This window comes from Muscardinus avellanarius (genome assembly GCF_963383645.1).
Source record: "Muscardinus avellanarius genome assembly, chromosome: 12".
In the NCBI taxonomy this organism is placed as follows: Eukaryota; Metazoa; Chordata; class Mammalia; order Rodentia; family Gliridae; genus Muscardinus; species Muscardinus avellanarius.
The window spans coordinates 7090780-7234958 of record NC_137798.1 but is presented as its reverse complement, the minus strand read 5'-3'; the positions used below and the strand labels follow the sequence as shown (position 1 = coordinate 7234958).

The 144179-nt window shown below is 42.2% G+C and overlaps 1 protein-coding gene across 1 annotated transcript; it reads left to right on the top strand.

The window, feature by feature from the left end:
- Positions 1–53738: 53738 nt before the first annotated feature.
- On the top strand, positions 53739–108096 carry AP4E1 (adaptor related protein complex 4 subunit epsilon 1; the record flags this gene model as incomplete). The annotated part of the gene is made up of 21 exons (XM_080706940.1): positions 53739–53888; positions 56535–56606; positions 61271–61394; positions 62226–62299; positions 64025–64146; positions 66616–66775; positions 68493–68659; positions 73049–73122; positions 77044–77166; positions 77266–77375; positions 78303–78442; positions 81099–81211; positions 81301–81419; positions 85223–85525; positions 87557–87671; positions 94850–94973; positions 99047–99305; positions 102038–102592; positions 104884–105074; positions 106288–106449; positions 107940–108096. The coding sequence occupies 21 exons, from the start codon at positions 53739–53741 to the stop codon at positions 108094–108096; spliced, it is 3414 nt and encodes a 1137-aa protein (XP_080563066.1).
- Positions 108097–144179: the final 36083 nt, after the last annotated feature.

Below are 144179 nucleotides of genomic sequence, written 5' to 3'. Positions count from 1 at the left end.
CATGGGAAAGTATGAAACGTTCCTCTCCTCAGTAGTGCCTATTGATTAAAAAACAATGATTCATATCAATCAGAGAGTATAATGCTTAACATAAGATGTTATTTTGATATTATATTAGTAGTTAATAATAAACTTCTGATCTTTTCCATGGTTGCTTTTAAGAGGAAATGTTCCCTTAAAAAAGAAACTGGCTGTCTGTCACCTTGCCTTGATGTATTATTTCTTTGTATATTTACTGATGGATTAATTCTAGAAAAAATGTAAGAGTAGAATGTAGCAGAAAAAAAGTATAAAATGTTTGCCGAAACCGAAAGTAGGGAGAGCAAAAATAAAAAATAAAGAGAGCAGCTTCACCCTCCAATGTGTCTGTGTGCTGTTTCTCCGCCATACTTCACCAACTCCTCACTCCACCACTCGCGGAGCCCCGACTCTCGCTAGGGCTGGACCCCGGCAAGCCTTTACTTTTTTTTTTTTTGTACCATGGATTGAACCCAGTGTGTTCTATCTTTGAACTCTCCCTACCCCTCCCCTTTTTTTTTTGTGGTCCTAGGGATTAATTGAACCCAGGGATATTCTACCTCCAAGCTAAACCCCTAGTCCTATTTTTTTTTTTTTTTGAGGGTCTAGGGATAGAATCCAGGGGCATTCAACCTCTGAGCTACACGCCCTGTCCTATTTTTTATTCTTTATTTTGAAACAGGGTCTCACTAAATTGCAGAGGGCCTCATTAAGTAACAGGCTGTCCACAAATCGTGATCCTCTGGTCTCAGCCTCCTGAGTGCTGGGATTACAAGCATGTGCCATCACGCCCGGTTCCCTAGTTCTACTTTTTTATTTTTTATTTTGAAACAGGGTTTTACTAAATTGCGGAGGGCCTCACTAAGTAGCTGAGGCTGGCCACAAACCTGTGTTCCTCCTGTCTCAGCCTCCCAAGGGCTGGGATTACAAATTTGCTTCACCACTCCCGGCTCCTCTAACCAGTTTTATGTTGAAACAGTCTTGCTAAGTTGTTCCTGCTGGCCTTCAACCTGCAAGCCCCCTACTCAGCCTCCCAAGAACTGGGATTATAAATGGTGATGCCTGGCCAGCCATCATTCAATTATTTCTTACTCCATTGCGTAAGGGTGTGTTGTTGTTGTTGTTGTTGTTTGTTTGTTTTGCAGCACTGGAGATTGAAGCAGGACTCACACCTGCTAGGTGCGTGTCCTACCCTCTCTATTGAGCTCTACTCCCAGTCCAGGCAAAGTCTAAGCAGCCCCCGGCGCTCACAACGTTGTTCAGTCTCTGAGCCGAGATTGGAACGCAGGTGCGTCTCTCTCCCAAGTTTATGTTTTAAGTCGCTGTGCCAGTAAGTGATTTTTGATAAGTCCCGATTTCCTGTAAAGCTTACAAAATAAGATATCTCAGTCAGCATTTACGACTAACATTTCTTTGGGGGCTTTTAGAAAGCAAAACACCGTTTTACAGACTGCAGCGAAGACTGAGTGACCTATCTTAAACTATGACTAGATTCCTGATATTACTATTACATAACTAGTCTTTATACAGTCTTTGAGAATTATACTGCTGGATAATGGATTTTAAATTGCATGTTTAAGTAGACTAAGAACTCTGTAGTTAGTGGGTTATATTTTAGAAACCACAGAATAGATAAGGTGCACAGTTAAAGGGTATGTTTGCTCCAAACCCCTAATTTGTGTTAGGGTATTCAGTTACCATCCTGTATGTGCTTGCATGAATTTTGATCCAGTAGAAATGAAGTCTGGCCCAGAAGTTTGCAGACTCTGAATTATTTATCAGAAGGTATTACTTAACTCACGTTGGACACAACTGTTTATGTTCACAGACAATTTGGGGTTATCTGAATTTAGACGAGGTTGGCTAATCCTTGATTAACCTGAAGTAATGGGTAGAATTCTAAAATAGAAATGTCAGTTTGCTAACGTCTTAGACTAATCACCTTATGAACTGGACCGTCAACTCCCAAGTTTTGGTCTCAGGACCCCTTTACACTCTTGAAAAAATTTGAAAATAGCTCATGGTGGAGTGCCTGCTTAGCACAAAGGAGGCTCCAGTTACAACCTGCAGCAAAGAAAAAGATAAAAGAAGAAAGGAAGGAAGGAAGGAAGGAGAAAGAAAGAAAGAACAAAAGAAAGAAAAGAGAGGAAGGGAGAGAAAGAATCCCAAAAAACTTTTGGTCACGCACATTGTAACTATTTACATTTTTTTTTTTCAGTACCGGGAATTAGATCCAGGGCATTCTACCTCTGAGCTACACCCAGCCCTATTTTTTATTCTTTATTTTGAAACGGGGTCTAAGTTGTGGAGGGCCTCACTAAGTAGCTGAGGGTGGCCACGAACCTGTGATTCTCCTGTCTCGCCTCTCAAGTACTGAGGTTATAAGCGTGCGCCACCATGCCCGGGTCACGATTTACATTTTAGAAATTAAAATGGAGAAAAAATTTTTGACAGTGCTGAGGATTGAACCCAGGGCCTCACATATGCTGGGCAGGTGCTTTGCCACTGAAATATATCCCCATACCCCTAAAATGAAGAAATTTATTTATTTATTTATTTATTTATTTATTTATTTATTTTTGGTGGTACTGGGGGTGGAACCCAGAGGCTTTCTACCTCTGGGCTATACTCCCAGACCCATTTAATATTTTATTTGGAAACAGGGTCTCACTAAGTTGCTGAGAGCCTCACTAAGTGGCTGAGGCTGGCTTCGAACCTGTGCGATCCTCCTGTCTCAGCCTCCCAAGCGCGGGGATTACAAGTGTGCGCCACCACGCTCGGCTCTAAAATGAAGAAATTTAAAAGTATTCATTAATTAAAACATAACCTCATTGCATGTTAAGTAACACACAACACATTTTATTCGCTATATTTTCCCAAACCAAAAATATTTTTTTCAGGAGAAGAATGACATTGCTTTCTTTTTTTTTTTTTTTGGACTGGAGATGGAACCCAGGGGCATTCTACCTTTGAGCTACACCCCCAGCCCTATTTTTTATTCTTTATCTTGAAACAGGGTCTCATTGAGTCGCAGAGGGCCTCACTAAGTAGCTGAGGCTGGCCTTGAACCGTGATTCTCCTGTCTCAGCTTCCCAAATGCTGGGATGGCAAGCGTGTGCCACCAGGCCCGGCTAACCATTTTTATTTTTTTTAATTTTTTTTATTTTTTTTGGTGGTACTGGGGTTCCTGGAAGCCCTTCTACCTCCGGGTTACACTCTCAGACCTATTTTATATTTTTGAAACAGGGTCTCTTACGCCAGCGTGGCTGGCTTCGAACCTGCGCGATCCTCCTGTCTCCGCCTCCCAAGCGCGGGGATTACAAGCGTGCGCCACCACGCCCGGCTAACCATTTTTAATTGTACATTTTTAATTGTACATTTTGATGGCACTAAGTACATTCAAACTGTTGTGCAACCCCTACAATAATCTATCTCTCCAGAAAATTTTCATCTTCTCATACTGAAACTTACTCATTAAGTAATATTATCCATTAAATGATGACTCCCTATTCCCGCCTCCCCCACCCCCTGGCGAACACCCCTGCACTCTCCGTGAGAGTGACTACTCTGCGTCCCTCCTATGAGCACAGCCATCTAATATTAGTCTTTCTTTTTGCCCGATTTATTCCACTTAGCATCTGTCCTCAAAGTTCACCTGCATTGTTGAATGTGTCAGACTTTCATTCTCTTTAAAGCTCAATAATGGCCTACTGTATGCTGTGTCCGGTGTATTTACCCACTCATCTGTTGATGGACACAGATCACGCCCACCGTCTGGCTCTTGTGAATAACACTCCTATGTACACTGATGTGCAAATATCTGTTGTGAGCATGCTTTCATTTCTTTTGGGCAAATATCCAGAATTGGAATTACTAGGTTATATGATAGTTATATGTTTAATTTTCTTATTTTTTATTTTGTAATTTTAAAAATTTAAATTAAAAAAAAATTTTTTTTTGCAGTACTGGGGGTAGAACCCAGGGACATTCTAACCTCTGAGCTACACCCCCAGCCCCATTTTTTATTCTTTATTTTGAAACAGGGTCTCACTGAGTTGCAAAGGGCCTCACTAAATAGCTGAGGCTGTCCGTGAACCACGATCCTCCTGTCTCAGCCTCCCGAATGCTGGGACTACAAGCGTGCGCCACCACACCTGGCTATATGTTTAATTTTTTGGAGGAACTGACATACAGTTTTCCTGGGCCCACTTTTTTTTGATGGTACTGGAGATTGAACCCAGGGGCATTCTACCTCTGTGATACACTCCCAGCTCTCTTTTTTTATTTTTGTTTTGAAACAGGGTCTCACTAGGTTGATGAGAGTCTCACTACTTGCTGAGGTTGTCCTTGAACCTGTGCTCCTCCTGTCTTGGTCTCCCAAGTACTGAGATTACAACTGTGTGCCACCATGCTGGGCTTGGGCCTCCATTTTTAATACTCCTTATTTCTGGCTAATGCTTTAAAAATACATTATTCAATGTGGAAATATTTTTGTATTTCCCTTGGATTTTGTCCAACAACTAACAAATATTCAACGGGTATCTCATGAGTTTACCCCTCAGGGAGCTCACCACTAAATTATAACATGCAGGCTAAATTCCATGAGTAAAAAAATAAAGATGGGAGAAAGAAAAGTTTATTGAGCCCTGAGTGTACAGCACGCAGTTCTCTAGATACTGGAGATAGACCCGTGTGCACAGTGGAGTCCTGCCCTCCAGGGGGAACTTTAGCCTACCACATGCCAGTGTTTGCCCTTCATCAATGGGCAGCATCGGACGGCTTTGGGAGACGGACCCAGTGGCATGAATTCCTGACAACCCATTTAGGGAGAGGTACACATAAAATGTTGGATACCGATGCTTGCCAAAACCCAGAACATCGAAGGCCGGAGAAGTTTCTAGAAGTTTTTTTCCCCTCAACTAAATAGAGGATAGGAAAGGACAAGAAAAACTTCCCAGAGAGGAGTAAGCGGCAGTTCTGGGTCCGTCTGCCCTCGGGCAAACCTGGGTGCGACTCTATCTCCCGAGCTCGAGGTCGAAAGACCGTCTGCCTGTCTGTCCACAGCAGCTCCAGAGCCAAGGAGCTCTCTCCACGGCGAAAGGCTTGCCTTTTGTTGATCTTTAGTGTCAAAAGTTTCTATGGATTTCTTCCTCCCCTCCCTCAGAATTTTCCTCTCCTACTGTCTTTCTTTCAAAATTTCACTCACTAGCATATAAAACTAGGGTAACTTTTTGCAACCGTTCTTCTGTTAAGTAAACCTGTTGAAAATCGTTCTTCCAGGGGTGGGTGATGGAGCTCAGTGGTCGAGGACTTGCCTCGCGTGTGTGAGGCCCTGAGTTTGATCTCTAGCATGCGCACACACGCACACACACACACGCATGCACACGCACGCACGCGCGCGCACACACACACAAACACACACACACACACACACACACACACACTAGCTTTGCCACAGAAGAACTCTAAAGTAAAAGAATTAGTAAGATTTTCTACATTTGTTTCTTTCGCATGCAATGTCTACAAAATCTGTATGAGTTGCAGAGAATTATTCCAATTTTCTTGGTAACAAAAAAGTGACTAAATATGAAAATTATGATTTCAGTTTTGGTATTTTGGGACGGGTAAGGAAGCAGGTACCAACATCCAATAGATTTTTATTGTGAAGGTTTTCAGTACAAAGAACGTAGTATTATCCTGTCATGAAGTTCAGGTGCTTAAAAAATACACAGGATGCAATAATCCCTGGAAGATATACTTAATTACTTAGTATTTCTTCTGAAGAGAAAGAAAATGTCACACCCAATAAGAAGGCGATGCCATTTATATAGTACTAAATGGTATGAGTCACAGTGCAGGAGAGAAGAGTCACCACCGAAGGACACCACCGAAAAATCGCGGTGAGACATTCCATGATATCAAGGTGATCCAGGACCACCCATGTACAGCGTGCTTTCTGAGAGCACCACTCAGGTTATTGTGGGTGTACTTTGGTCGACATTGGTACAGAAGCTGGGCGTAAGATACTGAGAGGGTTTATTTTGGCTATTCAGTGCCAGCCAGGTTACACTGGCTGGTGACTGTTCTACTAGCGAATATGGGCACCAGTGGAACAGGAGATGCCAAAGAAAACAGCAGAAAAGGAAGCTCAAACAACGGCATGTCAGATTCAATTGTGCCTTAACAAAGACTAGGAGAGTGGGGCCTTGGGTGGCGGAGAGAATCCTTCCTTCTTCCCTCTCTGGCATCTTTCGGCATTTATTGGGGCCAAGCGTGGTGACAAACACTTGTAATCCCAGTACTTGGGAGGCTGAGACAGGAGGATCATGGTTTGCGGCCAACCTCAGCTACTTAGTAAAGCCCTCCACAACTCAAAATAAAGAATTAAAAAAAAAAATTGGGCCGGGCGTGGGGGTGCACGCTTGTAATCACCGCGCTTGGGAGGCAGAGACAGGAGGATCGCGCAGGTTTGAAGCCAGCCGCGCGCTGGCTTAGGAGACCCTGTTTCCAAATTAAAAAAAAAAAAAAAGTAAAAATAGGTCTGGGAGTGTAGCCCAGAGGTAGAAGGGCTTCCAGGAACCCCAGTACCACCAAAAAAAAAAAAAAAAAAAAATTGGGCTGGGGTATAGCTCAGAGGTAATATGCCGCTGGGCTCAGTCTTCAGCCACACACACAAAAATATTTATTGGGTGCCTTCTACGTGCCAGGTAATGTGGTGTGCACTGTGAATACAGTCCTAAGCAAGATGAACCTTGACCCTGTTCTAAGATCTGTTTCTTATTGTTTCAGAGTTATTTATGAATTTTATAATGATATTGCTTTGCCCCTTAGTGCCTTCTATTACATGTCATCTCTCAGCTCCATGCCCACCCTTCCCTGTTTTTTTGTTTTTTTTTTTTTTTCGTACTGGGGATGGAACCCAGGGGCATTCTACCTCCGAGCTCCACCCCCAGCTCCATTTTTTATTCTTTATTTTGAAACAGGGTCTCACTGAGTTGCAGAGGCCTCACTAAGTAGTAGCTGAGGCTGGCTGCGAACCGTGATCCTCCTGTCTCAGCCTCCCGGATGTGGGATTACAAGCGTGCGCCACCACGCCCGGCTTGCTTTCTTTATCTTGTTTATGCTTATAATTTTTCATAAATTTTCCTCTCATCTTGCGCACGAATAACATGACAATGCTTTTCTGGACTTTCTCTGATCAGTGATAAATCTCTCTTGGTCTATTTGGCAAAGGTTCATCTTGTTCTGTAGGTTCAGCTTGAGGATTCATAACAAAAGCTGATTTATTAAGGTCCATAAAATGAGAAATGAATGAATAATTGTTACCTAATAAGGTATCTCTTTGTTGGACTATGACCTTTCCTCATTTTAGAAGTCTGTCTGCTCATATGAATCATGACGAACGGAGTATGGTCATGTCTTTATAAAAAAATTGACATTATAGGGAAACTTGCATTATGTATACAAATACATAGCATCCACAAAACCCTTTTTCTTTTATCTTTTAAGTTGAAAAACATCACGTAACTTCAAGATTAAAGGGAAAATAAATTTACCACACGACCATGTTGGCCTCTTTACAGCTAATTAGACCAGGGCTACAGACAAGGAACCCTGGGCACAGATCCAGGATGTGCTGGGGGTGTGGATCAGTGGTAGAACACTTGTCTAGTATGAGTCCCTGGGTTTGATCCCTAGCACTGCCCCCAAACCCACAAACAAACAAACAAACAAATAAACAAACAAAATAATCTCCCCAAATGACATAGTCTTATATGAAAGCTCTGTCCAACAAAGACCCCACTATTGCATAGCAGATATCCAAAGCAATCAGATACTCTTTTGAGAGCATTTGAACTTGAGATATTAGGGAAATAGTTTGATAGTAGCAGGGGTAGTAGAAGCAGAGTTGAATACTGGGTCTTCTTGAAAGCCTGGCCAGCTCTGATCATTTCTTCTTCTTCTTCTTTTTTTTTTTTTGGTAGTACTGGGGTTCCTGGGAGCCCTTCTCCCTTTGGGCTACACTCCCAGACCTTATTTTATATTTTTATTTATTTGGAAACAGGGTCTCAATAGCCAGCGAGGCTGACTATGAACCTGCGCGATCCTCCTGTCTCCGCCTTCCAAGTGCGGGGATTACAAGCGTGCACCACCACGCCCGGCGATGATGATGACCATATACTTTAAGAATTTCTGTTTCTGGGACTACGTGGCATCGTCTATAAGCCGTGTTATTGTGTCTATCTCAATAAACCACCATTATTTAAGGTTGCTTGAGACATGAGGGTAGTTTACAAAGGCATCTACGTTGTTTCTGGTTTCTCATTTTTAAAAAATGGTACTGGGAATTGAATCCAGGGGCACTCTGCCACTGAGCCATATACTCATAATTTTTTATTTTGAAACAAAGCTTTGCTAAATTGGTCAGGCTGGGCTTGAACTAGTGATCCTCCTGTCTTAGGCTCCAGAGAAGTGGGGATCACAGGCACCTGCCACTTGCCCAGCTGGCCTTTCTTTATTACATATATATAAATAAACTCATACACATAGCTTTAATCTTCTGTTTTTTTTTTCAATAGCACAAATTTCCATAAGTGGTCATAATGGTTTCAAGAAATAAACATCGTGGGTTTTTTTGTATATGTTGATTTATTCTTTTCTTTCTTTCTTTTTTCTTTTTTCAGTACTAGGGATTGAATCTAGGGGTGATCTAACTTCAACCTGTACCCCGAGCCCTATTTTTTTATTCTTTATTTTGAAACAGGGTTTTACTAAGTTGCGAAGAGCCTCACTAAGTAGCTGAGGCTGACCACAAATCACGATCCTCCTGTCTCAGCCTCCCAAGTACTGGGATTACAAGCATGTGCCACAATGCCTGGCTAAGACCTTGTTTCATAATAAAAAGAATAAAATAGGGCTGGGGGTGTAGCTCGGAGGTAGAATGTCCCTGGGTTCCATCCTTGGTACCACAATTAAAAAAATTAAAAGTCTTCATTCACTATGGAGCAGCTGACACAACTTCAAAGACATAAATTGAGGATGTTAGTGTCAGCAATGTGTGACTCTTAGACTGCGTTTCTAGTATTAGTGTGTTTGAAAACACAGACCTGATTATATGTAGACCATAATATGAGACCGACAGGCTTCTGCTTGGAATCGATGTGACTTCATTAGTGCTTCCATAAAAGACTTTGATGCATTGCCATGACTTTGATGCGAGGGTTGGTTTTTATTTTCCTTTTTTATCATAATTACCAGGAGTAATTGGGATGACATGATCTCAGAAAGCTTTTGGTCCCCAGAACAGTTTTCCACTTGAGCTATCTATCACCTAAGTTTTCATGTACTTCTACAATGACAGCTCTTAATTTAGTAGAATGCCTTCATATTTTATCGTGGTCCTAAAGTTACTTGCTCTGACTGAAGGAAACTCTTGGTGCTAATGGCTAAGAATTTCTAGGGAAAAAAAAAAAAAAAAGGCAAAGCTAGGCGTGGTGGCGCACGCTTGTAATCCCAGCCTTTGGGAGGCTGAGACAGGAGGATCGCAGTTCGAAGACAACCTCAGCTACTTAGGCCCTTTGCAACTCAGTGAGACCCTGTTTCAAAATAAAGAATAAAAAATAGGGCTAGGGTGTAGCTCGGAGGTAGAATGTCCCTGGGTTCGATCCCCAGTACCGCAAAATAAATAAATAAATAAATAAATAAATAAATAAATAAATAAATAAATAAGCAGGCCAGGCGTGGTGGCGCACGCTTGTAATCCCAGCATTCGGGAGGATGAGACAGGAGGACTGTGGTTCGCAGACAGCCTCAGCTACTTAGTGAGGCCCTTTGCAACTCAGTGAGACCCTGTTTCAAAGTAAAGAATAAAAAATAGACCTGGGGGTGTAGCTCAAATGTAGAATGCCCCTGGGTTCCATCCCCAGTAACACACACACACACACACACACACACACACACACACACACACACACACGGCAAATGGATAGTAAACCACAGTTAAAAGATTTTTCTTGGATCTATTCTTTGGTTTCTTAAAATCACCTGTATCAAAGCAAAAGAATGGAAGAAACCAGTCAAGGTGATGAACTGAGTTGACTCCTTCTGCTCCACTCCGCACTCAGAAATCCTGGACAGAAAAAAATAATTATTTAAGAAATATATATTCAAACTCAAAAGCAAGAAAAAAAAAAACCCTAAAAAAAACTTATAGTCACACCTAGGAAGAGCTGCAGCTCTGCAGCTCATAGAAGGAACTAAATTGTCTTTGCCTTTGGAGTTGGGAAAATCTAGGGCTGGGAGTTGGGCGGCTGCCCTGTGCCTTAGCCTTCGGGGAGCTGTGAAGTGACCCCACTGAACAAGAACGGGAAGCAGGAGAGGCCGAGACCAGAGCTGTTGGAAATGGCAGCGCCGCGTGGAGCACAGTGGGTGATCTGGCCGGGTGTGGTGGCTCACCTCTGCAATTGGAGCACGTGGGAGGCTGAAACGGGAGGATCACAGGTTTGAGGACAGCCTCAGAAATTCAACAAGGCCCTCCACAACTCAGTGAGACCCTGTTTCAAAATAAAGAATACAAAAATAGGGCTGGGGGTATAGCTTGGAGGCAGAATGCCCCTGGGTTCAATCCCTAGCACCACACACACACACAAAAAAAAAAAAAAAAAAAAGGAAAGAAAGAAAGAGAATGAAAGAAAGACCAAAGAATATAATTCAACAAGAAGAAAAATGAATCTTAAAAGAGTAACTGACACAGAGAAGTACTGAACTTGGGGGAAAATCATATGTAATTTTTTAAAATTTTGCTTTGAGAAATAAATTGCTATTTGATGTCAAATACTGAGAGAAAAACACTTGCTTCTGCAATTTTTTTTCCCAGTAGACACTGATATAACTGTCATAAGATATATAAAAACCATTTGGCTTTCTAGCTGTAATGCCTGGACTTGTACCACAAGTATCACAAACTCTTCAAAATGAAAATTACACATTCACACAGTCATAATTAAGCTTAGCCTTAGGGCGGAGTAAAAAGAGGGTCAGCTTTTAATTTATAATTAGCCATTTTAAGTTCCAGTAAATGTTAATGCTTAAAGCGAGACGGAATTCCCAGAATTAATTCAGAATAAGTGACTTCAATCTCCAAACGTCCTCAATTTAGTCTAAGGTGAGTTGGCCTCATTACCTCTGACTCTGTAACCTTTCAGCTTCTTCCCTGAATTAGAGGGTTTGGAGAAGATCACAATACTTACTGTTGCCAACCTGTATTCCTGTGGTCGTAACGGGCATATTAACAGGTCTGAGGTTGACCTCAGCTTTTAAACACCTTATCATTTGATATCTCATCTTGAACATGTTATTTTCTCTTGCTTCTGCCATTAGCACTTTTCTCTGGATGAAGTCAGGTGAGTTACTCCCAAGGTGAAATCAGTTGCTTAAACAAATTTTAGCCATTCATGGTAAATACAGAACATTTCTTCACATGCCTTAGGAAATTTTAGTTGGCTTAAGGATCTTCCCGTCCTGTTTGCCCGATGCTGCTTTTAAACCCTGAAATCTGAGGTGTGAGCAGAAGGTGTGAATGTAGACTTGGTACCCATCGATTTGGAATAGACAACGTGTTGGGATCATGAGACAGGAGCAGCCAGATGGGGCCAGTCCGTCTCTGGACGACTCTGCTGACAGCTTTGAGCAGTCTGGATTTGGGCTGATTTGGAATGAAGACCTGTTGGCTTTAGACAGTGAGCCGGGGATCTACGAACAATTAAGTTTCACAATTATATAGGTATCAACATAAACACCACTTTTTAATTTTTGCAGTTATTTTCAGCTCTTCATTATCCACGTCAAGGCTGTTTGCCTCTTGTAAGCATTGACTTCAGCAGACTTTTAGGCTAAAAAATTCGGGCCGCCCTGTCCCTCAGCGTGCCTTTCCCTGCCTTCCCCGCCATCTGTGCATGTGTTCCTTGGAATGCAAATTTTAACATTTGCTTATCCAAAATATAATTAGAAAGATAGCATTGCTGTCAAAAATCATAAAGTCTGGGATAAATGATTTTCCCTTTCGTCATTCTTTTTGGCTAAAATCTGCATTTTTGACATTATAAGCCACTCTTTTTCATGGCTTCTATGATACAATCTCATCCTGCTCTCTTTCTCTTTTTTTGGTGCTACTGGGGGTGGAACCCAGAGGCTTTCTACCTCTGGGATATACTCCCAGACCTTTTTTTTTAAATTTGGAAACAGGGTCTCACTAAATTGCTGAAAGCCTCACTAAGTAGCTGAGGCTGGCTTTGAACCTGTGCGATCCTCCTGTCTCAGCCTCCCAAGCGTGGGGATTACAAGTGTGGGCCACCACATCCGGCTATCATGTCCTCTCTCTCTCTCTCTCTCTCTCTCTCTCTCTCTCTCTCTCTCTCTCTCTCTCTGCAGATGGAACCCAGGGAGCTACACCTCCAGCCCTATTTCAGCCCTATTTTTTATTTTGAAACAGGTTCTCACTGAGTTGCAGAGAGCCTCACTAAGTAGCTGAGGCTGGCTGCGAACCTGCGATTTTCCTGTCTCTGCCTCCCGAATGCTGAGTGACAAGCATGCGCCACTACGCCTGGCTTGCCTCCATATTTCTATTACTTTATAAAAATATGAAGGGGGAGGGCCAAAGGCAAGTACTCTATTAGTATGTAATCCTCATATACTTATGAGCTGGGAGTGCCTGCGATGTCTACAAGGCTAGGAGGCTAAGCAGGAAGAAGCTGGGCTAGATAGTGAGACCCTATCACAAAACAAAGCACCCCAAAACCAATAAAACAAGCATAGATGTAGTCATCAACTCTGATTTTATAAACTGCTATAGAGTACTTAATAATCTGTGTTTGACACATTTTTCCAAAATTATGTTGTGGAAGACTTTGTGAAAAGTTTTTACTGAATTAAGATTTACTGAATCTGTGATATCCCTTGAGTTATAGCCCCAAAGAAAATTGGTTATAATTGCTGTGGTTTTTTGGGAGTGAATCCATCTCAGCTGCTGCTGATCAGTGTATTGTGTGTGTGTGTGTGTGTGTGTGTGTGTGTGTGTGTGTGTCTGGTGATTGAACTGAGAGCATTCTTCCTCTGAGCTATACCCCAGGCCTCTTTTATTTACTTTTAATTTTGAAACAAGGCCTTACTAAGTTGCTGAAGCTGGCTGTGAACCTGTGATCCTCCTGTCTCAGCCTCCCAAGTGCTGGGATTGCAAGTGTGGACCACCATGCTCGGCTGCCGTATCACCTTTTTTTTTTTTTTTTCTTTCTTTTTTTTTAATTTTTATTTTATTGGTGCACTGTATTCATACATCATAGTGGGATACAAACTTTTGTAGTCATACATGCACACATCGCCCAGTCAGCCCCCACCCGATCCCCACCCCATTCTCTCCCCATCCCTCCCTCCCATGCTTGGCTTAGTGGTTGACATCTAGTATTATAGCAATTTATCCAAAATTAAAAATGATAATCTCACATAACAGTTTCATTTGTCTGATACCAAGCTTTTGATGACTTAAAGATAACATTTCAATATTTCTTTTTGCTTTCTTTCTTACCAGAGAATATTTTTTTCTTTTTTTTAGGTGAAACCATCATATATTTATTTTTCAGAAAAAAATATATCCTGATATAGAATATGGACTCTAGATACCCAAAACAATCTCGAAGCAAAAACAAAGCTAGAAGATGTATATTTTCTGATTTCAAACCATATAAAGCTACAATAATTGAAACAGTGTAGTACTGTTCTAAAGGCAGATATATAGACCATTGGAGTTAAATACAAGCCTAGAGCTAACTTCTTCCCTATATTGTCAAGTTATTTTTGACAAGGTTTCCACGAACATTTGGTGGTGGAAATAATAATCTTTTAACTAAATATTGTTGAAAAATAATAATTACATGGAAAAGAATAAAATTGGACCCTTACCTAATCCCACATACAAGTATTAACTCAAACTACATAAAAGACCTAAATATAAATCTTAAGACTATAAACTTTTAGGAGAAAATCTGGGTCATAAAACCTCACAACATTGAAATTGGCAATGATTTCTTGGATATGATTTCAATGGCACAGGCAACAGAAGAATATACAAACTCCCTAAAAAATAAAAGAAAATATTGTATATCCAAAGACAATGTAAACAGAGTTAAAAGTTACTAATAGAATTGGATAAAATATTTCCAAATGCTATATCTGAAGGTATATTAGTATTCCAACTAGAAATCCTAAAAATTAACAACAATAAAAGCAAACAATACAATTTAGAGATAGGTAAAAGACTAACATAAATAATGAATCTCCACAGATAACCAATCTTAGTTGTCTGTTGGATGGAAACTCTTGTTTCTCTGGTTCTGGTGAGTGTTACCTATTTCTTCTTTGTAGTTAATCTCTTTGAGTATTTTCTCTAGCGCTGGTTTTGAAGACATAAATTCCTTCAGTTTCTGTTTGTCATGGAAGCTTCTTATTTCTCCATCTAATTTGATAGAAAGTTTTGCTGGATAGGAAATTTTTGGCTGGAAGTTGTTTTCTTTCAGAGTTTGGAATATGTTACTCCAAGCCCTTCTGGCTCTCATGACTTGGTTTGGGAAGTCTGGAGTGATTCTAATTGGTTTGCCTCTGAATGTCACTTGGCCCTTTGTTTTTGTTGCCTTTAAGATTCTCTGCTTGGCTTCCACATTGGTCATTTTGACAATTATATGGCGTGGGGATCCTCTTCTCGGATCCTGTCTAAAGGGAGTTCTATAAGTTTCCTGGATCTGTGTATCAACCTCTTGCTCTATATTTGGAAAATTTTCTGCTATTACTTCCTTGAAGAGATTGTTGATCCCTTTGGTATCACTTTCTTTTCCCTCCTCTATTCCAATTATTCTTAGGTTAGCTCTCTTAAAATGGGCCCATATTTCTTCAATGTCAGATTCCTGCTGTTGGATATCTTTTTCTAGATTAGAAACTATGCGTTCATTTTTGGATTGCTCATCTTCTAAGAGCGAGATTCTGTTCTCCATGTGGTCTAATCGGTTGTTTGTGCTTTGAATTGAGGCCTTTACTTCATTAATTGCATCCTTTATCTCTTTTTGGCTCTCTCTGAGTTCTTTTCGAAGCACCTCTATTATTTCTACAGTTATTTTCCTGATTTGATCTTCTAGAAATCTCTGATTTTCTGTTTTATCAGGTTCTGATGCTGTGGGGTTGTGCACATTCATTACTTCAGTGTTATTCCTCTTTCCCATGATTTCGGAGGTTTGTGCCTTCTCTGGGTTCTTCCCTTGGGTCACTATGGCTTCACTTAAGGTGCTCTGGATCTCGAGTCTGTATTATCTCAGACCCTACTACTCCTTTACTGGGTTGTATCACAGAGTCTCCGACCCAGGGAGTCGATAGAGGCTGCTTTAAACTATGGGGGGGTGCCAGGTTGCACGCTCTCCTATGGTGTGATATCTCTGCCACCACCACTCCCTCACTGGGTCAAGTCCCAGGAGGCACAATACTGGGATTTCTCCTCTGTGGCCCGCAATTTGACTCACTGTTCTTGAGTACGTAGATGTAGCTGTACTGGACTCGGTGAATTTACTGCGGCTGCCGCCGCCGGTGGCAATATGGCGCCTCTGCCACGCCCTCGGCCATGAGGCTGGCGTATTTTTTCTTCTCTGGTTTTGATTTCCACTCTGAGTCCCTGCAGCGTGTGCTGAGCTCAGCCACTGGGAGCTTTAAATGCTGTCTGCGCCGAAAGATCCCGCCTGGCTGTTCCGCATCGGCTCACCTCGGCTTGCTGTAGCCGTCCGCTGAGTTCGCCGCTGCTGCCGGCAGTATGGCGCTGCTGCCGCGTCCTCGGGCGCGTGTGTCTCCTCTGTGGCCCTGAGCTCTGTTCTCAGTCCGCTTTCTCTCTGGAGCCTGGTGGTTTTTTTGTTTTTCTGGTGATGGTGTTTTCTGGCTATGAAAGGCGCTCTTTTTGTGGTAATGGAGATTGGTTGTTAGCGGGACTCTTAAGCCCCGCTTTTCTCGGTCGCCATCTTCCCGGAAGTCCCGTATCACCTTTTGAGTGTTTACCCCACGACTGTTTAATACTCTATTCTAGACTTTTCCTGGTGATAACTCTTAAGCTTTATAAATTGCAACTTCCAGAAACTATACTCTTCTTCCTTTTGAAAATCAGAGCCAGCCAGGCATGGCAGTGCATACTTATATTCCCAGTACCTGGTAGACTGAGACAGGAAGATGCCAGGTTTGAGTGTAGCCTCAGCAACTTAGTGAGACCCTATTAAAAAGAGAGAGAGAGCCCGGCGTGGTGGTGCACACTTGTAATCCCAGCATATGGGAGGCTGAAACAGGAGGATTGTGGTTTGTAGACAGCTTTAGCTACTTAGTGAGGCCCTTTGCAACTCAATGAGACCCTGTTTCCAAATAAAGAATAAAAAATAGGGCTGGGGGTATAGCTCAGAGGTAGAATGCCTCTAGATTCCATCCCAAGTACCACAAAAGAAAAAAAAATGAGAGAGAGAAGAAAGTTAAAACCTTGATCATTATTCATTTCCAGCCTTATACTATCTCTTATTTCTCTGCAAATTCTCAAAAGTTGCTGGTAATAGATTGTGAGAATTGCATGCTTTTTATGGAGCAGGCTTTGGGCCCAGACACTGAAACAACTTTAAGGTAATTATACCCTCACTGACCCTTTACTAACTTTAGGCTGTAAGACTATCATCTCCTTCAATTTGCACTTTAATATACACTTAAAATTATAAAAATGATACATGGTCATTATAAAGTGATTCAAATATTAAATAAAAACTTCCACTAAATAAAAACTTCTCTCTATCAATCCTAATACCCAGTCTGAACAGATTGGAATATGTCCTCTTACGTAATTTTTAAGTAAGATCATAGCTTACACACAGCGCTGCACCTTAGGGATGTTTTACCTAACAATATATTATGAACATTATTCTGCGTGAGTTACATATGGCACAGTCTCAGTTTTTCAATGAGTACGTGGTATTTCTTTGCCAACACTGCAAACAATGGTCACTGTACACGTACCTTTCCTCCGTCACCTCTCTTTCTACGAGGGCACATGCCTCCCTTGAGACGTGACTAGGGGACTATCTTGGAAAAATAAAGAGAGGAAGGGCTTTGGTCTATTTCTGAGGCTCTGAAGTACACAGTTACCCTGACATGGTAATTGTGGGTGTGTGGGGTACTGGGGATTGAACTCAGAGGCATTCTATCTCTGAGCTACACCTCCAGCTCTGTTTTTATAATTTTGAAACAAGATCTCACCAAGTTGCTGAGGCTAACCTCTGCTCTGTGATCCTCATGTCTCCCGAGTACCGGGATTACAGGTGTGCGCCACCACGCCGGCTGTGACGTGGCAGTTTATGGTTTATGATGACTTTCACATTTCATTTGATCTTCACATGAACCTATGATGTAGACAGGCCAGATATTACAATAATTGCCGTTTTATAAAGCCAGAGACATTAAACGACTTGCCTCACGCATCACATCTAGTTAGAAGTAAACCTGGTCTCTGCCAGCTGTATCATAGACAGCTGCTCCCCAGAGGACTCACATGTGGGAAGAAGGTGGGGCCAACCGAAAATACTGTAACGATTCACAGGGAATTTGGGATAATGGTCATCAGGAATGTGTTGCGTCAGCCAGTTGGCGTCATGCCGAGCAGCGTTGGCTTGGGTAGCTTTTTTATACGGTGAGAAACAAAAAGAAAGTTCTCTCCCTGTGTGCCTAGGTGCATCAGTGATTTCTGCTGACACAGTGGAGACTGTCATAATACACATTTTTTTTTTTTTTGCAGTTCCAGGGATAGAACTTGGGGACATTCTACCTCTGAGCCATACCCCCCAGCCCTATTTTTTAGTCTTCGTTTTTGAAAAGGGTCTCACTGAGTTGCGAAGGGCCACGATAAGTAAGTAGCTGAGACTGGCCTTGAACCTGGATCCTCCGGTATCAGCCTCACCAAATGCTGGGATTACAAGCATGTACCACCACGCTTGGCTATATAATATGCTTATGTTTTTATATCCTTAAGTATAGGGCGTGGGAGTGCTCAACCTTATCGGCACATTAGAATCACTTGGATAGCTTTAAAGAATAAACCACCTTGGGGGCCTCAAATCCTGGGATGTCTGACTCAGTTGCCTGAGAGTGGGAAGTATCTCAGCTGATTCCAATAAGCAGCCAGGATTAACGACTACGGAAAAAAATCCGAAATGTGGGTGAAATCAAGCTTTAGGAGACCTCCTCCTCTCCCCAGCCTGCAAATTTGGCCCATTGGAATGGTTTCTAATTCTTTTTTTTTCTTGAGTACCTTCAAGCTACACCCCCAGCCCTATTTTTATTCTTTATTTTGAAACAGGGTGTCACTAAGTTGCAGAGGGCCTTACTAAGTAGCTTAGGCTGGCTGTGAACCCAGATCCTCCTGTCTCAGCCTCCCAAGTACTGGGATTAAAAGTGTGTGCCACCACGCCTGGCTTTATTTTTTATTTTGAAACAGGGTCTCACTGAGTTGCAAAGAGCCTCATTAAGTAGCTGAGGCTGTTCTTGAACCATGATCCTCCTGTCTCAGCCTCCCAAATGCTGGGATAATAAGCATGCACCACCAAGCCTGGCTGTAGCTTTTAAATAAATATTATATACTTAAGGATACATATTTAAGTGGTATACACAGTTTATATCTTCAGATAGGTGCTGTATGTTACTTCTTCCCACCCTGGAAGAGGAAACCACTAAGAAATGAAGGCATAAAATATTGAGGTACCATAATTTTGTTCTCCTTTATGGCTGGGTAAAAGTCCATTGTGTATATACCCCATAGTTTTGTAATCCACTCAACTGTTGATGGACATTTTGGCTGGTTCCATAGTTTGGGAATGATGAATTGCACATCTATGGACCTAGATACTTGTGCATTGGTTTGGTAGTTTGGTTTTTATTTTATTTTTGGTAGATACCCATAGGTGGTATTGCGGGGTTATATGGTAAGTTCATTATCATTCTTCTGAAGGTCTTACATGCTGTTTTTCAAAGTGGTTGCATTAATTTGCAATCCCACCAATAATGTTTTAGAGTTTCTACTTCTCCACACCTGATCAGTTACAGTTTATCTCTTCCTTGGAAGTCCTGCTTTTATTTTCCACACTATTTCCCATTTGCTGAAATCATGACAGCCAGAAGGTGAGTGACTTTGACGAGATGACCCACTCACCCAATTTTTTAATAGAGGTCACTTGGATCTGGAGATCTGCTGAGAGATGGGGTGAGGCGGCGACAGCTTCAAGTGCTTCCTGACTGCACGATTGCAGGGACCCACTGGCCCTTTGCTGTGCAGCAGGCCCTGGTCCTGCCTCGCTGCTCTGCAGTCTCTGATCCCAGCCTCACTGGCCCTGGCACCGGCCTCACTGCTCAGCAGGCTCCGATCCCGGCCTCATTGGCCCCGGCAATTATGGCCTTTACAGGGGAATATCACAAAAAATAAGAAATCAGATGCTTTTCCTAATATGTGAAAACTAGGAAGAAATGGGTAATAGGAGGAACTCTAGTTGAAGAAGGGGCCCTATAGAGGAGCAATTAAGGTGACCTATCTGAGGTGATGGGAGGGGAAGAGGGAAACTCTTTAAAGCACATGTTGTACTTAAGCATCAAATTCAATCACTCAATCAAGCATTGGAAGGAGGGAGGGGAAGGGGAAAGGGGTGGGATGGGGAATGGATAAAGGGTAATTGGGTGATGTGTGCATGTATATCTCCACAAGTTTTTTATTCCATTAAGATGTTTGACTACAATGCACCAATAAAAATATATTAAAAATACTGAGGTACAAGGGCACTAATATAAATAGAAAATATCTGATAGAAAACAATAGCTCCCCAGATAAAATCAAGATTGGCAGAGAAGAGCAAAAATTAAATAGGTAGTTTCATGAAGGAGAGATAATTATCTGTACTCAGGAATTTTTAATGACTGCCATGTGAGTAATTATCATATTAAAAAACACTTACAGGTAGGATAACCACAGTCTAGGTTTTCTTGAGACTACCCTAATCTTAGCACTGACTACCTCTTGTCTTGGGAAAGATACCCAATCATGTGCAAACCAGGATGGTTGGGCACCTTACTGATAGAGCTATCTTTTTGGAGAAGTGGTGAATGTACCAAAGTCTATTATTATTATTGTTAATTTTTTGGGGGTACTGGGGATGAAACCCAGGGGCATTCTACCTCTGAGCTACACCCCAACCCTATTTTTTATTCTTTATTTTGAAACAGGGTCTCACTGAGTTGCAGAGGGCCTCACTAAGTAGCTGAGGCTGTCTGCGAACTATGATCCTCCTGTCTCGGCCTCCCAAGTACTGAGATTACAAGCGTGAGCCACCATGCCTGGCTTTATTCCTTCTCTTTTAAACTGTTTCTTGTGTTTGGCTTTTGTGACATCATACTCTTCTGTTTTCTTCTCTACTTTACTATCCATTCCTCCTCTTTCTTTTTACGGGCTAGTCTTCTTTACCTGCTTCTTAAATATTATTAGTATATGAGGATGCTTTGGGCTTCAAGGAATAGAAAACTCACCTCAAAGAGATTTTAAAAAATATAATTTATCTGATGTTATAAGAAATCTAGGTGACTCAGACGCTGCCTGATTCTGCTGCTCTGCTAGGGTATCAAGGCACCAGATTCTTCCTCATATTCCTTTCTGCCGCTGTTAATGTCAGCTTTGTCCTCAGACTAAATCTTTTCATGGTTCCAAGACACCTGCTGCAATTCCAGACATAGCTTCATGCATAATGTCAGAAGAGGAGGCTTTCTCTTCCCTAATTCTCTTGGAAAGTTTCCCAGAAACCCCTATGGAAAACATCTTATATTTCATTAGCCAGAGTTGCACACATGCTAATGCCAGTCACAGGCAAGCTAGCCATGATGAGCTCAGATCAGTGGTTCTCAAACTTTACTGCCCTTTTTAGTCACTGGGAGGATTAAAAAAAAAAAAAGTCTTGATGTCTTAGCTGGGTGTGGTGGCACACGCTTATAATCCCGGTACTTGGGAGGCTGAGACAGGAGGATCCAGGTTCAAGGCCAGCCTCAGCTACTTGGTGAGGCCCTCCACAACTTAGCGAGACTCTTTTTTAAAAAAATTAAAAAATTGGAGGCCAGGCATGGTGGCGCATGCTTGTAATCCCAGCATTCAGGAAGCAGAGACAGGAAGATCGTGGTTTGCGGACAGCCTCAGCTACTTACAAAACCCTTTGTAACTCAGTGAGACCCTGTTTCAAAAAGTAAAAAGATTTGAAAAATCAGGCTGGGGGTGTAGCTTGGAGGTACAATGTCCCTGGGTTCAATCCACAGCACCACAAAATCAAAGCACAAAAAACTTGATGTCTTGATCCAATTCTTTTGCAATCCCAGACGCAGTAATTATGTCCATGTATACATACACATATATAGGTATATGTATCATCTTTATGGAGATATAATTTACATGCCATTCACTCACTCAAAGTGTACAGTTCAGCAGTTTTTAATATATGTACACAGAGTTTTTAAACAACCATCATGATGGTTTTAAAGCATTTTCTTCACCATCTGAAAACCCTGTACTTATTGTCATGCCCCCATTTTTCCCAACATCCGTAGTCCTAGGTAACTAGCAAGCTACATTCTCTCTTTATAACATTTTTGTTTTGTCGGTACTGGGCATGGAAGCCAGGGACATTCTACCTCCGAGCTACACTCCTAGCCCTATTATTTTATTCTTTATTTTGAAACAGGGTCTCACTGAGACCTCATAAGTAGTAGCTGAGGCTGTCCATGAACCACGATCCTCCTGTCTCAGCCTCCCGAATGCTGGGATTACAAGCGTGCGCCACCACGCCCGGATTTATAGTCTCTTTATAAATTCGTCTCTTTTGGACACAATATAAATGGAATCATACAATAATTGGACGCTGTGGTTGCCTTTCTTCACCTGGAGTAATGTCTTCAAGGCTCAGCCCTGTTGTACCATCTATCAGCCCCTTGTTCCTTTTTATGTATAAATAATACCCCGTTGTATAGATATACCATATTTTATTTATTCATCTATCAGTTAATGGGCATTTGGATTGTCTACTTTAGACTATTATGTATAATCTGCTATAAACATTTGTGGGCACGTTTTCATGTGAACATACGTTTTTATTTCTCTTGGGTACATAGCTAGGGGTGGAGTTGCTGGATCATGCAATAGCTCTATGCTTAACTTTTCTTGTGGGAGGAGGATACTGGGGATCCTGAAACAATCTTGCTAGGTCTCACGATGTTGCTGAGGCTGTCCTGGAACCTGTTATCCATCTGTCTCAACCTCCCAACTACAGATATTATAGGTGTGCGCCACTAGCCCAGCTTATACTTAACATTTTGAGGAACTACCGGACTGATTTTCAAAGTGTCTGTGGCATTTTATATTCCTAAGAGCAAGTACAAAGATTCTATTTCATCGATACTCATGTGTTGGGCTTGGGGGTGCAGCTCAGTAGTAGAGTGCTTCAGGAGCATGCTTGGTGGTAGAGTGCTTCAGGAGCGTGCTTGGTGGTAGAGTGCTTCAGGAGCGTGCTTGGTGGTAGAGTGCTTCAGGAGCGTGCTTGGTGGTAGAGTGCTTCAGGAGCGTGCTTGGTGGTAGAGTGCTTCAGGAGCGTGCTTGGTGGTAGAGTGCTTCAGGAGTGTGCTTGGTGGTAGAGTGCTTCAGGAGCGTGCTTGGTTGTAGAGTGCTTCAGTGCTTTCCTAGCATGCCGGAGGCCCTGTGTTTGATCTCCAACACCACCAAACGAAAACAAACAAAACTTAATATGTGTATTTTTAATTCTTTCTTTCACATATCTTTTCTTTTTTTTGTGGTGTGGGGATTGAATCCAGGGACGTTCTACCTTTGAGCTATACCCCCAGCCCTATTTTATTTTTTGAAACAGGGCCTTACTAAACTGCTGAGGCTACTGTGAACCTGAGATTCTCATGGTCCAGCCTCCCAAGTACTGGAATTACAAGCATGTGCCACCACCCTTGTCATGTGTCTTTTTTTTTTTTTAAACGATCTTCATCCTAGGAGGTGTGAAGTGGTATTTCACTGTGGGTTGATTTGCATCTCCCCAATGGCTATTGATGTTTAGCATACTTTTAGATGCTTATTGGCTAATTGTATGTGAGCTTTGAAGGGATGTCTATTCAGACAGACCTTTTGTCCATTTAAAATTTGAGTCATAGCCCGGCGTGGTGGCACGCGCTTGGGAGGCGGAGACAGGAGGATCGCGGAGCCAGTCTCCCTGGCTTAAGAGACCCTGTTAAAAAAAAAAAAAAAAAAAAAATATATATATATATATATATATATATATATATATATATATATATTAGGGTCTGGGAGTGTAGCCCGGAGGTAGAAGGGTTTCCAGGAACCCCAGTATCACCAAAAAAAAAAAAAAAAAAAAAAGAGTATTTTGGTAATTCTGAGTCCTTTACATTTCCATGTAAATTTTTAGAATCAGTTTATCAGTCCCTGCAAACAAAACAGAACAGAACAAAACAAAACAGATCAGCCTGGATTTTGACAGAGCTTGTGTAGGGTCTATACATCAGTGTGAGGAGTATTGCTTATTCTTAACAATATTGTCTCCTGATTCATGAACATGGGATGTCTTTCCATTGATTTAGCTCTTTAAGATTTTCTTTTAACAGTATTTTATAGTTTTCAGTGTTGGGATGGTGAAGAGTAGGCTGCTGTGGATATGCGATTATTTAAATAGAAGTCCAAGTTCTCATCAGACAGAATGAAGGTTGAAAAGTACTTCCCCAGGCTTGAGTGGTGGCTTGGGAATCTTCTCTGAGAAAAGGAAGATAAGACATGGTTTGTTTATATATTTTTCTTACTTCTTTTGGTCTTTTGTGGATTCTGTGTCCTCTAGGGTCAGGAAGGGCAAATGGATGACAAGTAAATGGGCAAAGAATAGTAGTACTGTTTATAGTTTTCTCTTGGCTGTGGAATGTCCTCTGTAATGGCAGATACTCAAATTCCCTCCCCCCATCTCTCTCTTGCTTTTGCGGTACTGTGGACGGAACCCAGGGGCAGTCTACGTCCAACCTACACCCTCCGGCCTATTTTTAATTCTTCATTTTGAAACAGGGTCTCACTGAGTGGCAGAGGGCCTCACTGAGTAGCTGAGGCTGACTGCAAATCTTCAGTCCTCCTGTCTCAGCCTCCCAAGTACCGGGATTACAGCCTGTGCCACCACGCCCGGCCAAACGCTCTCCCTTTTATTCATCACTTTTATAGGTCTTTGGCAATCGTTTGTGCCAAAATTAATTCCTTCTTCCAGGGACCTTTGGTGCTCGCCTTTTACCTTCTATCTTCAAGTTGTATATTCCTCTTTTTTGGGGGGGGGGAGATTTCACTCAGTGATGAGTTCCCCCAGACAAGTTTCTTTCAGATAGCTCCCACCTACCTACCTGGACCCAAGGTGTCCATTTGGCCCAGAGAACTCATGCAAACTTTTCTGGCTGAGCAACGCAAGGGCAGCATGTCCAGCTCTGATTCCTTTCTCCTGCTCTCATGGTAGCTCTAGGAAAAGTGTCCTGCATCCAGACTTGTCCAGTTAAGGAGCAAGCAGCCGACCTGAGATTCCTGGGCTTCACAGGTTCTCCCAGGACTCCTGGGCTCCACTGTGATATCAAGTAGTCTGAGGCAGGCCTAGGAGTTTGTGTAGCTTGGCACTCCTTCCGGAAGTGGGGTGCTGGTCTCTCCTGTCTCAGGCAATACCAAAATCTATCCAAGTCCTTTGGAGTTTTGTACACTTTGGCCTAGAAAATAGTATGGGGGAGAAGAGAGGAAAGAGGCAGAGCTTCTGCTAGCCTATATATGTGATCTTGTATGAAGAAAAAAAGACTTCAGCCTTCGAGATACTTTACTGCCATCTGCTGGAATATTTTCACGATACTATATAAACCTCTCAGAACTGTGTGGCAAATGGTGCCCCCTGGAGTTGTGCCAGGTACATCTAACCCAGCTATAAGGAGTGTCCTCAAAAAAAAAAAAAAAAGTCAATACCCTCTGTTTCTGTGAATTCTCCTTAATAACTTTTTTCTAGTGATTTTTAAAATATAGAATGTGTGTAGATATGGGTTTTATTTTTTGGTAAATTTTTTTGTGTGTGGTACTGGGGTTTCTGGAAACACTTCTACCTCCAGGCTACACTCCCAGACCTATTTTTATATTTTTATTTGGAAACAGGGTCTCTTAAGCCTGCGTGATCCTCCTGTCTCTGCCTCCTAAGCGCGGGGATTACAAGCCTTTGCCACCACGCCTGGATTTTTGGTAAATTTTAAAGAATATACCTAGCACCTCTCCTATCAACAGGGAGGAGTTTATGTCTGCTATTTCCCACTTTGTTGTTTCAGATGAAATTCCAAGAAAAATTCCATTTTACTTGTCATCATTTGCCATTGGTCTGCCGACTTAGCAGAATGCAAAAGATATCTAATGCAGAAACCAGAAAATAACAGCTCTTGTGGAGAGAAAGCACAGAATCCCAACAGTAAACTTTCTCGCAGAGTTGGTAATAACTAAATTTATCCCCAATAAGAATGTGTCAGAGACCCTGAGCAGCTTCCAGCTGGTTCCATCCCCAGTACTGCAAAAGAAATTAATTAATTAATTAAATAAAAAAAGAAATGAACAATCAAGTACTAAGGAAACGAAAAAAAAAAAATAGGGCCGGAGGTGTATACAAGAATGAGGTTAGAAAATTCTTTAGCCTAGAGGGAACATGAGACATGGGACTCTAGTAGTTCTATAGATCATTCTGACCTGGCATAGCAGGTTTCTGAAGACCCCTTGACACCATAAAGACAATAACGCCAGTGGAGACTTTTGCTCCTTACGACAATCTTACCTGGAATGTACAACGTAAGTTAATGGCTGATAAGATACCAACGTCCTGTGCTACTGTTTTTGGCCAAGAAATCGTTAACAAAGCAGTTTGCTACAACTTCCTGCCCCTTTTTTTTCTTTTGACAAAGGAGTCAAAAACATATACCAAAAAGACAGCATTTTCCACAAATGATGTTGGCAAAACTGCTTATTCATATCTCAACTCAAGATGAATCAAAGACCTGAAAATTAGGCCAGAGACTTTGCAATGACTAGACGAGGGCATAGGACCAATTCTCCAACATACAGGCACTGGTAGAAACTTCTTAAATAAGGCCCCAAAGGCACAATAAATTGAGAATTAATGAGAATTAATAGGTGGGTTTGCATTAAATTGAGAAGCTTCTGTGTAGTGAAGGAAATTATCGAGAACCTTAATAGAGAGCCAATAGAATGGGAGAAGATCTTTGCCGGCTGCTCTTCTAATAGAGGTCCAATATCTAGAATCTACAAAAAACTCAAAAAGCTTCCCACCAAAAAACAAAACCAAACAACCCAATAAAAAATGGACCAGTGGAGCCGGGCGTGGTGGCGCACGCTTGTAATCCCCGCGCTTGGGAGGCGGAGACAGGAGGATCGCGCAGGTTCGAAGCCAGCCACGCTGGCGTAAGAGACCCTGTTTCAAAAATATAAAATAGGTCTGGGAGTGTAGCCCGGAGGAAGAAGGGCTTCCAGGAACCCCAGTACCACCAAAAAAAAAAAAAAAAAAAAAAAAGGACCAGTGAACTAAATAGACATTTCTCAAAAGGAGAGCTACAAACAGCCAATAAATACATGAATAAATGTTCAACATTATTAGCAATCAGAGAGATGCTAATCAAAACTACACTGAGATTCCACCTAATCCCAATTAGGATGGCAATCATGAAAACCACAAATAATAATAAATGCTGGCGCATGTGTGTGCGCGTGCGCGTGCGTGCGTGCGTGCGTGTGTGTGTGTGTTACTGGGAATTGAACTTAGGTGCATTCTACCTCCAAGCTACATCTCCAGCCTGATTTTATTTCTTATTTGGAAACAGGGTCTCACTAGGTTGCCAAGAGCCTCACTGGCTGTCCTTGAATCTGTGATCCTCCAGTCTCAAGCCTCCCAAGTACGAGAATTACAAGTGTGTGCCACCATGCCCAGTTTATGCAATTTAATTGTAACAATGGATGACACTTGGCTTGTAGGTTTTCTAAAAATTTTATCATCTGCTATTATGAGTTGGTCTTATATATGAAGATACACCTCTCTTAAATTCCAGAAACCGCTTGGCCATTTTCTTTTCAAATACTGTTTCCCTAACCCAGTCTTTCTGCTTTCTCCTGGACCTCCCATTAAATACATGATGATTCTGCTCATTCTTACTTTTTCCTTAATATTTTTCTATCTCTCTGCAATGTGTTCTGTACCCCACATGTATCTTCCAATGTGCTAGTTCTTTCTTTGACAATGATGAGTTTACCTTTTACCCTATCTATTTGGATTCCTTTTAAAAATTTCACCTAACATTTATGTGTGTGTGTGTGTGTGTGTGTGTGTGTGTGTGTATGTGTGTGGTACTGGAGATGGAACTCAGGGGCATTCTACCTCCAAGCTACACCCTCAGCCCTATTCTTTATTTTGAAACTGGGTCTCACTGAGTTGCAAACGGCCTCACTAAGTAGCTGAGGCTGGCCGTGAACCGCGATCCTCCTGTCTCAGCCTCTCAAACACTGGGATTACAAGCGTGTGCCATCATGCCTGGCCTAACAAGTATTTTTATTTCTAGAAATTTTATTTGGCCGGGTGTGGTGGCACACGCTTGTAATCCCCGCGCTTGGGAGACAGAGACAGGAGGATCGCCCAGGTTCGAAGCCAGCCATGCTGGCTTAAGAGACCCTGTTTCCAAATAAAAAAGTATAAAAATAGGTCTGGGAGTGTAGCCTCGGAAGTAGAAGGGCTTCCAGGAACCCCAGTACCACCAAAAAAAAAAAAAAATTGTTATTTGGTTCTTTGAAATATCTATTTGTTCTTTTTTGTATGATTCTGTTCTGTTTCTTGATGTCTATTACTTTATCTCTTTGAACATTTTATTTTTTTAATAATTTTTTATTGGTGCACTGCAGTCATACATCTTAGTGGGGTACAAGATGGTAATCACGCAATAAGCCCTTCCCAATTCCCTCCTCCTCCCTCCTTCTCATGTTTGTCTTAGTGATTGACTTGGATATGTTTATGAATGTATATCATGTACATTAGGGAATGTCTCTCTTCCTTTATTCGATCTCTACTATTTGAACTTTTCTTTTCTTTCCTTTTTTTTTTTTTTTTTTTAGGTACTGGGGATGGAACCCAGGGGCATTCTAGCTCTGAGTGACGCCTCCAGGCCTAATATTTTATTCTTTATTTTTGAAACAGGGTCTCATTGAGTTGCAAGGGGCCTCGGTAAGTAGCCGGGGCTGACCGCAAATGGTGATCCTTCCATCTCGCCTCCTGAATGCTGGGATTACAAGCGTGCCACGCCTGGCCTCTCTTTGAAAATTTTAACTTACTTATTTGAAACTTTTTCTGCCTATTGAAAAAAGTTCTAGTTCTTACATTTCAAATTATTCCATTTTCTCTGTTTACAATTATTTCAATTGGGCCTGCAACAGGAAATAGATTATATAATCAAATTAGGATAATTCCAGGGAGACTTATTTACTTTAGTAAATAAGTCTCGGCAATTTGCTGAGGTGGGGGCAGGGTACAGGGAAACCACAGGATGGTGCAATAACCTGTGTATAGCAGCAGTGGAGTCATGACCACTCCTCCACCTGAAGACATAAGACTAGGAAGAGGTTTACGGGCCTTGGCAGGAGCTCGTGAAAAAATCGCCTTAGGAGATGCAATGACCGGCATGAAGGGACATCACAACCAATAGCTAAGAGAGAGACAAGTGGGAAGTAAAAGCTCAGATTCCATTCTCCAGTAATCTGTTAGGGCTTCTCATTGGCTGACTCCCACAAGAAACCAGAGCACATGAGAACCCACTATTGTACTCAACCTAACAAGAACGACTTAAGGAGTAAAGATTTATTTGGCTCACAGTTTCAAAGGTTCAGTCCATGGTTGGTTGGTTCCAAGGCAAAAACATGATAGCAGAGGAAAGCTGCTCAGCTCATGGCAGTTGGAAAGTAAATAGAAAGAGAGAGGAGGGGAGCCAGAGACAGATACAGTCCCCAAGGCCACGCCCCAGTGCCCCACCTCTTCCTGCTTCTGAACTTTGCTGCAGTGGGGATATGTTTTCACTGCATCAGCCTTTTTAGTTATTCCAGATGCCACCCATAACAATCTGCCCTGGGCTTCCCAAAAGCTCATGCCAACCTCACAATGCATTGAGTCCATCTTCATAGGTCTTTATAAACTGAACACTTTCTGTATTCCTCAAAAGTTGGAAGTCTCTGATAATCTAGGCAAACTTTTGGCTGTGAATCCCTATAATTCTACATGTCATGACTTCTACATGTCAGAAAGCAGAGAGAGAGAGAGAGAGAGAGAGAGAGAGAGAGAGAGAAGAGAGGTCTACAGAGTTTTTTTTCTTTTTTCTTTTTAGTGTTTGGGATGAAACCCAGGGGCATTCTACCTCCAAGCTACACCCCAGCCCTATTTTTTTATTCTTTATTTTGAAACAGGGTCTCACTGAGTTGCAAAGGGCTTCCCTAAGTACCTGAGGCTGGCCTCGAACCAAGATCCTCCTATCTCAACCTCCCAAAGGCTGGAATTACAAGCGTGTGCCACCACACCAGGCTTACAGACTCTCTTTTAATTGAGGCATTAATCCTATCCGTGATGACTCCACTCTACAGCCTAATCACCTAATTACCTAAAGGCCCCACTCCCAAATACTATCACACTAGAGATTTGGCTTAACTACATGAGTCTGGGAGGAGGAGGACACACAAAGCATTTAGTTTATAACAAGAAGCAAAGGTCTTTTCACTAGCTGGAAGTCATTCATCATTGACCTTGTCATTGTAAAATGATTTTTTTCAGTATATACTTTATTCTTCCAAATTAGATAGAAGTGGATACTTATAATAAAAATAGTATATAGAGTAATTGTAATAAAAGGGGTGTTAAATTATAAACCTATTAAATCAAAGCCAAACAGGTAAAAGTTAAGTAATAGAGTATGCATGTAATGCTAGGAGCGTATTTATGCTACGGGGGACTACTGAAAAGAGAAAACTTATATGCTTATTTTGAAAATAAAGATAAAATGGGAAATGAGATGGGTTGTATTTAGTGTGTATTTGGTAATTAATATATAAATAAAATCCATCTGGCATTCTGGAATTTTCCCATACAAACCAAGGATAAAGCTCTATTTGCCTCATAGCATAACATAGATGGGCCCGTGTATCAGTTACTCTGAAGTTGAGTGTTTATACGTGCGGGATTGGCTCTCCGATGTTTGCTTTACCATCTCAAGAAACAGGATTCATGATTTAATTCAAGGATCCATATCTGGTTTTCCCTGTCAAAACCATTGGCAGGCAGGTAGCTATAGACGATGTTTTTTTGTTCGGTCTCATTGGTTTTGCTGGAAGTGGAAGGACTTTTGTCCTCAAGACAAAGTTTTAATTATCCCCAGTGCTTTCTCTTAGACATGACGTGGGAAAATGGTGGCATCACTGTTGCTTGACTTGCTTGGATAATGTGAGGGTAGATGGCATAGCCTTAGGATTCTGAACCTCAAAGTGAGGCCAGACCTCAGGAATCATAAAGTCTACCTCTCTATTTTTCCCCCTGGAGGGTTCAAAGATTCAGAATATTAACTTTCCCAACTTTATCTCACTGTTTAGGCTGCTATTCCTAACGGTACGTCCTGAAACCGTTCAGGACATCATATGGTCTGCTTCTGCTTTTATCCAGGCTCAGAGAAAGAGGTCTTCTGTATGTGTCAAAAGGTTGAGGACTGGTTGGTAACATTCCACAGGAATGTAGGTCTAAAAATGGGCGCATGTAGCTTCCCTTTTATGACAAATTAGATTAGGTGCCAACAATTACCCTGCCCAAAAAATTCCACTAGACAGGGACTGGTGTCTAGTGGGCTTGCTGTTCCAGGTAGCTCATCCTGCTCCCTCTGTGAATCCCAGTAGAAGCCTAAATGGTGGTTCTTCCTCCAACTCCTTCAGTTTTCCAATTTCCACACCTGGTACTTATTAAAAAAAAAAAAACAACTATTTATAGCTGGGCGTGGTGGCGCACACTTGTAATCCCAGCATTCTGGAGGCTGAGGCAGGAGGATCAGGGTTTGCAGCCAGCCTCAGCTACTTAGTGAGGCCTTTTGCAACTCAGTGAGACCCTGTTACAAAATAAAGAATAAAAAATAGAGCTGGGGATGTAGCTCAGATGTAGAATGCCCCTGGGTTCCATCCCCAGACTGCAAAAACATAAAAAGCTACTTCTGAGCTTCTGTAGAGTGCCCCTTGATTCCTTTGGGGTGGGAAAAATGCAGATGCAAATGTGTACTGCTCCAAGTTAATCTCCCATAGACCTTCTCACATGCAGAGAACACTGACATTTTAAATCAATATCATCTCCGTATTTTATCGGCCATAGTATGATCTTACTTGCAAGACAACAGTATTTTTCTTTCAAATAACTGGCAGAGGAATCACATACTCTGATTAAATCCTTCCAGCGGTTTTCCCTGCGTCCTAACGCCAGTGCTCACAGGGCCTGCCTGCAGCGTCACCTGATATCCTGCTCCCTGGAAAGACCTCTCCTCTTTCTTTCCCTCTTCTGCTTTCTTGTCATCGGCTTCTCCAATCTACCTTTCCCTTTGCTCCTCTTCACCCAGTCTTATAGAATCCTCTAAGAAATGAGTTTAGCAAGGAGGTCTCCGCACACTTCTTCTTTGGCTGTATTTTTAGTTTTTGTGTCGTTTCTGAGAATTCTGCAACAGGGACATTTCATGAAAGAAAGCTGGATACTAGGGGAAGGAGAGAGGAAACTGGGAAATAATTTCTTAGAAAGGAGGGAGAAGAAAGCCCAGGGAGGACCCAAAACAGGCAAACAGGGCATTCGGAGTCAACTCCAAAAATAAGCATGCTCTTACAAATCATCAGGACAAATATTCTGAGCGAGGAACTTATTGAATTTAAGCCTTCTAAAAAACAGACTAGCCAGGCGTGGTGGCTCACGCTTGTAATCCCAGTACTTGGGGGGCTGGGGCAGGAGGATTATAGGTTTGAGGACGGCTTCAGCAAGTAACGAGGCTCTCATTAACCTAGTGAGACATGTTTCAAAATAAAAACAAAATAGCCTGGAGGAGGGGTGTGTGTGGCTCAGAGGTAGAATGCCCCTGAGTTCAATCTCTAGTACTACAAAAATAAAATACAAAATAAAAGACTGCTGTGCCACTGCATTTGGAAAGGAATCATTTTAAGCTAGTCTTCAGGTGGGTGAAAGAAATATCAGCACAACTGATAAAAACAGAGTCTGTCACTTGACCTGCTGCAGCCATTCCAAGGAGGGAAGGGATCCTGTTAAGATCCTGAGCAAGAGCTCTGGTGGAGAGGGCCTCTATTTTGCTAGAATCCTGCCCCGATTTAGGAGTCTGGTTGCAGCTTCCTTCACTCGCCTAAACTGTCCCGCAATAGGCTGCATTACAGAGAAAAGTCCAACAAAACACCGGAATGTCTAAGGTAAGAGAGCTCTTTGTAAATTAAGGAGCAAAATAAAGTCCAGCAGCATAACCCTATCTCCAAGCCAACTCGGGGTCATGTTAAAGGAACTGCTAAATAATACCGCTTAACTCCTTCTTTACCAAAAGTGTAAGTCATCACTGGGAGAGGTCTCCCTGCTGCCCCTCCCAGAGCAGCCCTGCAGATAGCAGCATCCCTCCATGATCTTACTTTGGAAAGACGAAGAAAAAAATAGAGGAAGGGATTAAACAACGTGAAGTGGGAAGCAGGTGAGGAAATGTCCCACCTTACCTTTTAAAAAAAGGAGAAAGAACTGTAATGTCAAGATTTGCTCAGAAAGCGGGTTGTGGTGGCTCACGCTTGTAATCCCAGCATTTGGGAGGCTGAGACGGGAGGATTGCAGTTGGAGGACAACCTCAGATACTTAATGAAGCCCCCTGCAACGCAGTGAGACCCTGTTTCAAAGTAAAGAATACAAAATAGGGCTGGGGGTGTAGCTCAGAGGTAGAATGATCCTGGGTTCCATCCCCAGTACTGGAAAAAAAAAAAGTGAATGCAAACCTGTCTACACAAGGGACCTGTCCCTTGTGCACATGATGAGTTCACATATCTCGCTAGGAGGATGAGAGTATGCTAGAAGGATGCTAGGTTTTCACTGCCGTTAACCCTGTCCAGCCACCACCCAGCGCCAAGGTGTGCAGGTGCACATAGGGTGGGACAACAGAAGCCAGCACCTGCGTAGTGCTGTCAACTGAGTACTTCTCTGCTTTCTACAACCTCCTCTGATGTTTGCTGGAGGAAGAGCCACGGTAAGCAGGTGTTACAAAATAACCCTGGGCATATGAGTCGTGGCTGTCATTTATTGAGACTCCGTCATGAGCTAGATGTCTCACAGGAATTAGCTCCCTTGATTCCCACAGCTATATTCCAAGGTGAGTTTTGTTATCCTTACTTTATAGATGGGAAGAGGAAAGCTCAGATTATGTGATGTGCTGAAACGTCACTGCTAATAAAGGGTGCGCCCTGCCTTCAGACCCAGGTGTGCCCGAGTTCAAGGCCTTTTCCTAACACGACCGCTTATTCATTTATGTTCAGATGAGAACTTGGGGTTCACTGGGGACCCAAAGCATCAGTCTCCAGCTTTCCCAGAATGCTGCGAGCTCCTGCATCTTATATTTCTTCTTTCAAGCGTCACAATATTTATTAATATATACAATTATATAAAATGAGGGCATGAACATGATCTGATAAACTAAACTTTATGTCGACTTTCATTTCTACTTGGATCGTTAATAGGTATCTCAAAACTGACATACACCAATCCAAATTCCTTTTATATTCCAAAAATAGCTTATGTCGTATTCCTCATGCCAATGAATGACACCTCCATCCTAAATGCTCCAGCAATAATTAGGGCCATTTTTAATTCTCTTTCTGTCATAGAACACCAGGAAATCTTGAAGACTCTGCCTTTGAAGTATATTAGGACCTATTTCTTATTGCTGCTGCTACCTTGATCCAAGTTGCATATTCTTTTAACCTGGATGATTGAAAAAACTTGTTTCCTGTTTTGTCTATGCCCCCGTATAGCCCTTACTCAATATTATAATCCATAGTGAGCCTTTAGGACGAAGGGCGGGTCATATCATTCTTCTGTGCAGTATCACTGATCGTCTTCTTGTACTACTCAAAATAAAATCCAAAGTTCTTATAATGGCTTTTTAAGGCCATATATGTTGCTGAGTCTCTGGCTATCTGAATTATTTCCTGTTTCTCTCCACTAATCTCACTTACTTGAGTCATATTAGTCTCCTATTTTTTTCTCAAATATATGATGACCACTTCTGCCTCAGGACTTACTACTATTCACGCTGTCAGGAGATCTACCTCGTTATTTTAATTTATTATTTACCTTTGCAGTTCCGGGGATTAAATCCAGGGCCTATAAACTAGGCAAGTGCTCTCCCACTGAGCTCCATCCCTGCCCCCAGGAGATCTGTTTTAGATAACTGCATGGCTCGCTACCTCACTTCCCTTGGCTCTCTGCTCAAATGTCATCTTATCAGTGAGGCAATCCCTTTAATAACTATGGTAGCTAGTGTCTAAAAATGGCCCCATACCGAGCCTTGCCTTCCAGCAGTCACAGCCTTGTCTAGTCCCCTCCCCTGTGATCTAGCGGGCCTTGTGACCTGTTCAGACCAATACAATGTGGCAGAGGTAGCACTGCATAACTCCCAAGGTCAGGTGGTGAGGAACCTTGTAGTTTTGGCCTGGGTTTCTTATACTATGGATTATAATGGGTTTCATTTCAGGGAAAGCCACTAGCATATAAGCCTGACTGCTCAATCCTGGGAGAAACCCAGGATAACCATATGGAGAGGTCACTGTAGGGAGTGAGGCCTGGCCAGACCCAAGCAGTCCCAGCCTTCCAAGCTGAGGAGCCAGCCATGTGAACCAAGATGTTTTGAGCCAGGTGTGGTGGCACAGGCTTGTGATCTCAGTACTTGGGAGGCTGAGACAGGAGGACTGCAGGTTTGCAGCCAGCCTCAGCAACTTGTGAGGCCCTGTGCAATTTAGTGAGACCCTATTTCAAAATAAAGAATAAAAAAATTCAGCTGGAGGTGGAGCTCATGAGTAGAATAATCTTGGTTTCAATCCCTAGTAACACACACACACACACACACACACACACACACACACACACACACACTGTTTTGAGCCAGGTGTGGTGGTACATTGCCTGTAATTCCAGTACTTTGAAGACTAAGACAGGAGGATCACAGCTTCAAAGCCAGCATTAGCAACTTAGTGAGGCCCTGTTTCAAAATAAAAAATAAAATAGAGCTGGGTGTATAGCTTGAAGATAGAGTTATCTCTGGGTTCAACCTCTATTAAAAAAAAACCCCACCCCCAAACAAAAAAACAAACAGAAAAAAGAAAACATTTCCTTTCAGCCTATTCAATTCTTTAGATAGCTCCAGCCTCAGTTACCATATGGCTGCAGCTGTGTAAAGACCCCCAAGTGGGAACCACCCAGTCAACCTATGAAATCATAATACATTTTGGTTTTATTTATTTTTATTTTTGTTTTTGTAGTATTGGGGATGGAATCCAGGGGCATTCTACCTCTGAGCTACACCCCCAGCCCTATTTTTTATTCTTTATTTTGAAACTGGGTCTTACTGAGTTGCAAGGGGCCTAAGTAGCTGAGGCTGGTCGTGTACCGCGATCCTCCCATCTCAGCCTCCCAGGTGCTGGGATTATAAGCGCATGCCACGACACCCGGCCTTACATTTTGTTTTTAAACCAAAAGGACTTAGGGCATTTTGTTGTGCAGCAATGAACATGTGAAACTGAAGTCAATATAAGTTCCACCCTTCCCCCACCCACGATGACTCTCTCTCGCCTTCTTACCTTGCTTTATTTTTCTCCATTGCTTATGTCCCCACCTCAATTACTGTGTATTTAGCTATTCATTGTTATCTTTCTGTCCTCACTGGAATGTAAACTCTGGGAAGGCAAAGTCTTCATCTTACATTACTGTTTCTAGTGACTAAAATAGTACAAAGTTTAAGATAGGCCCTCAGTAAATATTTGTTAATGAATGTACATGTTTAACTTATTTTGCTAAATTTGCTTTTTCTAAGCATAACATGCCCATAAAAAGAAATTACTGAATTATTTTAAACAGAGAAGCCTCTAGACTTCGCTCATATGGACTGGAACAGTCTAAAATCTTTGTCTTTCAGTGAAAGCAAACTTCCCAATGGAGAAGGAAGAAGGGTCTATTCTTTTAATATGTATCAGCTCCTGGAGAAAGGGGCTAGAAGCATTGTGGACTGAATGTACATCCTACCACACTCCTCACAAATTCATATTTTGTATTTTATTTGGAAACAGGGTCTCACTAAGTTTCTGAGAGCCTCACTAAGTAGCTGAGGCTGGCTTCGAACCTGTACGATCCTCCTGTCTCAGCCTCCCAAGCACGGGGATTACACACATGTGCCACCACACCCGGCTTCACAAATTCATATTTTGGAATTCTAGTGTCCCAGTGTGATGATATAAGGGGGAGGGGATTGGAGGTAATTAGATCATGAGTGTGGGACCTTCCTGAATGGGATTAATGCCCTTATAAAAGAGACTCCAGAGAGTTCTCCAGCCCTCTTCTGCCATGTGAAGGTGGCTGCCTATGAATCAGGAAGCAGTTTCTCACCAGATGTAGAATCTTCTATATCTTTTTTTTTCTTAATTACAGAACATTTTCCAAGTATCAATTTTATAAATACAAAACAAATTCATGGACTTCTGGGAAGATGGCGACTAAGGGAAGCAGCACATCCCAGTCCTGCTGACACTCCATCTCCACTGCCTTAAAAACAGTGTTCTAACAAAAGACAGAAAACCACAACTTTAAAGGGAACAAAGGTGGCAGAAAAAAAAAAGGCTAAAAGACCGATGAGACAGCAGAGAAGAAACCTGCCTACCTCGTGGTCACAGACGTCACAGGAATGCCATCTTGCCTCACTGCACCTGACTCCAGAGATGAACGGGAAAACAGCCACATAAATGGCCTCAAGTCCCCAATAAAAAGATAAGGTGATAAAATGGATTAAAAATCAGAATCCATCTATCTGCTGCCTGCAAGAAACACACCTTACAAGTAAAGATAGTCACAAGCTAAAGGTAAAGGGCTGGAGCAAGGTAATCCATGCCAACAGAACTCGAAGGCAAGCAGGAGCAGCAACTATGATATCAGACAAGTAGACTTCAAACCCAAGCTTATTAGAAGAGCAAAGCAGGTCATTTTTTACTGGTAAAAGGAACAATCCAGCAAGAGGAAATAAAGATAGTCAACATTTATGCCCCAAACACAGGTGCAGCTACTTTCATAACACAAACTCTTTGTGACATTAAGTCACACACAGAATTAGATTCATGACTTTTTGGCAGCTGGTGTTATGCTGACTTGGTCCACATTACTGGTTGTAACATGAAGTCCAAGCTTTTGAGCCTGAATAGGAAAGAATTCCTGAAGCCTAATTCCAGCTTTGGTTCACTTGTGTTACGGAGATCGTATTCACAGAAGTTCAAGAACATTAAGTCAGTATCATCAATAATCTCAGATGTTAATTTATATTCACATTTATTCACTTTTTCATGAATCTCATGTCAGGTGATGGGCCTATTAATGATGTCATAGTAGTCTGGAATCTGAATTTTACAAACAAGTTTTAAAAAGCCAGCTATCATCTCGCCGTGCCAATTCCACAACAAATTGTTCAAAAGTAGACAGTTCATGAATTCCACAACAAATTGTTCAAAAGTAGACAGTTCATGAACTCTTCCTCATTGGCCAGAACTTCTTCAATTCAGTGGCAAAGGTGATGACACCTTTTCTTCTAGAACTTCTGGTAGAAACCTAACAAAGATAAAATATGCTACCCCTGCAAAAATTAGATTTTTTTTGTGGTACTAGGGATGGAACCCAGGGGCATTCTACCCCCAGGCTACACCCCCCAGCCCTATTTTTTATTCTTTATTTTGAAACAGGATCTCTCTGAGTTGCAAAAGGCCTCACTAAGTAGCTGAGGCTGGCCACGAACCGCGATGCTCCTGTCTCAGCCTCCCAAATGCTGAGATTATAAGCATGCACCACCACACGCCACTTCAGAAACTAAATCTTTAAGAATTGCCAATTGTGTTCTACCTGCCATAGTCACGGCACACTGCAAGCCGATGTTATTTGTGTAACATCTTAGACCCTGTAGAAAATATCAGCAGAAGTGCTGATAATACACCGGAAAACAGTCTCCATCCCCCTAACTTCAGAGTTATCACCACAAAGTCAAGTGAACAGTCAACATCTTTAAATGTTGCTTTAAAACTTGCTCTCCATCAGGCGTGGTGGCACACAGCATTTGGGAGGCTGAGACCGGAGGATTGCAGCTCACAACCAGCCTCAGCTACTTAGTGAGGCCCTCCACAATGTAGTGAGACCGACCCTGTTTCAAAATAAAGAATAAAAAAATAGGGCTGGGGTATAGCTCAGAGGTAGAATGCCCCTGGGTTCCATCCCCAATACTGAAAGAAAAAAAAATTGTTCTCCAAGATAGTGAACCCAAGAGAAGTAGCAGGAAAAGACAATTTACAGAGTCCTTGCCTTCTACATCTTCATTTTGTATTTCCAGCCTCTAGAACTACTAGAAATAAATATCTGTTATTTATTCTACCCAGTCTATGGTATTCTGTTATGGTGGCTTAAACTAAGACAAGAAGGAAACAGGAGTCAGGCCGAGCGCATGAGAACTTCCTCTAAACACAACCCAAGTGATGATGGCTATCAGAATACCCGTCCAGTGCCAACAAAGAGCTCTCGTCTGTCAACCTGCACTGCACAACATTACCTCTCCGCTTATTTCTGGAAGGATTTGATAATTCCTTCTCATTCCACAAATATTTGTTGAATGCCTGCTCACTCACATACACTAAAATCCACTTTCACAGAGTCAGCTTGAAAGCAGTCAGTTTGAAAAACATTAAAACAGAATGTTTAAAGGGCTTTCAAAGCTTAGAAAAGGAAGGTTTTTGTTGGCTTTGAAATACAGTTTAAGATCTCATCTGAAACCACTTTTTGGAAAACTTGCTGACATCAAGATGTTCCAGCTTTTAGCTTTGTTTACCTTTTTTCGTGTTGGTGCATCTGGAGAAAGGAGGAAGACACGGAGACTCATATATTGTTGAAGAAATACGTGTGAGTGAGCTGGGTGTGGTGGCGCACGCTTGTAATCCCAGTACTTGGGAAATGGAGACAGGAGGACCTCAGGTTCTTGGCCAGTTCCAGCTACTTAATGAGGTTCTCTGCAACTTAGTGCGACCCTGTTTCAAAATAAAGAATAAAAATTAGGCCTGGGGGTGTAGCTTGGAGATAGAATGCCTCTGGGTTCCATCCCCAGTGCCACAAAAAAAAAAAAGAAAAAGAAAAAGAAAAAAAAGACAAGAAAGAAAGAAAGAAAGAAAGAAAGGAAGGAAGAAAGAAAAAAGATAAAAGCAATTTTAGGAAGACTATAAAAATACAGGGAAAGTTTTGGCTTTCATGCAAGGGTTGAATTTGCTTTGTAGATCTTCCCAGTAATTAGATTTAGGGTTTAGATTATCTCATGTGACTCTCTAATAAAAACAGAAGTTTTAGCCAAGCACTGACATGCAAAATAAAAACAAAAAACTTTTTCCTACAGGAACGAGCTGAGCTCTGGTTAGAAGTTCAGTAATGCATGTACACATAGATGGTAATTAATTCTAGCTTCTAACAAACTTAAAGTTAAATTTTAATGACTTTTAATGGCTGGGTAATAACTTGCATGTAAATGAGTCATGGTTGGAGACCTTAGTTTATATAAAATGTCAAAAACCAGTACCGACTGATAAATTGAAAAGAAAAGAGACCTTGGAGATCTGTGTTCTATATCTAACTCTACCACAGTAGGTCCTTAGTCAAAGCTTCTCTGGGCCTTATTTTTCTCATCTGTAAAATGGGACGGTATATTTAGTAACTGGAACTAATGTTTGTGTATAGCTTATGTCTCCAACGCTCTTTGCTGTATATAATCTTAGTTCTTAAATTCCGTGAAGTAAGCAGGTCAGATACTATTACCTTCATTACATATAGATGGAGAAATTGAGGTTCACAAAGGCTAAAGCATATGGTCAAACTCAAGCAGACTGGTAGAGCCAGGATCCAGGCTCAGCTGCTCAGAAATAATTCTGTATAAGTAGGCACCATGCAAATCACTTCTGAAAGTGTTTAGTCAGGTTGGTTTCGTTGTTACTCAATTATAACCAGACTTTCAAAGTACCTCCAACACTATTTACCAGGCACGACGTGTTCTCTCGCCTGCAAGACTGAAGGTCTTATGGTTCTATTGCAGGAGGGTCCAATTAAGGACGAGGTTAATAGCCAACTTTATAGCCGGGCAAATAGAACAGCCACACGGGACCAGCTCCATCTTGTCAAACCAGCCACTTTCAAGGCCTCGTGTTGATTTATGTCCTTGCTGGTCCCTGGAATCTTCGAGTTACTGTAAAATGCCTTCTCCTGCTGCTCGATACTAATGTGTATTGAGTCACCGTCGTGGCCAGAACACTTCTAAGTAAACAAAGGAAAGGGCATTTAAGAAATGATGCTATTTATGGATATTTACACTCTTGCCTTAGAGACTTAACTCCAGACATTGGTAATTATCAACACATTATTTCAGGAGTTCTTGACTTCTATTTTAAGTCAAGCCAAATATTACATTCATTGCCATGGAATATTGTGTTTTTGTCAAAGCACTTTTACGTGTATTATTTCATCTGTATGTAATGCTAATGTATGGTTGAAAGTGGTCTCCGAAGAGTCATTTATTTATTTATTCTCTGCTTTTCTGTTTTTAGACCATCAAGGCACAGCAAAGGCTGAAGGATAACTATGTCAGAGCAGCACAGAACTTTTATGAAGCTGATGGAAGGAACGGTGAAGGGTGCCAATCCTCCGAAACTTAATATCCTTAAAACCAAGAAGTGCAATGACAATAAAATAAATGTTTCAAAAGTGATAAGTCAACCTAAGAAAAAGCTAACTGGGCGTAGTGGCTTATACCTATAATCCCCAAACTTGGGAGGCTGAGGCAGGAGGATCACAGGTTCAAGGACAGTCTCAGCAAGAAGTAAGGCTCTTCTCGACCAAGCAAAATAAAAATAAAGTAGGGCTGGGAGGTAGAATGCCCATGGGTTCAATCCCAGTGCCGCCCCTTCCCCCCACACCACACACACACTCACAAAACTGAGCCATCAAATTCCAAAGGAAGAGAGAAGGTCGTTAGAAATTGGCGAGAATATCTTTGTAGCAGGAATGCCAGTAACATTTAAGAGTTCAGAAGGAGGCATAAGCTGGGGGTGGGGGTGGTACACCCTTGTAATCTCAGTACTTGAGAGGCTGAGAAAGGAGGATTGCTGGTTCACGCCAGACTCAGCAACCGAGCAAGGCCCTTAGGAACTTAGTGAGATGCTGTTTCAAAATACAAACTAAAATAAGGCTGGGCATGTAGCTCAGAGATAGAATGCCCTGCGTTTTATTTATTTATTTATTTTGCAGTACTGGGGATGGAACCCAGGGGCATTCTACCTCTGAGCTACACCCCCAGCCCTATTTTTTATTTTGAAACAGGGTCTCACTGAGTTGCAAACGGCCTCACTAAGTAGCTGAGGCTGTCCTTAAACCGCGATCCTCCTGTCTCAGCCTCCCGAATGCTGGGATTACAATCATGTGCCACCATGCCTGGTTCATGTCCTTGGGTTTAATCCTGAGTACCACAAAATAAATAAATAAAATATGAATTAAAAATGGAGGTCTAAATAAACGTTACCAAAACCTATGAATAGTCAATGTAAAAGAAAAGATGCAGAGTGAGGGTAATATTGATATATCTCGTGTGCGTGTGTGTGTGTGTGTATGTGCGTTGCTAGGGATTGAACCCAGGGCCATTCTACGTCTGAATTATGCCCCAGACCTTCTTATTTTTTATTTCAAAACAGGGTCTTACCAAGTTACTGTGTGCTGGTCTCGAACCTGTGATTCTCCTGTCTCAGCTTCTCAAAAACTGGCTAATCACTATCTTAGCAGCTATCAAGAAGAAAAATCCATATGTATATGGATTTTATATAATATATAAATATATATATAATATATATTATATATAATGTAGATAATATATATAATATATATATTTTTTGCAATACTGTGGATGGAACCCAGGGGAATTCTACCCCCAAGCTGCACCTACAGCCCTAATTTTAATTCTTTATTTTGAAACAGGGTCTCACTGTTTTGCAAAGACCTCACTATGCAGTTGAGGCTGTCCATGGACTGTGATCCTCCCGAATGCTGGGATTATATGTGAGCGTCACCACACCCGGAAAAAAGTCCATATTTGTATGACTCTTGATCTTATCTAATCCAGAAGTTTACAAATGTTCATGAAATATGTGTGAGAGTGTTCTCTTCCACAAAACAGTAAGCTCATTCTTCTGTAGAAATTCCAACTAGAGAGCTTCTGATCCCGCCTGTATACTTACTAGCCCTTCTTGCATTCTAAGTGCTCCAATCACAGTCCCCTAAAAAAGCTGGTTTGTGCCTCTCCCATGAATCCTGATGGATGATGAAGAGAAGAGAAAATAAGAAAAAAAAGCCGAGCTGGGTGTGGTGTTCCAGGAGAGAGCAGCCTCAGCAACTTAGTGAGAGCGTGTCTCAAAATTTTAAAAAATGAAAATAAAAAGGCTGGGGATCTAGTCAGTGGGAGAGTGCCTCTGGGTTCAATCCCTCAAACCAAAATTGAATAAATAAATACATGATTAAAAAATCGCATGATGAGCCAGGCATGGTGGTGCACACTTGTAATCCCAGCATTTTGAAGGCTGAGACAGGAGGATCGCGGTTCGCCGACAGCCTTAGCTACTTAGTGAGGCCCTCTGCAACTCTGAGACCCTATTTCCAAATAAAGAATAAAAAATCGGGCTCAGGACGTAGCTTGGAGGTAGAATGCCCCTGGGTCCCATCCCCAGTATTGCAAAAAGGAAAAAAAGAAAAAAAAAGTTGCATGATGGAGAATAAAATAATTCATTATTTCAATTTATCCATAGCGAGTAACATTTTAAGTCGAATGCTGGCCGGGAATTCCAGTGACTCCTCACCTTTTGATATTGGTGCCTAGATAAGCCCAAGTTGGTTTACTGCCACCTACTGACGGGGCTGGGAATTGCAGCTCCCCTCCCGTTCCTGGGGAATCCTGTCAATTCAGATCTGAAATGAGAGAAATTAGGTTGGCAAACCTCCCTTAGCAGAGACCACCTTAAGACCCACGGCGAAGTCTGTCTCTTGTCTCCGCGTGCAGCCACTTCTCACGCAGAGACTTCATTTTCCACATTACCTTACGGGGTTACCCAGGAGCTAAGATGAAATTACATAAGCTGGAACGCATCCGTGTATTCTTAAAAAAAATCCTGTTGTTTTTGTTAGTCAAACCCTTGGAATACGTCACTGAAGAGGCTTGTCAAATGAAATCCAGTTTTATAAAATCAGAGATGTTGAGGTAGACAAGACTTAAGAAACCAGTCGTCCAAACCCTTTATTTCAAGGCAGGAGGATAGCATTCAAGGCCAGGCTGGGAAGCTTAGTCTCAAAATAAAAAAATTAAAACAGCTAGGGATGTAGCTTCGTGGTAAAGTGCCCCAAGGTTCAATCCCCAGCAGCAGCAACAGCAGCAGCAGCAACCACAACGCAGAAACCGGCTAAGAGAGAGTAATGGAGGGGAGTTCATGACACTTTCGTTCACTTATTTATGAACAAATAATTGTTTTAGCTAGTGTTGAGAAAGCAAAGACAGCACCCAGGGTCACTCTGTATAGATGGAGCCAGGCTCAGAAGCAACTTAATTAATTATTTAATTGTGTGTGTGTGTGTGTGTGTGTGTGTGTGTGTGTGTGTGTGTGTGGTACTGGGGAGCCCAGGGGCCTTCTACCCCCAAGCTACACCTTATTTTATTCTACTTATGTTTCTTCTACTCCAGACAGGGTCTCATGAAGTAGCTGAGATCTGCAATCCTCCTGTCTCAGCCTCTCAAGTACTGGGATTACAAGTATATGCCACCATGTTCGGCTAGGAGCGGCTTAAACAGAGGTATGAGTGCAGTTGTGGACTCTGCAAAGGGTCAGACATGGAGATGCTGAATCCTCTTTTTATTTTTTATTTGAAACAGGGTCTTGCTGAGGTGCTGAGTGTCTCTTTAAGTTGCTGAGACTGGTCTGGAGCCTGCGATCTTCCTACCTCAGCCTCCCAGGTAATGGGATTACAGCCACGTGCCGCCACGCCTGGCTCAGTTTTCCATATGTGTTAACTTTCAGTTAATTTTATTTTATGGGACACAGACAAACTGAGGGCGAATCCCCATAATAGTTACGGGCTTTCAAATCTTCACAGGTGGAAGGGTTGAAAATTTTCAGGATAGTCAAAGTGGTTTGTGGTCTTCAGATATCCAAAGGCATGAAAGAAGTGACCTTTGGTTGCTACGCCTAGAGGGGAAACATGTGATGGTGGCTGGGACTCGGAAGACAGGGGTTTATTATAAAAGGTGTTTCAAGCCAGGTGTGGTGGCACACGCTTGTAATTCCAGCATTTGGGAGGCTGAGACAGGAGGATCACAGGTTCAAGGCCAGCCTCAGGTACTTAGTGAGGCCCACTGCAACTCAGTGAGGCCCTGTTTCAAAATAAAGAATAAAAAGAAAAAAATAGGCCTGGGGTATAGCTCAGAGGTAGAATGCCCCTGGGTTCCATCCCCAGTACCACAAAACAAAAACAAAAAAGGGGTGTTTCGATTATAGAGTGAGAATAGGGGTCGAGGAAATCACACAGCAACATAGAATGAGCACTGATTTCAGAGCCCAGTGTAATTGGTTATGAACCCTGGCTCCGCCCTTCCCCGGGGTGAATGACGTCTTTCCATTGAGTCTTACTTTCTACCCTTGCAAAACTAGGGCTGGTACTAACTCCCTTCCCTAGATTCCTTTCAGGATGTGTGATAATGTATTCAATCTGTTTAACCCCTAGGAGCTATTTAGTAAGTGGTAGAAAATATTTTTCGTAGGAAATGAAATGCTATGAAAGACATCACACCTCAGTCAGGAGGTAAAATAGATATTCTCAACCCCCCACCCCCAGGTCTATGATTATTTGTATATTTTTTTGGAAAATCTTCCAAAGTCACACAACTACAGAGCGGCCAGGCCTGCTGTTTTGAAATGACGTAGGGTGAGAGGGTTACAAGCACGAAGCCATAGCCCATCAGGGCCGGGGAGATCATTCCATCAGCCCAATGATTCCAGGATCATTCCATCAGCCCAATGATTCCAGGATCATTCCATCAGCCCAATGATTCCAGGATCATTCCATCAGCCCAATGATTCCAGGATCATTCCATCCTGGGGGACAGGACCCTGTCCCTTTAAATCTCAAGTAGGTTCTGAAAACCTTGGAAGAAGGAAAACCGGAGAAGGGAGAAGGGCGTTCCAGTGAAAGGTCACAGCTTGAGGGTATCATGTTTCTGAAGCTGGAGTGGAGGGAATTGTTTTTCAAAAGGCGATGAAGGGAAAAATTTGAAGACAAGCTTAGCCTGTCTCACCATTTTTTAAGGTCCAGACTTTACTGGTTAAATTAATAAATCATTAGGGAAAAAGAGAGAGAGAGAGAGAGAGAGAGAGAGAGAGAGAGAGAGAGAGAGAGATGTGACTTTGGAGACCTGACTTGGCATTTTGGCCTAAGTTTCCCCAACCCCTTTTTCTTATCCTGCCTCCAGGACTTCCCTTAATCCTTACATTTCCCAAGAAAATCACATGCTGGAGCAGGGCTTTCCAAGGTGTACTCCAGGCTCCCTTGCCAACCTCTGGTGAATATTTCTGCCTTAGATTTATGCCCTAAAAGCAAGGACAGTTCCTATGACAAGAGTCCAAGGAAACAAAGACCAGAAACAGTCTTTGTCTTGGGCGTTACACACTCAGGTCAGACTGACTCCGCTTCTCCAGCGTTACGGCGTGGCTCTTACAAGCAGTAGGATTTACCTCACCGTAGGTTTGGCCTAATCAGAGCAGAAAACCACCAGCTGCTTCCTTTTGTAAGCAGGGACTTATTCTTAGTGGCCTCCCTGTTCAGACTAAAGCCTCGGTGGAAACCAACACGACAGCCCAGGCCCACACAAAAACCACGGGTTTTCGTCATATGTCTGTCTCATAAGGATGTAGCTTTTTTTTTTTTTTTTTTAGTTTACTGAACAGAGACGTTTTCTGAAACACAGAAACTGCGAGTTTCAGCCTAAACGACGCGGGGAGTTTCCAGCCCATGATGATATCTAGCTATGTCGTCTTACTTGGATTCCCACTGACAGAATTGTTTTTCTTTCACCTTGATCAGGTGAAATGCAAATACGATTCTTTCACAGCTGGGATAGGAAGCACTTCCTTGTCTAATTTTAGAGATCCCGTGAAGCCCCTCGGCGTATACAACATCAGAATCGTGCAGGCAGATCATGGCGCTTTCCAAATGGGTAATACAGGGAAATTATAATAAAAGACTGCTTACAAAGGGGAACAGAGTGTGCGGAAGAGCAAGGATCTGGAAATGTCCCAGCTTAGTTACTGAGAGCAAAGGAAAGAAAGTATTTCCTTGTGGCAGCAGTTCTCAAGCTGTGGTGGGCATCAGAATCATGCCTTCCTCAGACACAGATTTCCCCCTGCCCGTAAGTCCCTGCTTCAGTCGGTTCATAACCAGTTACACTGGGCTCCGAAATAAGTGCTCATTCTATGTTGCTGTGTGATTTCCTGGGCCCCTATTCTCACTCTATAATTGAAACACCCCTTTTTTTGTTTTTGTTTTGTGATACTGGGATGGAACCCCGGAGCATTCTACCTCTGAGCTACACCCCCTGCCCTATTTTTTATTCTTTATTTTGAAACAGGGTCTCACTGAGTTGCAGAAGGCCTCACTAAGTAGCTGAGGCTGGCCTTGAACCTGTGATCTTCCTTTTTCTTATCCTGACTCCAGGACTTCCCTTAATCCTTACATTTCCCAAGAAAATCACATGCTGGAGCAGGGCTTTCCAAGGAGGATCACACAGGTTCGAAGCCAGCCTCGCTGGCTTAAGAGACCCTGTTTCCAAATAAAGATATAAAAAACACAGCCAGGCGTGGTGGTGCATGCTTGGTGGTGCATGCTTGGTGGCGCACGCTTGTAATTCCCGCACTTGGGAGGCGGAGACAGGAGGATCGCGCAGGTTCGAAGCCAGCCGCGCTGGCTAAAGAGACCCTGTTTCCAAATAAAAAATATAAAATAGGTCTGGGAGTTTAGCCCGGAGGTAGAAGGGCTTCCAGGAACCCCAGTACCACCAATGAATGAATGAATGAATGAATGAATGAATGAATAAATAAGGAAACCAAGGCTCAAAATGGTTAAACTTGAACATTTTATAATAGCTGGGGTTTCGGCACCCGTTTTCTGAACCCCTGTCTCGGGGACTCTGGGCCTTACTTCACGCTTCAGCCCTGATGGAGTCAGGAAGTGATGCTGGCCCCTCTCTCCAGGCTTGGAGAAGCTGTTTCTGTGGGTAAATAAATGTTGGTTAATGTTGGAACCAGGAGCGCACAGCTTGACACAGGAACAGATTTATTTGGGGATAAATCTGAGAGGAGGTACCTGACCGGGAGAGAGGGTCCACGAGAGTCAGGGGCCCTTGTCTTACTGACTAGGGGCTTCTTATGGGGCATTAGGAGGGAGGAATAAATACACAGTCGTGGCTTTTTCTCATTGGTGGTCTTGACAGGGGGCCGGACAGGTAGGTCTGTGGGCTGGGGGCAAGGAGTTGGTTAGGGTAGGGTCATTTTTTTCCCAGCTTGCTAGAGTTCTTTGTTCTCCACTTCCTCTGACCAAGTCTCACAGCCAGACCCCCCAGTGCCCACATCCCAGAGGTTTTATAATATTTAAATTGAGAAATGAGCAGCTACATTTTCTCTGGCTACTTCCTGCAGGAAGTGGGCCGAAGGTAGACCGAGGGCTAGGAGCTGTGTTGCGGGCACCGTGAGGGTCTTCAGGGGTCCTGTGCATTTGGGAGGAGGATGTATCGGCCTTTGGTCTGCAGAAGAGCCTTGTTTACAGAGCTCACGGTTTCCTCCTCCGTCCCTGCCGTGTGCGTTCCCCAGGTTGCATTGACTTCTGAAGAGGTGGCTCCTCTCCTTGACCGAGGAACTCCAGCTGTGCTCAGGCATACAACGAGTCTAATCTTGCACTAGAATAAATTTTCAATGGTTCTCAGTGCTGAGACTGCTTCAAGTCTTGACTTGGGAGCTTTGAAGAGTAAGGCCACGGAGCTGGGCTCACAGTCAGGGGAGGCAGGAGTGTGTGCCCTGGAGGCCGCAGGGGAGGGCTGCCCCAGCCCAGAGGGCCGGCTGGTCCAAGAAAAATGATGAACAGGAAGCAGCGAGGGAGGGATGCTAAATTCCTTCCTCGGTGGCCCAGGAAGATTGTCACAGCAATAATGACTATACCATTTTTCCTTTTTTGTGGCACTAGGGATGGAACCCAGGGGCTTTCCACCTCCGCGTTACACTCCCAGACCTATTTTTTTAAAAAAATATTTTATTCAGAAACAGGGTCTCGCTAAGTTGTGGAGGGCCTCAGTAAGTAGCTGAGGCTGGCTTCAAACCTGTGCTCCTCCTGTCTCAGCCTCCCAATTGCTGGGATTACAAGCGTGCGCCATCGTGCCTGGCTTGACTACATCGTTTTGTTTTACGCCACCTTATTTGACATGTACTTTACTAATTTATTGGAACTTTTATTCAACTTTTTTTCCAAATTGACCCTTGGAAAGTCATTGTTTCCCCTGCGCTATGCATTATAACTTCTGAAAAGAAACTGCCCTTTAAACGGCCGAGATATTAACTACTAGAGTCAACTATTCCAGACAAGGGGGACAAAAAGAGAAAAAATATTGGTCCCCACATCTAATCAGTAATCTTTCTTTAGTTTTGTAGAACCCCAAACACCCGAGAGTCTTCAAAAACACCAAGTGTAGGCCAAGGACTTGCTAATCCTGTTCTCCAATTAAAGGGAAAATAATGTTTAACTTGCACTAAAATGCTGTGTTTTCCTAAAGGATGATAGGATTGATCCAGGAGCTGAAGGTCATTTTGTAATGGCAGGACGATCCAACCAAGAGGAAGAAAAATGTCCCGGAAGCTGTAGCTCAGCACAAACCCCCTTTCTGTGTCCCCACTTCCCCCTCATTAAACCTTTGGGCATACCTACAATTTTTTTTTTTTTTTTTGAAATGGCTCTAAGGATGAGAACCTGAGGATTTTCCTTTATTAGCTTATTGCAGTGAATCTGATTTCCTTCTTGTCTCCTGAATATTGGCTGTTGTGCCTCTGGCACCATCAAACCTTACCTGGTGACAAGGTGGGTCTCTGCTTCCCGGAGGAATTGAGAGGGCAAGGGGCAGAAAGGGAAATGCCCCCTTCACAAATCTTGTAGAAGTTTCTAGAAAGGGACAAAACAGCTTTCTCCAACAACGATGCTCTTAGCTGTATGTAACATCTTTCTCTTAGCAGCATATAAGAATGATTCGTGCAGAGCTGGGCGCGGTGGCGCACGCTTGTAATTCTAGCATTCGGGAGGCTGAGACGGGAGGATCACAGTTCTCGGATAGCCTCAGCAGCTTAGTGAGGCCCCTTGCAACTCAGTGAGACCCTGTTTCCAAATAAAAAATAAAAAATAGGGCTGGGGGTGTAGCTCCGAGGTAGAATGCCCCTGGGTCCCATCCCCAGTACTACGGTGGGGTGGGGGGGGCGGCTATTCATGTTATTAATCCTGTCATAGGACCTAGTTTAAAAAGATTTGATTCTCATTAGGATAGCCTCAGGCTGCAACAGTACTATTCACCCTTTTTGGAATGTTACTTTTATTTCTTTTAACTTAATTCATTTCTGATTCCTGGATCTCTTCCTACCATGCTATGGGATGAGGGCCCGTTTAAACGCTAAATTCCCACCCTTTTCTTCTGGGAAAGTTCCTGCCTAACCTATCTGAAGCCTATCTCCTTTACACTTGTCCTCAGTCTAGGACACTTTTGGGAAAAGTCCTTACGAAGTTTTCCTGGGAACTGAATTTTTTAAAATGACTGCATGTGGGAAAGTATTCTCCAAGTACGGAGGGGGCTCTGTTTTTGCTTATACTTATTTCTTAAGCTCCCTGGGGAAAAGAAAGTATCGCAGGTCAAAAGCTCAATAGGCCGTCTAAATACATGGCTTGGAAGAGAATTTGTTTCATGGACGGTGGCTTGAACTAGGCGAGACATGAGCTGGGTTGTGAAGGACTTTGGGCTAAATAGAGATTTTCATTGCAAAGGTATATATATATATATATATATATATATATATATATATATATTTTTTTTTTTTTTTTTTTTTTTTTTTTTTTGTGGTAGAGGAATTGGCCTGATCAACCCAGACCTCTTTCTTGTAGCTAATGTTTTTACCAGACTGATGCAGGAGTGGGAAAACACTGTGGACACAGTCTGCTGGCTAGAGGTCAAGGCAGAGGAACGAAAACACAAGCAAAGGCCTGTGTGAAGTGTGGGCCTGAGTCACGGAGGACAGAAGAAAATATCCTGTCATCCCAACTAGCGCTTCTTGGGACCATTTCTTTTGGCTGTAACTTCTGCCTCTCCCCTGGAGAGCCTCCTCTGGCTCTCTGGGCTGCATTTGCCGATTAAGAAGGGCGCCATCTTCGAGCAACCTCCTCCTCTCCGGAAAGAAAATAAAAGGAAATGGGGAGTCCTGGTTTTAAAGAACCTGGGTCAGAATTTGAAGGAAACCACTGGGTGCGCTACTGCAGCGCCCCCTCCTCATCAGGGTGGAACTGCAGGCTTGAAACCCCCACCACCGCCCTCTCCAGAACACGACTACTCTGTCTCCTATTTTAGGACTTGCCTCTCGGCTTGAAAAGCTTCCTGATCAACGTCTTGCCATTCCTAAGGCTTTCCCTGGCCGCCCACTACTGACTCTCCTCACTGTATTAAGTTTTTATTTTTTTAATTTTTTAAATTTTTAATTTTTTTTTTTTTTTTTTTTTTTTTGCGGGTCTGGGGATGGAACCCAGGGGCATTGTACCTCAGAGCTACACCCCCTGCCCTATTTTTTTTATTCTTTATTTTGAGGTCTCACTGAGTTGCAGAGGGCCTCATAAGTAACAGGCTGCCCGCAAATCGCGATCCTCCGGTCTCAGCCTCCCGAATGCTGGGATTACAAGCGTGCGCCATCATGCCTGGCTTGTATTAAGTTTTTAAAACAAATTATTTCTGTGTACGCAAGCGTCTCTAGCCACTTGAGTCTCAGAGAGAGCCTACAGCGAACTGTCAATCAGTGTGAACAATCACTCCTGAAATCTGAAACTTTTCACAGTTTTGCTAAACTGTATTTTGCATGCCATGAAGCTTCATCCGCTGTAAGAGAATGGGGAACGATTTTCAGTAAATTTCTAGGATCGTGCCACCATTGTCGGGATGCAGTTCCGGAATATTCCCAGCATCCCAGAAAGTTCCCTACTTGCACGCAGTCCTTACTTTCACTTCCAGTCTCAGGCAATTACTGATCTGCTTTCTGTCCACTCATTTGCCTTTTCTGGTCATTTCAGAGAAATGCACCCAAGCAACATTCAGTCTATTAGGACTGGCTTCGTCCACCAGAGTGGTTTCCGGGGTTCCTGTATGTTGTAGCACGTACGTGTCACTCTTTATGTCTCAGCAACAGCCCGTCACATGGATAGACCACATCTTGTCTACCCATCAGCTGATGGACATTTGGGCTGTTTCCAGCTGTTGTGAACAATGCTACCGTGAAGATCTGTGTTCAGCGTGAGGAATCGAAATTCACTTTTTTTTTTTTTTTTTTGGCATATGGATAGCCAGTTGTCCCAAGACCATTTGCTGAAAAGATTCTCCTTTCTCCACGGAAGTATGTATGTTCACGACTTCATAGGAAAGTGGCCACACACATGAGTTTAGTTCTGGACTCTCAGTTCTGTTTCACTAACATATCTGCCTACCTTTACGCCAGTTCTGTACTGCTTTGATCGCCACCGGCTTATGGTGACTTTTAGCAAGTCAGTGCGTCTTTGGGAAGTAGCGCTGCCATGATTTCTTCTACTGACTCTTCGTTCAGCAGCCATTTACAGCCATTTATCTAGTAAGGAAGAGGATTGTATTGGTCTACCCCTTAATGCATACCCTTCTCCAGCCAATGCGATGCCGTAAATGTAGCCTGTAATGAGATGCTTCAGAGGGATTTTCAAGTCTACTTTGAAACAGGGAAATAGTAAAGCTTTTTTTTTTTTTTTTTTTTTTTGCGGGTATAGAGATGGAACCCAGGGGCATTTGACCTCTGAGCTACACGCCAGCCCTATTTTTTTTTTCTTTATTTTGAAACCAGGTCTCACTGAGTTGCAGAGGGCCTCACTAAGTAGCCGAGGCTGTCCACGAACCGCGATCCTCCCGTCTCAGCCTTCCGAATGCTGGGATTACAAGCGTGCGCCACCACGCCCAGCCATAAAGCTTACCATGTCCATATTTAAAATACTAAATTCCCTTTTCTTTAAATTCTGACTTACTGGTCTTAAAATGATGTCTCGACTCAAATGGCACCATGATTAATATTTGAAAATATTCTTTTGAATGAGATATGAGAGGATTAATGATTAGCATTTTAAAGCCAAGGGAAAAAAAGAAGTCTTGGTCATACTTCCCTTTCTTACAGTTTTATGCAGATTTCTCCTTTTCCACGATTCAAAGAATTCTCTGATATTGATGTAAACACCATCTTTTTCAGCATATTTATTTATTTACTTATTTATTTATGGTATTGGGGCTGGAACCTAGGGGCATTCTACCTCTGAGCTATGCCCCAGCCCTATTTTTTATTCTTTATTTTGAACCAGGGTCTCACTGAGTTGCAGAGGGCCTCACTAAGTAGCTGAGGCTGTCCTTGAACTTCTACCTCCGAGCTACACCCCCAGCCCTATTTCTTTTATTTTTACTCTTATTTTTCTTTAGTGCGGTACTGGGGATGGAACCCAGGGGCATTCCACCTCCGAGCCCCAACCCCAGCCCTATCTTTTATTCTTTATTTTAAGACAGGGTCTCGCTGAGCTACCTTTGAGAACCGCTCAGGGTCCCAGCTTCTGCTCCCAGCAAGCCGGCGCAGGGTGAGAGCATCCTGAAGGCGGGGTGGGGGAGCTGCGCTCTCCCGCGGACTCTTGCGCCCCCAGCGGCCATTTCTGGAATGACACCGTGCTCTTGTCCACGGGCGCCAATAAAGTTTTCGTGTTCAAAATACAGGAAGTATCTACGGAGGCCGGGCCGGGAGCCGGGGCGGAAGCCGGGCAGGAAGCCGGGGCGGAAGCCGGGCAGGGAGCAGGGCGGCGGCGGCGGCGATGAGCGACATCGTGGAGAAGACGCTGACGGCGCTGCCGGGACTCTTTCTGCAGAACCAGCCCGGGGGCGGGCCCGCGGCCGCCAAGGCGCCCTTCTCCTCGAGGCTGGGCGGCCTGGTCCGCGGCATCACGGCGCTCACGTCCAAGCACGTAGGTGCCGCGGGCGGGGAGGCCGGGCGGGGAGGCCAGCAGGAGAGGCCGGGCAGGGAGGCCGGGCCGCCCGGGTTGGTCTGACAGCGGCGGGCTCATTCCGATCCGGGGCAGATTTCCATAACTTGACCCTTGAAATCTGCCTATCGTCTATCTGTATATTCATGTGTGTGTATTATGTGAATATATTGATTTAAATTCTCAGACTGCTTTGGGGATCAGATGGCAGGCGTGCGATGGACGTGTCAGACATTATTCACCTGCAGTTTCTTTCCCACTCCGCTCCCTGCTGGCCTCCGCCCCCTGCAGCCGCTGCTGGACGTCTCCTCCCTGGACAGACCTTAGCACAGCATCTGGGCCGGCGGTCGATAAAACTCGGGGCAGCTCGAGGTGCTCGGGGGAGACCAGCGGGTGGGGCAAAACCACACCAAAGAAACAGAAGCTCTCCGCCCCTCCCCCCCAAAATCAAAACAATTAATTCTCCCCAACTGTAAAATTTGCTGAGTAAGTGTGCCCCAGATGAGCTTTGAAGTGAGCAGTTATTGTAATAGAAGTTAGGAAGTTCCCACACGGACCTGGTAGTTGCGCGGATTGTGTAAGACACTGGTTCGCTTGTGTCATAACTGACTCCACAGATCATTATGGAGCCAAGCTATGTGTTAGACACCGAGGAAAAACAAAAAACACACTCCTGGCTCCCAAAGTATCGGGCATCCATTGTGGGCTTAAGATAGTGCCAAGAGAGGAGAAAAGCGGTGCTCTCAAGATTTATCTTTCTTTTTTTTTTTTTTTTTTTTTTTGCGGATGGAACCCAGGGACATCCTACCTACCTCTGAGCTACACCCCTTCCCTATTTTTTATTCTTTATTTTGAAACAGGGTCTCACTGCATTGCAAAGGGCTTTGCTAAGTAGCTGAGGCTGGCCATGAACCTCCATCCTCCTTGTCTCAGTCTCCCGAATGCTGGGATTACAAGCGCGTGCCACCGTGCCCCCATAAGTGCTCAGAAGTTTTTCAAGTTTGTTTTTCTCTTTTGTAAGCTGACAGAAGGTGTTGCTAGACTGGAGGGGGTTCTTCTACACTTTCCTAATCATTATTTGTGGACTTACTCTATTTACTGTTTGCCTTTATGTTTTTATTCTTTGCATTTTTTTTTTCTTTTGGTGGTACTGGGGATTGAACTCAGGGTCATTCCATCTCTGAGCTACACCCGCAGCCCAATTTTTTATTCTTTATATTTTGAAACAGGGTCTCACTAAGTTGTGGAGGGTCTAAGTAGGTGAGGCTGGCTGTGAACCTGCGATCCTCCTGTCTCAGCCTCCCAAATACTGGGATTACAAGTCTGCGTCACCACACCCGGCTTCTTTGTGAATTTTACAAGATGCTAAGTGGAAAAAAATGAAATTATATTTTGTTTTAAATTGTACTTTGAAACTGTACATAGGTACCCCAAAGTGGCAGAACTTTACTAGGAGTTCTTAATTAGCCACTTGAAGAATGTCTGCTGCTGTGATGTGCAATTTAAAGGTAGCATTAGCCGGGCATGGCGGTGCATGCTTGAACTCTTAACTACTTGAAAGACTGAGACAGTAGGATCACAGGTTCATGGACAGCCTCAGCAACTTAGTGAGGCCTTCCACAACTTAGTGAGACCCTGCTTCAAACTAAAAAATAAAATAAGGTTGGAGGTGTAGCTCAGAGGCAGAATGCCCCTAGGTTCAATCCCCAGTAAACACACACACACACACACACACACACACACACACACACACACACGTATCTTAAAGGTAGCATTATAACAAGCTAAAAATGGGGCCAATTTTTACTTTTGTTAGGGAGATGAAGTAGAATGAGAATATTGGAAGTGGCCATCTTGGTGTATATGTGAGATAGAAAAATTAGAGAAAGGACGTGGAGGATGAGAAGTGGCTAGGGGAAAATGGAATTTAAAGGGAAAAGACCTTTTTTTGTGTGTGGTACTGGGGGATTGAACCCAGGGGCATTGTACCTCAGCTATACCTCCAGCCCCGATTTAGTTTTTATTTGGAAATAAGAGCCTCACTAAGTTACGGAGGGCCTCACTGCGTTGCTGAGGCACGCTGTGAACCTGCGATCATCCTGTCGGCTTCCCAAGTACTGGGATTACAAGCATGCACCACCGTGCCTGGTTCAAATGATCTTTTAAGGAGACAGTCATTGAGGGGAGGAAAGAGCAAAGGTAGGTTATCCTGGACACAGTCTCCCCAGGAATGATTCTGAGGGTTGGAGAAATAAATGCCTTTAGGCAGAGTCAAAGCACATAATATGTGTAACTCTCTTTAATGTCTTTTTTAAATTGAAATTATTAAAAGTTTTATTCTTTCTTTAGGTAGTATGGTTACAGGGTTGTGTTTTTTTGTTTGTTTGTTTTGTTTTGTTTTGTACTGGGGATTGAATTTAGGGGCATTCTACCTCTAAGCAAACACCCAGCCCTATTTACTGGCTTTTTTTTTTTTTTTTTTTTTTTTAAACAGGGTCTCACTAAGTTGTTGAGGCTGGCCTCAAACCCTCCCAAGTATGGGGATTATAGGCATGGACCACTTCGCTCGGTTGGTTATAGGTTTAGAAATGCAGTCATTCAAACATCTGAATATTTTTGCTTTTTCAGGAAGAAGAAAAGTTAATCCAGCAGGAACTGAATAGTCTGAAAGCAGCCGTCTCTGCTCCTACTACAACACTGGTAAGTCTGTGCAGTCAGTGTCAGTACATTGGGATTGGACATCTGGTTCACTATGGACTCAATAGTTGCATCTGACTAATAATAAAACTTAGCTGCGCGTGGTGACGCACACTTGTAATTCCAGCATTCGGGAGGCTGAGACAGGAGGATCGCGGTTGGCAGCCAGTCTTAGCTACTTCGAGAGGCCCTCTGCAACTCAGTGAGATCCTGTTTCAAAATAAAGAATAATAAAAAAAAAAAATGGGGCTGGGAGTGTAGCTCGGAGGTAGAATGCACCTGGGTTCCATCCCCGGTACTGAAAAAAAAAAAAAAAAAAAAATTAAGCTTAATATATTATGGTCAAGATCAGTTATAGATGGTAGCAAGTCAGAACTTAACTTAGATTTTTATCATTGACTGGCTACGTTGGAACAAGGCTTGCCTTTGTCAAGTCAGTACCAACCAGATGGTAATTACATAAGCTTGATAATACTCCTGGGATTCCAGTACTGATCTTATTGCTTTAATGGAGTGTACTTGGAAAGATTGGGATATGTGATGTCATTTAATACAGTATCTTAGGACCTGAATTTATATATTATAGATCCCCTCCCACCCCCCCGTCTCTCTCTTTCTCTCTCTGCTTGGTTCTCAGGATTGAGCCCAGGGCTTCATCATGGTAAAGCACATAGTCTACCTTTGAGCTACACCTCTAGCCTCCATATTGTAGAGTTTTACTTTTAGTACTATACCTTTTGATGTATAGGTTGGCTTACAAGGTAGAATAATTGTTTTCTTGCTATAAAACAGTATATTCCACAGTAGCTAAGTTAAAATGCATACTTTTCCATTAAGATGTATGAATACAATGCACTAATAAAAAAATTAAAAAAAAGATGCATACTTTTTTTTTTTTTAGGTACTGGGGATGGAACCCAGGGGCGCTCTACCTCTGAGCTACATCCCCAGCCCTATTTTTTATTCTTTATTTTGAAACAGGTCTTACCAAGTTGTGGAGGTCTCACTAAGTAGCTGAAGCTGGCCGAGAACCGTGATCCTCCTGTCTCAGCCTCCCAAGTACTAAGATTACAAGTGTGTGCCACCATGCCTGGCAAGATACTTAAATTTTAAATGTGGTTTCACGTAATTTGATTTTCAAACGACATCCATTTAGCAGCTATTTAAAAGTGACGACTCTGTGCAGGCCACTGTGAGACTGGCCCCACCTAGATTAAGACCCAGGTTTTTCTGTTACTGTTAATATTGCTATTTTTTATTGACATGCAATAATTTTACATTTTTATGAGGTACAGTGTGATAATTCAGTACATGTATGTGATGTGTAAGGCCACATTTTTTATTTTTTTATTACATATTTTTTGTGGTGTTGAGATTAAACTCAGGGCATCTCAAATGCTGGGTAAGTCATTGAGTTATATCCCCAACCCATGTATGTGGGGTGTGTGTGTGTGAAAATTTTTTTTCTCTAACTAATATTTGTTTAGCAATTTTTTTTTGGTGGTACTGGGGATGGAACCCAGGGACATTCGACCTCCGAGCTACACACCCAGCCCTATTTCTTATTCTGTATTTTGAAACAGGGTCTCACTGAGTTGCAAAGGGCCTCACTAAGTAGCTGAGACTCTTTGCAAACCACGATCCTCCTGTCTCAGCCTCCCAAATGCTGGGATTACAAGTGTGTGCCACCACGCCTGGCTCTGTTCAGCAATTATTATCGATTGGTTGGTTGGTTCTAGGGATTGAACCCAAGGGTGTTCTACCTCTCAGCTACACCCTCAGTCCTATTATATTGTTTATTTTTTATTTTTTTGCAGTACTGGGGATTGAATCCAGGGGCATACTACCTCTGAGCTATAACCCCAGCCCTTTTTTTTTATTCTTTATTTTGAAAGAGGGTCTCACTAAGTTGCCAGGGCCACACTAAGTTAGCTGAGGCTGGCTGCAAACTTGCTATCCTCCTGTCTCAGCCTCCTAAGTACTGGAATTACAAGTGTGCCCCACCACACCTTGCTTTTGTTGTTTATTTTGAAATAGGGTCTAAGTTGCAGAGGGCCTTGTGTTACTGAGTCTGGCTGGGAACCTGTGACTCTACTGTCTCAGCCTCCCAAATACTGGGATCGCAAGCATGCACCAGCTAAGAGTTATTTATTTTGGTACTGGGAATTGAATCCAGAGGTATTCTGCCTCCAAGCTACACCCCCATCTCAATTTTACTTCTTATTTGGAAATAGGATCTCACTGGGTTTCTGAGAGCCTCACCAAGTTGCCGAGGCTGGCTTTGAACCTGCGATCCTCCTAAGGACTGGGATGAAGAGTTGTGTGCCACCGCACCTGGAAGCAGATGTTTAATTAAGGCCCTTTATGTATAAGTCACTGTGGGACTGATTTCCCTCCTTAGTAAATATATGAAGATAATCGTTATGCATAAGTATATGATCATGGACATGAGTAATACTTGTAAAGTTAAGATAATTTGTGTATTTCCTTTAGTAGTCATAATATGTGGCAAATAAAAACTCAAGACAGCATTAATGTGATAGATCTTTATAAGTGTGTGTATGTGTGTGTATATAGATATAAGGGCTTATATGTAGCTATAAACTTTTTGTTCTTTTTGGTACTTGATAGAAATATTAAGCTTTTTTATAAAAAAGATTTTGCTTTGTTAGATTTTCATTTCTATAGTTGAGATCATTATATACAGGTTTTCTTGCTACAAGCATAAACCTGATGTTGGAGAGAACTACGCTTAACAGGTAGAAGTTAGGGACTGAGAATTTGGAAGGAAGGTTGTATAATAAGTATGACCACCCAGCTCTGGGCATAACTTAGAGTCCGATTCTAAGGTGATCTTTAGAGGGAAGACAACTGTTAGAATTCCTGCTTGGAGGCCGGGCGTGGTGGCGCACGCTTGTAATCCCCGCGCTTGGGAGGCGGAGACTGGAGGATCGCGCAGCTTCGAAGCCAGCCGCGCTGGATTAAGAGACCCTGTTTCCAAATTTTAAAAAATATATAAAAAATAGGTGTCTGGGAGTGTAGCCTGGAGGTAGAAGGGTTTCCAGGAACCCCAGCACCACCAAAAAAAAAAAAAAAAAAAAAAAGAATTCCTGCTTGGAGAAGCATACTTTCTTCTCTAAAAATAGAATAATAGTGTATGCAATGATTTTTCTTAAATAAAGTTCATAATGACTTTTGAAAAACTCCCAAGTATTGTTACAACTCCAGGTTTGAAACTTAATGGTTTGAATCAACACTTGCATTCATAATTAATGTAGAAATCTTTGAAGGATGTTGAAATAACTTCTAGTATCATTTAAGTTCTCAGTAATTAGTAGTATTAATGTGTTAATTATCTTTTATTGCTTTAAGCACAAGTGACCTGAAATAAATCTCATTCCCTTAAGATTTTTCTGTGGTTTCTCTTTAAATTACTTGTATACCAATGTACACCTGAGTTACTAAACATTACCATCCTTGCTTTACTTGACTCTGTGTGTGTGTGTGTGTGTGTGTGTGTGTGTGTGTGTGTGTGTGTGGGTGTTTGTGTGTGTGTTACTGGGGGTTGAACCTAGGGGCATTTTACCTCCAAGCTACTATTTTATTTTTATTTTCTTGCTAGGTTGATGAGAATCTCACCACTTGTTACGGCTGTCCTCGAACCTGTGATCCTCCTGTCTCAGCCCCCCAAGTACTTAGGTTATAAGTGTGTGCTACCACTCCTGGTTATTTTACTGCTGTAAGGTATTTTGTAACCTAATAATCATTTAACATGCTAATCCCACTTAGTTTTTAGATATTAAGATAGTCTAAGCTTCTATTTTGAATATTTTGATTAGATTTTGCTATAAATATTGAGAATGTAAATATTGTCATACTGAGGAAACAGAATTTATAGACTCTCTTAAAAATGTTAGCTTTTAAGGCCGGGCGTGGTGGCGCACGCTTGTAATCCCTGCGCTTGGGAGGCAGAGACAGAGGATCGCGCAGGTTCAAAGCCAGCCACGCATGCTGGCTTAGGAGACCCTGTTTCCAAATAAAAAATGTAAAAATAGGGAGTGTAGCCCGGAGGTAGAAGGGCTTCCAGGAACCCCAGTACCACCAAAAAAAAAAAAAAGTTAGCTTTTATTGCAAATACTGAAAGACTTCATTACAAATTAAGTATTATTGGAATGTCTATCCCATTAATGAAATTGTGCTTCGCAAGGCATAACAATTGTGAGTTATTTAGAAAGAGTTCCTGTAAAGCAGACTGTCACATGTTATATGTAGCACAATAATTCTGAAGAAAGTCTAGGTGCAATCTGATTTTTAAATGTGAAAATAAGCCAACTGTGGTGGCACATGCTTATGATCCCAGTACTTGGGAGGCTGAGACAGGAGGATCACGGTTCGCAGCCAGCCTCAGCTACTTAGTGAGGCTCTCAGCAACTTAGTGAGACCCTGTTTCCAAATAAAGTATAAAATAGGGCTGGGAGTGTAGCTCAAGGTAGAAAAGTCCCTGGGTTCCACCCTTAGTACCACACACACACCCCAAAATAAATATAATGTATATATTATTCAGTGCCAAGATGAAAGGATTCTCTTGTTAAAAGATTATAACAACAACAACAAAAAATCGAAACCTTCTATTGTTGATGTAAGTAACTGGGTATTTTATTTTTCAGAAAATGATGAAGGAATGTATGGTGAGACTTATGTATTGTGAAATGCTGGGGTATGATGCTTCCTTTGGCTATATTCACGCCATCAAGTTGGCCCAACAAGGAAACCTCCTAGAGAAGAGAGTAGGTATGTGTGTGCTTAAGATTTTCATCCTTAAATGTTATCCTTACAGTTCAAACTGTTTTGTAAAATAAATGATGGCAGACATATAGTATGATTTTAGAATACCACATTGTAATTTCCCAAGGCGTCAGAAACTCAAAGACTACAAATTAAATCATTTTTCTGATTCATAGCGTCTTGGAGTTATAGAGAAGATTAAAGGTTGCCTGGTCTTAGGATTGTGCATACTTGTTAAAATTTTTTGAGTTTTACACTTAAAATGCATGATTTTTTTTTTCCTTCTGTGGAGTGAACCTAGGAGCACTCTAACCTGTGAGCCACAAGCCCAGTCCTTTTTTATTTTTTACTTTGAAATAGGATCTCACTAGGTTGCCAAGTACTGGGATTACAGGCATGCACCACCATGCCCAGCTAGGGTGAATTTTCTTATACGTAAATTTTACCCTAATAAAGCTGATTTCAGGAAGTTCTTCCTGAACTTTTTAAACCTCCCATATTGCATTTTTTTTTTCTTTTTGGAGGAGCTGGGGATTGAACCCAGAGGCATTTTTCCTCTGAGCTACACCCCCAGCTCTCTTTTATTCTTTATTTTGAAACAGGGTCTCATTGAGTTGCAGAGGGCCTCACTAAGTAGCTAAGACTGTCCTCAAATGCTATCCACCTGTCTCAGCCTCGCTAGTCCCGGGATAACAAGCATGTGCCACCATGCCAGGCTTGTAACTGGTTATTTGACACTTAAAACTTGGAATATATTATTCCTTGTGTTTAATAACTTTTTGGGAAAAGTTTATTTTTAGTAGAAAGTAATGAAACATTTCCCTTCACATTTTCTAGGCTATTTGGCTGTTTCTGTATTTCTACATGAAAGTCACGAGCTGTTGCTGCTCCTTGTGAATACAGTGGTGAAGGTACTGTGTCCTGTGTGGGTTGGTATGAAGCCTTAACTTCTTTCTGCCAGCACCTGACATTTCGCCTCAGTCATACTGTACTAGATAGATTTGGTAGGTAGGTGGGCTTACTGAAGGGGCTTAGAAAGATCTTTCAGATCAGTCTTTGCATCTGTAAAAGGGGACGAATGTAGCAGTCACAGAGTTGTTAGTGGAACACTGACTTGGCCGCGCTACAGCCCGGTTGCCGGGCTCTTCAGGAGAACCGGCTGTTGCCTGTCTCCCTAGGATCCATCTAAGGGGTATAGATAAAACTGAATAATTGAAGTCTTTAAAGTCTAAATTCTTGCAAATAGCATAGAATAAAACTGGGTAACTGCATTAGAAAGGTAATAAAAAACACAATCCATTCTCACAAAATTTTGTCCAGTTTAACTTTTAATCAGAATTAATAGTGAAATATAATTAAATTTTTACTGTTTATCTGGTATTAGATTTACTATGTGAGAGTGTGTATGTATGTATAGTATTTTATAAATATAAGTCATGTACTATATTAAAAGTTACTGGTAAGCCGGGCGTGGTGGCGCATGCTTGTCATCCCAGCATTTGGGAGGCTGAGACTGGAGGATCGCGGTTCGCGGACAGCCTCAGCTACTAAGTGAGGCCCTCTGCAACTCAATGAGACACGGTTTCAAAAAAAAAAAAAAAAAAAAAAAAAAAGGGCAGGGGGTGTAGCTCGGAGGTCGAATGCCCCTGGGTTCTATCCCCAGACCTGCAAAAAAAAAAAAAAAAAAAAAAAGTTACTGGTAGCTTAAATTCTTCAAAATTTAAAGAATATATGTTGAATTTCTATTTGATTTAAAAACCACATGCATATATAAATATATGTGAACATATGCACTTTATTGTATAAGTTGTATAGAATTAATTTTGTAATTATATAAATTATAGTAACTATGTAGAATTATTTTCTTTTAAATTTCTACTTAAGCGGGGCAGGGGCGGGGAGAGGGACATGCTTGTAATTCCAGAACTTGGGAGGCTGAGACAGGAGGATCACAGGTTCAAAGACAGCCTCAGCAAATAATGAGACTCAACCTAGCAAAACCCTGTTTCAAAATAAAATAAAATAGGGCTGGGAATGTAACTTGGCAGTAGAATTCACCTAGGTTCAATCACTGGTACCAAGGAAAATTTTTTTCTACACATTGTTAGCAAGAAAAATTCATAAAATTGTTTTGTTATTGATTTGGAAAAGTTTTAAAGCCTCTTAAAGGATCAGAACAAAAATAGTTTCCTTTGTATCATATTGATTCTATTTAAGGTAAATTAAACAAATAGGGTTATTCCCACAAAACATTATGACATCTGTTTAAAGGGACAAGTTAAGTAATTACTAAGTGGGGAAGGACATTACAGTGTTGAGTTTGCCATCCGAGTTTCAATAGAAAATTTTTTTCTACACATTGTTAGCAAGAAAAATTCATAAAATTGTTTTGTTATTGATTTGGAAAAGTTTTAAAGCCTCTTAAAGGATCAGAACAAAAATAGTTTCCTTTGTATCATATTGATTCTATTTAAGGTAAATTAAACAAATAGGGTTATTCCCACAAAACATTATGACATCTGTTTAAAGGGACAAGTTAAGTAATTACTAAGTGGGGAAGGACATTACAGTGTTGAGTTTGCCATCCGAGTTTCAATTTTCTACTGAAGGTTTCTTTTCCTTAATAATCGTGCCAGGACTTGCAGAGTACTAACCTGGTAGAAGTGTGCATGGCCCTTACTATCGTCAGCCAGATCTTCCCTCGAGAAATGATTCCAGCTGTTCTTCCGTTAATAGAAGATAAACTGCAGCATTCCAAGTAAGTCAGCTCCTTTGGCATAAATATCTAAACCATATATTGCAAAACAAAAACATATATAAACTAGAAAATCGATGACAACTTTACCATGGTTCTACCAGGATAGGAAATACTCTGTGATTATGAGGTGTAACAAAAGAATGTCCAATAGAAGGGTCCTCTCATGTGGGCTTCTTAAACTGTTGGGCAACTTTCCGAAGTTAAACGTGGAGACGGGCGTAATATAAGAAATTCTTGACCTTTCTCCCAGTTCTGCCGTCAGTGAGCAGTGCTCCTGTTTCTCTGTCTTCTGTGGGTGGGTTCAAGTTCCTTAGTTCTCAGAAAGTTGTTTGAGGACAAGGTGAAATAATAGAAACCATGAAAATCGTTCAAGTGCTGTGAAGGCGAAGCTTCAGTGTCCTGGAAGGATACTTTTTATATCCAACCACACTGTTCAAATTCTTATCTCCAGCAGAATAATCTAAGTAAACAGGAACTTGTAGTATTTTCTGATCTGCTCTTGTAAAATTCCGTAACTCTCCACTGATCAGCTTAGCCCACTGTTTTACCACGCTTGGAATTTGTTTTGACTAAACTCTTTCATTTCATAATCTTTAAAGTTAGTATTAAGTTTGCACTCATTTTTCTTTTTCCTCTGTGACCGTAGTTCTTTATTTATGCATAGTCTTTTTTTTTTTTTTTTTTTAAGTACTGGGGATAGAAACCAGGGGCATTCTTACCTCCAACCTATACCCCCAGCCCTATTTTTTATTCTTTTTTATTTAGTTTTAATTTTTTTAGGTTTTTGTTTTTTTTTTTTTTTTTTTTTGTGTGGTACTGGAAATGGAACCCAGGGGCATTCTACCTCCGAGCTACCCCCCAGCCCTATTTTTTTTTCTTTATTTTGAAGCAGGGTCTCACTGAGTTGCGGAGGGCCTCACTAAGTAGCTGAGGCTGTATGCAAACCGTGATCCGCCTGTCTCAGCCTCCCGAATGCTGGGATTACAAGTGTGTACCACCACGCCTGGCTATATGTAGACTCTTGATAAATATTTTTATCATACATCATACATGTTACTCATACATCACTTCTTTATTTCATATGCTTCTTTAAATCAGCATTTTTTAATGTTCTAAGATTATAAAATGTCTTACAGCTTATATTCTTTAGGAAATCTTAGGCCATGAATCTTCCAGCTAAAGATTACTTTACTGAGCGTTTACTGAGAATTGCAGAATAACTTCATAGGATATTCAGACTTTTATAATGTTTTTGTGTCACATCTGTGATTAGAACAAAGGATGAGTATGGACATAATGGTTGGAAATAGATATTAACTTTCCTGGATATTTATTTGTTGATTATAGCCATGGCATATTTTTGTGTGATTTCTCCTTACCACCACTCTTCTGTGGTGACCGTGCTTACTGACCATTTGTGTGAAGTGCTTTGAGAATTAAATGCCATTTTTTAGTTTTTCCTCCTTATTGCTTCCCGTCCAGTCTAATTTCAAGATGCTGGCTAGAGTTTAGACTTTTTGAAACTGCCTCTGCCGTCATAGTCAAACCAACTCTATGCCAATGAATAAAGAGTTAAAGATTATGGGACTGAGCTGCAGGCACAGCAGCTGAGTCAGGAAGCTGTTCAGCAGGCATGGGATTCAGGTTTTAAATCCCTGGCTATAAGTCAGGCGTGGTGGCGCACGCTCGTCATCCCAGCATTCGGGAGGCTGAGACTGGAGGATCGTGGTTCGATGCCAGCCTCAGCTACTTAGTGAGGCCCTTTGCAACGCAGTGAGACCCTGTTTCAAAATAAAGAATACAAAATAGGGCCAGGGGTATAGTTTGGAGGTCCAATGACGCTGGGTTCCATCCCCAGACCCCCCCCCCCCCACAAAAATCAATCAATCAGTCAATCAGTCAATCCCTGGCTGTGTTTTGATGTCAGTCCCAGAATCCAAATCTAAGTGTCTCGAGGCCTTGTGTCAGCACCACCACCTCGGCTGCGCTTGGGATGCAGGAGCTAGTTCAGAGTTGTATTATTTTTCTTCACTCACTTACCTTCGGTCCCAGAAATAACACTGGTGAATACCCAAGGGCAGTACACTGGTGCGTAGCTTGACGTTATCAGAGTATTAGTACTAATAGCAAGCCTGTTGTTAATCTACTTTCTTATGCGAAAAGAATCTTTACCATGGCATCATTCGCTCAGGAAGATAGTGAGTCGTTGATTCATGGAATTTAGCGGAAGCTAGACAACCTTTGTTAACAGTCTTATGAAAGATATCCTTGATTGGAACTTCAAGGCTTGTGTAAGTTCCCTCGATTTGGAGATTTTTGTGATTTTAGGTAACAGTAGATACCAAGGCACCCTAAAACATAAATCCTTCATTTCCGTAATTTTTTTTGCTGCACCCTCTGCCCCATGGTCTTTCACACTAACTGCCCATGATTCAGTCTTTTTCTTTCGATTTTCCTTTTTCCTCTTAGGGAGATTATACGAAGAAAAGCGGTCCTGGCGTTATACAAATTCCATCTCATCGCTCCGAACCAGGTCCAGCACATCCACGTTAAGTTTCGGAAGGCGCTTTGTGACAGAGACGTTGGGGTCATGGCCGCCTCTCTGCACATATACCTTAGGATGATTAAGGTACACTGGAAATTTCTTTAGAAAAATATGGTTATGGAAAGGAAAGAAACTTCAAGTATTTCAGTAAAATGCTCAATTAGAATTTTAGGCTGTTATTATTGACTCTAGTAGTTTATTCAGGTTCTTGATAATGAGTTGTAGGTATGTTACCAAATGGGACTTTTAAAATTCCTATTTTTTTTTAATTTACCAAAGAAATACGGCAGATGGAAGCTATGGGAGGTGATTTAAGCTTGCAGATTTGTGGTTTTTAAGTAGTAGTTCCCTTTTGTACAGCTTCATGGGATTCATTAACAGGCCGTAGAAGCCAGGAGAATGCATGGGGATTATGCCTGCCGTAGACTGCAGGATCGACTCCATACATTATTGCTGGTTAAGATGAGGAAAGAGAGTTGAATGGTTTGGTAAAATAATTTTTTTAAATGGTTATGATGGAAGCCGGGCGTGGTGGCGTGTGCTTGTAATCCCAGCATTTGGGAGGCTGAGACCAAAGGATCGCAGTTCGAGGACAGCCTCAGTCAGCTACCTAGTGAGGCCCTCCACAACTCAGTGAGACCTGGTTTCAAAATACAGACTAAAAAAATAGGGCAGGGGATGTAGCTCAGAGGTAGAATGGCCCTGGCTTCCATCCCCAGACCCGCAAAAGGAAAAAAAAAGGTTATGATGGGTTTGTACTAATTCATTCTCATTGTATTGCCAGAAGTATTTAAAATTATGTACCCCAGTGTCAAAATGAAATATCCTGTTGAACTCATTTAAAATGATAAAACCAAAGCTTATCTTCTATTATATGCATTGTGCTCTAAAGTAGTATGGTATAAATAGATACTCCATCAAGAACCTTATATTCCCTCTAACATTTACTAAAATTTGAGAGAGCTATTATTTCTCTCTCAAAGATTTGCCCTCGATACACAATGAAAATTACAGCGAATAATCTAAAGTTCATTCTAAGGAGTATATATTTGACTTTCTCAGTCTAATAGATTAGTCAAGATTTTCTCATTCAGAAATGGAAATATGTTTATATCCTATGTAGCTAATTAAATTTTAATCGGCAGCTCACTGATTTGGTAGGGCTGGCTTTTAATGTTTAAATAGTCTTGACTGAGAGCCGGGCGTGGTGGTGCACGCTTGTAATCCCAGCATTTGGGAGGCTGAGACCGGAGGATTGTGGTTCAAGGACAGCCTCAGCTACTTATGCCCTTTGCAACTCAGTGAGACCTGGTTTCAAAATAAAGAAAAAAAAAATAGGGCAGGGGGTGTAGCTCGGAGGTTGAATGCCCCTGGGTTCCATCCCCAGACCCACAAAAACAACAAAACAAAACAAAACAAAAAAACATCGTCTTGACTGTGCTTTTCTATGAAAATGAGCTTAACTCATTTACTTACAGGAGATCGCTTACACACAGAGTTCAGAGATTGCAAACAGGCCTTGATTTTCGTCCAAAATAGAGATATTACTTTTTGCTTTGATCGCTTGCATTGGCTCTTAAGGATTCTAGCTTGTATAATTACAAGAACTTTTGAAATGTTTGGAGTTTCCTCATGCTATGGATTATTTCGAGGAGAGTAGAGTATTGCTTCAGTAAATGTGAATGTGAGCTTCCAAGCGAGCGTGTTTCAAATTAGGTTCTTTGTAACATTTCAACCAGGCCTCTTATCGGTGAGAATACTTTATTATTAACATGAAATTGCTTTTGTCTTTTGGATGCAGGAGAATCCATCTGGCTATAAAGACTTGACGGGGAGTTTTGTAACCATTTTAAAGCAAGTCGTTGGAGGGAAACTCCAAGTAGATTTCAGTTACCACAGTGTGCCAGCGCCGTGGTTACAGATTCAGCTCTTGAGAATACTGGGGCTTCTAGGAAAAGATGACCAGAGGTAAACTCTTGTGAGTAGTTCCTTGTTGACCGTACACTCTAGTCACCTAGAAGCTTCCTGATAAGCCAGATTCAGCCATTGCTTCGGCGTGGTAAAGGAACCGCGTAAGAATGCACAGGTGCCCGCAGGTGGCTGCTCTCCCCCTGGCCCTGCTGCCCCACGTGAGCGCTCCCCGAGGTGCAGTCTCTTCTGTGGAGCTTGCTCGCTCATTCCGATAGAGGCCGCGGAACTTCCTGCGCGGGGCTGGTCAGTGCTTTGGGCACGATGGCCGTGTGCTGTGTGTCTGCGGCTGATACTCAGCTCAGCTGTTGCAGGGTCAAAGCAGCCTAGAGTTACCCAAACGAACAAGCATGGCTATGTTTCAGAATACTCTTTTGGTACTCAGGTTTGAATCCAGCAGCATCCTACTTCTGAGCTACACCCCCAGCCCTTTTTATTTATGTATTTTGTTGTTGTTGTTGTTGTTGTTGTTGGTACTGGGGTTCCTAGAAGCCCTTCTACCTCCGGGCTACACTCCCAGACCTATTTTTATACTTTTTTATTTGGAAACAGGGTCTCTTAAGCCAGCGCGGCTGGCTTCGAACCTGCGAGATCCTCCTGTCTCCGCCTCCCAAGCGCGGGGATTACAAGCGTGCGCCACCACGCCCGGCTATTTATGTATGTTTTTGAAACAGAGCCCAGCTAAGTGGCGGAGGCTGGCTTCAATCCCGTGATCCTTCGGTTTCGGCTTTCTAGGCACTGGAGTTATAGGTGTGTGCCACCACACCCAGCTGAGTGCCTCACTGTTGAAGAACATTTTTGTGAATCATTCTTTCAGGGAATAACATATGTTAAGCTTTTTATGGGTATCTTTCTAAATATGTATATTTTTGGTAACTTGAAATTTGGCATACTTTTTCAAACTTATGAACTTTATTTATTTTTTTATTTTTATTTTTTTGGTGGTACTGGGGTTCCTGGAAGCCCTTCTACCTCTGGGCTACACTCCCAGACCTATTTTATACTTTTTTTTAATGTGGAAACAGGGTCTCTTAAGCCAGCGCGGCTGGCTTCAAACCTGCGGGATCCTCCTGTCTCCGCCTCCCAAGCGCAGGGATTGCAAGCGTGCGCCACCATGCCCGGCCTCAAACTTACGAACTTTAAAAATTCCAAGAATAGTGCCAGGAGGCCCCTCATGCCCTGGCCCTGGATGCCATGACCTGCCTACATTTGCTTCGCCATTCTTCTGTGTGTGTGCATACATACTGTTTTTATTTAAAAGTTTTTTTTCTATTTTAGAGCAAGTCAGATTACATTTTAGTTTTTTGAGAGCAAGGATCTTGGCTTGAGTTCCTGATATGTTTATGTTAAAAAAATATTTGCAGTCCAGTGACCCACTGCTTGGGAGGCTGAGACAGGAGGATCACAGGTTCAAGGTTCAAGACCAGCCTCAGCAATTTAGCAAAACCTTTAGCCACATAGCAACATCCCTTTTCTTTCTTTCTTTCTTTTTTATTTTTTTTTATGTTGTAGTACTGGGGATTGAACCCAAGGGCATTCTACCTCCAAGCTACACCCCCAGCCCTATTTTTTATTCTTTATTTTGAAACAGGGTCTCACTGAGTTGCAAAGGGCCTCCCTAAGTAGCTGAGGCTGGCTGTGAACTATAATCCTCCTGTCTCAGCCTCCCGAATGCTGGGTTTATCAGTAGTGTGTGCCATCACGCCTGGCGCAAGACCCTTTTTCTTTCTTTCTTTTTTTTTTATTTGGGGTGGAACCCAGGGGCTTTTCTACCTCTGGGCTATACTCCCAGACCTATTTTATATTTTATTTGGAAACAGGGTCTCACTAAGTTGCTGAGAGCCTCACTTAGTAGCTGAGGCTGGCTTTGAACCTGTGCGATCCTCCTGTTTCAGCCTCCCAAGCGCGGGATTACAAGCGTGCGCCACCACGCCCAGCTCAAGACCCTTTTTCAAAAAAACAAAAAATAAAAAATGGTCTGCGATACAGTTCAGAAGTAGAATGCCTCTTAGGTTTAGCCCCTAGTGACAGGCAAACACACACACACACACACACACACACACATGCACGCTGCTAATCAGTGTTCCAACCACATAGATGTGGTTCCCTTCTATGTAGCAGGGTACATTTATGTTCTGATTTACTGGCCTGACTTTTCGAAGGGACCGTGCTCGAGGCTGTTCTAGAAGTCCGTCATCGGCTTCATGTCAGCATCCGTTTCCCCTGCGAGTTCCTGAGCAGTGCCTACTGGACTGTGTCACTTTTCGCTATTCCTTTGTTACCTTTTTTCTTGTTTTTGAATCTCCACTTTTGATGGGAGCTTGGAGTGAAAACCTGGAAGTGAGGGAGCAGACTTACACATTCGAAATGCTTGTTCTAGCTGGGCGTGGTGACGTGCTTGCCTCAGCTGCTGGCGAGGCCTCTGCAACTCAGTGAGACCCTGTTTCAAATTAAGAATAAAAAATAGGGCTGGGCGAGCTGGCGCACGCTTGTAATCCCAGCATTCGGGAGGCTGAGACCGGAGGATGGCGGTTCAAGGACAGCCTCAGCTACTTAGGCCCTTTGCAACTCAGTGAGACTCCATTTCAAAATAAAGAATAAAAAATAGGGATGGGGGTGTAGCTTGAAGATAGAATGTCCCTGGGTTCCATCCCTAGTACCGAAAAAAAAAAAAAAACATATATATATAATAAAAATAGGGCTGGGGGTGGAGCTCAGGGGTAGAATGCCCCCGGGTTCCATCCTCAGTACCACACACACACACACACACACACACACACACACACACACACACGAAATACTTGTTCTAGTCATATCTTACTTTATGTAGGATATAATCCTTTCCTAGTTCAAGGTCTTCAGAATTCTGTTGCAGATCACCGTTCAGATTCCTGCATTGTGCTTTACTGAGCTCACAAAGACTTACTGTCTCCGGATGTAAGAGAAAGTGACTTTGTAGGCACTGAGTAAACACTCAACTCACTGAGTCCTTATCTCCCTCCTCTGCTCACAGATGGATTGGGGAGCAAATCCAAAGACCCTGGGATATGATGTCTTTCCCTTCAGGGAGCTCAGCCGAGCTGCCTAGGCCAGGGAAGTGAGCGAATAGACGGGCCTCTCTCTAATGTTGTAAGACATTGGGATGTTTTGTCCATTGTGGCCCGAAGCTAATATATTTTCTGTTAACATACGTCATTTTATAACAGGATTCTAAAGGTTTTAATTGAAAAAAGAAGCTTCCTGGACAAGTCTTCTGTGCGTGTTGGATGCCTTCCCGTGTGGTACAGCATCATGCTTCTTGGGTTATTCATGTTGCTCAGTCATTTCCACGCTCCATGCGCTTTCTCACGACTCTTAAGCCAGACTCTGCTTTTAAAACTGAGAAACTTATAACTAGGTTTCTGGGGGTATTAGTTGGAAGAAATGCTTACCCAATAAAATGAGCAATTTTAGAATGAGAATGTGGTTCTCGATGCTCGTCATAGGATATTTTTACTTCCGTCAAAACAGGATGGAAGTAAATGCGCTTAAAATTGAATTTTCTAGTTCTGTATTTGAAAAAGACACATTTTGTGAAAGATATAATATTCATGGTATCTAATTTAGACAGCCCCAGATTATTTTGATATTTTTGTTTGTTTTCCAGCATGGTCTCTCTGTAAGACCACTGCATGTAACATATGTTGCTGGTATTTCTTTTTCATTAGTGCCTTCTGATTTTATAAAACATAAAAATACCAGCTGATTTCACATTGGCCTCTTGGAGAGGATTTTTCTCGTGGAAGCCTTCTGAGGCTTCATAAGCACTGGTTGTTTTAAGAACCTCAACTATTACAGGGATTGTAGTTATACAAACATATGAGCAGTACAAGCCTATTGATTTCACAAAATGTATTTCTTTCTTTTTAATATAAGTGAAAGTTAAAATTTATTATGAAGAACCTGGTTGCTTCTCAGGGAAAGACTAGTATTTGGAGATTTCTAAAACAACACACTGGTCATAAAATATAATAAGGCAGATAGTACACTGTCTAGAATAATCTGGATATATGAGCTATGACTGTAGTGACTTAAAACAGGTGGAAATATTTTGTTGCCAAGAAGATTAAAAAAGATAGTGTGTTTGATCAAACAGTCTGATTAGTAAGCTAGGACAGGCGAGGAGAGAGCCGACTGATGGGGCAGCTTTGATGAAGCAGGAAGATCCGCTCATGGGAAGAGCACATGGAATCTTTTAGAAGTGGGACTTGTATACATTCACCGTAAAATGAATTTCTTTCATTTCTCTTCTGTAGATCCTCATTTTTAAAGAGAGAGAAGTTTGACAAACTGTGTTTTATTGGGTTAGAATACTATAATTCTACTGCAAATAAAATATCTTTTAAACAGGACAAGTGAATTAATGTATGATGTTCTTGATGAATCCTTACGGAGAGCCGAGTTAAATCACAATGTCACGTATGGTAGGTAACACGTGTGCATGCTGCTTTAATTACTAATGGTGTTTTTAGTATTGTCGCTAAACCTATGATAGACTACCATAAATTCTAATAATTATAGGCATTTATTTTGAGGCATTTCTTTAGTAATGGTAGTAATTTGAAATTACGATATTTTCTAAATGTGGACCTAAATTCATGAGCCTGTCTTTTTATTGAAAACATTTATCAAATATCTAACTGACTGTGAAGGTAACTCAGTAAGTCTGTTGCATGTTAAGTACATCAGTCAGCTAGTTGTCAAATGTTTATTAAGTTTCCGTTATTCCTCAGGTATTGTGCATGGTGCTTGGAGCACAGCTGTGAATTAAAAAATATTATCTTTTTTTTTGTGTGTGGGTCTGAGGATGGAACCCAGGGGCATTTGACCTCCAAGCTACACCCCCTGCCCTATTTTTTTTTATTCTTTATTTTGGAACAGGGTCTCACTGAGTTGCAGAGGGCCTCACTAAGTAGCTGAGGCTGTCCACGAACCGTGATCCTCCAGTCTCAGCCTCCCGAATGCTGGGATTACAAGCGGGCGCCACCACTCCCGGCTAAAACAGTGTTATCTTGAGGCTTACATACTAGATAGATGGAAAGAGATAGGTTCTGTCAATGTTACAGAAAATTATTACCAGGTTCAGTGGTAAAATACAGGAGCTGGTCTTAGGTGAGCGTAGAACAAGGAAGATTTTCCTGGGAAGTGGCACTTGAGAAGACTCTGGAGATGAGTAGGATATGGATTATAGACGTAGAATAATAGCATACTGTTTTGCAATGAGATAAAAATTGTGTATGATTTCAGAAAGTAACTTAGTGATAGGTAAGAGTAAGTGGAGGGAGGAGGGTGGACAGTTGAGAAAATAACCCAAAACCTTCCAGCCAGAGAGAGGAACTGTTCCTTTTTGATCACTCTGAGCAAGCTCGATGAAGAAATTGAGATTTTTGGAGGTATTTATAAGGTGGAGGTAAAACTGTTTCCATTTTGCATGCTTTGGAAGAGATTAGTAGAAGAGGCACTAAAATCTATCTCAAGTGAGAAGGCCTTCCGCAGTCAGGTAGAGTAGAGCCGTCCCTCTCTATCTAGGAGTGGTTAGAGCTGGGTCGATCCACGCCCCACTCAGGATACTGCGTTTCCTGGGTGTTCAAGTTCCTTACGCGAGCGGCATAGTATTTGTGTGTAACTTACACACACGCTCCCACACGCTTCAAATCATCTCTGGAGACTTATTTTATACAGTATAAATGTTATGTAAGTAGTTATACTATATTGTTTAAGAAATGACAAGGAGAATCTCACATGTTCAATACAGATGCTTTTTTTTTTTTTAAGTATTTTTGATGTGCGTTTGGTTGCAGTCAGACACAGAAGCACGGCGTGGACTTGCCCGCCGCACCGTGGGGCAGCGGGGGCGGGCGGCACCTGTAAACTGTGTGTGTTTAAGGGCAGTGTAGGGGACACCAGGAGCAGAAATCCAGCTTGTTTTACTGAAATGCAAAGTGTGTGATAGATACGCTGTAGAAATATAGAGAAAGGATTGAACGCACGAGACATGAGACCAGTACGGGAAAAATAATGTATATTGTAGTGAATTGGGGAAAAAAAATCTCTCTCCATATATGTTTGTCCTGCTGGGGATCGAGCCCGGGGCTGCCCTCCCTCGAGCTACATCTTCAGCCCTTTTTGTTTTTATTTTGAGGCAGGGTCTTGCCGAGTTGTGCAGGCTGTCCTCAACTTGTGATCCTTCTGCCCTGGCCTCTGAGCAGCTGTGATTGAGGCATGCACCATCACATCCTACTAGAATAATAAATTTTGAAGGATAGATTTATATTTTGTATGTATAAATGGGTGCTTTATTCATTTGTTCAACCTGTGTGGTTTTTTTTTTGTTTGTTTGTTTTGTTTTGCGGGTCTGGGGATGGAACCTAGGGGCATTCTATCTCTGAGCTACAGCCCCTGCCCTATTTTTTATTCTGTATTTTGAAACAGAGTCTCACTAAGTTGCGGAGGGCCTCATTAGTGAGGCTGTGTCAGTGAGACCCTGTCTCAAACTAAAGAATAAAAAATAGGGATGGGGCATAGCTTGGAGGTAGAATGTCCCTGGGTTCCATCCCCAGTACTAAAAAAAAAAAATTTTTTTCCTTTGAGTTTAACCCACCCTAAAATATAAAAATAAAATGAGTATCTTCAATACTAGAACTGTATTAATTTTTAATCTATTACATTTTACTCAGTATTTGGATTGGGACTTGGGCTGTTACAGAAGGCCAAACAAAGTCCGCGCTGTGAGTCAGAGGCCTCAGAGCGTGGTACTCACCACTGCGTCAGGGTGTGGCCGAGTGGCTCTTTCCATGGGGAAAGGGCTTGGCTGCAGGTGGGGCCACTAAGTTTATCTCCAAGTCATTTATGGCTAGGGAGACTAATAATAACTTTCATTTTGAACTATTAATTTTTCCTATGCCAGTATCTCAGGAATCTTAGGAATAGCTCAGTATTAAAAATAAAATGTCAGGTGGGTGATGGCAGGCTTTTTTTCTTTAAAGAAAAGATTGGAGCTGGGCATGGTGGTGCACACTTGTAATCCCAGTCCTTGAGAGGCTGAGACAGGAGGATCACAGGTTTATGACCAGCATCGGCTACTTAGTGAGGCCCTCTGCAACTTAGTGAGACCTCTTTTCAAAATAAAGAATAAAAAAACAGGGCTGGGGGTGTAATTAAGAGATAGAATGCCCTTGGGTTCCATCCCCAGTACAAAACTAAAAAAAGATTATTAGGATGGAAAGCAGCATGTTTTTTTTTTAAAATCTTACTTAGAACTCATGATAGTTTAGGGTTTGGCAAACTTCTTTCAAAAGATGGTTGGGAGAGTCTGGCGTGGTGGCGCACGCTTGTAACCCCAGCATTCGGGAGGCTGAGACTGGAGGATCACTGTTCGCAGACAGCCTCAGCTACTTAGTGAGGCCCTTTGCAACTCAGTGAGACCCTGTTTCAAAATAAAGAATAAAAATAGGGCCGGGGGTGTAGCTTGGAGGTAGAATGCCCCTGGGTTCCATCCCCAGTATAAAAAAAAAAAAAAAAAGTACAAGAAACTATCCTCAAGGTTATTTTTTTTTTTAAAGAAGTAGCATAAAGATTTTGAATGGCGACTCTATCTTTGAAATAAATGTTAGAACATCCTAAAATGATTATATTGAAATAAACTACGTATATGGTGTTGGTGTGTAAGTGGTAGAAACTGCTTGAGAATAAACGTGTGTGTGTGTGTGTGTGTGTGTGTGTGTGTGTGTGTGTGTGTGTTACTGAAGACAGGACTCGGGGGCATTCTACCTCCGAGCTGCACCCCCGGCCCTACTGTTTATTTGGAAATGGCCGCGCTAAGCTGCAGAGGGCCTCGCTGAGTTGCCGAGGCTGGCTTCAAACCTGTGACCTTCCTGGCTCAGCCTCTGGAGTACTTGGGATTACAGGTGTGCGTAAACGATTTGAAAGCATTCAAGGAGCGTTGGAGAGATGTCCTTACACAGGAATTGAACACATCTCTGTGTGTTCAGTAAATGTGAACTCCCGGAGGGCAGGGCTTCCTGTCTGCTTCCCTCGTTGCTGTAGCCGTGGTACTCATACCGTGTCCGGCACGCAGGAGGTGTTCAGTAAATAATTGTGCATAAGTGAATGTCTCATTCTTACCCATTACATATAATTCTTTTTAAATAGTACTGTGGAAACTTAATCCTAATGACTGCTAAAGTCTGAAAATAGTAAAGGTTGTTTCTTTGAAAATTTTTATAAGTAAGATTTTTGACTAAAACTGCTTTTTTAATTTGTTTTTTATTATACATTCTGCACAGATATGTTTCTTTGTTGTGACTTAATAGGATGCCTTCCATTTCCGTATTTTCTTTCTCTAGCTATTCTGTTTGAATGCGTACACACAGTCTATTCTATTTATCCTAAGTCAGAATTACTTGAGAAGGCCGCCAAGTGCATTGGAAAGTTTGTTCTGTCACCTAAAATAAATCTCAAGTATTTAGGTAAGGCAGTCGTTCTTTCGATGGCAATTATATAGAGTTTTTGGAATTTGCTAGGTACGTGTTTCAAGGCACCTCATAGGATGCCCTCTTTGTTTCTAGGACTGAAGGCGCTTACCTATGTTATTCAGCAGGATCCTACCCTGGCTCTCCAACACCAGATGACAATAATTGAATGCTTAGACCATCCCGATCCTATTATTAAAAGAGAGGTAAACTGGTAGTTTGAATAGTGTATCTGAAGCATTAAAAATTTTAAATTTTTGTTAGCATCCTGGAGAGAGATCGAGGGGTTAGGCAGAATATATACGTGTATTTTAGCTTTTATATATCTTTAATTCTTTTTTTTTTTTAATGGTACTGGGGATGGAACCCAAAGGCATTCTCCCTCTGACCTACATACCCAGCCCTACTGTATTATTTTGAAGCCGTCTCTTCCTAGATCGCCGAGGGTCTCACTGAGTTGCTGAGACTGGCCTTTGCAGCACTGGGGTAATAGGAACGCGTCACCAACTTGGCCATGGTTCACTCTTTTTTTTTTTTTTTTTTTTTTTGGTGGTCCTGGGGTTCCTGGAAGCCCTTCTACCTCCGGGCTACACTCCCAGACACCTTTTTTTTTTAATATTTTTATTTGGAAACAGGGTCTCTGAAGCCAGAGAGGCTGGCTTCGAACCTGCGCAATCCTCCTGTCTCCGCCTCCCAAGCGCAGGGATTACAAGCGTGCGCCACCACGCCCGGCAACCACAATTCACTCTTTGACAGTAGTTTTCCTTTTTCTTTTTGATGGGGCTGGGGGTTGCAGCAGGATCTCATGCATATTAGGCAAGCGCTTTCTCACTGAGCTGTACCTCCAACTCTTTTCTGATTTTGAAATGGTTTCCCTTAGTTACCCAGGCTGGTCTTAGGTTAGCCGTCCTCCCGCCTCAGCCTCCGTAGTAGCTGGGATTACTGGGTCACTGTGCTACCCGCTGCCACACCAGCTGGTTTTTACTTAGCTTAAACTTTTTAAAGTTAAAATTTGCATTTCTTGATCACATAAAAATAGAACAGTCAACTGTTATAAACAGATACGTATCATATTTATTAGTGTTATCGTGTATAGTTTTATAATACTGTTTTTATTTTTCTTCCTTAAATAGACCCTGGAACTTCTTTACAGGATTACCAATGCGCAGAATGTAACAGTTATTGTCCAGAAAATGCTTGAATATTTATATCAGAGCAAAGAAGAGTATATCATTGTCAACTTGGTTGGTAAAATAGCTGAGCTGGCAGAGAAATATCCTTTGCATGGCCCATGAGTCATAAAATACCTTTAGTTATACAATAACTTTGAATGCTTATTATAAATATGGTTACTTGCAAGCCGAGTTCAGAAACTCATCAATAGCCCAGGTGTGGACGCGCACACTTGCAATCCCAGTACCCAGGCTGAGACAGGAGGATCGCAGGTTTGTGGCCAGCCTCGGCTACTTAGTGAGGCCCTCTGCAACTTAGTGAGACTCTGTTTCAAAATAAAGAAGAAAAAATAGGGATGAGGATGTAGCTTGGAGGTAGCATACCCCCAGATTCAATACCCAGTACTGCAAAAAAAAAAAAAAAAAAAAAAAAGACACAAAAATACCTCATCGATAACTTGTATTCTTGATATTTAAGCCCTTCATTGTCAAAAACTGGAACTGGCATCGACTTCTCGGATGACATTTTTCTGGTGTCTTTCTCTAAGTCGGTCAGTATTTTGATTAGGGAGCTAGAGGAACCTCTGATAGGATTTTCTTTTTCTTTCTCTCACTCTTTTTAGCTCTCTCTTCCCCTCTTGTATGCTAATTCCTCTTTCAGGCTCTTCCCATCTTTGACTTTACTTCCTACTCAGTTTCTTATCTGAGTAAAAGTTTTTGTTTTGAGGGAGGAGAGGTGGGGTGAAGGGCCCGGAGCCTGGAGTGCGCACCTTAGGACCTCATTGGTATTGGGAATTACCACGCTAAAGTAGTTGGGAACTCCATTCACAATTTACTTTGCTTCACATTTTATTTTTCTTTTGTGACACTGGAGATTAACCCAGGGGCATTCTACCTCTGAGCTACGCCCCTGCCTGATTTGATTGTTTTTTATTTTATTTTATATGGTTTTTTTTTTTTTGCGGTACTGGGGATGGAACCCAGGGACATCCTACCTCCAAGCTACACCCCTGCCTGATTTTATTGTTTTATATTTTTTATTTTATTTAACATTTATTTATTTTTTGCAGTACTGGGGATGAAACTCAGGGACATTCTACCTCCTAGCTACACCCCAGTCCTATTTCTTAGTCCTTATTTGGAAACAGGGTCTCACTGAGTTGCAAAGGGCCTCGCTAAGTAGTAGCTGAGGTTGAGAACTGTGATCCTCCTGTCGCAGCCTCTCAAATGCTGGGATTACAAGCGTGCACCACCATGCCCGGCTTTTTTATTTTATTTAATTAAAAAAAATTTTTTTTTATCTACTGGAGATGGAACTCAGGGGTATTCTACCTCCGAGCTATACCCCCCAGACCTATTTTTTGCTCTTTATTTTTGAAGCAAGATCTCACTAAGTTGCAGAGGCTACTTACAAACCTGGCATCCTTTTGTCTCAGTCTCCCAAGTCCTGAGATTGCAAGCGTGCGCCACCACGCTTGGCCACCTTTTTTTTTTTAAAGAGGAAATTTACAGATCATAAGAATATTGCATTTCTTTTTCTTTTTCTTTTTTTTTCCAGTGGTACTGGGGTTCCTGGAAGCCCTTCTACCTCTGGGCTACACTCTCAGACCTATTCTTTTATATATTTTTATTTGGAAACAGGGTCTCTTACGCCAGCGCGGCTGGCTTTGAACCTGCGCAATCCTCCTGTCTCCATCTCCCAAGTGCGGGGATTACAAGCGTGCGCCACCACGCCCGGCTGATACTGCATTTCTTTAAAGATGTCTGTTGTTTAATTCTAAGAAAGAAAAACAAATGAATGACGTTAGCGAAATTATCTTAGAAATTGCTTCAGTATAGTTCATCCCAGACAGTGCTTGAGCTCTGGCCGGCAGAGTGATCAGATTTTAGAAGTAAAGAACGTACTAGAGAAGAGGCCAGGTCACTTGTTCAGGCCCCACGCCGCAGCGTTCAGCCTCTCCAGGGTGTGTAACCTCCCATCGTGTCTTTATCCCTGGCTGGCTGGTTCATTCCTTTCAATTCCTTGGCATTTGTTGACGTGATGCCTAGTGTGTATGAGCCTGGTGCTAGATAAAGAGAGATAAATGCAGTTTGTTGTGCTTATCTGTGTATATTTTATTGGTGCACTGAAGTCATAATGGGGCGCAAGATGGTGGAGGCACACACGCACACATCGCTCACTCAGCCCTTCCCTCCCCTCCCTCCTGCTCATGTTCGGCTTAGTGATGGCCTTTGATATTTTGTGAATGTACATCACGTACGTTAGGGAATTTTCCTCTTCCCCCTCCCATGCCCTCAGGTCACCTTATTTGCTTATCTATGGTTTCTCATCCTTCATCTAGAGTATTATCTTTATCAAATCAACTTTTAATTATTATTAATTTTTTGTGGTACTGGGGATGGAACCCAGGGTCATTTTACCTTCAACCTACACCCCCCAGCCCTATTTTTTATTATTTACTTTGAAACAGGATTTTACTAAGCTGCAGAGGGCCTCACTAAGTAGCCGAGGCTGGCCTCAAATCTGCGATCCTCCCATCTCAGACTCTGCTGGGATTACAAGTGTGGGCCACCACACCTGGCTTTTAAGTAAACTTCTTGAGTACACATTTTACATAAAACTAGAGTAGAGCACATTTTATGGCAGAGATTAAAGACAAGACACCGCACTAGGATGAATTGGGGTTATTTAGAAAAGGTTGCTACAGAAGGAGTAATTCCGTTTGGAAGTGTGCTTGTTCTTAACACTGTGGACACATATGCTCCTGATAACGCCTGGTTTATTCAGACAATGAACGCTGTGTTTTCAGTGGGAGGAGATGTCATGCATCCCGACATTCCCAACAACTTCCTGAGACTGCTAGCAGAAGGTTGGTGAGGATTTTCAGGGTGAATGTTTCCTTTTATAGACTCAGTAGGGAATTTGGTGGGATAGAATGGGCTGTCCATTTCTTTGTAGGTTTCGATGACGAAGCAGAAGACCGGCAGCTACGACTCTACGCAGCTGAGTCCTGCCTCGCTCTACTGGACGCGGAGAATGTGCTGTATCCGCAGCGATTTCTTCAAGTTATGAGCTGGGTGAGCAGAGCACATGGCATCATGATTTTATAAGACCTACACGTACACTATTCCTCCAGAAATCATTCAGTGCCTCTCAGCGGATTCCTCAAGTGTCAGTTTTTTAATTCAGCGGTCACCTCCCGTCACTTAACTATTATCTCTTCTCTGCCTCACTCATGGTGTGTTAAATAGAAGTGCTGATTTATCTATTTATTTTGGTGGTACTGGGTGTGGAACCCAGGGGCTTTCTACCTCCAGGCTATACTCCCAGACCTTTTTTATACTTTATTTGGAAACAGGGTCTCACTAAGTAGCTGAGGCTGGCTTCGAAACTGTGCGATCCACCTGTCTCAGCCTCCCCAGCATGGGGTTACAGGCGTGCGCCACCACGCCCGGCTCAGAGGTGCTTATTGAGACACCTGTCTGTGCTTACAGTATGCTTGTTGTGTTTTCTGCATGAATCCATGTTTGAACATGTCAATGTTCATATGTCTGTGCTATTATTTTCTTTCCTTTTGGGGGGTTACTGGAGATGGATCCCAGGGACAGTTTCCCTCTGAGATACACCCCCAGCCCTATTTTGTTTTGAAACAAGGTCCCACTGAGTTGCTGAGGCTGGCCTCAAGTCTGTGATCCTCTGTCTCAGCCTCCCAAGCGCTGGGACTTTATGCATGCTTCCCCTTGCCTGGATTGCACCGTTATTTTCTTTTCCTGCATAACAGTGTTACCATAAATTTAGTGACTTAAAATAATACAAATTTATAACCTCACAGTTTCTTTCCTCATCACAAGTTGGAAGACACTGCATTTAGCATCTCAGTTAACATATTTACCTACATTTGCTTTACTCCATCTGTGTGTGTTTCTATATCGAGCTCTGCCTGTACACAGTATGTTGTGCTGAAACATTTAAAATTGAATTGCACCCAAGTATGGTGGCACAGGCCTGTTAGCCCAGTCCTTGGGAGGCTGAGCCAAGGCAATCGCAGGTTTGAGGAGCCTCGGCAAGTGTCGAGACTCTCAGTAGCTTGGCGAGACCGTTTCAAACTAAGAAGCAAAAACAGACTAGAATAGCAGACATCAGGTAACTTTCACTCCTAACATATTCAACCTGAGTTTCTTAAGAATGAGATGAATCATACAGAGTCATGGGTTCCATGTTCACGGATGGTTTTAGCGTTGATCCTTCTTCCTGAAGTGATTGTTGTACACGGTGGCCCTAGCTCCTTACCTCCATGAACATGGTATGCCACTCCGTTCATTTAGACTTTTATTTAGTCTTTTATTTCTTTGTACAACCCACAAATTCCATATATTTCATTAGAATTATACATGTTTCATTTTCTTGGAAGCAATTGTAAATGTGTGATATTTTGGTTTCCATGTGTTTGTTGCTAGAATGTACAGATAGTATAGATTTTTGTATTTCGATCTTTTTGTTTTTTAATAGATTGAGGCCTTGTTAGAACTTTTGCATCTAAACTCATGAGGGCTATGGTCTATAGTTTTCTTTATTCTTTTTTTGGTACTTGGTCTGGTTTTGCTTTTGAGGTAATACTGGCTCTATAAAATGAATTGAAAGTGTTCTGTTCTCTGGAAAACATTGTCTATAATTGCTGTTAGTTTACTTTAAAAGTTTGGAGGAATTTTTCTAGTAAAACTGTCTATGTCTGGAGATTTCTCTTTTGGGGGTTTTATATTAGAAATTCTATTTTCTTAAATAAGAATTTTTAATTGAGTTTTCATTCAGTTCAGTGTGTGTGTGTGTGTGTGTGTGTGTGTGTGTGTGTTTTCCCTTGACATTTCATCTTCAACTCATGGCTTATTGGGAGAATGTCACTTAGTTTCCAAGTGTTTGGAAAATTTCCTGTTATCTTTTTGTTACCAGTTTCTAGCTTGATTCTGTTGTGGTCAGGGAAAATACTCTTAATGATATCAGGTCTCCTAAATTTGTTGAGATTTGTTTTATGGCCTCACATATAATCTCTCTTGGTGTACATTTTGTGGGTACTTGAAAAAATGTGTGTTCTGCTCACATTGAGCGGCGTTTTTTCTATAAACACCAACTAAATTTTAGTGGTGATGGATTGTTAAATTCTTCCGTATCCTTGCTGATTCTCTGCCTGGTTGTTAAACCAGTCAGGAGAAGCGTTTAAAATCTCCAGCTCTGTGGCCTCTGCAGGAGGACAGGTCGGTCTCTGTATAGCTTGGTGAGGAGGCTGGCCGTCTCTTATAGTCTGGTTTCCCCCTCATACTTTGATGGTACAGTTGGGCTTCAATTTTTTTTAATCTGTGGAATAGAAAATTACTGTCTGAACGTTTTCTGTCTTGGCTTTCTGACTGGGGGTGGGGAGCTGTTCTCAGAACTTTTTTTTTGTCGATACCAATTGGCATTTCCAAGCTGCTGGCTGTCTTATACTCGATGTGGGAGACAACAGATAACCCACTGCACTGTTCCTTATGTCCTAAAGTCTTTAGCAGTCTGCCCTTTTCTCTACCTTTCAGGATATGTTTTATGTATATTATGTACAGTATTAAGGGTTTTTTTTTGGCATTATTTTGGGAAGAAAGGGAAAAATACCTTTCATCTTTCTACAAACAGAAGTCCCTAACCATTGATTTTTGAATTGAAATTCAGATTACTTGCTCTTCTGGAGCTACTTTCCATCTTTTATCAAATTCTTCTAAAAACTATCATCCTGCCGGGCGTGGTGGCGCAAGCTTGTATCCCAGCTTTTGGGAGGCTGAGACAGGATCGCAGGTTTGCAGCCAGCCTCAGCTACCTAGTGAGGCCCTATGCAACCCAGTGAGACCCTGTTTCAAAATAAAGAATCAAAAATTGGGCTGGGGGTGTAGCTCGAAGGTAGAATGCGCCTGGGCTCCATCCTCTTACCGCAAAAAAAAAAAAAAAAAAACAAAAAAAAAAAACAAACCCAAAACAACAAAAAAACTATCATACTTTTTTTTTTTTTTTTGAAAAGGGTCTCACTGTGTTGCCTGGGCTGGTCTTGAACTTCTGGGCTCAAATCATCGTCCCGCCTCAGCCTGTTTTGATAGCTGGGACTGCAGGGGTGTGCTACCATGTTCAGCTCTAGTTACCGCACCATTTGAAGACTTACTTAGTACTATTTCCTTTTCCTCCTGCCCTCCTCATTAGCTGTAGTAAGTCTTGCTCTACCTGCCAGCTCTCCTCTCTCTTTTCCTACTGGTGCCAACATTGCATCAAATATGGGAAAGCGGTTCATGAACACCACGTAGGAAAGATCTCATTTTCTCTACGATCATTTCAAGTGATTCTTAGGCCTCCTGAGTAGATGAGATGTAAAGAAAGGATATACAATGTAGATCAGTGTTCCTCAAAGGCCATTTTATGGACCATCTACATCACAACCAGCAGATGCTTGTCCAGAGTGTGTGTCCTTCATCCTCAGCGCAGCCGCACTCACTCATACCATCTGAGGATAGGGACTAGGAAGCCTGTACCTTATGAGCGACCTCGGATGCTCTTATGCACACCAACATGCGGGAACCACTCATTTAAATGGAAAATAATAACAGTGTAAGAGTGTTTGTAAAAACCAGCAGCTAACTCTGGATGCGAGCCTACAAAGGTATTTTGCTTATAATTTGTTCTAATTCTTTTGGGCATACAATTCTTGGTTTAATTTTAAACGTAAAATCTCAAATTGTTTCATCTTTAATTAAGATTACATATACTCTACCAGTAGACCCTGTTTAAGTTTCTGCACGCAGTTTACTTTATAACCTGATGATTTTATATATATATATATATGTATGCCATCCCTTTGTTTTACTCGTAGGTGCTAGGAGAATATTCCCACCTCTTGGATAAGGAAACACCAGAGAACGTTATAAGCAGGCTCTACAAGCTACTTATGAATGACTCTGTTTCTTCAGAAACAAAAGCCTGGTTATTTGCCGCTGTAACCAAGTTGACACCCCAAGCACATTCTTCTACTATAGTTGAGAGATTAATCCAGGAATTTACCATATCATTGGATACTTGTATGAGGCAGCATGCATTTGAATTAAAACGTTTACAGGAGAATGTAGAGCTTATGAAGAGCTTGCTTCCAGTTGACAGGAGTTGTGAAGACATGGTGGTAAGACATTTGTGTTCAATTTTTTAAATATTGTATTGTCTGAACATACAGTAATTCTTGCATTTGTGATAGATAAGGAATATATTAAAATATAGTTTCTGTAGCACTTAAAAGGAAGGGGATCCCCCCTTATTAATAGGAAAGAAATTTATTCTCATATTAATAAGAAAAATATTCTAAATAGGAAGAGAATTTTTTTTTCTGGGGAACTGCAGTAAAGATATTTCTATCTTTTGACCATTTCTTTTAATACATAATAATTCTGGCATTTCCTTTTATTTTAATCTTCTTTGAAATTCAAAAGTCATTTTATTCCTACTCTGTTTTCTTTGCAAACATAAAAAAAGTTTCTTCACTTACTGTCTGAATTCTTTACTGCTTAGGAACCTGCTCAGCCACCTTCTCTTACTGTTTCAGTGAGCATTCTCACTGCTGTGACCCAAAATACTTGATGACCACAACTCAGAGGAAGGAAAGTTTATTTGCCTATGTGTCTGGAGGTTACAGTCTATATGTAGTCTGTTCATGTCGGCTGCCAGGCAGGAACAAGGGCTTCTAGGTCTTAGGGCATGAGGGTGGGAGGCAGAGGAGGACGGGGAGAGGCCAGGGCCATATGTGATCCCAAGCTCACAGCCCGGGACCTGCCTGCCTCCACTCATGAGGTCTAAAGGACACATCACCTATTTTTAGCTAATGCCCCTCTTAATCAAAAGTTGTCAGTTAGTATTCACCCTCTTAATATATACTAACCTCTCCCTTAGATTGGTTTAAATTTAAGAGCTTCCAAGGGAAGCCAGATTTGTTCAATTTTTTAGGTATTAGATGTTGTATAGGTGAGAAAGAAAACAAGATAGGTAGTATTCCCACCGAATTTGACTCTTATTTTGAACATTGGTTCATTAGTTCTTTCAGCAGCTCCTCAAAGGTAGAGGCCTACTTCATCCTTTGATTGGCATTCTAGATACGTTCGTAAGCATGTGGAATGAAAGTGCTGTACACAGTATTACCCGGAGGAAGCATCATCTCTTCAGACTCATACTGAAGCAGACCTTTCTAACTCAGAATGCGAGGTGCCGCTTAGATGTTTGAGAATTCTTGCTGTTCTAAATTACCTGAGCCCTTTCTGTAACTTGTCTAAATCAGGAGAAACCGTCTGTGGTTACTGAGGCCGTCTCTGCTGGATTCTTTTGTGAATAGAGTATCCTTTTTCTTTTCTAATTTTGTTTTTCGCTTCTTCCATCACGTTATTGATTTCTTTATCTTCGCACGTAATCATTCTCTTGCACCTTTCTCTTCCTGCTGAAATTAAGTAGTTCTTCCAGAGACTTATGGAAAAGCATTTTCAGATAGAAGCCCCCTGCCCATACGCCAAAGATGTTCATGTCTTAATCCCTGGAAACTGAGTGTTGAAGTGTTGTAAATGTGGTGTAAATATTTTGTCCCAGAGAGGTTTTCCTAGGCCATTTAGGTCCATGCTACAATATAATCACAAAGATCAGAGAGGTGAAGGCAAAATAACAGAAACAAAGATTGGAGCGATGTGACCAAGCCAAGGACTACTGAAAGAGACTAGGAATAAATTCTCCCCTGGAACAGCCACAGGTGTGGGCACCAGCCCTGCCGATACCGTTGAATTTCCTTCCCAGTAGAGAAACACTAGTGCAGCCGCTCTGATTCACGATGTGTGTTCTTCTCTTCTGGGTCTCCTGAGAGTAAAATCTGTGTCTTCCTTTGTTTTAATCCTAACACTTCATATGATACCCTAACATATTAGATGTTCCAAAATATATTCTGCAATGCAGCAAAATTAATGATAATTGCAAATGATTTATGTTGTTGGGTTCTTGGCTGGGTGATCGGATTGCAGATGTTCTAGAAAGCTAAAGAGTTGGGTAGCACTTTTAGAATTGAAGCTTCTATTTTTTGCTTGAATTTTCTTTAAAATATATGGGTTAAAATTATTTATATGAACGTAGAGTCTACTGTTAGAGTAAACTGATAGTTCCTAATTTTTGCTGAATCTTAATACAGGTTGATGCTTCCTTGTCTTTTCTGGATGGCTTTGTGGCTGAAGGACTCAGTCAGGGGGCAGCACCCTACAAGCCTCACCACCAACGCCAGCAGGAAATGCTTTCCCATGAAAAAGGTACTTTTCAAGGCATTAAAATCTAGATCATAAGTTGGGCGTGGTGGTGCACGCATGTCATCCCAGCATTCAGGAGGCTGAGATGGGAGGATCGCGGTTCACAGACAGCCTTTGCTACTTAGTGAGGCCCTCTGCAACTCAGTGAGACCCTGTTTCAAAATAAAAATACAAAAATAGGGCAGGGGGGTGTAGCTCGGAGGTAGAATGACCCTGGGTTTCATCCCCAGACCCACACATACAGAAAATAATAAATAGAATGCCTCCTCTGACAAAATGCCTGATTAGGGAAGTTAGGAAGTGCTAGGAAAGAAAGAATAGCTCCACTCCTTCAGGGATGTGTGTTGCCAGGCAGCGGGGCCACCTGTGCGCGTGGGAAGCCCAGCCGAGCCCAACGGGACGGCGGTGAGCAGGCCCCGCCGCCAGGGCCAGCAGCGAGCAGCGGCAGCAGCTCCTGGCGGTCTTTCATTTTCTGCGCATCGTTCAGTGAGGTTTTTGAGCACAGGCTGTTTTTCAGGCGCTGTACTAATAAGCATGTTTAGTCATCTAGAGTACAACGAAACATTTGATCCTAAAATGAGACCAAAAACTTTTAGGCACTAATAATAGGCTTCTTTTTGCAGAAGTGTTTGCTCTTTTAAGCCTTTTTAATTTAAAAATGTTTAATTTTATTGTGGTAAAAATACTTAGCATGAGATCTATACTCTTGATTCTTACAGGATAGTATATTATTGTTGCCTTATTGATACGGTGTTGTGCAGCAGATCCCTAGTGTGTATTCATCTTGCTCGACGAACTTTAAGCCTGTTGATTCATGACTCCTGTTTCCCTTTTCCTATAGTCCACGCTTCAGTTCTATGAACCTAGCTATTTTATTTTATTTTATTTTATTTTATTTTATTTTATTTTATTTTATTTTATTTTATTTATTTTTGTAGTAAGGGTGGAACCTAGGGCCTTTTCTACCTCTGGGCTACATTCCCAGACCTATTTTATACTTTCTTTGGAAACAGGGTCTCACTAAGTACCTGACGCTGGCTCTGAACCTGTGCGATCCTCCTGTCTCAGCCTCCCAAGAGCAGGGATTACAAGTGTGTGCCACCACCGCCCGGCTGAACTTAGCTATTTTAGATTCCCTTTATGTAAGTGAAATAATAGAGTGGTTTTTTTTTTGGGGGGGGGTGGTATTGGGGTTCCTGGAAGCCCTTCTACCTCCGGGCTACATTCCCAGACCTATTATACACACACACACACACACACACACACACAGACACGCATATACATATATATAGGTTTTTTAAATTTTATTTAATTTTATTTTTTTGGTGGTACTGAGGTTTCTGGAAACCCTTCTACTTCTGGGCTACACTCCCAGACCTATTTTTATACTTTTTTATTTGGAAACAGGGTCTCCTAAGCCAGCGTGGTTGGCTTCGAACCTGCGCCATCCTCCTGTCTCCGCCTCCCAAGCGCGGGGACTATAAGCATGCACCACGCCTGGCTTAGATCCAGTTTTATTTGTTTGTATGTGGATGTCTAGTTTTCCCATGACTATTCATCCTTTCCTGCCGGCTACAGTAGTTCCCCCGACCTTTATCCTTTGGGGTTCCACCCAAGATCCCTCGTGGGTGCCTGAAGCCATGGCTTTCCCAAGCCCTATTACTGTGTTTGTTCTCACAAGCCCCGTATCACTGCCGCTATACCCACATCAACTTACCTCCCGTGTTTTTTGCCCTGCTGCCTCCTTCGCATCACTGCTCTTGTGCATTGGGGCCATCATTGAATAAAATGAGGGTCACTTGAACACAAGCACTGCAGTATGGCGAAGGATTATCTGATAACCTAGATGACACTGAGCACCTGAGGGGCAGGCGGTGAACACAGCTCGGATACACTGAGCAAAGGTGGATCACTTGCTGGGGGTGGAGCAGCATAGTGCAAGACTCCTCGTGCTACTCAGAGCAGCGTGCGTGTAGAGCTTAGGATCTGTTTGTTTCTGAAGCTTTCCATTTACTGTTTTTGGACCAAAGCTGACATGGGTAATTGAAACTGCAGGAAGCAGAACTGTGGATAAAGGGGGGACTACTGTGTTCTTGAGACCCTCGTTGAAGATCAGTTGACCTTATATGCATGGATTTATTTTTGGGTTCTCTGTTTCATTGGCCTAAAGGTCTCATTTTATCATATTTTAATACTGTTTCGATTATCGCAGTTTTGTAATATATTTTGAAATCAGGATGTGTGATTCCTCCAGCTTTGTTCTTCATTCTCAAGGGTGATTTGAATATGTATAGTCTTTTGTGCTTCTTCACTGGTACATTCTACGAAACTTTTTTTTTTTTTGCGGGTCTGGGGATGGAACCCAGGGGCATTTGACCTCCGAGCTACACCTCCTGCCCTATTTTTTTATTCTTTATTTTGAAACAGGGTTTCACTAATTTGCGGAGGGCCTCACTAAGTAGCTGAGGCTGTTGGTGAACCACGATCCTCCAGTCTCAGCCTTCTGAATGCTGGGATTACAAGCATGCGCCACCATGCCCGGCTTTTACATTTAAAGAAGAATTAATCTTCTAAAACTCTTCTAAAAATTTGGAAAGGAAGGAATAACTTCCTTTAACAAGATCAGCCTTACTCTGATACCAAAGCCAGAAAAAGATACCACAGAAAAACCTCTAGGCTAATATCCTTATTCGTCCTTGATGAATGTAGAGACAGAAATCCCCAACAAAGTACTGCACACCAAATCCAACGACATATTAAGAGATCATACACCATGAGTAAGGGGGAATTCCCCTGGCATGCAAGGATGGTTCAGCATAGGAAAATCAGCTCATACATTACACCACATTCCTAGAGTGAGGATAAAAATCGCACGGTCATCTCAATTGAGGCAGAAAAAGCACTTGACAGAATTCAGCACCTTTTCATGATAAAACTCCCAACAAACTTAGAAAAAAAATACCTCGCTGTAATAAAGTCCATGTATGAAAATTCCACAGCTAACATATGCTAAAAGTCAGAAGGCTTTTCCTTTCAAGTCGGGAATAAGGCAGAGTTGCCCAGCCTTCTCATTTCTAATCCACACTGTATTGGCAGTCCTGTACTAGCCAGAACAGTTAGACGGGAGAAGCAACAAAAGAAAAAGCATCCAGATTTGAAAAGAAGTAGTAAAAGTGTCTCTTCCCAGACAACATGATCTTATATATAGAAAACCTTAGAGAATCCAGGAATATACTTGTAGAAGGAAAGTTGCAGAATACAAAATCAGAAAGTTGAAAAATACAAAATCAGCATACAAAAATCAGTTGCATTTCTGTACGTAACAGTTAACTATTTGAAAAGGGGGTTAGGAAAACAGTACCACACAAACTAATAAAATACCTAAAAAAACCTTTGCTAAAGATACGGTGAAAGACTTATATCCTGAAATCTCTAGAACGTGGGCGATGAAAGGAATCAATAAGACACAGAGAAATGGAGACTTCTTGTGTTCATGGATTGGAAGACCCACGTCGTTAAGGTGTTCATACCCTACAGATTCAACAATCCTTCCTTTCCAGGCTTTGATATGTTATTTAGTGATACCTAATAACCTAGGAAATTTAATCAGTTTCTTCCTTTAGTAATTCCTTATATATTGATAGAATTTGTTGGGGGGCAGAGTTTTAAATTGCAGTTGCCCAGTTTATAACTGTGCTTCATATAAAGGTCTATGGCACCAAGGACACAGAGTGAAACTTTGGAGTTCCCCAGGAGACGTGGCCCCGTCACCGTTCCCTTATTTTTGAATGTCTGGGGTCATCCTTGGCCATGACTGAAGTCAGGGGAGGTAGGAGGAGGAAGCTAATTTCTGATACTGCCTGTTTTCTTTCTTAAAATAAGTTAAATGGCTGATACAAATATAATAGATAGCCCCGAATTCCCCAAGCCCTGGGATCCTTTGCCAAGGACATTTTTTCCCATAGAATCATCATTGTGAACGAGACTGAGCTCTCAAATTAGCCTCTTGCTCTTGCCTTCCAAATCTATTTTTCAAAAGTTCTTTAAAACAAAATTGGAATTTTGTGAGTTTAGACTGTTGATAAAAAAACAAAATAGGCTATTAGGACATAGCATGTGTTTAATAAATACTTGTGAATAAGTTCTAAAATTATGAATTCTAGAGTTAGGACAAACTAAAAGACAGAAATTGAAGAAGAGGGGAAATAGATATTAAAGAGTTAATTCTGGAATCTTTCAAATATCAATTAGTTCTGATACTGATCTTCTTTGAGATTTTTAGAAGTCATTTGCACAGAGAAGTCGTTGAATGTAACATTAGTAAGTGACACTTAGTTCTCTTAGGCAGAGAAAGGTCCAGTCTTAAGAATAAACTCCAAGAAATTATTGTGAGATATTAAGTGTAATCTGGACTAAGTTTGTGGCAAATTCTTCTGCAGTCTTCTCATTTGTAAAATGTGGAAAATAATTTCATAAGTTACCATTTAGATTTTCGATGATGCTTTTGGGGATTTAGGAAGGTTCTCTTAGTTATAATCTAGATGTGCAAAAAGATAAATTTCCAGTTTGGGTTAGGTTTATCTTATTAGCATGTTAAAGCTAAACAAACAGTGTAGGGCCTTATTCAAGGTGGAGGATGTTTGCTCCCCCTTGCAGAGACTGAAGTGGGCCTGGGTCGCTGATGGCTGGTGCCCTACGGTGGTCTGGGGAAGGGGAGGTGCAGGACCTCCAGCACCACCCGTGTGCACCTGAGTGAGAACACCCGCGCAGTCTCACTGCCCCGCGTGGGGCGGAGGGAGAGCCCGCCCGGTGCCCGTGCGTGTGTCACTGTGCCTGTGATTCCCCTCGTGCTGTGAGGCTGCCACGCACCAATAAAAGCATATAAAATAATAAATGCAGTGCAGTGCAAAACCCCAGGCTCCACCTCTCGCTACCCTGCCAGTGTTGCTATTTCCTTTCGTAACCCAGGATGGCTGCCTGCATTCCGGCCACCAAGTTGCAGTCTAGCCAGCAGGAAAGAGAAGAGAGATTGTTGCCCCTGCAAGGAGGACTTCTCCCAGAAGTCGCTTACAAATTATGGGTAGAGTTTAATTGCCCAGAACTCCACTCACATGGCCAAGACGTCTGGCAGTGCCTCTTTGGCTGGCCATTGGCCGAGCTGACTTGCGGGTTTTATTACTAGTAAGAAAGGGAGGAGGAATATTGTCATCTTGGCTGCCATAGTAACAACATGAATTTTCATGGCTCTGATCAAACCTGCTTGGGTTACACAGATGCAGAGGAATCAGAACCAGAGGAAGGCCCTTCGTCAGTGAGGGAGATTTCTATCAGTTCATTTGGAACAAGAATGTGCCTAGAAATATTTTGTTATCTCTTCATTATCACTTACTAAGTATTTTTGCATAAGAGCAGCAACTTTTCATGTGGCCTGGTTTATCAGTTGTCTTTTCTAATTAAATTCTTCTTTAGCTTTTAAGGGAGGTAAAAATACAAAAAGAAGGTCAATTCAGTCGTATAGTATATGAAGACCTATAGTAGATGTTCAGTAAATGGTAACTGTTTAGTATTACTGCTTTCTTTTCCTTCCACACAAGTGCTTTACCACTGAGCCACGTCACCAGCCCCTTTTTATTTTTTTGTAGTATTGGGGATTGAACCCAGAGGCATTCTACCTTCAAGCTACAGCCCCAGCCCAATTTTATTTCTTACTTGAAAACGGGGTCTCACTAGATGGATGAGAGTCTCATTACTTGCTGAGGCTGTCCTTGAACCTTTGATTCTCCTGTCTCAGCCTCTCAAGTACTGGGATAACTGGTATGGGCCACCATGCCTGGCTCATTTTTTATTTAATTAAAAAAAATTGCTACTGGGGATTGAACCCAGGGGCATGCTACCACTGAGCCAACCACAGCCCCATTTTATTTTGAAATAGCGCCGTACTAAGTTGCCTTAAACCTGTGAACCTGTCATAGCTTCCCAAGTCCGAGGATTATAGGCACGCACCACCACGACTGGCTTTCCAGCCCCTTTTTAAATTTTTTTTTTTTTTTTTTGTGGTACTGGGGGTGGAACCCCGAGGCTTTCTACCTCTGGGCTTAGCCCCATTTTATATTTTATTTGGAAACGGAGTCTCACTAAATTGCTGAGCGCCTCACTAAGTAGCTAAGTCTTGCTTCGAACCTGCGAGATCCTCCTGTCTCAGCCTCCCAAGCGTGGGGATTATAAGCGTGCGCCACCACGCCCAGCTTTAAATTACCCCTAATTTTAAAAAAGCTTACCAGCCAGGCGTGATGGCGCACACTTGTAATCCCAGCATTTGGGAGGCTGAGACAGGAGAATCACACAAGTTTGAAGCCAGCCTCAGCTACTTAGTGAGGCTCTCAGCAACTTAGTGAGACCCAGTTTCCAAATAAAATATAAAATAGATCTAGGAGTATACCCTGGAAGGTAGAAAGCCCCTGGGTTCTACCCACAGTACCACCAAAAAATAAAAAATAACCTATACAAAGGCAGAACAAAGATATTCCCTAAGCAATCTGAAAAAATGCAATTGGTGCTTTCAGTTTCTTAATGACCTAATCCCAATTCCTAACAGACATTTCAGGCAGCAAGAATAATCTAAAACCACCAATTTGCTCATTTATTCATTTTATACACACACACACACACACACACACACACACACACATATAATTTTTTTTTCTTTTGTCTTACTGGGGGTGGAACTCAGGGGCTTTTCTACCTCCGGGTTATACTCCCAGACCTATTTTATATTTTATTTGGAAACAGGGTCTCACTAAGTTGCTGAGAGCCTCACTAAGTAGCTGAGGCTGGCTTCGAACCCGTGCGATCCTCCTGTCTCAGCCTCCCAAGCGCGGGGATTACAAGTTTGCGCCACCACACCCGGCTCCCCTTTTTAAATTTTATATTGAAACGAGGCCTTGCTCCATTGCGCAGTCCAGCCTCAAATTTGTGGTCCTTACTCTTCAGCCTCCTGAGTAGCTGGGATTGCAGGTCTGTGTCACTGCACCCAGCTGCTTTACCGTTATACTATAAATATATGACTAGGTCATCCCAGCTGGGTCCCCGTGTTCATTTATTTCAGTAGTGAACAGAAGCTAGTTTTTTTTTTTTTCTGTTCTGCTGTGTTTTAAATATGAACCTATGTTTTAAAATTACAGTTCTCAATTTTGAACCATATGGAATCTCCTTTTCCTCATCTGGCTTCACTGGACGACAGTCTCCAGCTGGCATTTCTCTGGGTTCAGATATATCTGGAAATAGTGCTGAGACAGGGCTGAAAGAGTAAGTGCTTTTCTTAATAAAATTGAGAACATGGGAGTGTTTAAATGTCCTAGAATTCCATTTGCTTTCTACCTCTGAGTCATCAGTGTCATTATTTCCTTATTTCATGATTATTTCCAAGAAGTTTATTATTTTATTGGTCTTCAAATAATTCAAAGAGAGACACATTTTTTACATTGTGTGTGTGTGTGTGTATGTGTGTGTGTGTGTGTGTGTGTGTGTGTGTGTGTGTGTTACTGAGAATTGAACCCAGAGGCATTCTACCTCCAAGACTGATTTTATTTCTATTTGGAAACAGGGTCTCATTAAGTCGCTGAGAATCTCACTACTTTCTGAGGCTGTCCTTGAAACTGTGGTCCTCCTGTCTCAGCTTCCCAAGGACTAGGATTATAAGCATGGACCACCATGCCCAGCTGACAATACTTTAATATTATAGTTTCACAGGGTTCCTACAAGCTAAATTCTGTATTGCCTATTATTTCATTGTTTCTGTTCATTTCTCTCAAGGTTTTGATATTACATGGTATGTTTATACCCTTTAAGATCTTACCTGACTTCCAAGATAGCATGTGTATAAAGTCTACACATAGCCGGGCATGGTAGCGCATGCCTGTAATCCCAATACTTGGGAGGCTGAGACAGGAGATCGCAGGTTCACAGTCAGCCTCAGCAACTCAGTGAGGCCCTCTGCCATTTAGACTCTGCTTCAGAATAAAAAATGAAATAGAGCTGGGAGTGTAGCTCCGAGACAGAATGCCCTTGGGTCCCATCCCCAGTGTCTCATACACAAACTGCACACATACTAACAATACACGTGTTATTGCTACATAGTATACAATTTTAAGGTCATCAAAATTCCCATGCCAGGTAAGTATTAATTTATTTTATATTCCTTAATCTATTTTGTCATTCTCTGATAAATAACTTCCATGTCACTGGGAGATGGACCTTGAAGTGTCCGCCTTCACCTGAGAAAGCCATCTGCTCCACTCAGAGCTGCTTTCCGGCCACCTTGAAACTTGCTGATAAATGTGCCTGCCTATCTTCTCTGGAGCCAAAGCCCGTCCTTTTTAGTGTGTGTTATTGGGGACTGAGCCTAATCTGAGACTTGAGGTGTGCCAGGCAAGGGCTGTACCTCTGAGCTCCCTCCCCAGCCTCCAGATTTGTCCTTTTAAGTAGATTTTGTTTTGGAAATATAACCAAATTACTTTTAGAAACATACTTAAATTAATAAAATGAGATCATGTGTGTGAAGTGCATAGTACAACCCTTTACATAGTAGTTGACAAATGGTAGCTGCTATTGTTAAAAATGATTATGACCATCATTGTCTAAAGTTGACTTTATCAAATAAAATTGGAGATCATTCTGAATTATTTATGATAATAAAATAATGAAAATAGCTTTATTCATTGTGGACTAACTTCATCTAAAAGAGTTCAAAATGGCACTACTATGCAAATAAGTGTGATAAGCTGGGTGTGGTGGCGCACGCTTGTAATTGTAATCCCCGCACTTGGGAGGCTGAGCCAGGAGGATCGCACAGGCTCGAAGCCAGCCTCAGCTACTTAGTGAGGCTTTCAGCAATATAGTGAGACCCTGTTTCCAAATAAAATATAAAAAAGGTCTGGGAGTATAGCCCAGAGGTAGAAAAGCCCCTGGGTTCCACTCCCAGTAACACACACACACACACACCCCAATATAACAATGCCGTAGAAATTCAGGCAAAGATGATTTATGGTTTTTTTTGTGTGTGTGGTGTTTTTTTTTTTTTTTTTTTGGTGGTACTGGGGTTCCTGGAAGCCCTTCTACCTCTGGGGTACACTCCCAGACCTATTTTTATATTTTTTATTTGGAAACAGGGTTTCTTAAGACAGTGTGGCTGGCTTCGAACCTGTGTGATCCTCCTGTCTCCGCCTCCCAAGCACGGGGATTACAAGCGTGCGCCACCATGCCCGGCTGATTTGCAAAATTCCTTGGCAGTGTGTTTAATATTAAGAGGCATATTTTGTCTGTGGGATGCCTGATATTGCTCAGATGTGTTTTGCCACTTTTTGAACTGTCTATATGTATTGCATGACAGAAAATTTATGTTGATTATAAGTGTATAGGAAGATGAAATAATAGCTTCTGATGGTAGCTTGAGACCACTTGGGCTCTGTGTGTCCCTCCTCTCCCATTTCGCTTGCCGATGTGGGTTAGGTTCCCTGGAAGCACATTTTACAGTGGAATTTAGTTTGCAAATTATTTATTTAAGTAATGCCTTTGGGAACCACATCTGTGCAGGGGAGGGGAAGGAAGCAGGTTTGGGCAGAGGGGGCAGCGCAGTGTGGATGGCGGCCTCTGACCCCCACTCCCCCCTCCCCTGGCAGCTCTGGAACTGGAGTGAGTCTTCAGAGTTGGGCAGGGAGCCAGCACTCACTAGTCTGCTGGTCACCCACCGCGCAGGGCTGCCTGGTGGGGCAGCCCTCTGCAGCAAGCCGGTCCCCAGCGGGCTGAGCGCCGGCAGCACTGCCAGTGTCCACCACGCCTTTTTATTAAAAACTGACAAATATATAAATCATTTATCAGTAAAAATTGGGATCTGATTTTTGCTTTTGCTTTGTAAAGCCAATGCTTTGGTTAAAGGGGTCACAGAGATACTGTAACCCATTTGTGAGTATTTATGAATCCTCTAGAAGTTCTGCTTTTGAGCACTCTAGAGGTACTCGGGTTAATTTTGTTTTTAATTTCCATGATCATTTCAGGTGTGATGGAGAAAGAAGAATAATTTTTATTTTATTAGGTAATTAAAAAAAACTTTTTAGAAAACTCTTGGTACTTGAAAGAAAGGGCAAAATGAAAATATTTGTAAAGTTGTGCTCAGTAAAAATCACGGGAAGGAATGAACGAGCCCGTTTTCTGTGGGGCATTTTTATTAACATTCCAATTTCCCTTCAGCCACTTACTACTTGATAGTATTAATTCTTCACAAAGTATGAAATATAACTACCTGTTTTTTTTAGTCTAGTACCAAAAATCAAGTTGATCATGATATCAACAAATTGTATGGGAGTAATAAAAGAATCCGCACAAACATGTTTGAGTCTTTTAGATTGATTTTTAGCATTTACCCTATTTCAAGCGTAAGTTTTTAAAATGCTATTTTGAACTATGATCAATTGAGCCAAGTGCCAAGGACAAATAGTTTGAGTTTTTTTTTTTTATTGGGGGGGGTAGTTCTTTTTTTCCTTTCAATTTTATTGGGATATGATTGTTTATAAAAATTATATAAGGTATAGAGCGGGGATGTTTTGCTGTTCTGCACAGTGTGAAGTGGTCGTCACAGGCTGAGCTGGTTGACAGGCGTGTAGTCTGGTGAGAACAGCAGCGCTGGCCTTTGTCTGTCTCTGCCTGTGCCGATGGCAGAGGGTGCCAGACTCGCAGCTCCAGCTTTTGGGACAGCGTTGGGTCCGTCTGTTTTCCTAATTTGGCCCTGCAATTTTTGCCTAGATGCCTTGTCTCCTTCTCAGAACTTTAATTCTTCTTCAACTCGGCTATAAAACAGTTTAATAGAAAATGTGGTTAGCTATCAGATTAAGAAAACCTGTTGTATTAAAGGTAGATCTAAGCATAGGAGTATATTTGAGTAATGTTTCCTGTGCTTTCAATAGGCTTTTATTTAGTGAATTATTATTTTATTTAGGTATTATTATTTTAGGAATTTATATGGTTAAGAATCATGAACTTTATCCCATCAGAATTACAAATAAGTAATTTTTTGAAAATTCAGCGGAGGTAAGGAGCTCACATAGTTCAATTTTGCACAACTTAAGCAAGCAAGTAAGTAAAAAATAACTGGGATTTTGGACAAAATTTACAGTTCCTTTGCCTTAAATGATTTGGCTGGAGGGCACAGAAAGGTTAGCTATGACTAAAATAAAATCTAAGTCTCTGGTTATTTTGGGTATATAAAGCATAATATGAAAGCTGTCTCTAAAAGGCCCTGAGCAATAATATGCTTTGCAAGAAATGTCTCAAGAAAGTAGCTATTTGACAGTTATTTAAATGGGCTCAATTTCCAATCTCCTTAGGACAAGTAGCTTGAAACTGGAAGGTGTAAAGAAGCTGTGGGGGAAGGAGGGCTATCTTCCCAAGAAGGAGAGCAGCCCTGGTGCCGAGGTGGCCGCTCCGCCGGCGTCCCAGGAGAACGCAGGGTTGGAGAGCGTTGCTCCAGCCACAGCAACCAAGGACCAGTCTCAAGGCCTCACTCAGTCTAAAGAGGAGCAGGAAAAGCAGCTCTTGGCCTCATCATTATTTGTTGGGCTCGGAGCAGAAAGTACGATCAGCTTGGTAAGTAGTCGGCTGTATTCCTCCAGGACTCGCGTCTCCTGTTTGTACAGCTGCTGGGGTTCTGTGGCGCTCCTGGCCTTCCCCACGGCGGGGGGTGGGAAGCGGCTTCCCCGGCTTGGCTTTGCTGTCGTCTCAGCAGCACGCTGTCTATACCCCTGAAGGAATCCAGTCAGCCTGAGTCAGGGCAAGGGTCGGGGCCACTAAAGCTACAGCCGTGGGAGGAACACTCCCCCTGTGGGTGGATGCGACGCTCCTCTACCAGAAGGGGGCTTGGCTGAGAGAGTGCCGGAGTCAGCACAGCAGTACTGACACATCTGTGGAAAGAGAGTACAAGGCAGAGCGGATTTTTTTTTTTTTTTTGGTGGTACTAGGAGTGGAACCCAGGGGCTTTTCTACCTCCGGGCTATACTCCCAGACGTGTGTGTGTGTGTGTGTGTGTGTGTGTGTGTGTGTGTGTTTATATTTGGAAACAGGCTCTCACTAAGTTGCTGAGAGCCAGCCGAGGCTGGCTTCGAACATGTGCGATCCTCCCATTTCAGCCTCCCAAGCTCTGGGATTACAAGCATGGGCCACCACGCCCGGCCAAAGTGGAATTTTTAATAGTGAAAAGTAGAAATCACTCTACATGTTTACTTGTGGGAGGGTGGTACATAAACTCTTCTCTCAGAAATATTAAGCCACTAAAAATGATCAGTCTTGCAATGTAAAATGAGCAGTACTAGTGATATACTAAAGGAGAAATGTGTAGTGTAAGGCTTTATACGCCTTTGTAACTGTAAAGAAGATAAGAATACGCTGCGACTGGAACTGCAAAATATATTATACTAATGATAATTACGTTCAAATAGAGAATTATGATTATTTTCAGAGCTATTTATGCCAATACATTATTTTCAGAGTAAAAGAATGAAAAGTTAAAAGGTACTATTTCTGAGCGTCTGAGAATACAGTGTAATTCTCCCTTTGGTCAGCTGATGAACCCACTGCCTGCTACACACTTGCGATTTGAGAGACATTCCAGTTCTTTTATCCTTCTTCCTTGGTGACATTTCCCCTCCACCCCTGTCCACACCAGACCAGATAGTTTACCATGTATATCTACCCCTATCTCGACTCACTATTCTAGATCCCAGTTCTGTCAGACCTGATTCTGTCGGACTATCTTTAGAAAAAACAGTAAACTCAGACTAAAAGCATTAATCTCACAGTGCGAGATGGGGTGACACACACCTGTAATCCCTGTACGTGGGAGGCTGAACCAGGAAGAGCGTAGATTTGAGGCCAGCCTCAGCAACTTAGTAAGACCTTTTCAAAAATAAAAACGAAATAGGCTGGAGGTATATCTCAAAAGTAAAATGCCTCTAGGTTCAATCCTCAGTACCACAAAAAGAGTATCTTAGAGTTATCCTCGGTTGATATCTGCAGTTTGGCAGCGGAGTGACCACGTTGTTCTGGCAGGCTGAGGTGAAAGGTCACCGGGGTGCCTTGGGTCCATCACTACCAGACACAGACACGCTCTGTCTGCCTTCCTCCTTGTTTTTATACAATGTTAGTTCTTGCTGGATGACTTCTGAATTAGGACGTACGAGACAAACTCTTCTGCTGAGAGTCGGAAGTTGTTGGGGCGTGAAGGAAACGGAGAAGTTGTGAAAAGGGAACTTAGGTTCTGGTTAATTGGAATTGTGTGAGGGCGGCCACGCACTCTTGACTCTCCCGGGATATGGAGACCTAGATTAGGATTATGGAGACCGTCTTTTGCACTGATTCGAGCCAGAACTGGGGCCGGGGGCCAGAGACACTTGCACCAGGACTTTTCTTACACAGACTCAGAGCCCATTCCTCAAGGTTAGAGCAGTGGGGCAAGTTTGCCCTTGCTGTCTCCTCAGTCTGTGGCTTATGTAGCTAGTCAGCTATAGAGTTGTTGTTTTTTTCTGCTGAGTGTTCTAATCAGCCTTTGCCATTTGATTCTTGAGGTGAAACCAGTTTTTCTCCCCTGCTTATTCACTTGTAGGCCACAAATTCATAATTACTATAGATTAAAACAGATTTTGGGTCAAATACATAGTTACTATAGATTAAAATAGATTTGGGGTCATCCCTATATTGGAGGGTAACTTAGGCTTCTTCCAGATAACTCTGGAAACTAAAAAAAAAGAGAGTGAGGGCAGTGGTAGGTGTCTCACTGTTTTGAATTTGTCCAATTCTATAATCTAATAAATATTCTGAAATCTAACAAGTTTTTAGAACTGTTCATGGCTGACTTTTATTTCTTTTTCTGATTTTAGAAGTTTTTTAATGAAAAATAAGGCTTAGGTAATAGCTCAAAGTTACGTGGCTGTCAGAAATTTTAGGGCTTAACATTTTATTCCTCTCTGATTCTTTGTTAATCTGTGGTTTATAGATAGAATCTTAGCAAGTTCATAACTTGCTCATTTGCAATTACAGAAGCATGTTTGAAGCTTGTAACTACTGAAATGGGTTTTTAAAATATCATTTTTATGTTGGGCGTGGTGGCGCACACTTGTAATCCCCGCGCTTGGGAGGCAGAGACAGGAGGATCGCGCAGGTTCGAAGCCAGCCGTGCTGGCTTAAGAGACCCTGTTTCCAAATTTAAAAAAAGTATAAAATAGGTCTGGGAGTATAGCCCGGAGGTAGAACGGCTTCCAGGAACCCCAGTACCACCAAAAAAATAAATAATAAATAAATATTATTATTATGTCTTATTTTTGTAGCTGGGCAGAGCAGACACGGTGTCTCACAAGTTCAGAAGGAAATCAAGAGTCAAGGAAGCCAAAGGTGGAGAAACAGCCAGCGCTCACGATGTCACCTGCCCTTCCTCTAGCTCTTTGCCAAATGTGGCCCATGAAGATGATTACTTGAACGCTTTGCAGGACAGAGGAGAAAAGGAATTAAAGAAGCTTTCTCTGGGTTCAAGACTCTGGGACTCCGAGTCTCTCACGGAGCTGCCCTTGGCTGAGAAAGAGTCGGGTTGCAGCCCCTCTGCTCCTTCTCTGTTTGCTGATAGCAACACGGAAATCCTTCCCCCTCCTCCGTCCACTGCAGCTTCAGTTACCACGGAAATCTCTCCAGCTTGTTCTTTAACGGAAGAAACTGCTGAGTACACGCATTCAGCTCTTACGGAGCTCTGTAATAATGAAGCCATATCTGTGTCTTCTTGCAAAATTTGGAAGGACGATTGTTTGCTGATAGTCTGGTCAGTCACTGCTAAAAGTGGCTTGGAGCTGAAAAGTGCTAACTTAGAAATTTTTCCTGTAGAAACTTTCAAGGTAAGACAAGGATGGCTACCGATTCTGCTTTAAATGGTTAGTGCTTACTTAGTGTTTCTGTTCTCGGCTCTTCCCATAGCTTAGAAATTTCTTCCACATCTTTTATACCGCTTTTTTAAAAATAAAAACAGGTAAGAGGTGTGGCAGATTTTGTGTTCATTATTCTAAGAAGGGATAAAATTTCTTCTTGAAAGAGTCAAGGAAATGTAAGAGAGATTGTATTGAGAAAGGTCATAGATATCAAGTGAGTTTTATTTTTATTTATTTATTTTTTATTTTTATTTTTTATTTTTTCTGCGATTCTGGGGATAGAACCCAGAGACATTTGACCTCTGAACTACACCTCCTGCCCAATTTTTTTATTCTTTATTTTGAAACAGGGTCTCACTGAGTTGCGGAGGGCCTCACTAAGTAGCTGAGGGTGTCCGCGAACCGCGATCCTCTGGTCTCAGCCTCCCAAACGCTGGGATGACAAGCGTGCCCACCACGCCCAGCTCAAGTGAATTTTACTAGAGCGCAGTAAAGAATGTGGGCTCTTGACTCATACTACTTGGCTTTAAATCTTGCTTCTGTAGCCTCTTAGCTGTGTTACTTGGTCAAGATAATTCTTTTGTAGCCGGGCATCGTGGCTCACGCTTGTCATCTCCGCGCTTGGGAGGCTGAGACAGGAGGGTCGGGCAGGTTCGAAGCCAGCCTCAGCTGCCTTAAGAGACCCTGTTTCCAAATAAAATATAAAATAGGTCTGAGAGTGTAGCTCAGAGGTAGAGGGCCCCTGGGTTCCATCCCCAGTACCTCCAAAAAAAAGTAATAATAATTATTTTGTGCCTTAGTTGCCTCTTGTTTGAAATGAGAACATTGATGGTGTGCGCCTATTGCCGTGAAGATGTATAATGCATGTTCACCTCCGAGCCACCCCAGCCCTAGTTTTTATTCTTTATTTCGAAACAGGGTCTCACTGAGTTGCGGAGGGCCTCACCAAGTAGCCGAGGCTGTCTTTGAACCTGCGATCCTCCTGTCTCAGCCTCCCAAGTACTGGGATTACAAGCGTGCGCCACCAGGCCCGGCCCCTGAGATAATATGTTTAGAGCGCTTCCAGCAATAAATGGCATGTAAAAATATTATCCTCAGTGTGTATATTTTGTTCTCTTTTCCTGCACTCCTTAAACACCTCATTTACTCTTATCATAATCACTGAAACGAAATTCTCAAACTACCTAAAATGGGATCCCAAGGAGTGAGAATGTTGAAGGGTAAAGATCCACACAGTTTCCTCCTTTCCTTCTCACTCATTTATCGCTCGACTGAGTCCCAGGCGTCAGTTCTGTCGCTTCCCCAGCTCCCCGCGACTGCCACCGTGATTCTGGAGCATGTGTGCTTGTGGTACTGGATGCCGGGCGGGCATCCTTGGTCGAGCTGTAATGGGATTTCAGCAGTGTCTGTCTTTTACAAGGCTGACTGCTTCCTTCTATAAGCTAGAACGTGCTGAATGGGAAATTGTCTGGGCCCCTGACTAGGGCAGAGTTGATGACTCTGGATGGTGCATTAGAATTACCTGTGGATATTTAAAAAAAGGGCAAAACCTGACCTCATTGCCTGAGCTCTGCCACCAGAGCTTGAGTAAGGGTAGAAAGTAAGAGTATAAGACATCTATCTTATTATTATTAAGGAAAAAAAAAACTCACCAGGTGTGGTGAGCACGCTTGTAATCCCCGCGCTTGGGGGCGGAGACAGGAGGATCGCGCAAATTTGAAGCCTGCCTTGCTGGCTTAAGAGACCCTGTTTCCAAATAAAAATATAATAGGTCTGGGAGTGTAGCCTGGACATAGGAGGGTTTCCAGGAACCCCAGTACCACCAAAAAAGAAAAAAGAAAAGACTCTTCTAGCTTTAAAAACCTGGTACCAGGGGCTGGGGGGTGTACCTTAGTGGTAGAGTGCTTGCCTAGCATGCTTGAAGCCTTGGGTTCAATCCACAACACTTGAACAAAAAAAAGTCTGGTGCCAGCCAGGATTGAGAGCCACCAGCCTAGAATTTAATAATCTTTAAATAATAATAGTAATCTTTATAAATCATCTTTAATAACATGTAGTGCCATTTGTTAACATAATTTTGACCTCTATAATATTACTCTGTTTTCTCGGATGGGTCTTTGCGTAGGTCATCTTTGTAGTGTATTTTATGAACTTCACGCATTTGTATGCATTTGTGTCACTTCAGTTAGGTAGCAGATTGGTGTTCATATAATCAGCGGCATTGATCCTTTATTTAGTAATTGTGTTGCTTTTATCTACAGATCACTGAGCACCCTGGATGTTGTTTGCCTGCACTGGGAACAGAAAGTGCCAAAAGCTTTCAGTATAGCGTGCAGATGGAAAAGCCTTTTATAGAAGGGAGTCTTTCTGGTTTTATAAATTACCAAGTGATGGATACTCATTCTGTTCAGCTGGAATTTTCCATAAACTTATCACTGTTAGATTTTATTAGGTAAGCATTTTCTGGAATGTCAATTTAACTTATTCATTCGTGTGTGTGTGTGTGTGTGTGTGTGTTGGTGCTGGTGCTGGGATGGAACCCAAGTGGATTCTACTTCCGAGCTATACCTCCAGCCCTATTTTTTATTCTTTATTTTGAAACAGGGTCTCACTGAGTTGCAGGGGGCCTCACTAAGTAGCTGAGGCTGGCCAAGAATTGCTATCCTCCTTTCTCAGCCTCCCGAATGCTGGGATTACAAGCATGCGCCACCACGCCCGGCTTTTATTCTTTCTTTCGGCACATATTTATGAGGCTTCTTCTCTAGACAGAGGCACTCTGCTGGGCGGTAGGGAGAACAGTTAAGAAGTAGATACAGAGCCGGGTGAGCTCTGGTCGTGCATGCCTGTAGGCCCAGTACTTGGGAAGCGGAAACGGAGAAACAGGATGATGACAGACTTGAGGCCCGTCTCAGCACTTAGCTAGACCCCGTCTCCGATTTAAAAAACAAAAAGGGTATGGCTGAAGGTATGGCTTAGTGATAGAGCATGCCTGGACTCAGTCCCCAGTACCTGAAAAATCTCCCCCAAAAGACAAAGAAACGAACGCTATAGGAAAATGTATATAGAATATGAAGGTCCCCTGTAATCCTGTCCCCAGTATCAACTATTTGATCTTTAGTTTCATAACTATTTTTAAAGCCGATTGACCAAATTATGTTATGTGCGTGTCTGAACATGTCGCAGTGATTCTCATTATTTTGTATAATTATAACGCACTGATAAAAAAACATGGTAAAATTCGTTCTTTTTGTCATTTATTTATGGTGCTAGGTCTTTCTATTCCTATTCTTTGGCATGACTTTGATGGAATAGCTCATTGTCCACAAATCCTAAGGATAAATGAAAGAGAGGTTTTATATATGTTTGGATGATTCATGAAATTACATGGTAAAATCTTACAGAAGTGACTAGTATCCAGGAAGAGAGAGAACTGAGTGATTTTTTGGAAAGACACTTGCAGTTAATAACAGTGTCCTGCGTTCAGTATTTCCATCAGCTTGGAGGATGACACTAAGCATTGTAATCATAATTGGCTTAAAAACATACATTTTGTGGGATCTGGATTTATAGCAGCTAATTTTATTTCCACGAATCGTTTGAGATATGTTTGCTTCGAATCATTCAGTTCTTCTGCACATAAGTCTAATTTTAAAAATTATTTTCAGACCCTTAAAAATTTCAACTGAAGACTTCGGCAAACTCTGGTTGTCCTTCGCAAATGATGTGAAGCAAAATATTAAAACGTCAGAATCTCCGGCCGCTCTGCCTTCTGCCCTCCGGACGCTCCAGCAGAAACTGAGGCTTCATGCTGTTGACATGATAGGTTTGTAGAGTTAGGAAAAGGCGGTCCTGTGTTTATGGGAGCTCTCCCCTAATCAGGACACAAATGAAATCTCCCAAGTGTCATATTCCTTAGGGCTTCACTTGTATTGATGACTATCTTTCAGATGAGTGTGCTTTTCACACTATATTAAAATTTTTTTATTGAAGACTATATAACCTAATATTTCCTCTTTCCCCCAATTTTAAAATTGCAGTTTGGCGGCATTAAGTACATTCGCATTGTTGTACAACCTTAGCCACCATCCATCTCCAGAACTTTTTCACTTTCCCCAACTGGAACTCTGTCCCCATCAAACCCTCACTGCCCCCTTCCCCTTCCTCCCCAGGCCCTGGCGGCCACCGCTCGCTCGCCTCTTTGGCTCTGTGACTTTAACTGCTTTAGGTACCTTATATAAGTGAAGCCGTGCAGTATTGTCCTCTTGCGTATGGCTTTTTTTTTAACCTAGCATAATGTCTTCAGGGTTGATCCATACTGTGGTATGTGCCTCAATTCCTCTCCTTAAGGTTGAATTCTGCTCTGTCGTATGAATATGCTACATTTTGATGACTTCATCTGTCAAAGGACACTTGCATTTCCTCCATTTGGGGGCTGTTGTGAGTAATGCGGTGTTGAACCTGGGTATAAAACACCCATTCGCATCCCTGCTCTCAGCTCTTTTGGTTATATACCCCAACTGGGATTTCTGGATCACACGATAATTCCATGTTTAACTTTTTTTCTTTTTTTTTCAGTACTGAGGACCCAGGGCTTGCAAAGACAAGTTTTCTGCCACTAAGTTACATCCTCAACTCCCTTTTTCCCTTTTAATTTGACTTTGAATCATGGTCTTGCTGAGTTGCCTAGGATCACCTCAAACTTGTGATCTTCCTGCCTCAGCCTCCTTAGTAGTTGGCAGTTAGAGGTGTGTGCCACTGTGACCAGCTGTCTTTTTTTTTTTTTTTTTTTTTTTTGTGGGAGAGTGTACTGGGGATTGAAACCAGGGGCACTCTACCTCCTAACTACACCTTCAGTCCTGTTTTATTTCGCCTAGCTAAGTTGCTGAGGCTGGCCTCAAACCCGTGATCCTTTTGTCTCGGCCTTCCAAGTACTGGAATTGCAGCCATGCACCACTACACCTGGCTCCATAATCAATTTTTTTAGAAATTACCGTATCATTTGCATAGCAGTCATACCATTTTACATTCCCATGACTGATACGTGGGGGTTCCAGTTTCTCCACATCTTCCTCAACACTTAGGATTTTCTGTTTGTTTGTTTTCTTAAACAATAGCTGTCTAATGGCTGTGAAGTATTATCTCATCATAGACTTGATTTGCATTTTCGTAGAGATGAATGCTGTGGGGCATCTTTTTTCTGTGTTCTCTGCCCACTTGTTTATCTTTTTGAAGGAATGTTAATTGCGTTAAATGGACATGTACTTGCATTCAGTAATCCCGTATGTCAGATGACCCTTCTTTGCTTTCTCGTAGGCAGTGAAGGGCTGCTGGCCTGCCAGCTGCTCCCGTCCTTCCCCTGCTTGCTGCACTGCCGGGCCCACGCCGGCGTCCTCACCCTGTGGTTCAGATCATCTTGCTCGGCCCTTCCGGACTATTTATCCTATCAGTGTCAGAAGATGATGGGGCGATCCTAGCACAAACTGCGAAATTTACTCTATCAAGACAAATAGTTTACAGAGATAAACGTATTTACCAAAGTAAAACGGACTCATGGTACATCTAATGAAGATGGGGATTATTGCAAGTTGTGGCTTATGTGTTTTCTTTTTGACTCCTAATCAAGAAAGATCCCCCAAGAAACTGTATTCCTAACCTTTTACTCAGGATTGTACAGTATGGTTAGGTCGCAGAAAAAGTGACCTAATCTAATGTTATCAAATGTTAATGATTTATATATATATTACTTAGTGCAAAGGTACTGAAAATATTTATTTTGTTATAAATAATTTTATAGTAATTTAGCATTAGCTAATTTATATTAAAGACAAGACTCAGTTCTTTGCATTAATGGAGGGAAGGCATAAAACTGATAATCCCACACCTAATTTATTGGAATTTATTGGAATGCAATGTATTTGTTAGTACATGTATCAAAATGATGTTTTGTTTAGGTCAGTGTTGAACTAGGTTGGCCTAGAAGGTCAGGCAAGCTGGATATTGGGAAAATTCAATGGTATAATTTTTACTCTAGGTAACTTGTTACACATAGTTCCACATAATCTGGCTATAAAATTTGTCTCTTTCCCTTTTTTATTTATTTTAAAATTTAAAGAGAATCTAATGTATTCTTATTTTAAGAACTTAGCCATTTGCAAAATATCTTATAGCAGCAGACCCCATAGAGCACAATATGATAGCAAACAAATGTCAAGAGGCCTTTTTGGTATGACAGATATCTTCGTGACCACGTAGATCTTTTTGGCAAATTAGAATTTGTTAGTAGGGTGTAAAGGATAAAACCTTCTTTCCTGGCCTTTGAATCCGCTAGTATTCAGTGGCTGTAGCTGAATCAGCCAGCTAAGTATACCACACAGATTCTTCAGTAAAATAGTTCATTTTCATGTTTTATTTGTGTCTCGATGGCCGCTGTCAGAATTATTATCAGTAAAAGAAGTGACATGAATGATGGAGCAAAGCCTTGAGATTGTACGCTTACTGAAGCAGAGTTTTATAAAGTCTGTGGTGCTGTGGAAAAAGATGTATCGTTTCACTTTTTCTGACACTTCACCATGGAGACTATTCAGGTAATCCAATTTTAAGTCATTGTGTTAGTATTCAAGTCAGATATTAGTTTATCTCATCAATTCTTTCTGCAAATGATGCGAAGGGGATTCTCCCAAGCTGATCGTTTTGTTGGTCATTTGTGTGTAGAACAAAGGCAAAAGCAGTCTTTCTTCTTGATTAATTTTCAGTTAGTCATTTAAAAAAAAGTAGCATCTTGTTGATTTCATTCTTCTAAAAATATGCGGCAAACCTTGCTAAAAGGGCAGGAAGTCACTGGACGTTCCTGTGTGACGGGCTCACTCTCGGCCAGCGCGTCCTGGGAGAGACTGTGCGTCTGGGTCAGCCGCCGGCCTCTCCTTTCCCGCCTGTCGAGCATCCCGGCCCCTCACCTGGTCCTGCTGGTCCCCTAACAAACAGAGGACGCGGCGCTGCCTCCGGTGCAGGAGGCGCCGGTTTCTTTGGGTGCTGGCTTGGCGGTCTGCGTGGCCCTGAGGCTGGACAGGTGCCGGGTCAGGGGTGGAGGGACGCGGCGCAGAGGTGCCATGGGCAGCGCTCAGGGAGGCCACCAAGGCCACGGTGCTGGTGGCGTGTTTGGCGGGGAGCGCTCCAGTGCTGGGAAATGGTTACTGCTCCTAGGGTTAGGGCTGGGGACATGATGTGGGGTCTGCCAGAGAGAATATGGCCACACTATATAAAAAAGTAAGATAACAGGTTTCCTATGATCATGTTTAGTAGAGTGTGTACAGTTTTTATATTTGTATGATTTTAAAGTCAACAGTAATAGAAAATAGGTGTTAAAGAACTCTCCATCAGTATATATTCTACTTAAACTCACTGAATGTTAGGTTGTAAATCAGGCCTCATCAGCCTTTTTGCATTACAGGGGTGCGATGGTAAAGTAGGGAGCATGAGGTTTGGAGAGACTTGTCCTTTCACTTTGCAGCCTGAATTTAGTCCTTGAAGGGGCACTGTCCGGGTCAGAGCTGGCCTCAGCGGTGAGCTGAGTTACAAACCTGGGGGATAAGGGTTGGCAAGAAAGCTTAAGAGCCTGGAGGAAGGGGGTGAGGCTCCCTCCAGAAGTCCCCGGGAGGCTGGTGGCTCGCAGACGGGGGTTGGAAGCGGGCCCTGGATGAGGGTCCTGCTCGAGGACCGCAGGAGGAAGGGGAGCCGCGAGCAAGCGCCAGTGTGCCCAGCATACCAAGCGCAGGCCGTCCGAGTGGAGCACTGCTTCACACGACATCGGCTCTCATCTACCCAAACAATGGTGGCAAAAAGAGCAGTGTTTTCTCTTGTGTTTCCTTTGTTTTTATTTCATGTCAGTAATGTTTTTAAGTATTGAGCTGTTTGTCTTGGTTTTTATAGACAAACATGGTCTTCGTCTCATGATTGCGAGCCGCTGCAAGTGCTCGGAACTCATTCAAGTGTCTCTAATGTGTTTGCAAGGGGAGAGGTGGCCTGTAGCCAAATGGGCCACGGTCGGTGGTTGTGTTAATTATGTGTATGCATAATGAGAGACTTAAGCTTTTTACGGGTAAGAAATGTGTGATTGTGTATATGGTTTTCAGTAGACTTTTATTTATTCAGCTACTTAGAGTAGTAAGGATTGAACCAAGGTGTTTTTTTTTTTTTACCTCTGAGCTATGCCCCTTACCCTTTTGTTTTTTAGTTTTAAAACGGGGTCTTACTAAGAGATGCTGTTTTGTTTTGAACTGTATCTTTTTATTTTTATGGTACTGGGGATGGAACCCAGGGGCATTGTACCTCCAAGATACACCCCCAGCCTTAGTTTTTAGTCTTTTTTTTTGGTGGTACTGGGGTTCCTGGAAGCCTTTCTACCTCCGGGCTACACTCCCAGACCTATTTTATACTTTTTTATTTTTGGAAACAGGGGCTCTTAAGCCAGTACGGCTGGCTTCGAACCTGCGCGATCCTCCTGTCTCTGCCTCCCAAGCGCGGGGATTACAAGTGTGCCCCACCACGCCCGGCAGTCTTTTCTTTTTTTTTTTTTAAATAGGGTCTCACTGAGTTGCGAAGGGCCTCTCTAGCTAAGGCTGTCTGGGAACAGCAATCCTCCTGACTCAGCCTCCCAAATTGCTGGGATTCCAAGCGTGCGCCACCATGCCTGGCTTACCAATATCTATTTTTTGTTTGACTGTTTCTTATTCTGAAACAGGGTCTTGCTGTGTAACTAACTGCATTTCTGCCAGCAGCGCATGATCATTTCTGTCTCAGCCCCTCCGTGCCAGCACATGGCGGTAGCAGTGGTCTGGATTTTGTCTGTCCCATAGTGTACAGTGCTACCCCACCCTGCTGTGCATTTTCCTGATAACATATGGTGTTGAGCATTGCTTTGTATATGTTCTTATGATCTATATATTTTCTGGTGATGTGTCTGTTGAGGTCTTTGGCCCATTTTAGTCAGGTTGTTTTCTTGTGAGTTTGAGCTCTCTGTATATTTTGGCTAATGGTCCTTTATCAGATGTTTCCCGCACACATTTTCTCTCAATCTGTTGTGTGTGTGTGTGTGTGTGTGTGTGTGTGTGTGTGTGTCTTTATGGTTTATGTCCTCATGATAGTATCTTTCACAGAGCTCAAATGTTTCATTTTATTGAAGCCCAGCTTCTTAATTGTTATGTTCATGGTTTGTGCTTCGGTGTTATATCTAAAAGTCATACCGTCAGTGTGGGTGTTCTTCAGAATGCTAGGAGTGGAACCACCATATGATCCAGCCGTACCACTGCTTGGTACTTATCCCAAAGAGTTAAAGTCAGCAACAGTACACGCACACCCGTGTTCACAGCAGCGCAACTCAATAGCCAAGCTGTGGAACCAGCCTAGATGCCTGCCAACAGAAGAATGGGTAAAGAAAACACGGATATACACACAGTGGACTTCTGCTGGCCGGAGGAGAATGAAATTTGTCATTTTCATGAACATGGATGGAACTTAGTGCCACCCCTCCAAAATAAAAAGAAAACGGACAGAAATGGAGCGCATCGTGTTAACTGAGATAAGCCGGCCCCACAGCCAAGGGCTGCGTGTGTCCTCATAGGTGGAAGCTGGAGAGAGAGGAAAGAATCGGGGCCTCATGGAAACAGGAGCAAGAGACCAGAAAAGGAGAGGGAAAAAGGGAACGGGGGAGTGAAATCGACCAGTTCATGCTGTTATACGAATAAATAGTGCAATGAATCCCAACATTATGTATAAGTAGAGCAAACAATAAATTTTTTAAAAAAAGTCATTACAAACCAAGGTCGTGCTGACTTTTTCTACGTTGTCTTCTAGGAGCTTTATAGTTTTACATTTAGGTCTCTGATCCATTTTAAGGTGAGTTCTGTGACGCAGGCAAAGATCTGCGGATTCATTTCTTTGCACGCGCTGTCCAGTCGGTTCGCAGCATTTGTTAAAGGGCTGTCTTTTCTCCATGATACTGCACTTGTTTCTTTGTCAAAATCACTTAACTATGATGGCGACCGAGAAAAGCGGGGCTTAAGAGCCCCGCTAACAACAAATATCCATTACCACAAAATCAGCGCCTTTCAAAGCCAGAAAACAACATCACCAGAGAAACAAAAAAAATCACCAGGCTCCAGAGAGAAAGCGGACTGAGAACAGAGCCACAGAGGATATCCTCACGCCCGAGGACGCGGCAGACGCGGCAGCAGCGCCATACTGCCGGCAAATTCACGGGACGGCCACAGCAAGCCGAGGGGAGCCGCTGCGGAACAGCCAGGCGGGATTTCTCGGCGCAGAGGACATCTAAAGCTCCCAGTGTCTGAGCTCAGCACACGCTGCAGGGATTCAGAGTGGAAATCAAAACCAAGAAAAAAAAAAAAAAAAAAACGCCAGCCCAACAGCCGAGGGCGTAGCAGCGGCGCCATATTGCCACCAGCGGCAGCAGCACAGAACTCACTACAGCTACATCTGCGTACTCAAGAACAGTGAGTCAAATTGCGGGCCACAGCGGAGAAATCCCAGTAATGTACTCACTGGGACTTGACCCAGCGGGAGAGGGGCGGTGGCAGTGATATCACACCATAGGAGAACGTGCAACCTGGCACCCCCCACGGTCTAAAGCAGCCTCTATCGACTCTCTGGGTCGGAGACTCTGTGATAAAACCCAGTAAAGGAGTAGTGGGGTCTGAGATACTACTGACTCGAGATCCAGAGCACCTTAAGTGAAGTCATAGTGACCCAAGGGAAGAACCCAGAGAAGGCACAAACTTCCGAAATCATGGGAAAGAGGAATAATACTGGAGCAATTAATGCTCACAACCCCACAACATCAGAACCCGATAAAACAGAAAATCAGAGATTTCTAGAAGATCAAATCAGGAAAATAACTGTAGAAATAATAGAGGTGCTTCGAAAAGAACTCAGAGAGAGCCAAAAAGAGATAAAGGATGCAATTAATGAAGTAAAGGCCTCAATTCAAAGCACAAACAACCGATTAGAACACATGGAGAACAGTATCTCGCTCTTAGAAGATGATCATTCCAAAAATGAATGCATAGTTTCTAATCTAGGAAAAAATATCCGACAGCAGGAATCTGATATTGAAGAAATATGGGCCCATTTTAAGAGAGCTAACCTAAGAATAATTGGAATAGAGGAGGGAAAAGAAAGTGAAACTAAAGGGATCAACAATCTCTTCAAGGAAGTAATAGCAGAAAATTTTCCAGACATAGAGCAAGAGGTCGATACGCAGGTCCAGGAAACGTATAGAACTCCCTTTAGACAGGATCAGAGAAGAGGATCCCCACGCCACATAATTGTCAAAATGACCAATGTGGAAGCCAAGCAGAGAATCTTAAAGGCAACAAAAGCAAAGGGCCAAGTGACATTCAGAGGCAAACCAATTAGAATCACTCCAGACTTCCCAAACCAAGTTATGAGAGCCAGAAGGGCTTGGAGTAACATATTCCCAATTTTGAAAGAAAACAACTTCCAGCCAAAAATTTCCTACCCAGCAAAACTTTCTATCAAATTAGATGGAGAAATAAGAAGCTTCCGTGACAAACAGAAACTGAAGGAATTTATGTCTTCAAAACCAGCGCTAGAGAAAATACTCAAAGAGATTAACTACAAAGAAGAAATAGGTAACACACATCAGAACTAGAGAAACAAGATTTTCCATCCAACAGACAACTAAGATTGGTTATCTGTGGAGATTCATTATTTATGTTAGTCTGTTACCTATCTCTAAAGGGTATTGTTTGCCTTTATTGTTGTTAATTTTTAGGATCTCTAGTTGGAATATTAATATACCTTCAGATATAGCATTTGGAAATATTTTATCCCATTCTATTAGTAACTGTTAACTCTGTTTACATTGTCTTTGGATATACAATATGTTTTTTATTTTTTAGGGAGTTTGTATACTCTTCTGTTGCCTGTGCCATTGAAATCATAACCAAGAAATCACTGCCAATTTCAATGTTGTGAGGTTTTATGACCCAGATTTTCTCCTAAAAGTTTATAGTCTTAAGATTTATATTTAGGTCTTTTATCTATTTTGAGTTAATACTTGTATATGGGATTAGGTAAGGGTCCAATTTTATTCTTTTCCATGTAATTATTATTTTTCAACAATATTTAGTTAAAAGATTATTATTTCCACCACCAAATGTTCGTGGAAACCTTGTCAAAAATAACTTGACAATATAGGGAAGAATTTAGCTCTAGGCTTTTATTTAACTCCAATGGTTTATATATCTGCCTTTAGAATAGTACTACACTGTTTCAATTATTGTAGCTTTATATGGTTTGAAATCAGAAAATATATATCTTCTAGCTTTGTTCTTTTTCAAGATCGATGTGGGTACCTAGAGTCCATATTCCATATTAGGATAGATTTTTTTTTCTGAAAAATAAATATATAAATATATGATAGTTTCACCTAAAAAATAGAAAAAAATAGACTCTCTGGTAAGAAAGAAAGCAAAAAGAAATATTGAAATGTTATCTTTAAGTCATCAAAAGCTTGGTATCAGACAAATGAAACTGTTATGAGAGATTATCATTTTTAATTTTGGATAAATTGCTCTAATACTAGATGTCAACTACTAAGCCAAGCATAGGAGGGGGGGATAGGGAGAGAACGGGGTGGGGATCGGGTGGGGGCTGACTGGGCAATGCGTGCATGTATGTCTACAAAAGTATGTATCCCACTATGATGTATGAATACAGTGCACCAATTAAAAATAAATATGAAAAAAAGAAAAAAAAAAAAAAAGAACTGCTTGGAGAGAAATAAATGAGATCTCGCTTGAAAAAAAAAAAAAATCACTTAACTATGTTTATCTATTTCTAGTTTCTCTATTTTGTTGTTGATTATTGTTTGACCAGTACCTCCCAGCCTTGATTGCTAAAGCATTATAGAAAGTCTTAAAAGTTAGGCTGGGTCGGTTGTTCAGTATTGTGTAGCTATTCTGCATCTTTTACCTCCTCAGAAATTTTGGAATTTGTCAATACAAAATAACTCGTGGGGATTTCGATTTGGCTTGAATTGAATCAGAAGATCAGGTTGGGAAGAAGAGACATCTTGGCCACTCACAGTCTTGTCTAAGGACACGGAGTATCCAGTTACTTAGTTCCTCTTTGATTTAGTTCATCAGTTTGTAGTTTTCCGCGTACAGATCTTGTCCGTATATTGTTAGATTCATACATAAGCGTTGCATTTCTGGGGGTGCTAATGTAAATGGTATTGTGTTTTTTATTTCAAATTCCACTTGTTCATTCCTAATAGATAAGAAAGCAATTGGCTTTTGTATATAAACCGTATATCCTGTGACCTTGCTATAATCACTTACTAGTTCCAGGGGTTTCATTGTTGTTGATTCATTTGGGTTTTCTGCATAGATGATCATATTTTCTGAAATAATGAAGTGGGGTCCCCCCCCCAGTTAGTATACCTTTTATTTACTTTTTTAAAAAAAATATTGCAGCTGGACGTGGTGGCACACGCCTGTAATCCCAGTACTTGGGAGACTGAGACAGGAGAATTCTAGGATTGCAGCCAGTCTCAGTAACTTAGCAAGGCCCTCTGCAACTTAGTAAGACCCTGTTTCAAATATTAAAAATGCTAAAATAGGGTTAGGGTGTAGCTCAGAGGTAGAAAGCCCCTGGGTTTAATCCCCAGCACCACAATAAGTAAATGAATGAAAAAATAATAAAAACAGGAGAGGTATAAACCTCAGAAATAGAATGCCTTTTAGTTTATAACGCAGTACCAAGGCAGGCACGGTGGCACACGCTTGTAATCTCAGTATTTAGGAGTCTTAATTCAGGAGGATCGTAGATTCGTGGCCAGCTTCAGCAACTTACTAGGCTCCACTACAACCTAGTGAAACCCTGTTTCAAAATAAAAGAATAAAAAGGAGCTGGGAGTGTAGCTCCGAAGTAGAATGCCCTTGGGTTCCATCCCCAGCACTATAAAAACAAAAAACCAGTACCAAAAATAAATACATAAATAAATACATAAATATATTGCATTACACTGATAAGAAGGGACATTCTTTTTTCTGATCTTAGTGGGAAAGCCTCTATTTTCATACCATTAAGTATTTTGCCAGCTGTAGGTTTTTATATATAACCTTTATAAAATTGAGGAAATTTTCTTCTATTCCTAGTTTACTGAGTTTTTTTTTTAATTGCAAATGGGCACTGGGTTTCCCCAAGTGCTTTTTCTGTAATTGTTGATATACTCATGTGATTTTTTCATCAATCTATTGATAAGATTGATTATATTCATTGACTTTAATGTTGAATTAGTCTTGAATATTTTGGATAAAACCTACTTGGTCATAATGAATACTTTTTTTCTACATTGCTGTATTTGCTAATATTTTGTTGAGGTTTTTTTTTAATGCACTTATGTTCATAAAAGGTACTGGTCTGTAGTTTTCTTATAACTTTTTTTCTGGTTTTGGTATTAGATAATGCTGGCCTCATAGAATGAGTTAAAAAGTAGGTCCTAACTCTTAATCTTCTGGAAATGATTGTAGAGAGCAGGTTTGATTTCTTCTTTATAGTTTGGAAGAAGTTATCTGTGAACCCATCTGGGCCTTCCAAAACAAAACTTCCATTTTAGAAGTATTATAAGTCATCAGTTCAGTCTGTAATAGATATAAGCCTCTTCATGTTGTTTCTACTTACGTGAGTTTGGGCAGATTGTATCTTCAAGGAATTGGATTATTTCATCGAACACATCAAATTTTGGGGCAAGCTGGGCATGGTGGTGCCTGCCTGAAATCCTAGTACTTGGAAGGCTGAGACAGGACAACCTCAGCAAGTAGTAAGACAGGTCAACCTAGTGAGACGCTGTTTTTTTGTTTTTTGTTTTTTTTAAGGGTTGGGAGTATATAGTGATGGTTCCTTTTTTTAATTTTTGGTGGTCCTGGAAACCCTTCTACCTCCAGGCTACACTCCCAGACCTATTTTTATATTTTTATTTGGAAACAGGGTCTCTTAAGCCAGCGCGGCTGGCTTTGAACCTGCGCGATCCTCCTGTCTCCACCTCCCAAGCGCGGGGATTACAAACGTGCGCCATTACACCTGGTGTGATGGTTCCTTCTTCATTTCTGGTATAAAAAAAATTAAGTCCTTTTTCTTAGTGATGTATGTTTTTTACATCCCTTTTGTGTGCTAAACAGTAGGCACTCAGTATTGAATGAATCGCTAAAGAAAACCACCCACTCTGATAATCTCCAGGGGTTGGTGTTAGTAACCCTGTGGCTCTCCCAAAAGTAAAGTGATCTGGTTTTTAGGTACAGGCCAATGAAAAGGGGTTCCAGCGATGCTAATTTGTATCATGTGGGAGAGAAAGTGTGATGCCTGATGAGACTCTTACCAGCGTGAAGACTATATTATAAGAATTTAGGCCAGACCATTTGAGAGGTCTCTTGGCCACTGCAGTGATCAGAGATAGAAATTACGACTTGAAGGAGGGGAACTTTTCTGTATTATGGTGGATATCCATAAAGCCTTACTGAATTGAAATAATTTATTCTCAGAAAGTAGTGGGCATTTGATCATGCCAGTTGAAGACAGGAAACTAATGAATATGATAAGGCAGGCTTAACCTGCTTAATTAACACCATCTGCATTTATTTATTTATTTATGCACATATATATATATGTATTTTTTGTGGTACTGAGGATTGAACCCAGGGGCATTCTACCCCCGAGCTATACCCCCAGCCCTATTTATTTATTTTTATTTTGAAATAGGGTCTCACTAGGTTGACGAGAGTCTCACTACTTGCTGAGGCTGTCCTTGGACCTGCGATCCTCCTGTCTCAGGCTCCCAGGTACTGAGATTACAAGCGTGCGCCACCACGCCTGGCTCACCTGCTGCTTTTAAAAAGCACTATGATAATGAGAGGGAGAACTACACATTAATAAGGTTAATAGCATCAGGAAAGTTAGAAAAGAGCAAAAGCCCTCTAGGGCAAAGCAGCAGGAATTACTTAAATGTTTTTTATATGCGTCCCAAAGGAAACTTTTTATAGTAGGTACAGGGAAGGTACACAAGAGGTCAGCCCCAAAGAACCCTGAGAGCCAAGAGATTGTGGCCTGGATATGAAGAAAAAGATGGTCCTGGGTGTGGGGAAAGAGTAGATGATGTGAAACACCCTGTGTGTTTCATGGAGCGCCATTAGTACTGCAAAAATAATGGACCCTTACCCTTGTTGCAAAGATAGAGGACCCTTACAAGCAGTTTCCAGCTTGATGGTAGGCTTCTGTCCAAGGGAGGGCAGCGATTTCCTTGTTATTGTAAACTATTTCCTAAGTGGCTGAGTACTTTGTCTTCCCCAAAGCATTAAAATCACCAGGGCCACTAAAATGGCTGACCTCAGGACGTTTTTCTCTGATGGGACCTGGCAGGATACGTGCCAAGCGAACCAGACCCAGACACTGTTTTTGTTTCAGAGAGAGGAGAGTGTTTAGAAATCTGTTGAACCGCACGTGTGCACTCCTTGTGTCCCGTGATGAGCAGAGAGAAGCAGAAGGAAGGCCCAGTGACCTTGGGGAAGCATTTGGTCCAGCCAGTGACCGGAGCAGACTGGTCCCTCTCCATACATACAGCAGGTTAGGAGAATTTGTGTTTTCATCTTAGTTGATGGATTAATGGTTGAAGAGATTAAACACAGTAATTGTGATTTATGGGAAAGATGAAACAGATTAAACAATTTGGACTCAAATAGTGAGCTAATTTTCATCTACAGACCTTGACTATATTGATCTTCAAGTCCAGAAATATATAAAACCTAAACTTTTATAGATATAATTGATAATTTTTTTTGTGTGGTACTGGGGATGGAACCCAGGGGCATTCTACTTCTGAGCTATGCTCCCAGCCTGATTTTTATTCTTTATTTTAAAACAGGGTCTCACTGAGTTGCTGAGGCTGGCTGCAAACCTGCGATCCTTCTGTCTCAGCCTCCCAAGTCCCGGGATTACAAGCGCGCGCCACCACGCCCAGTGAAAATGAGTTTCTAAGGTATTGGTATTTATGAATTCATATTTTGTTGAATATTATTAAGAAATGAAATGTCATTTGTATTTCCTATGATAGCTGCCACCTTGAATGAGTAAAAGTGACCTAATTGGAAACACCTAAATTGCAATCATCACCATCATCATCATCATCGTTGTCGTCCTGCCCAAGGCTGTTGCTCTAATTTTTTTCACTATACATTTATTTGCTTCTAGAATTTCATATAAATGGAATCACACAGGGTATACTCTTGTATTGAGTCTTTTTGTGTGTGTCTAGTTTTGGGGGAAAAAAAGTCTGTTTAAGTAAATAACAGAAAAAAAATTAAATATGGAGAAAGATATGTTCAGGCACAGGAAAGTCAAAAGTCACCAGATTCAACCCCAATGTTACCACCCCACCATATACTATGACTAAGCTCTCTGAGGCCAAGGGTTGCAGCAAGTAACATATAAATCTCACACTGTCTACCCAGCACCACACTTTCCAGGGGAGACTGTAGGCTGGGAGGAGGTGGGGTAATATATAGTGAGAATGTTGAAGGCAAGGTGGGGGGTCGACTATAAACCAGGAATATTTTATATATACATAAACCAAGAATATTTTACCCACCAAAGCTCTCCTTCAGAAACGGAGAGACCTTCCCAGACAAAAGTGGAGGGAATTCACCACAAGTCCTGTCCTGCAAGCAATACTAAAGGGAGTTTTCCAAGCTGAAAGAAAAGGATGCTAATGTGTGACAAGAAAACACCTGAAAGAATACAACTGACTGGTAAGAAAAGAGACAAATTCAGAATGCTTCACTAGAGTAACCAAGTAGCCATATTATCTCTTGAATATGAAGACACAACTCCCCAAACAATGATAACAGCTTGTCAAGGGTCAAAGCACATAAAAAGATGGAAATTGTGACATCAAAATTTAAAACATATCGAGGGAAAATAAAGCTCATGTGTTGAGCTGTATTCTGTGTGTTCCTTTTCTTCGCAGTCGAAGTTAAGTTTCTATTATAGTCTTATAAGTTTCCATTATAGGATGTAAAATATGCCCTGGATCTCATGCTGTAGAGGCAGCCATGCTCAGAGGGGGGTCCCTGGGGCTGGAGCTGCTCCAGGGAGGGGCCCTGGGGCAAGGCCAAGTCCAGCAGCTCTGACCCTCCCTCTGACCCTTTTGTGTGCCCCTCCTCCTCCTCCTCCTCTTCTTCTTCTTGTTCTTCTTCCTCTTCTTCTTCTCCTCCTCCTCCTCCTCCTCCTCCTCCTCCTCCTCCTCCTCCTCCTTCTTCTCCTCCTCCTCCTCCTCCTCCTCCTCCTCCTCCTCCTCCTCCTCCTCCTCCTCCTCCTTCTTCTTCTCCTCCTCCTCCTCCTCCTCCTCCTCCTCCTCCTCCTCCTCCTTCTTCTTCTTCTTCTTCTTCTTCCTTCTCTCTCTCTCTCTCTCTCTCTCTCTCTCTCTCTCTCTCTCCCACCAGTATGTCCTAAGGACATCCTGCTTGGCAGGCAGCTGGCATAAAATATGAATATATATATTCATATTCGAGTCCATATGTTTGTATTGACTGAATTACCATGTGTTTGGGCCTCAGCAGCGAGAACAGTGACTTCGATTGCTGTGTAGAATAACTTATAAGATATATTTGTGAGCTTCAAGATAACCACAAAGCAAAAACTTACAGTAGATTCACTAAAAATAAAAATCAAAGAATCAAAACAGACTGCTAGAGAAAAATGGCCTAACTACAAAGTAAGACATTAAGAGAGTATGAAAGGAGCCGGGCGTGGGGGCGCACGCTTGTAACCCCAGCACTCGGGAGGCTGAGACAGGAGGGTCGGGGTTCACGGCCAGCCTCAGCTACTTAGGCCCTTTGCAGCTGACTGAGACCCTGTTTCAAAATAAATAATGAAAAATCAGGCTGGGGGTGTAGCTCAGAGGAAGAATGCCCCTGGGTTCCATCTCTAGTACTGCAGAGAGAGAGAGAGAGAGAGAGAGAGAGAGAGAGAGAGAGAGAGAGAGAGAGAGAGAGAAATGATCTATAGAGCAACCGGATGTAACAAGATGGCAGGAGTAAGTCCGTATCATTAACTATCTTGCATGTAAATTGATTAATTTTTCCAATTAAAAGAGATAGAGTCACTGAATGGATTGCAAAATTAAGAGCCGACTATATGCTGCCTACGAGAAATTCATTTCACCTTTTAGGTTATCCATAGACAAGTGCAGAGTTGGAAAAAACATTCTCTGCAAGTGGACATGAACAACAACAAAAATGCAGGGGTTTGCAGATGCCATGATTATATAGAGAGCAGATCCTAAGGGCTCCACCGAAGAGCTGTTAAATTAAATGCAGCCAGGCATGGTGGCGCAGGCTTGTAATCCAGTACTTGGAGGCTGAGATCGGAGGATCTCAGGTTCAAGGACAACCTAAGTAAGAGACTCTCATCAACCTAGTGAGACCCTGTTTCAAAATAAAAATTAATCCGGGAGTGGTGACTCATGCTTGTAATCCCAGCATTTGGGAGGCTGAGACAGGAGGATCATGGTTCTCAGACAGCCTCGGCTACTACTTAGTGAGGCTGTTTGCAACTCAGTGAGACCCTGTTTCAAAATAAAGAATAAAAAATAGGTCTGGGGGTGTTCCATTCCCAGTACCATATAATGATCATAACAACAACAATAAATAAAAATTTAAAAATAGAACTGGAGCTGGGCGTGGTGGCGCACGCTTGTAATCCCCGTGCTTGGGAGGCGGAGACAGGAGGACCACGCAGGTTCAAAGCTAGCCTCCCTGGCTTAAGAGAACCTGTTTCCAAATAAAAATATAAAAAAATAGGTCTGGGAGTATAGCCTGGAGGTAGAAGGGTTTCCAGGAAGCCAGGTGTGGTGGCGCACGCTTGTAATCCCAGCATTCGGGAGGTTGAGACCTGGAGGATCGCGGTTCGCGGACAGCCTCAGCTACTTAGTGAGGCCCTCTGCAACTCAGTGAGACCCTGTTTCAAAATAAAGAATAAAAAATAGGGCAGGAGGTGTAGCTCGGAGGTCAAATGCCCCTGGGTTCCATCCCCAGACCCGCCAAAAAAAAAAAAAAAAAAAAAAAAGGGTTTCCAGGAACCCCAATACTACCAAATAAATAAATACATACATAAATAAATAATAAATAATAAAAATAGAACGGGAGGTAGAATGCTCCTGGTTCAGTCCCCAGGACTGCGCGTGCATACACACACACACACACACACACACAGTAGAATCATTGTTTCCGATTTGGATCATTGTCTATTATTAATCTATGTTATAGTTACTTGGAGAATATGGGGACAGCCAGACCACCGGTAAACATGGGGAAGGAAGCCAGCGATTGCTCAGGTTTCATTTCTTTCTTTCTCCAAAGACTTTGTTTGTAATTAAGCCACGAGATGTGACACTGCCCACACTTCACCCCCTCCGTTCTTCCCACATCGCTGGTCTGACCAGCAAGTGTATGGCACGGCTTGGTTCGGCTCTTGTCTAATTGTGATTTTCCCTGAGTATAGAATGCGCTGGTAACTGCAGCTCCTTCAACAGCATAAAGCAGAGCTGAGCCCACGTACAGCTTGAAGGCCGGGTCTCAGCTCTGGAGCCCAGAGCCTGCTGTCCTGGAGCAGTCACCCACCGAGCCTGGTTTGGGTCCGCCAAACTGTAGTTGACCTGCAACCCCTGAACACGATAACTCACGCTCTTTGCTGTTACTCCTGGGTTTTTGAGGTGGTTTATTATGTCGGATTGTTTTGTAGCATTAGCTGAGAAGTTCGTCAGATTGACATCATGTGCCTATATAAACTGAGAAAGCCAACATTTGCCTTCAGAAATAAGACGTACGCTAGTCTTAAAATCAAGAGCTGTACTGTTTAATTCTGATCTAATGAGTGCTGATGTTGGACAGGTTACCTTGTGTCTCAGAACTTTAGTTTTCAGCTGTGTAAATTAAAGAGAGGTCGGACTGACTGTCCACCAGTCTCCCTTCCTGACTTCTTGCTCAGATGTCAAGGATGTAGGTCAGTAAAGTAGGATATCCTTAAAGAGCTGTCACTATTATGTCCTGGATATCATCAGAACTGGCATGTTCCTTTCATTCATATATATATATATTTTTTTGTGGTACTGGGGATGGCACACAGGAGCATTCTACCTCTGAGCTACACCCCTATCCATATTTTTATTCTTTATTTTGAAACAGGGTCTCATGAGTTCACAAAGGGCCTCACTAAGTAGCTGAGGCTGTCAGCGAACTGTGATCCTCCTGTCTCAGCCTCATGAATGCTGGGATTACAAGCGTGTGACACCATGCCCAGCCTTATTTTTATTCTTTATTTTGAGACAGGGTCTCACTGAGTTGAAAAGACCTCACTAAGTAGCTGAGGCCATCCATGAACAGTGATCCTCCTGTCTCAGCCTCCCAAACGCTGGGATAATTTTTAGAGCTTCAACTAAATACCTTCTTGATGTAAGAAGTATTATTACTTGTCTGAGTTTCTCTTGGGAGCTTGACTACAGAGCTCCATGCAGGTATCCTTTGTGCAGAGAAGTCTGGGAATGGCACAGTCATCATTCCCCTTCTGTGTTCATGGCAGACATAGCAATCTGCCTCATCTCTCTTGCCCTTAGATTTAAGACTTAAGCTCAAGCCAGCGGTGGAGCATGCCTGCAATCCCAGTACTTGGGAGAACAGCCAGGAGGGTCCCAGGTTCGAGAGTTGCCTCAGCAACCTAGATAGACTCTCTGTAACCTGAGACCCTGTTATTGTTTTTTATAAAACTGCTCTTCCACTTGATTTATTTTCCATTTTTAAAATTTGTTATTGGTGCATTGCAGTCATACATCTTAATGGACTACGAGATGGTAAAGGCATACATACATACATCACCCAATTAGCCCTTCCCCAGTTCCCGCCCCATTCCCTCCCCCTCCCTCCTTCTCATGTTGGGCTTAGTGATTGACTTTGAGATGTTTGTGAATGTACATCATAAACATTAGAGAGTTTTCCTCTTCCCTCTCCCATCCCCTTATATAAATAAGGCCACCTTATTTGCTCATCTTAGTATTCCCTTCTTTGTCTAGAGTTCCTCCTATGACCCATTTTTTCCCTAGCTTTCCCATGTTAGGGAGAACATCTGATTTCTTATTTTTTGTGACTGACTAATCTCTTTTAGTGTAATGTTCTCCAGTTCCATCTATTTCCCAGGAAATGATTTTTTTTCTTTATAGCTGAGTAAAATTCCATTGTGTACATATCCCATAGTTTTGTAACCCATTTACCTGTTGATGGACACCTTGGCTGGTTCCATAGTTTGGCTATGGTGAATTGTGCAGTTATGAAGATAGATACACGTGCATTAGTTTGTTAGTTTGGTTTTCTTTCTTTTGGGTAGATACCCAGAAGTGGTATTGCTGGATCATATGGTAAGTTCATTCCCATTCTTCTGAGGATCCTTCATACTGTTTTCCAAAATGGTCGCACTAATTTGCAGTCTCACCAACAATGGATTAGAGTTCCTACTTCTCCACATGATTGCCATTCTAGTTGGAATTAGGTGAAATCTCAGGGTAGTGTGTTTTGTTTTGTTTTTGTGGTGCTGGGGATGGAACCCAGGGGCATTTGACCTCCAAGCCATACCCCCTGCCCATTTTTTATTCTTTATTTTGAAACAGAGTCTCACTGAGTTGCAGAGGGCCTCGCTAGCTGAGGCTGTCCGTGAACCACGATCCTCTGGTCTCAGCCTCCCGAATGCTAGGATTACAAGTGTGCGCCACCACGCCCAGCTCTTCAGTGTAGTTTTGATTTTCATTTCTCTGACTGCTAATGATGTTGAGAATTTTTTCATGTATTTATTGGCCATTTGAATTTCTATTTCATGAAGTGTCTATTTAGTTCCCTTGCCCGTTTTTGATTTGGTTATTTGTTTTCTTAGTATTGAGTTTCTTGAATTCTCGGTATATTCTAGATATTAGTCCTCTATCAGAGGAATAGGTGGCAAAAATCTCCCATTTTGCTGGCTTTTAGTTGAGGTTCTTGATAGTTTCCTTTGCTGTACAGAAACTCTTCAGTTTCATGCAATCCCATGCCTTTTAGTTTCTTGTGCCTTTGGGTCCTGTTAGGAAAGTGTTTATCTGTGCCTATGTGTTGCAGTGTTGGACCTATGCCCTCTTCAAGGAGCCTCAACGTCTCTGGTCTAATTTCAAAGTCTTTGATCCATCTTGAATTGACTCTGTGTAAGGTGAGAAAGCGGGGTTTAGTTCCATTTTTCTGCATATGGTTAACCAGTTTTGCCAAGACCATTTGTTGAATAGGCTATCTTTTTTCCAGTGTATGTTTTTTGCCCCTTTCTCAAAAATCAAGTGGCTGTAGTGTAGTGGGTATTGTATTGAATCTGTAGATCACTTTTGGAAGAATGGCCATTTTGATGATATTTATTCTGCATATCCATGAACATGGAAGATCTTTCCATCTTTTACAGCCTTCTTCAATTTCTTTTTTCAATATTTTATAATTTTCTTTGTAGAGGTCTTTTACTTTCTTGGTTAAGTTTATTCCTAAGTATTTTATTTTATTTTATTTTTGTGTGGGATATCCTGAGTGGAATTGTTTTCCAGTTTTCTTTCTCAGTGGATTTATGGTTGATATACAGAAAAGCTTCTGATTTTTTATATTGATTTTGTGTTCAGACACCATGATGAATTTGTTGATCAGTTCTATAAACCTTTTGGTTGAATTTGTGGATCTTCTAAGTATACTATCATGTCATCTGCAAATAATGAAAGTTTGAGTTCTTTTCCTATTTGTACTCATTTGATTCCTTTTCTTGCCTTATTACTCTGTCTAGAGTCTCAAGTACTATATCTTTACTGACCTTTTGTCTAAAAGATTGGTCTAATGGTGTGAGAGGGGTGTTGAAGTCTCCCTCATTGGGATTCATGTGTGACTTTATGTCACAAAGAGTTTGTTTTATGAAAGTAGCTGCACCTGTGTTTGGGGCATAAATGTTGACTATCTTTATGTCTCTCAAAGAGACTGTTGATCCTTTTGGTTTCACCTTCTATTCCCTCTTCTATGCCAGTTATTCTTAGGTTAGCTCTTTTAAAATGGATCCATATTTCTTCAATGTCCAATTCATGCTGTCAAATCGTTTTGTCTAAGTTATATGCTATGCATTTGTTTTTGGAGTGATCATCTTCTAGGAGCATGATTTTATACTTCATGTGGTCTAATCAATGTTTATAGTTTGAATTGATGCCTTCACTTCAATGATCGCATCCTTTATTTCTTTCAGATTCTCTCTAAATTCTTTTTGGAAGTCCTGTATTATTTCTACAGTTACATTCCTGATTTGACATTTTGGAGCTCTCTGTGATTCTGTGTTGTCAGGTTCTGTTATTGTGGGGTCGTGGAGTTCATTGCTTCCTTCTTGTTCCTCCTTCTCACGATTTCAGAAGTCTGTATCTGTTGCTTTTGGCAGATTTCTCTCCCTCTCTAGGTGTCAGCTGGTATATACAAGGGCAAGTTGTGTTGTATTCAAAACTGAAGGTTGAGCGAGGAGGGAAATGAAGTTTTAAATGCAGGAATAGGCTAAATCCAAAGATGGAATAATCATAAAATGAGAGTATGAGGTTTGGTAGGGTAGAATGTAGTAGAGATTAGAGATAGTGAATACTTAGTGGTATTCTAGTAACCAATGTAGAGTGTTTAGTATACTGGTATGAAATGGATTCAATAAAGAAGAGAAAAGAAGAGAGAAAAAAAGGGAATGAGAGAAGAGAGTAGATATATCCCAGGGAAGAAGCTTAGGAGAGTGGTTTTGGATAGAGCAATCAAGCCCCTGAGACCAAGCTCAATCTAAGAGTCTCTGTTTTGCACAGCTAGGTCTGGTCTGGTCTGATTTCTCCCTGTTCACCATGACTGGGTGGTCTGTGGTGTTATCCTGCAGAGATGGCCGCTTCACTTATGGTCTCGTTGAGCACTGCTCTGGATCTCTTGGCCACTGTGGCCAAGTGTTTGTGCAGGAGGAACTGATGACTTACAATTTCAATGATCTGCAGCTGTTTACTTCAGGTCCTGGGTTGTTTTCCTGTTTACCTCTGGAGTCAGGTGCAGTGAGGCAAGATGGTGCCACCGTGGCTCCCGCAGCTGCGAGGCAGGCGGGTTTCTTTTCTGGTGTTGCTGAGGGAGGGGCGCTCTGGATCTCTGGAGAACGTGGCGAGCTCGGCTGCCACTGCTAGAAGTTGTAGCTGGTGTCTACGCAGGAGGAACTGATGGCTTCCACTTCCGATGATCTGTAGCCGCTCCTTCAGGTCCTTGGCTGTTTTCCTGTTCATCTCTGGAGTCGGGTGCAGTGAGGTAAGATGGCACCACCGCAGCAGGCGGGTTTCTTTTCTGCTCTCTGATCGGTCTCCTAGCCTTTTTATCCTGTCACCTTTGTTCTTTTCAAAGTTGTGTGGCATTTTCTGTCGTTTGTAAGAATGCTGTTTTTAAGGCAATGGGGATCAGGTGTCAACAGTACTGGTTGCCATCTTCCTGGAAATCTCAAGACCCTGTTTCAAAACATGAACTAAATAAAAGGGTTGGGGTAGAGGTAGACTGCCTCTGGGTTAGACCAAAAACTAAAAAACTTAGCTTCAGAATCCTTCCTACCACAGCATTTCAGATACCCACTAATAATTAATCTGAGTTGCCATTCAAAACTATTGCTCTCTGTGTCTTAAATAGTACATAATCAGTTTATTACGATCTTCCTTAAATTAGAGGTTCCCAATTTGTTGGCTACTAGTTCAGATTCACATCTCCACATGATTTACCTACTCTGTATACCTCTCATTAAATCTAAGAGGCTTCCAAAGAAATGTCAATTGTCACAACACGGAAACATTTATTGAGCGCAGCTGGGTCAGAAGCTATTCCAAACAGTGTTATGTGTCTAATCTGAATCTTCCCAAACTTTTGTGATACCAGTATCATTTTCTTATTTTCTTGATGTGAAAATAGACCCAGAGATCTTAAATAACTTGCCTAAGGGTCACACAGATATGCAGTGGTAGGGTCAGGGATTTTAAGATCTTCCTTGAATATCTTCTTCCTTTTTATGTATTTTCTTTTTTTTTCTGTCTACACCTCTTGGCTTTGGTGAGAAGCAGCTGGCCATTTGGGAACTCGACCAACAAGAGAGTGTCATAACGCCTGTGAGCAGATTGACAAGTTACAGCCTGTCACAGGGAAGAAGTCTTCTTTTTCTCCTGGAGAGACACATTTTGCTGTTTTTTTTTTTATTATTATTACTTGTAGACTTGAAGCCATTTTGAATGCCAAAAGTCCGGCTAGAATAAAGGAAATTGAGAAATTATAGTAATTTATTATTTTAGATTAACTTCATAGTTGGGTCAAAAATTATATAACGCTATGATTATCTTTTTTTATTTTTGTCTGGGACTGAGGATTGAACGCAGGGGCACTCTATCTCCCATCCCAGACCTTTTTATTTTTTGTTCTGAAACAGCGTCTCACTAGATTGCCGAGAGTCTCATTAAATTGCTGAGGCTGGCCATGAACCTGCAATCTTCCTGTCTCAGCCTCCCAAGTACTAGGATTACAGGCATGCGCCACCACACCTGGCTTAATCTTATTTTATTGAAGCAGTTCATTGTGGAGCCAGAGGAAAACTGTTTTTTAACAAATTAATTGTTGATGATTGATTTTTCACTGGAATCTTTTGTAGAATAAAAAATTGGACTGGGCTGTAGCTCAGAGGTACAATGCCCCTGGGTTCTATCCCCAGTACTGAAAAAAAGTTGCATTTTGTAGATAATAAATTTAAACTTTTTGAAATTCTCTGAAGACTGTATTTTGTGTGACCATCAAAACTATCTAGTATCTATTGATGTTCTAGCAACCCCCCCAAAACTCTGCACTATTGACAGTCTTAATTTTTACTTCTTTCTCACCATGGGAAATGATGCTCTTCATAACTTTTTGTGTGTGTGTTGTACCGAGGATGGGACCCAAGGACATTCTACCTCCAAACTACACCCCAACCCTATTTTCTATTCTTTATTTTGAAACAGGGTCTCACTGAGTTGCAAAGGGCCTCACTAAGTAGCTGAGGCTGTCCACAAACCGTGATCCTCCTGTCTCAGCCTCCCAAGTGGTGATATTACAAGCCTCACACCTGACTCTCTTACATACATTTTTAATAAGGTTATTTGGCTTTTTAAAAAAATTATAAATTTATATATTTTAGATACTAGACTCCTATTACATATATGATTTTCAAATGTTTTCCCCTTCTGTAGGTTGTCTTTTTACTTCTAATGACATCCTTTAAAGCACAAACATGAATTAATTTTTTTTTTTGTGTGTGTGTGTGGGTGGTACTGGGGGTAGAACCCAGGGGCTTTTCTACCTCCGGGATATACTCCCAGACCTATTTTATACTTTATTTGGAAACAGGGTCTCACTAAGTTGCTGAGAGCCTCACTAAGTAGCTGAGGCTGGCTTCGAACCTGTGCGATCCTCGTGTCTCAGCCTCCCAAGCGCTGGGATTATAAGCGTGCGCCACCATGCCTGGCTACAAACATTAATTTAAAAAAATATTTTTGGTGGTACTGAAGATGGATACCAGGGGCATATTACCTCCAAGCTACACCCCCAGCCCGATTTTTTATTCTTTATTTTGAAACAGGGTCTTGCTGAATTGCAAAGGGCCTCATTAAGCAGCTGAAGCTGTCTACAAAGCATGATCCTCCTGTCTGAGCCTCCCAAATTTTGGGATTACAAACGTGCACCACCATGCCTGGCTCACATTAATTAAATTTTGATTAAGGCTACATCTCCTTGTACGGGTTTTATAGTTTTAGTGCTTATATTTAAGTATTCATTTATTTTATGTTAGTTAATTTCTGCATGTGGTATAAAGCAGGGACCCAGATTCTTTTTCCTGTGGCTATCGAGGAATGCAGGCACCATTTGTTGAAAGACTTATTTTCTCATTGGAGGGCCTTGGTACCTTTACCTAAATAAATTGATCACACACACATGGATTTGTTATCTGACTCTCAGCTCTGTTCTGTTGGTTCATGTCTGTTCTTGTGCACATGGTCTTGATTATTATAGCTTTGGAGTCATTTTTTGAAACCGGAATGTATGAGTTCTCCAACTTTGTTATTTGTTATTTGTTAATTTTTTTTTATTGGTGCATTGTAGTCATATGTCTTAATGGAGTACAAGATGGTGGAGACATACACACATCACTCATTCAGCCCTCCCCCAGTCCCCGCCCTATTCCCTCCCCCTCCATCCTTCTCATGTTCGGCTTAGTGATTGACTTTGATGTGTTTGTTAAAGTACATCATGTACATTAGGGAGCTTCCCTCTTCCCCCTCCATCCCCTCAGGTCGCCTTATTTGCTCATCTATCGTGTCTCCTTCTTCGTCTAGAGTTCCTCCTCTGACCCATTTTCTCCCTAGCTTCTGTATATAGTGAGAGCATCTTATTTCTTACTTTTTGTGACTGACTAGTATCACTTGACATAATGTTCCATACGTTCCCTGTAAATGATGTAGTTTGTTCTTCTTTATGGCTGAGTAAAATTCCTTTGTGTACGCATCCCATAGTTTTGTAATCCACATATCTGCTGATGGGCATCTTGGCTGGTTCCATGGTTTGGCTGTGGTGAAGTGTGCAGCTATGAACATAGATGCACATGCATTGGTTTGGTAGGTTGGTTTTTATTCTTTTTGGTAGATACCCAGAAGTGGTGTTGCTGGATCACATGGTAGGTTCATTCCCATTCTTCTGAGGATCCTCCATCCTCCGGACTGTTTTCCAAAGTGTGTTAATCTTTTTTATCAAAATTGCTTTGGCTATTCTGTGTCCCTTGTAATTTCATATGTTATTTTTGATAGGCTTTTGACATTTCTCAAAAAAGAAATTAAGTTGGAATTTTAATAAGGATTCCATTGAGTCTATAGATTAATTTGGGGATTATGCCATTTTAGTAGTCTTAAGTTTTTAATTTATGAATATGTTTTTGCATTTATCTCAACAATATTTTATAGTTTTTAGTGTTTAAGTCTTATACTTCTTTGGTTAAGTATTTTATTCGTGTGTGTGTGTGTGTGTGTGTGTGTGTGTGTGTGTGTGTGTGTGTGTTTGCTGGGAATTAAACCCAGGGACATTCTACCTCCCAGCTACACCTCCAGCCCTTTTTAATTTTTGTTTTGAATTAGGGTCTCGCTAAGTTGTTGAGGGTGGCTTCAAACCTGTGATCCTCATGTTTCAGCCTCCCAAGTACTGGGATTACAGGCATGTACCACCATGTTCACCTCCTAATATTTTATTTGTTTGTGATTCTATTGTTTTCTTAATTTCATTTCTGTGTCGTTCACTGAGTACAGAAATACAATACAACTGGTTTTTGTATATTCAACTTTTATCTTGTAACTATGCTGAAACAATTGGCTAGCTCTGGCAGGTTTTTCTTTTTTTTTGTAAATCCTTTAATTTTCTATAAGATCATGTCATCTGCAAATAGATATAGTTTCGTTTATTTCCATCCCGGACGCGTTTTTTTCCCCCCTAATTTCCCTGACTAGAACCTACAATACAATGTTAAAGTAATGAAAGTGGGCACTTTCTTTTGTTCCTGATCTTAGAGGAATAGTCTCAGAATTTCACCATTAAGTATGATGTTAGCTGTTGGACTTTTCGTTACTTCCTTTATCAGATTGCAAGAGTTTTCTTCTGAGTGTGATTATCATGAAATAATATTGAATTTTATTTAATCCTTTTTATGTTGATAACTACATTTTGATAAAAGCTTCAAGGACTGATATTTTTGGCTTTCTCTTTGAGGATGACCTAATTAAATATTTTCAATGGATACTGAGCAAACTGCAGGCAAAATTTAGATATCATGTTAGGTTAAGGTTTGGTGCTACTTAAGATACTTAAGTTGATTTCAAAAGTAATTCTCCAAAGGCTCAAACATTTCTGAAATCTAGTTGAAGATATGTAGTAAAAAATCATATTGTAGCATCTTAAAATTTTCAGTCTTTTTATCATAAAAGTTTCCAAGTTTGTATATATAAAAAGTATATGTAAACTTTAGTAAATATAGTTGCTATTTCTATTGGTAGCAGAATCTATAACATAAAATTAAAATTATGTGTACACCCTGTCCATTTCAAGGACATTTTTTATTATTAGAGTCTTAATTTTGGTAAGAACATTCATTTTAATACAATGCAAAACTCTACAGAATTTGTACTTATATCCCCATTTAAAAATAAGTAATTCTATCCTTGATGTCAAATTGAACTTATTACAGTCACAATAATATCAAATGCTTCCCTTTCGGCAGAATAAACATTTTGAAGCTCTTAATTAGATGGAAAACTAAGGTACCTGTGGAGTTTGATTTTCTACCTGAAGCATTACGTAACACTGGTGTGCGGGAGCGTTATGTAACTGTTGGCAGCGCTCTGCTATTAATTGACTTTCTGTCCATGCATGAGAAAACTTGGAAGAAAAACTGAACACAACCCACTTAAGGTGGGGATTATTTGTTCTAAATGGAATGTTGTGCTCTGCAGAGAGATGCGGAAACCTACCATCTACAGCGGCAAATGATAAAGTCCTCGAGTGTCGTCCTCTCAAAACGATCGCTCGCTCCCTCGGTGGACACGGGTGCTGCTCCTCGAGTGTTTTCAGTGGTAGGTGGTCAATACAGACGTTACGCTCAAGTTACATGCCCATCATCAGCTGTCTTGTGAAATGGAAATGTGAAACTGAAATTTTAGTTAGACATTTTCTTTTTTTTTTTTTTAGTTCATTGCTCCTGAAAGGATTTACTACAAAATATCAAAGTATTATCAGATTATAAAGTTAGACGTCGGCGGGCGTGGTGGCGCAGACTTGTAATCCCAGCACTTGCGAGGCAGAGACCAGAGCATAGCGGTTTGTGGACAGCCTCAGCTACTTAGCAATGCCTTTTACAATCAGTGAGACCCTGTTTCAAAAATATAAAGACTAAAAAATAGGGCTGGGGGTGTAGCTTGGAGGTACAATGCCCCTGGGTTCCATCCCCAGTACCGCAAAAATAAATAAATTAAGTAAGTAAGTTAGAGGTTAGCATCCTAAAATAAATGACAACCAATAAATGTCAATATCAAGACCATTCAGACCATGTTCCTTATAGGTTTTGGCTAAGTTTTTCCTTCTATTCCATCCAACCCCTGCAATTTCTCAGTCGCCCTTCCAGCTAGTGGTTGGCTATTTTTTTATACATTAGAAAGTCTGTGTCCAGGCGCGGTGGCCCACACTTGTCATCCCAGCGCTCGGGAGGCTGAGACAGGAGGATCTGGGCACATGGCCAGCCTCAGCTACTTAGTGAGGCCCTTTGCAACTCAGTGAAACCCTCTTTCGAAATAATAAAAAATAGGGCTGAGGGTGTCACTTGGAGGTAGATGCCCCAGGGTTCCATCCCCAATATTGCAAATTTTAAAAAGTCTGTGGCGTTGGCTGGGAGGAGGGACAAACACTCCCACACTCACCAGGCCTTGGACGTAGCTAGCTCTCCACAATGGAATACTGAGTCCATCAGCAAACACCCTTAAAACCTTACCTGAAAAGAATGTGTTAGTCCTGTTGTATCAAAGAAAGATTGGGGAAAGAGAGATGAGTTTGAGATGGCCATCCTTCAACCGTGTGAAAGTAAATCTGTCGGTGTGCCCGAGTCGAGTCTCATGTATCACTAGATGGCACTATGGCGGAATAGATGCGGAGCCGAGTCCAGCTCACTCACCCCACTTTGTCTGAGGGACCTCTCAGCCTCCCCAGCATCGGGATTACTTTGCCACTGTGCCTGGTTAGGAGTCTTAATGTTAAAATCTCATTAAGCATGGTGGCATACACCTGGAATCCCAGACATGGAGGCTGCAGGAGGATTGCAGGTTTGAGGCCAGTCTCAGTAACAGAGTGAGACCTCTTCAAAATAAAAAAATAAAACAGTGCTGGGGTGTAGTTCAGAGGTACAATGCCCCTGGGTTCACCGTCCAGTAACACACACACACACACACACACACACACACACACACACACACACACACACAATTCCAGGTTTCTCATGGAAATTCCTAAAATTTAACCAAGCATGCAGTTCTTTTCTGCCAAGAAACTTCCATTTTCTCCAAACTGACTGGAATTTTTGGAAGCTGAATCAAAAAGATGGTAAGAGCAGCTGGAGATGGAAAGCAGCAGTTTTTTGGTACCTGTTTTCCGAAGTGAACTCCCTAGCAAGCGGCCTTCGCTAGAGGTAGACTTGCGAGACGGAGGTGTGTGCATGCGTGTGTGTGCATGCGTGTGTGTGCACACTCATGTGTGTGCGTGTGTGTGTGTGTAGGCAGATGGAGAAAAGATAAGGCACAGACTTGTATTTGAGCTTCAAAGTAGTTTTTTTTCTTTTTATGGTATCGGGGATGAAACCCAGGGGCATTTTACCTCCGATCTACACCCCCAGCCCTATTTTTTAGTGTTTTCATTTAGTGTAGAGGCAGAATCTGAGAAAGAGAAGCAGAAACAAATGTACCACCCGCTTTGCGCCTACAGCTTGAGAAAGCCAGAAATCACCCTTCCCCTGAGCAGGTGACAGGAGCTGACCGAACGCGCTTACATGCAGCCTGGACACTTCCCGCTGAGGTCAGCCTCATAAACAGTCATCCAGAATTTCTCCAGAGGACAAATAATGTCAAGCATAGTGGCCCACAGTGAAGATTCTTCCAAAGTCCTAAAAGCAGCCATTACCCAAAATAGGGATCCGGCCTGTTCATTTATGACTCACCATAAATACCGGAGCTCGGGATATTGTCTTGATTACGAGGAGCTGGCGTCGTAGACTCTGGAAAGTGACAACGCCGTAACTAGCTATGGACATGTTACTTCATTCGCTCCTAATTTTTCTGCTTCAACGTGGTTCTGGCTGGTTTTAGGAGAGTCTGTGTAAATAGATGAATGTAGTGGTAAGAAAAAATGGAAACAGAATCAGGTCAAGTATCACATTTAATCTACAAATATTGTGAAAGCATGTGGAGCTGTCTTATGGGTGGCTAAAGCAAACACTTCTCTAGGTGGTGGTGGTGGGGACAATGTGTGTGATCCGTAGTCTAGAAGGAAATGATGCCTGTTTAGGAACTGAGCGGGCCTCTTAGAGCCCCCCCCCCCCCCCCGCAATCCGGCTAGTGACAGCTATCTTTATAAATAACTTGGTGGTATCCTAAAAATACTAGATCCAGCACACTGGTGTTCATATACATTTATACTGGCAATTGAAGTAACAAACAATGTTATTTTACAACATTCAAATGCCCTGTGACACATGGGCCATAAAAGAAAATTACTTCTCAAATAGGATTGGTTTTCCATCCTTCATCACTAAAAGTCATTCAAATGAAGATGAACAAGTTTGGTTCTACAAAAATGTTAATCAAGGGAGCAGTGTGAAGGTGATGTGTGTGTGTAACACATGCAACCCAGGGCCTTGTGCATGCTAGGCAGGCACCCTACCACTGAGCTACAACCCTGCTGTTAACTTTTACCTGAATGACTTTTAGTGATAAGAGAATTATTGAACTGGATTAGCAATTATGGCTTATTCCAATTTTCTAAAAAAATGTGCCTTAAGTTTGACTTTCTTTCTCTGGGTCTGGAATTCTCCCCCGCTCCCCGTACTTTTCCAGTGACTCGGGGCTCTCAGGGAAACCTTTTGCCTTTGACGTACTAATGTGCTGCAGGTTGGGAGCAGATGGATTTTAGTTGAAGAGTCTAGATCTCTGGGTCCAGCGGCTGACGGGCTTGGTGATATGTTGGTTAGAAATGGGACGTGTTTAGCAGTTTGCTCGCAACTTCTCTGATTTCTTCAGTCTTCCTCTTGAAGGCTTAAAGTGGGCTTAAAGAATTTATCCAGGATGGCGCGGAAGTGAAGCTGGTTAGGAAATTGATCTGGAGAACACAGGGTACAGAGGAACGCCCAGGTATGGGAAACCTGCTTCTCCCTCTGTCTGAGATCTCTGCTGTATGGAAGGGGGTTAGGCCTTTGAGGAACAGGTGGCTGCCACATACTTTGCTTTGGAAGTCAGCAGCAACAAAGAGGGAATTTTTAAAAATCCCACATACCAGCTGGGCGTGGTGGCGCACGCTTATAATCCCAATACTGGGGAGGCTAAGACAGGAGGATCGCGGTTCGCGGACAGCCTCAGTTACTTAGTGAGGCTTTCTGCAATTTAGTGAGATCTTATTTTAATATAAAGAATAAAAAACAGGGCTGGGGGTAGAGCTCAGAGGTAGAATGCACCTGGATTCCATCCCTACTGCCACACACACACACACACACACACACACACACACACACACACACACAAATCCCATGTACCATTTAGTCTAAAGGACAAAACTATACCTATTCTCTCACCAGTTTCCCAAATATTTTGTATTCTACCTCTGAGCTACACCCCAAATACTACTTCATCTTTTTTTTTTTTTTTTTTTTTTGGTGCTGAGGATGGAACTCAGGGGCATTGTACCTCCAAGCTACACCCCCAGCCCTAATTTTTAGCCTTTTTATTTTTTGAAACACGGTCTCACAAATTTGCAAAGGGCCTTGCTAAGTAGCTGAGGCTGTCAAGCTGCAATCCTCTGGTCTCTGCCTCCTGAATGCTGGGATTACAAGGCCTGCCACTATGCCCGGCTCCTACTTTATCTTTTAATTTTGAAAAAGGTCTCACTAAATTGTGGAAGGCCTTGCTAAATCGCTGAGGCTGGCCACAAACCCTCCATCCTCCTGTCTCAGCCTCCCAAGTATTGGGATTCCGAGCATGAGCCACCAAGCACAGCATTTTTTTAAAACTACTTTTACTTTCTCTCAAAATTCTGTTTTTACTGCTGGTTCCAGTGGAAACTTGCAGATTCTGGGTCTTTTATAAGGCATAATGAGGGGCTTATATAAACAGAAGATGGAATTAAAAACATTTGTAAGAAAATTCATTTGCCACTGCTGCACAAGGTGCAGCCCGCATGCTAGATACCCAAGACACTTCAGGAGCAGAAAGTGAGCTTGGAGAACTACGCGGAACTCCAGGAACCGTTTCTGAGATAAATACCCTTATTCACATGCCACAGACACACTGTTTCTCTAAACAGAAAAGACTCGCGGCCCCGCAGTTTTTATGCTGGAGCAAAAGATTTGGGTCCGAACCAAAGTTTTCAAGAGTTTTTATTGAAGAAGTTCAAAGATTCACTGGTCAGCAGCCAAGCACGGTCTGACTTGGTGCATTTCCTCTGGGAACTCCCAGGCAAGTGAGGAATTGGCCGGCCTGGACTGTGCCTGTCACCCACTCCCCTGGGGGCCTTTATTCCTTGGGCAGATACAGGTGGGGGAGGAGGTCCGAGGGGAGCTGAGCCCCTACACAGGCTGGGTTGGCGGCCCGGCCAGGCTGCAGTTCTCCCTTGAGTGGAGGAGTCTCTTTGTGTCTCTGCAGTGTGTCTCTCAGGGTACCAGCCTGGAGTTGATTAGTCCATGAACAAGGCTCAGGGTGAGAGGCGGAGGGAGAGGTGGGCGCCGAAGTATCACCGGTTCCTCCCCATACCAGCGATGGTAGAAGGACCTGCTGCAGACCCAGGAGGAGGCTGCTAATGGGCAAGATTCTCCACCTTCTTGGAGTTCTTGGAGGTGTGAAGCTTAGCCAAGAATCACCCGGTCTCGGGTCTCGTTACCTGTAGTTTATACCTAGAAAATTTGGGGAAATTCATTGGCTGGATTTAGCTTTAATTTTTTTTTTTTTTGGCTGAACTGGGGATGGAACCCACGGGCATTCTACCTCTGAGCTACACCCCCCTACACCCAGTCCTATTTTTTATTCTTTTTTTAAAAAATTTGATACTGGATATAGGTCCCAGGGGCACTCTACCTCTGAGCTACACCCCAGCCCTATTTTTAGTTCCTTGTTGTTTTTTTGGTACTGGAAATGGAACCCAGGGGCATTCTACCTCTGAGCTTCACCCCCACCCCAGCCCTATTTTTTATTCTTTATTTTGAAACAGAGTCTCATTGAATTGTAGAGGGCCTCACTAAGTAGTAGTTGAGGCTGCCTGCAAACTGTGATCCTCCTGTCTCAGCCTCCCAAATGTAGGATTATAAGTATGTGCCACAACTGGCTGTTTTTTATTCTTTATTTTGAAACAGGGTCTCACTAAGTTTTGGAGGGCCTCATTAAGTAGCTGAGGCTGGCTGTGAACCTGCAAGCCTCCTGTCTCAGCCTCCCAAGTACTGGGAGTACAAGTGTGTACCACCATGCCCAGCTGGATTTAAATTTAACTATATATATATATATATATATATATATATATATATATATTTTTTTTTTTTTTTTTTTTTTTTTTTTTTTTTGCTATGGTTTGGGAAGTTAGAAGAGAGTGTACTGGTGAGGTCACAACTTGCTGAAGGCCCCAGGATGATGGGATTTGAGGAAAAAGGTATCCTGGGGGTGAGCAAGTGCCCAAAGGATGCCTTCTGCACACAAAAGTAGGAAAGGACAGAATTAATTTCAAAGCCAGAAAAGGAAGGAGAGAAAAAAACAATTCAGGAGGGAATTACATTTGAGAAGCACAGACTTTGATATGCAAAAGGTTTCAAGCTGAGCTCTCTTCCATTGGGACCAGCAGAAAAATCACCAGGGGGCCGTCTAACTAGGCAGGTTCCCTAGCTGCACCACCAGAGATTCCATAGTTCATGGATGGGGCCCCGGATTCTGCATTTTAAACAGAACCGTGCTCTGTTCATGCAAATTCTGATGCGACTAATTCACGGCCCACATATCGAGGCTTTCTGTCCTATGTCATGTCTGGATTCCTCCTGTGTTCTCCTCAGCACATGGCCATTGGTTCTGCATCCAGCGAGGGGGCCACTGGGAGATGAGGGAGCAGCCAATCACGGGCAGTCTGGTTCACGGTGCAGCGCTCACTTTCCTGCAGAGAGGTTGAGGAGGAGGCTTCTCTCCCTAGTCAAGGCTGAGGTGCTTGAAACTCAACCTACCATGCATTTCAGCACAATGAGTCTTGGTCACTTGCGTAACTGGGATCTGCTCCCTGTTAATCTAAGACTGTAGAGCAAATGAAATATCGAGAGGCTCTCATTTGTGTTATTTTTTGGGAAAGATAGACTTTTATGTTGCTAAAAAGGTCTGAAGACTGGGAGGAGGGAAACCGGGCATGGTGGTGCACGCTTGTAATCCCAGCATTTGGGAGGCTGAGACGGAACGATCACAATTCACAGACAGCCTCAGCTACCCAGCATTTGGGAGGCTGAGATGAGAGGATCGTGGCTCATGGATAGCCTCAGCTACTACTTAGTGAGGCCCTTTGCAACTTAGTGAGATCCTGTTTCAAAATAAAGAATAAAAAAATAAGGCTGGGGGTGTAGCTCGGAGGTAGAATGCCCCTGGGTTCCATGCCCAGTACTGAAAAAGAAAAGAAAAGAAAAAGAATAAAAAGTAGGGCTAGGGATGTAGCTTGGAGGCAGAATGCCTCTGGATTGCATCCCCAGTACCACCAAAAAATAAAAAATAAAAAAAGCAAAGAATGTTGGGACAGAATTGTTAAAGGTACCAAGGTTTCTTTTTGAGGTAATGAAACTATTACAAAATTGACTGTGGTGATGGTTATATATGTCTCTTAATATATAAAAAAACCACTGAATTGTATACTTTAAGTGGATGAATTGTATGTTAGGTTGATTACATATCAAAACATTGTTTAAAGAAAAAAGGCTTGGAGTCTCTATAAAATATTTTCTTTGTTGGCAGAATGGCTTCTCTACGTTTAAAATGATTCTGACACGACATTACGATATTTGGCTCCAATCAGTAATGATTTATCCATGACCTTGCTTATGGTCTTGCTATCTGTCCAGAGATAGATTTACTGGAGTCTGACACAATTTCAGTCTGAATGTTCGCCTTATTAGAGGCTTGGGCCAGCGCCGAGTCCCGGGACGCTCGCCTGCGCCTGGCTAGCTGGCTGGCTCCTGCCCCTTCTCCTCTCCTGTGTTTTCTGAGCTTTATGTAGTCCTGATTTGACTTTGCACTTTCTGGCTTTGAGCTTTTCTCCTCTGAAATCCATGAATTCAGGTTCAGGGTCAACATTTCTGAAGAGGATCATTGAAGAGTAATTTGTCAGCCCATTTGGAAGCTATTGCTTTATTCGAATAATAAGTAGGTTTCCTTTCTAGGAAACCTACAGTGCTTACTGAGAACATGGAGCTTTGGAACTAGAAAGGTTCTAAGACCTTGTGCAACTCTCTGCTTTTCCGGCTGGGGAAACTGAGGCTCCGGAGAGGTGGAGTATGAAGAAATCACCAACTAAGACGATGGGGGCCAACTAAGACCGAACCTCCGGACTCATAACTCACTCCGTGTTCTACTCTTCCTAGGAAAGCTGAAAAGAAAAACCTAAATACTCACCTCCCAAGACCCGAACCCTACGCCAACAAACGTCTATCTGAAACGAAGTAGTGACGCAAACGTCAGAGGGGAAGTGCGGTGTCTCAGCAGAAAAGCTGGGCTGCCGAGGGGTGGAGGCAGCCAGCACACGAGCTCTTCCTTCACAGGTGACAGAGTCTGAGAAAGTGCTTCTGTGCCTAATGTAACCTCTTTGCTGCTCCAGGACCCGCCTCCTGCGCTCTCTGTGCCAAGCTCTGGCTCCCAGCCAGCCCCTCCCTGAGGCGGGAGCCAAACCCCAAACTCCCTTGTCCTAGGAGCTGGTCCAGCAGGCCTTAGTAGTCAACTAAGGGGATCCTTGTGTCACAGCCTGGGAGGCCTGGCTGCCTGGGTGGGCTGACAGTCCCCTCTTGTGCAAAGACGTGCCCCAGCTCAGTGAAGGAGGACCGGGATGCGAGTGTTCGCTCAGCTAAACTCTCCTTTTCTGGGGCTGGAAGGAATTTGATGTTACTGCCATCTAAGTGCCCTGAGCCTGCTTCTTCAGGAGTGATGCCGGGGATTCTGGAACCACATGAGTTCTCTTGAAGCCTGGGCTTTTCCCCAGATGGGGCAGGAGTTGGGAGAGTTTGGATGTGTGCGGGTCGCTTCTCTTTTGTACGGCTCTCTCTTCCCTTCCTTGGGACGACAGTGACGGCTTTGTTTGGCACTGGGCACTCTCGTGCCTTTAAGATTTAGTGTTAGTGGTACTGGGATGGGTTGTTCAATTCTTGGATTTGACTTACAGGTGGTAGCTTTTTCTTGGCCAGTTTTCTTCCAAAGGCAAAGTAAAACACGCAAGCCCACCTGCACACATAGCACAGACCCCCCTCCCCCATATGTTCCCTACACACTGGCTCACCCTTTGACCTTTTGAGCTCTCAAAAGTGGGTGACTGTCAAGGGTAGGGTGGCACTCTTGAGCTCTCAAAAGTGGGTGACTGTCAAGGGTAGGGTGGCACTCATCCATTCTCGGCAAGCCTTCCACTTCCTATGTTGTGGCAATGGTTCTCCAAACTGAGTGCTAAGGGACCCCAAAGCTATGCCGGTACACCGCTCAGGGATGCCAGGCCTGGACTAAAAATACATTAAGTTAGCCAGGCGTGGTGGCGCACGCTTGTAATCCCCGTGCTTGGGAGGCTGAGACAGGAGGATTGTGTAGGTTCGCAGCCAGCCTCAGCTACATAGTGAGGCCCTGTTTCAAAATAAAGAATAAAAAATAGAACTGAGGGCATAGCTCAGAGGTAGAATCCCCCTGGGTTCCATCCCCAGTACTGCAAAAAAATTTAATAATAGTAAATAAAATAAATTAGAAATCCCCCAAGAAACTGGGACAGAATGCATGCAGACCTAACTTGAGTGCCCTTCTTCTTTTATATAATTGCATGTAAGAAAGCTCATCAGAACAGCCATTGACTGTACCGCTTTGCTTCTGAAAAATGTACAGATGGGGGAGGTTGGAGTTTGGAGAAGCACAGATGGAAAATTCTTTTCATTTTGATTTGTCACTGAGCAGAGACCTGGAGTTACTGAGGGTGTCAAGACTCACAGATGCAGACACAGGGAAGAATGACACAGACACATGGCGGGCGGCAGCCGGCAGGGAATGAGTTTCTGCAGGGCTCAGGTCAATGAGGAAAGGCACGGAGCAGGGGGCGGGTTGGGAACCTGGGCACGAGGATCTGGCGACCTCCCTTGAGGCCAGAGCTGGGTGTTCAGGTTGGATATTTTTTCTCCAAGTTGATCCTGCCAGCCCCACCCTTAAAGAATGAGTCACGTCTTTGAACTTGACTCGCTGAACTCTGAAGTCTGTGTGGATGAATTGAGTGATTTTTGTATTGATGCTTCTTTTGAAATTAATTTCCTTTACCATCACTTTTGCAAAACCGTAGACAACCTTTTTATTGGTGACACCCAGATGTGTATTCTCAGTTTGCTTTTATGATTTCCATTCTTGGACAATTTTATAGAGTTCTGAGCACCAAACGCACATCTACAGAGAGAAATTGCTTTTGAAAGTATCAACTACCTTTTGTCATATTTTTTATTTTTTGCCAAAATAGTTTCTCAGGGCCACCAAGTGATGCCGTTGGAGTCCCCGGTATGATTGTGTTAGGAGATTCCTTTTTTAGCCACCGGATTGTTATGTAAAGTATCTGAAATCCGTGGGTTTTTCAGCTGCCTAATGAAAAATCACTTGAGTTTAGAGGCCAGTAGTATGTTTAGCATGTACACAGGCGATTGGTTTGGGCTTTATATTTTTAGATGAGTGTGTGTGGGGTTTGGGGGTACTTGCCTGGTAGCTCAGCCCACTCTGGCTGCTGTTGATAAGCCTGGGGTACACCCTGCTGGCCTTGTGGCAGGTAGAGAGCCCTTTAGATCCCTTGGTGGGGCAGCCTAATGCAACAGAGAAGGTTTCGGTCCAAGGTGTTGGACTTTTGAGACCTGTTGGTGGGAATGCTGATCCTTCCCTGACCAGAGAGGAAGGACCCAGTTTCCTTAGAGACTTGAGGGTCGTCAGAACCCAAGTCGGGCTTCCTCCTGTACCACTGCTTGTGCCTCCGGCCTCCACGGCAGGGACGACCTGCAATGCTCCTGGGCTGGAGATCCTGCCTTCTCCCACACTTAATAAGGACAGTTCTTATTTTTAAAAAATCAACCTACTTTCAGAATGATCTTTTTTTCTTTTTTTTTTTTTCAGTTCTGGTGATGGAACCCAGGGGCATTCCACCTCCAAGCTACACCCCAACCCTATTTTTATTCTTTATTTTGAAACAGGGTCTCACTGAGTTGCAGAGGGCCTCACTAAGTAGCTGAGGCTGTCTGCCAACCGCGATCCTCCTGTCTCAGCCTCCCGAATGCTGGGATTACAAGTGTGCGCCACACCCCCAGCTTAGAAGGATGTCTTGAACTAGAGAGGGGTCTATTTATTTATTTATTTATTTAATTTATTTAT